A 144,179-nucleotide genomic window follows, 5' to 3' on the forward strand; every position below is an offset into this window, starting at 1 on the left:
ACCAATAAACCAACAAACAAACACACTTTCGCATTTATAATAAAGGTACTGATTATCTTCTGTGCTTTAATGTCCTATTGTAATATTTTCTATTTAAAAAAAAAGAATATTAGATAGGTAGGTATAGGCAATTCAAAATTGTCTATGACAAAATCCAGTCCTTAATCACAAAATGGGGTATGAAAGGGACATCACAATAAGTCCACCGACCACCCCAAATGCATTCAATCATTTAACTAGTGTTTATACTCATTAAGTGCCCCGGATTTGTCCCCTATCCCCGCGTCCCCGGGGGGACATCTCTGTCCCCCGGGAGTTAAGTAGACATGTCCATAAAATTGCCATGTTTTGCCAGTTGTTTGAGCAATCTCGGGTTGAAATCTCGCTGTTTTTTATGACTTTCTTTGTAGGGGAGAGCTAGAGGACTTACAGCCGTACTCAGAGTCGCTTAATTGTTACTTAATTTAGTTTATTTATTTTATAGAGACAAACAGTTACAATTAGATAAATAGTTAGTGTATATATAAAAACACTTAAACCTAAGCAGTCTCCAATGAGAAATTAATAATTAAAATGTTAACAACAAAAAAAAAATTAAAATGTGTTCATGAAAAAATAATTAGTAAGTATTTTCAATACCAAACGGGGTATCATATGAAAGAGCTTTACTTGTACATTCTAAAACAGATTTTATTTATTTTTATGTATAATATGTTTTTGATTGATCGTGCAAAATGTCGAAAAAATACCACTGTAATGCGGAACTCTCGGTGCGCGAACCTGTTTCGCACTTGGCCGGTTTTTATTTATTTTTATGTATAATAGTTTTTGATTAAACGTGTAAAATGTTGAAAAAATACGACTGTAGTACGGAGCCCTCGGTGCGCGAGTCTGACTCGCACTTGGCTGGTTTTTTACTTGTCTAATAGCTTCTCTTCGTAGAGACAATTACATTTCCATAAACATAACAGATCACTCGACATTATTTCATATTAGATGTATCTATGGGGTGCATAATAGGAAAATCGAGTTATTCGACCCCATGTCATGGGGGTGTAGTGTTTGTATGGTGGTTAATCATTATATTAATTTGTTGTTCTAGTAGCGACGATAGTTTAGTGGTCTCCTTCTCAGGAGGTTAGGGGGTTCGATCACAGGCTCACCTCTTACTTTTCGGCGTTAAACATCACTTGCTTTGGTGAAGGAAAACATCGCGAGGAAACCTGCACGCCTGAGAGTTCTTCATAATGTTCTCAAAGGTGTGTGAAGTCCGCCAATACGCACTGCGTCAGAGTGTTAGACTATGCCCTAAAACTTTCTCATTCTGAGAGGAGACCCGTGCTCTGTAGTGGGTTGATCGTGATTAGTGTAGCTTCTTTGCCAAAGATATTTTGTAACAAATCTACACAGTAGATGATAGCGATAATTCGTCCTATAGTTAGCGATAATTCGTCCTATAGTTAGCGATAATTCGTCCGCTAGCTAGCGCCCTCCCTAAGTGGTCCAATGACTCATCCTCTAGAAGAGCTCCCATGTCTATTGGCCGGTAGACGGTAATGACGTAATTATTGCACGGCTTAGCGGATATCACGTGATACCCTTTTATGGACACCCTTTGATGATTTCTTGCCATCGAATTTCTGATAATAATTGTCCATACATATGAAGGAGCGCAGTGATAGCCTAGTGGAACGTCGTCTTTCTTATTTGGGAGGGCGGGGTTGAAACCCCGTGTGAAAGTGATTGAAATCACGGGCGCACATATCTAACCTTTCGGAGTAATGCGCATTTTAAGCATTTAAGAAAGTAGTACCACTTGCTTCAACGGTGAAGAAAAAAATCATGAGGAAACCTGCATGCCTGAGAATTCACCATAGGTGTGTCAAGTTTGCCGATCCGCACTTGGCCAGCATAGTGTACTACGGCCTAAACTCTTCTCATTCGTAGAGGAGACCCGTACTCTGTAGTGGGTTGATCGTGAGTAGTGTAGCTTCTTTGCCAATCTTTGCCAAAGATATTTTGTCACAAATCTACACAGTAACGACTAGCGATGCTCGCTAATAGCGATAGTTCGTCCGATGGTTAGCGATAATTCGTCCTATAGTTAGCGATAATGCGTCCGCTAGCCTAGCGCCCCCCCTATGGCAGTATTGGTCCAATGACTCACCCCGTAGAAAGCTCCCGTGTCTATTGGCCGATAATGACGTAATTATTGCACGGCTAAGCGGATATCACGTTATACCCTTTAATGGACGCCCTTTGATGTTTCTGTTACTTCCCACCGAATTTTGAAAAATTTTAATTGCCGAATACAACTCGGTTGGCCAGCGTTCAGAAAGCTTCGAGATGTTTTATTGTATAAAATTCCTCATTGCTTGAAGACCAATGGCTTCGAACAGTGCGTGTTGCATACACGCGAACGAAGTCGCGGGCATCAGCTAGTCTATATATATAAAAGGAAAAGGTGACTGACTGACTGACTGACTGACTGACTGACTGATCTATCAATGCACAGCTCAAACTACTAGATGGATCGGGCTGAAATTTGGCATGCTGATAGCTATTAAGGCGTAGGCATCCGCTAAGAAAGGATTTTGGAAAATTCAACCCCTAAGGGAGTGAGATAGGGGTTTGAAATTTATGTAGTCCACGCGAACGAAGTCGCGAGCATAAGCTAGTATAAAATAAAATAGTAGCAGTAATGATTATAGGTACTTAGATAATAAATCTTTATTGCCAACATTACAATAATAACAGCCAATTAAAATTGATTCCAAATTTAAACGTCTTATTTATAAACAGGTACAGTTTATAAAGGGAATCAAATTAACCACCGAATCGAATACAAACATCTCAATTCAAATTTCGAACCGGCTTATTCCAAATTCAAATAGACAATGCCTGCTGAAGAGGCACATTACAGATTATAAAGGGCAACGCACAGTGTGGTCCTAAATCATTAGATTTTTGACTTTTTGTTTTTATTTTATAGTTAGACTTGCTTATACTCGCGACTTCGTCCGTGTGGACTACACAAATTTCAAACCCATATTTCACCAGCTTAGGGGTTGAATTTTCAAAAATCCTTTCTTAGCGGATGCCTACGTCATAATAGCTATCTGCATGGCAAATTTCATACCGATCCGTCCAGTAGTTTGAACTGTTTTTTGATAAATCAGTCAGTCAGTCAGTCAGTCACCTTTTCCTTTTACCTATATATTTAGATTTTTTTTTGTCTGACTGATCTATCAACGCACAGCTCAAACTACTGGACGTACCTATCGGGCTGAAATTTGGCATGCAGATAGCTATTAGGACGTAGGCATCCGCTAAGAAAGGATTTTTGAAAATTCAACCCCCAAGGGGTGAAATAAACGTTTGAAATTTGTGTAGTCCACGCGGACAAAGTCGCAAGCATAAGCTAGTTAGAAATATTTTCACAAACGTACCTACCGTTTTTAGATAAAAGTTGGTTAAACATTAACTATCTCAATGTAAGTAATCCTTAACAAGACTATTACTCGAGCGGTTGGCCAAATGGCGCGAAACCCGACCCTTAGCCCAGCCCGAATATTGGGGCGTACGGCAAAGATTATAATCAGAAGTAATACAGATATAATAGTGAATTTGAAATTTACTATACCTATTGGCATCACACCTATTTAACATGACTTTTGCCCTCTGCTTTAGTTATTAGTATCGCTGCCCATATTATCTAAACATAGAAAAAGAAAAGGTGACTGACTGACTGACCGATCTATCAACGCACAGCTAAAACTATTGGACGGATCTGGCTGAAATTTGGCATGCAGATAGCTATTATGACGAAGGCATCCGCTAAGGAAGGATATTTGAAAATTCTCCATAATGTTCTCAAAAACTAAGTGTGTGAATCCGCACTTGGGCAGCGTGGCGGACTAGGGCCTAAACTCTTCTTATTCTGAGAAGACATACATGCTAAGTAGTGGGCCGGCGATGGCTTCATCATGATGATGATTATTAGAACCAGGCGAGAATCTGCAAACAAATACGGTATTTGACAACTAGTCAGGTCAGTAACTTTTTATCAAACGTCAAAACGCGCACTAAGTATGCGATATTCTATGAAATACTTTAATGTGACGTCACATCATCAACGACTTTTTTAGTTTAATCGATAATTTAAAATGGTTATTACACTTAAAACTGACAAAGGACGTGGATTTTACGTATTTTGGAATACCCTCTATTTAATCATCACTGAGAAATAATTAATTTTTGATGTGGATGTGGTGGACAGATGAGACATCTGTACAACTAAGTACTCTTTGCCCGCATTAGGCCGGACCGGCGCCCGCGGGACACGTTATGGCCCCACTAATGGCCGCAACACATATTTTCAATTCATCCCAACCTATTAGCGGTAGGGTTTTATTATTGCGGATCAATTTTTTACGATTATCTTATCTGTGCTTTGGCCTTTATTGTCTATGGTTGGCGGTTTTGAATTTAGAATAATGTCGCCTTTGATTACACATTATAAGTACCTAATAAACGAACCACAAGTACCACAATAACGGCAAGTTTATAAGTTAGCCGCCGAATTCAACTCGGCTAGGCAGCGTTGGACGTTTCGACGTGTCCAAAATTCCTCACTGCTTGAAGACTAATACATACCTACCTAATGTCTTCGAACAGTAGGTAGGTATGTATTGCCAGTGATGACATATGGATCCGAGACTTGGTCACTGACTACTTGGTCAGGATGTGAGGAGATACGTAAGAGAACCAGAGTAACCAACGTAGTTCAGCGGGTTGCAAAGCTGAAGTGGCAATGCCAGGGCACATTGTTCGAAAAACCGATAGACGTTTGGGACCGTGGCGTGTGGACTGTGGAGGTCGCTACAAGAGACTTATGTCCAGCAGTGGACGTCTATCGGTTGATGCATAATATTACTAGCACCAGATTGTGGTAATGTGTATTTAGAATTAGATTATTTAAGTAATGTATTTTTAATATAAGTATCGAAAGAAATACATACATTACCTAAGTACTATTCCTCCAAGCTAACGAATTTAAAAAAACATTCAGTTTAAAATTTAAGTAAAAAGTTAGGTAGGTACCTATATAAAATAAAAACATCAATTAAGTAGTTAATATTATTAGCAAAATTAATGCCCTGGGAGACATAAAAACACCTTAACTTAACTGAATTGTTTCAGTAAAATTTTGCGTTGCGTCATTTATTTGTCGCTAAATTGTAATGGGCTTAATGGCATTACATTAAAAAAAAAACAGTCACACCCCAAACATTATGACCGGTAGTAATTTTATTCATAAACACTAATTGACACGGAAACTGATTCGCATAGACTTAATTACCGAGCCACCCTCGTAGCGTGTTTTAACACGAATTACTTTTTTAAACACTCGACGATTCATCTTCATGCTTTTAAAAAAATAGCCACCCATCTATTTGATGGCCAGATTAAAAAAAAAACAAAAAGAGTTTTTATATGTTCCCAAATAAATGCGTTCAGTGTACGTGTGACATGTGACGTTTGGATTCGAAATTAAAACCAACCATCTGTCGCCACAATAGGCACTTACATGCGCACTTGGAATGCTTTTTTGAAAATCGAATGTTTTTCTACTTATTTTATTGAAATTGAACTTTATTCATACAGTTTTAGAGTTGATTTTCTAGAAAAAGGATATTCGTAATACACCCCCGATTTTACTCGGATTAAGTATAATGAATCGTAAATTTGATCTTTGACACCTTTTTCATTTGGATTCCTTACTTTTTTACGACTGTGTGCGCGTGTCAACTTCAAGCTTTTATAACATCTATTGCTTAGGCATAAAGTTGCAAATTGTATGAATTTTTCAGGTCTGTGTGAATTAAGATGTCTTTAGAGTCTATTCGATAGTGATTTGGGAGGGTGGATGGAATGATTTCTGGCTTAGATTCATTTTATTTGTAGTAATGTAATTGTATTCTGGATAATATGATAGAGAGCATATTTGTTACTTTTGTATGCTACAAGTACTTATTATTTGATAATGTTTTTTGAAATATCAATTAGGAGCCGCAAAAAGTTGTTATAATTTATTTTCGCAATTGAAGTTATACATATTTTACATAAATCCAGATTTTTTAATCCAAGTTTTATTATTAGCCCTTTGTATTCAATCTACTTTCCGAAGTAGATATTTTCTAAAGTCTAATAACCCAGATCGTGTGCTACGCTGTGGTGCTACGAAATCTCTACGCCGAAATCTAAGATTAGTACCGAAATGCTGAAATGCTAAAAATACCATAGAAAAGAGAACCACTATCAAATTAAACTTCATAGCTAAGTATAACGTTTTAACGCGTCCACAACCATGTAAAAAATAAGACAAAAGTACCTACCAATATTCGAAATCAATACTTATAATATGCTAAATAAAAATTCAAAAATCTAAATAGAACTATTTCGAATTTCAAACTTGTGACGCGTAGGCATTCCAAATTCAAATTCAAATAAATGGAACGTACGAGTAAAAGCAATTCGGGAGCGCGTTAACGGGCCAGTCTGCGAGATGTCGCGATGAACGCGCGAAATGACGAATTCAACATTGTAGCGCGGACTTGCTCGCGGCTACACAGAGTAGAGCGTAGCCGTAGAGGCTTATTAAAAAACCCAATTTTAAAACAGTGACGTCAGAATCGATCTGACGTCATTCTCTAAACTAACTTTAGAGCATCCACAATCTCTTTTTTTTTTAAATATTGCTAAATAAGGACGGAAAATGAAATTATATCTTTAAATTGTAGTGTGCATCGGTTGATATGGTGGGACGAAGTAACACAAGTAGCACCACAGCTTGTTACTGGATGAAGATTTTCGGATTTTTATTCTTTGTCTATGGTAGTGTAGCTACTCTGTGCATCAGTTGACAAGCACAGGGAAGGCATAACGCGAGGCGTGCTTGATTTCCCAGTGGCTTGATATCAGGGCTGAATAAGAATGTTCGGATGAGCTATTACTTTTATTCTTTGTCTATGGTAGTGTAGCTACTCTGTGCATCAGTTGACAAGCTGGGAAGGCATAACGCGAGGCGAGCTTGATTTCTCAGTGGCTTCATATCAGGGCTGAATGAGAACTTTCGGGCTAACTTTGTGTGTATTGTCTATTTTGTGTACCTAGTCTACATTTTAATTTGGGAATTTATACTTTCGCAATATTGCTATGGTAAATGGGCAATTTGAATTTTAAAGGCTTGGAATGGTCGCGACTTCGTTCACGTGGACAACACAAATTTCAAAATTCGTAATTTACCCCCTTGTTGGGGTACCCCCTTATGGGTTGAATCGGGTATTTGACTACATCAAAAATGAATTATTTTTAATGTTTATTAAACAGAGGGTCTTCCAAAATACGTAAAATCCACGTCCTTTCTTGGTTTTAATTGTAATAACAATTTTAAATTATCGGTTAAACTAAAAAAAGCACCTCAAATGATTGTGACGTCACACACCGGTATTTTATAGAATATCGCATACTAAGCACGCGTGTTGACGTTTGATAAAAAGCTACTGATTTTACTAGTTGTCAAATACCGTATTCAAAAAAAGTCCTTTCGTAGCGGATGCCTACGGGCTACATCTGCATTAAGAGCTATCTGCCAGCTCGATTCGTCCAGTGGATTGAACCGTTCGTTGATAGATCAATCAGTCAGTCAGTCAGCTTTTTCTTTTAAATATATAGATTTTTATGCAATGTGTATAAAATTTATAAATAGGTATGAGGCAATAAATAAGTGCCAGACGATTTTCCTAAGAGAGACGATATTTAAGAGATATTCGTAGCATTCTTAAAAATATTTTAAAGTAGTGATCGAACTGCGCAAATCTTCTCACACGTTTATATTATAAGTACCTACCATAGACAAAAAAAAACTAGAAGTTCAACAGCCCTAACCGCGAATCTTAATCAGTCGCCCACTCCATCTCAATGGTTGCGCTGCGAACGATTTCGCGCTCCAAATACCAATATTATCCACGTTAACGAACTACACAAAGGGATTTTAAAATAAGAACATCTATTCCTAATAGTTATAGACCAGCATGTAAGGACCTCACGGGCTCTAAGATTATGCACTATTTTGTAGCTGGATATTCATAGTTGGATACTTTAGATTAAATGCAACATAAACATCAATATAAATGACAAGATTTGGTCATTGGTCAAGCGAACAAAATTTTTCACGGTTTTGGAACCAAATAAATCAGCGCCAACTCCTTAATACTAATGAACGACCCGTTTGAAATCCAAATGTCACTGAGGTTGCATTGGTGATAAAGCACCACTGAGTCGGTGCCATTTTGTTTGTTCAATAGCCCTGTCCATACGAAGTAATATATAAGTCAATGAACGTAATTAACTCATTCAGGTCGATTAGGTAACTAGATAGTTCGGTTCGAGTCTTAATCGATGTAAGAATTTGATAAGATACTTATTGCTGTTACTTAATACTTAAATTTAAGTACCTACTTTGTCAAAATTATATTTCAGTGTTTCCTGACTGGATATGTTGGCTTAACTCTGTATTGTAAATAATAACCTTGTCATCCCATATTCAAACAAATAAACTATTTAATTTCATTTAATTCATTTCATATGACAAATTCAACGAAAGTTAGGTAAGGTTTATTTTAATCTTATGTAATATTATTCAACTTAAACGTCAATTCTATGGGCACACAAAATTGTAATAGTAATCCAGCGTCCTATTCAAAGGACACGACAAAATTAATCACCGGATAAATCGTACGCGAATCAAGAAACCATTTAACAACCAATCCGTATTTTATCACAGCCAAAACACGACTGCCGCCAAAAGTTAGCTGTCACCCAAATATATACGCTACACCATAGAGCATAGAGTACACACAAAATGCCGGAGACCGCGTTTTGACAGCGCGCCATATTTAATCACCTACAAAAGACCTCGTTGAGTTCATAGCTACATACACGCATTGAAAACTAACAAAAGAAAAAAACCAATCTTCTCAGATTGGCATTTGGAGGGCACCGTACAAAAGGGACCTCCTTTTGGGGGAATATTGTTAGTACAGATTGAAAAGCATTTTGTCGTCGACATGTTATTCGGTAATTTAGTGTTGCCCGATCGAAATAACTGAGGGTTGTAATTGGAAAGGAGGTTTTAATGTATGTCGCTGATTGATTGCTTTTTCGCGAGATTATTTGAATACACTCAGTCGCACAATAGAGATCTACATTTTATTGCACAAGTTGAGACCACCCTGACAGTTTAGTCAACTCGGCCGTAGAACATTGGACTCAAATCTATTTTTATTTCATGTTGTATAAAAGTGATAGAATTTACAAGTAACATTTTATTTCAATAAAATTATGTAATTATTTTAAAGATACATTAAAGAAGCTTGCTTATGTGATTTCGATGATTTGATCGCTACTAGAATTAGGTACTCATTTAATTTTTAACAGAAGCTTTTAACAGTTCTGTAGTGTGTCAAAACTTAAAAATAAACACCGCAAAATATTAAATTATTAAAAAGCACAGATAAAAACTACTATAAGCCAGAAATATTTCAAAAACAGAACATTGAATCAAATGACGATTATATTTTATATGAAGTATTATAAAGTCACGGGTACACTACACAAGCTTACCGTTGATAAATTATTACGAACCTACTACTACTTTTTAAGTTTAACTCAAAATTTCGATAATATGTAGGTACTACTGAGGGCAAATCGTTCTGCCGCGGGAAAACAACCATTACAATTTCAGCGTGTATATAAAAATTAATCAAAAATGTATGTACGCGCATAACTTTCTAACAACTAACTGCACCAAATTGTTTAATTCTTTTTTGTTGTGTTCTTAATTGTTAGGACAAGTTTTGTCAGAAAGAATTTTTTAAGAATTCATGGGTAAAGACATAATATTACATAATAATTCAATGGGTAAAGACAGCCGCGATGCAACGCATCGCTTCATACATACCTAAAATGCGAAGTGCCCCTGGCCTGCTTTGACTGAAATATTACGCAACGCAGTCGCGATTCTTTACCAACTCTCTCCATCACATTATGTAAATGTAGAGATAAAAGATTTGCTTCAAAATAAATACCTTTTTCCTTTAACTTCATTCACTTCAATATTTCACCCGGGAATACGGTGTGAGCTTCGGACAAGTTTTAATATGAAAAATGGTATTATCATATCGTACAAACTTAATTCAAAGTCAATAAAACAACTATTTTTGTAAAATCAACCTTATTGTAATCAGATAAGAACTCTTTGAATAGGCTGAGTCATTTTGCATGCAAAATAGATTTGTGTTCGAACAAAGTTAAGAAGTCTGTAATTACAGTTGGAAAATTGTGTTAAAGCTCTTATTTTTAAGTATTTACAGACTATTTTCGTTTGTTTTGTTGTTTATGAAGAGAAAATAGAGTACGTTTCACCTGACTTGGCATATAACAGAAAAATTGTTTCGCATTCGACGCGAACTGTGCTTTTTTCAATAAATATTAATGAGTTTTGAGATGCTATTGGATTATTCCATGTTTTTTTCGCTTACTTTGATTAATAAAGTTTTCGATGTATACTGTAACCTTTGTTATTTGATGTGATTACATTTTCCAATGAATATATTTCTATAATTTAGTAGGTAATATTGCAAAGCTCGGTTCTTTTGTAATATTTTATATAAACTGGGCATAAAGAACCAAGAAAAGCTTTATAGATATTTTTGTTCGCAAAGTAAGTAGGTGTCGAGATTATTTTTGGAACTCTTTCTTAGGAGATCAGTAGGTAGATGATACCTACTCATATTTTCAAGTCGAACTAACAAGACACTTATAAATTCTTAAAAATAAAATTTAAAATTCAAATTTAAATTTAACTTTAAAAAAATTAGTATTTAGATTCAAGTTTACTTAATAGAATTGATTTCTACAGATATTTGAAAAATAAATAAATACTTTCATCTATTTACTTTAAAAAAATTCAAATTGTTTCTAAGTATTTAAATATAATATACCGTACCTTTACCTTAGATTTTCGCAAAAAAAATTTTGCTTTCCAAACCTGTGGTGGTGTAGTTTATCATAATATAAAAGTCACAAATTGGCTTACACTTAATAATAAAAAATTAAATTTTATAGTAATTTCCAATCTGAACTGCCAATTCGCACTGGGTTAGTGAGCCCTACTCATTCTTAGAGTAGACCCGTGCTCAGTAGTGGGTCGGCGATGGGTTGATCATGATGATGATGATAATATTAATTTAGAAAACTACATACTTTGTTTGCATTAGATACCTAGTTGCTATGTTATTGTATGATTAACAGAAACACTAAAATAGGAATTTCAGTAAGGATCAAAATACACATATTTATGAATATGCATTCAAAGTCAAAGTCAAAGTCAAATGATTTATTCAAAATAGGTAATAAATTACTCTTATTGATGGTCTGGTATGGTGTTAGATTTTTTCTTTCTTTCTTCTTTCATTCTTTTAATACACTTCTTGATCATTCAAGATGAACAGTAAATACTACATCAAAGACAAAGCTGGGATTGTCTTCAGATATCGATTCCACGTTCCTTCATTTCCCTACTGAACCCAAAAGACCTGTATCCAAAGCTTCAATCAAAAATGGCGCGAGTGAAAAAAATAGATGTTTTTTTTTCACTTCGATGCGACAAAGGCGCTCCCGTCAAATGCCATTGCTTAAATGAGAACTCAGTCATTCGCGAATGTGGTGAAACGGAAAAATCATCCGATGAAAAAAAAAACAAGAAATATCATCAGTTTTCACCAGCGACATGTAGGAGCTAACGATATAAGTGCAAATGATTTAATTAAAATAACTGTATTATTTAAAACACTGCATGCATTTTTGATTTGCTAATTGCTTTGTATTTTATTTGCATGCAGTGTTTTGATACAGTTATTTTAATCAAAGCATTTGCACTTATATCGTTAGAAAATAAAAGCTCCTACAAACTGAACAATTTTTTTAAACAGTTTTAAACAAAAAATGTTTTTTCTTAATTTTTTCTAGGTACAATTATTGCCTATCACGTCTTTTATAAGACTTATCTTTGTGGCTACCTTGTTAGGTCCAAAAGCCAATTCCTGCAAAATCGGTAACTTTAGATAAGCAAAGATTGGTTTTGTAAAAAAATTCAGTCAAAACAGTCATAAAGTTAAGTCTAAGCGCCAACCAAAATAAAAATAATACCTATACCTGTCAGCAACTTTTGCATTTTATTTTATTAAAAAAATACAAAGCAAAATCAAATCACTTGTGAACATGTGATACAATACGAGTGTGTAGGGGTGCCTAATGTGAATTTTTTTTTCATCAAGTTGATTCGAAATTCGAAATTTCGGAACACACAGTTCGTAAACGACTTGCCGATTAAAAAAAATAAACACGTTCATCAACAAGCATTCAAAATAAGTTCAAATGCTCAAAATATATTCGTACAAATCAAAAGGCAACATATTTTGTATATTTGAAATGATTTGGAACGTGAAAAAATAGAACATGCTGAAATCTAAAACAGAAGGCGCATCGGACGGCTTGCCTATTCATTTTCCAATTTCCAAACGTGGCAAATTTGAAATTTGAATTGAGAATCGTAAAAGGACTGCGTTAGAGCGCGTTTGAATGATGTCGAACAGATTTTACATAATTTGCGATAGTTGTTTGTTGGCGTTTTATAATTGTTCAAAAAGTAATTCATAGTGTCCGACATAGTGTCAACTTCGGGCCTATCGCTACAACCCTATAACCCTAAGAAATTCATTTCCAGATTGGCTAAAAGCTAATCATTTTTTAAGTTTACAAGTTGTCTTGTTGAACTTGTCATAAATAATGTAAAATAATAAAACCTACTTAAAATAATGTCAATTATAATTTAACTTAGGTACTTAAATGTAATTTAACAATCTTGCTAGAAGTTTTTGTCTTCGGCCAATACTTGGGTCCATGTTGGCAGAAACCGAAGGTTTGCCCGAAAGTAGTTTTTTTTGGTGAACGTATACCTACGTGCTGATGACAGGTAATAAAAGTTGAATTTCTAGCTTGCTCTTCTTGGTAGGAAAGGCATTTCAAATACAGTACTTAGTAGATACATTTGACGATGCAAAAGTACTTGTAAAAGTTTATTTGAATATAAAAATCATTCTATTTGTATTTGTATTATTTCGGTTCGGTATCCTGTAAACGTGTCAATCTGTTCTTTGGCTCGCTCCAATTTGTCTGATTGACGCCGGGTCCGGTTTACAAACGACTCAAAGACTCAGACTCGGCTGTACGACGGGAAAGCGACGGAATCACGTTAGCCATGCATACCTACGTTATATAGGTAGGACATTCGATGGAATAGAATAGATCAATGGAACTACGAAATCCGGTTGGTTCTTGGCCTTTGTCATGTCAGAGTGAACTACATTTGTTCTGTGCCATTTGGACAAGAAAAAAGAGCAAGTAGGTGAGTGTACGAAAATAAAATTAAAACCCATAGAGCAAAATAAAAATAAGAAGAAAATAAAACTTCATATCAATAAGAATAAGATAAGAATGTGTTCTCTTGAAAAAGGAATTTGCACTTTATATTAAAGATGCACTTTACACAGATCCGACACCGACTCCACTCTAACTCAACTCAACTCAACTCAACTCAACTCAACTCATTCCTTATGGACATAAGGTAGAATAATCATAATCATTTATTTATTTATTTTGCTCAGATATGGTAGGTACATTATGAATTTTCAATCAAATGTTGAAACTTGAAAACTTTACAATAAAGAACATGATTATTCCACAGCTCACATTTCCGGTATAATGTACGAAGATCTTAATATGCATTTTCAATAAATAAATATTTTCGTTAAGTTGTTTTGAATTATTTTACATTTTATTTGAAAGTAATAGATAGTACTGATCCAAAGTCCAAATCAAAGTCACCTACTTAATTTGTTATTTGTAAAGGAAACGTGACGAGGGGTCGACGGAAACAGCTTGTCTAATGTTTTACCAAAGACTTGTGATGGTTAAGTACATGGATTTCGCTGCATATCAGTTTGTGAAACTGTTACGTCTTAATAGTGGTTATTAAAACACGAGTGTGATTTAACCCGGTCAAGTTTGAGTCGAACTCTCACACGAAGGGTTCCGTACCACAATACAAGATATATCTAACATTTATTTATTTATTTAATTACTTATCTAATTATTTAATTATTTAATTTTGCATCGCGGCCGTTTTTTGTTATGGCGGATAGAAACACACTGTAAAAAGATTCCGACGAATTGAGAACCTCCTCCTTTTTTGAAGTCTGTTAAAAATACAGCCCACTGACAGCCAGACAGACGTACAGACGGGCGGAAGATCTTGCGCCGCCGCCATCCAGCGACTCCCAGCCGCTCGTCTGACGGTCCACCTACTGAGGAGTCTTCTAACGCTACGCTTGCCGATACGAGATTGCCATTCCAGTACTTTGAGACAGGGTTGATGCGGATGCCAATATTTTGACATCCGCGGATGCGGATGCGGATGTCTGTATCAATGTTAGAGTTTAGAGCTCAATCGGTAAAGGAGTGGATTGAAAACCGAAAGGTCGACGGTTCAAAACCCGCCCGTTGCAAGTTGCACTATTGTGGTACCTACTCCTAGCACAAGCCTGACGCTTAGTTGGAGAGGAAAGGGGAATATTAGTCATTTAATATGGCTAATATTCTTTAAAAAAAAAAAATGTGAATGTTCCGCTTTTGCGGATGCGGATGCGAATATTCGTAACATCCCTGTTTTGAGATCCCAATTCGATTTTTCGACCTATGTGTCTTGCGCACTGCCACATCAATTTCGCAACCCGGTGAACTATGTAGCAGTCTTATAAGTCCCGCAAATTGCTATTGCGCTATGGCTATTGCGTCAGCCGAAATAAAAATATACCATCAGCTCGAAACTTCAGTCTAGTGCTGAAGTCACTAAAATGGCGGCCACCCGCATTAGCAATTTTGCAGGACTTATAATAAAAATTAGAACATAAAATATGTTTAATACCTTTGCCTCTGTAAAAAAAAACATCTTCTTGTCTATGCCCTTCATTACTCTTCGAAATTCGAAAATTCGAATTGCGAACAAGCGATGCTATCTCGCGGGACGGACTCGCGTAAATCGTAATTAGCGCTGATTAGCTCCTTATGATTACTTAACATTTACTTGCGACTTTCTTGTTACTCCCTGAGGTTTCAGAGATACTATGGAATATTGAGGACATGCCCTGACGTCGCGGTTAAGTTTCATCATCATCATGATCAACCCATCGCCGGCTCACTACAGAGCACGGGTCTCCTCTCAGAGAGAAGGGTTTTGACCATAGTCTACCACGCTGGCCATGTGCGGATTGGTAGACTTCGTACACCTTTGAGAATATTATGGAGAACTCTTAGGTATGCAGGTTTCCTCACGATGTTTTCCTTCACCGTTGAAGCAATTGATACTTAATTACTTAAAACGCACATAACTGAAAAGTTTGAGGTGCGTGCCCGGGATCGAACTCCCGACCTCTGACTAGAAGGCGGACGTCCTAACCACTAGGCTATCACAGCTTTTTTTAGTTAAGTTTAATACATACTTAATCTATGGCGGGTGCAGCGGCCATCAGCGCCGAACAGGCCAAGAGGCGCAAATATGAAAACCTCGATGGGAGCTTCGTTTTAGTTGGAGAGGAAAGGGGAATATTAGTCATTTAATATGGCTAATATTCTTTAAAAAAAAAAAAATGTGAATGTTCCGCTTTTGCGGATGCGGATGCGAATATTCGTAACATCCCTGTTTTGAGATCCCAATTCGATTTTTCGACCTATGTGTCTTGCGCACTGCCACATCAATTTCGCAACCCGGTGAACTATGTAGCAGTCTTATAAGTCCCGCAAATTGCTATTGCGCTATGGCTATTGCGTCAGCCGAAATAAAAATATACCATCAGCTCGAAACTTCAGTCTAGTGCTGAAGTCACTAAAATGGCGGCCACCCGCATTAGCAATTTTGCAGGACTTATAATAAAAATTAGAACATAAAATATGTTTAATACCTTTGCCTCTGTAAAAAAAAACATCTTCTTGTCTATGCCCTTCATTACTCTTCGAAATTCGAAAATTCGAATTGCGAACAAGCGATGCTATCTCGCGGGACGGACTCGCGTAAATCGTAATTAGCGCTGATTAGCTCCTTATGATTACTTAACATTTACTTGCGACTTTCTTGTTACTCCCTGAGGTTTCAGAGATACTATGGAATATTGAGGACATGCCCTGACGTCGCGGTTAAGTTTCATCATCATCATGATCAACCCATCGCCGGCTCACTACAGAGCACGGGTCTCCTCTCAGAGAGAAGGGTTTTGACCATAGTCTACCACGCTGGCCATGTGCGGATTGGTAGACTTCGTACACCTTTGAGAATATTATGGAGAACTCTTAGGTATGCAGGTTTCCTCACGATGTTTTCCTTCACCGTTGAAGCAATTGATACTTAATTACTTAAAACGCACATAACTGAAAAGTTTGAGGTGCGTGCCCGGGATCGAACTCCCGACCTCTGACTAGAAGGCGGACGTCCTAACCACTAGGCTATCACAGCTTTTTTTAGTTAAGTTTAATACATACTTAATCTATGGCGGGTGCAGCGGCCATCAGCGCCGAACAGGCCAAGAGGCGCAAATATGAAAACCTCGATGGGAGCTTCGTTTTCGTGCCTTTTGGTGTGGAGACCTTGGGGCCGTGGGGCCCGGGGGCTCGAGCTCTTTTTGAAGAAATTGCGAAAAGAGTTATCGAGTCAACCGGGGACCCGAGAGCTGGCAGCTACCTTGGTCAAAGAATTAGTTTGGCCATCCAAAGGGGTAATGCTGCCAGCATCTTGGGTACAATGCCTCGCTGCGGTGGTCTCGATGAGGTTTTAGATTTAATTTAATTTATTTTAGTTTTAATTTAATGTTGTTTTTTTTAGATTTAAGTTTATTAATAGTTTATTTAATAAATTAGAAGATGTTTAAAACTTAATCTATTTGACAAAGAAATTATAAAACTTCGACCGCCCGTTGTGCCAACCCCTTTTTTCCACGCACATGCAATCGGTGGAATCAACTCCTTTCGGTGGTGTTCGGGTACTGATGATTACAATTATATTATGATACCACAAATAAAACGCGAAAAAAATATAAAAAATTCCATATTTTTGTCAAATTTTACGATATATTGCAAATGAAACATCTGACTGACGCTAGATGTCAACGAACGTTGTGTAAGTACTAAGTAGTCAATGCTGCGTCGTATGTGGGGCATTGATCCGAGTTTTGCACGCTATACATTGCGGGTTTGAAAAATACTAAATCACTAAAACTACAAAATGAGGTACATGGTTATTGGTATTGGATTGTGTTTAGGTAGTATAACAATAACACTAAGTTTTTGCTAGCGTTTCTGGTTCTGGTTCTGTATATCATACTTAGCCAGATCGTATAATTGAACATATCATAAAGTAGTCGACTATTAAATGAAATATTACAGTATGTATTTGTTCTAGGTGTTTGTTTGTTTGATCATGATTCTGGGGAGTCCGTGGTTCGATCCCTGGCACGCACCTCTAACTTTTCGGAGTTATGTGCGTTTTAAGCAATTAAATGTCGTGCTTTAACGGTGAAAGTAAACATCGCGCATCGTGAGAAAACCTGCATGCCTAAAAGTTCTCCAAAATGTTACAGCCTGTATTCGTATTATATTATATCCAATGAAGATTCTTACTCGAAGGCACAGAGAGTTCAACTCCTAGAGTACGCATATACCTACAAGGTTTTGCATGAAACAAAGTCGTAAAATGTTGGCGGGGGACAGGGGAGAATGCTTTGTTGTGTTTGGTGGACTTAAAAGTCACGTAATCAAAACAATGTGCGGAATGAGGGTACCGAACGGGCGTGGGCCGACTGTTATGCTAAGCAAGTGCCTAAGCATGACGAGCGGGGGTGTTCGGCTATTAGGCGTATATAGGTGGTTGTCTGTGGGTATATCCAATGAAGGTTATTCGAAGGTTAATCCACACAAATCCTGTAGCGTGGGCGGTATGATACAACATTTAGAGTTAAGCAGCGCCGCCCGAATTTGCGGGAGACAACCATCTTAGCGCGCGGACACTCGCACGGAAAAGTGACAGACTTGTTGAATTGGTTTTTTACAGAAGTTCTATTTCACGAAGACCATTTGACTATGCTTGCGTGAGTGCAACTGCACACGTATACATTGTTATAGTGTGCGTGGCACTCATTTCGATCACGACGCGGTTTGCGTTAACGCATAAAGGGTCAAACATGTTTATCAAATATTACGTGTTTGTCAAATTATTTGAACGTCTACGGTCGTGTTTGATGCGTTTGTCAAAAAAACTACGTGTTTGTCAAACAAACTACGTGTTTGGCAAATTTGTTTGTCAGACATGCTTGAAGGTGTACGGCTGCGTTTGTCAAACAAACTACGTGTTTAGCAAATTTGATTGACGGCGTGTTTGACAAACTTGTTTTACCATTTACTGGGCACTTTACGCACACAAATGCGTTAACGCTTATCGCTACACTCACTACTACAACCAAGGCTGAGTGGTCATCGTGAAATAGAACATCTTAGATATGCGCTTGAGAGAACGGAGACAAGAAACACCAAAAAACTCCGAACAAATCAGAACCGCGAAAAAGGAAACCCTCGCAAGATGGCAAAGAGAGTGGGATAGCTCGACTAAAGGTAGATGGACACATTGTCTCATTCCAAACCTGGAAAAATGGACAAATAGACAACATGGCCGATTGTCTTACCGACTGACGCAGCTTCTAACAGGGGACGGGGAATTCATGGACTTCCTCGTACGCATGGGTAAAAGACAAGATGCTAGATGTTTTTACTGCAGCGAAGTTGATGATGCGATGCACACAATATTTGCATGTGCAAACTGGGAAAAAGAGAGAAGAGAGATTGTCAGTAGAATGGGAGACTTAACAGTAGAAAATCTAATAGAAAAATGCTAGAAAATGAGATAAACTGGACAGCTATAACAGACTTTGCTGAAATAATAATGAAGGAAAAGGAAGAAGAAGAGAAAAGGAGAGGAAAAGAGTAAAAGACAAGAATGTTGCTGTGTTGTAGGCTGAAAGGCGGGTACACGGTCAACAAGAAGACAGCAGGGGTTTTTTAGCCGGTAAGAGTCCGGCTCTACCTACGGGTGTCCATGAGGATTTTCCCCATGCTGTATAAAAAAAAACCCGCGGAGTTAGCAAATCGCTTAGCACGGGGGTTTAGATATTGAAGAGTTAGGGGTGAGTGCCCGGGATCTATCTTCCGATCTCCTGAATAGGAGGCGGACATCTTAATAGTGTAAAAAATCTAGGTACCTATTAATTAATATTTTTATGCATTCTGAACGCGACTGTATCTCATATTGTAACTTAGCTCTACACTTTTGAGATATTCTTCTAAAGAGCATGAATAAACTCGTGTACTGCGATAAACACCAATTAATACTTTCATTAAATAATAATATGTTAGTTTTGTCGTGTTCGATGTGATGGATCGACTAAATTAAGTCTGCTGTGGGTGGTGCCTTGCGGTGGTGTCTTGCGGATTACGTAATATTTCCCAAAAAAAAAAGGAAAAATACATTTTTTTAATAGAGATAGCGAGCAAACGAGCAGGCGGGTCACCTGATGTTAAGTGATTACCGCCGCCCATGAACATTTGCAGCACCAGAGGAACCGCTGATGCGTTGCCGTGCCGGCCTTTTAGGAGTTTGTTGGTCCGCCCCTTGAATAACCTCATGTTGTAATCTAAAGGGAACACCGTCGAAGGGAATTGATTCCACAGTTTACATGTGCGTGGAAAAAAGGATATGGCACAACGGGTGGTCGAAGTGCTCTAGAAACCCAGTATTCCTCGTATTGAAAATCTCTTCCTTTTTTAAGTCAGTAAAACAAAAGTTGCTATAAATGAGGATGAAATGAGTAGAGCATCAAGCCGACGCAATCCAAGTAAACCCCAAACCTCTTAAATGAAAGAGAGTTGTTGAGATAAATAAAGCGGAGTTTTAGAAAGTCTTGCTAATTACCTATATGACTTTATCCCTCCTTCAAGACTTTATAAACTCGCAAAAGAAAGAAAAAGACAATATGCGTCTAATTGAAGACCTCTTCCCTTTTTCAAGTCAATTAAACAAAAGTTGCTATAAATAAAGATGAAATAAATAAATATAAATATATAAAAGGAGAAGGTGACTGACTGACTGACTGATCTATCAACGCACAGCTCAAACAACTGGACGGATCGGGCTGAAATTTGGCATGCAGATAGCTATTATGACGTAAGCATCCACTAAGAAAGGATTTTTGAAAATTCAACCCTTAAGGGAGTGAAATAGGAGTTTGAAATTTGTGCAGTCCACGCGGACGAAATTGTGAGCATAAGCTAGTATTAATAAGGTATCAAGTATTAATAAGGTATCAAGTATAATATAAGGTATCAAGTATTAAAAAGGTATCAAGCCGACGCAATCCAAGTAAACCCCAAACCTCTTAAATGAAGGAGAGTTGTTGAGATAAATAAAGCGGAGTTTTAGAAAGTCTTGCTAATTACCTATATGACTTTATCTCTCCTTCAAGATTTTACAAACACGCAAAGGGGGTAGAAGAAGGGGGGAAGATTAAAGATGATTATCGTTAAGTCTTGGTTAATAAATATACAAGCTGATGCCCGTGACTTCGTCCGCGTGGATTTAGGTTTTTAAAAATCCTGTGGGAACTCTTTGATTTTTCTGGGTTAAAATGTAGCCTGTCTACTCTCCGTCCTTCGAACTATCTCTGTGGCAAAAATCAAGATTGGTTGCTTAGTTAGGGCGTGAAGGAAGGACAAACAAACAAACACACTTTCACATTTATAATCTATTAGCTGATGCCCGCGACTTCGTACGCGTGGATTTAGGTTTTTAAAAATCCCGTGGGAACTCTTCAATTTTCCGGGATAAAAAGTAGCCTATGTCCTTCCCCGGGATGTAAGCTATCTCTGTACCAAATTTCGTCAAAATCGGTTGAACGGTTGAGCCGTGAAAAGCTAGCAGACAGACAGACAGACAGATAATATTCCTTGAAGTACGAGGAAGGTTCTTACAGAGAGAAAAATTTAATTCAACCTCCCCTCAATTTCCTAAACTCCACCCGGGCGAAGCCGGAGCGGTTCAGCTAGTATTAGTATAGATTTTTTTAAAACATTTCTAGGTTCATCGTGAGGAGACCTGCATGCCTGAGAATTCTCCTGAGAATCCCCGCTGCCCAGTGTGATGAGTCCATCACACTGGCTTAAACCTGCTTATTCTCATAATAGCACATTAAGTTCTATACCAAATGGAATAGTAATTTATTTTTCATAAAAAAACCCCATGAATTAACTCCCAATTTTAAAATTAACTTGAAAAGCAATACAATTTTATCACATTGAAAAAAAAACGCGTCTGAAAACACGGTAACGAGTGTCAGCGATGTTTTTCATACACAGCCAGTTTTCCCATTCAAAAAATAAAAACCTGCCAAGTGCAAGTCGGGCCTCGCTCTTTTAGGGTTCCGTATTCGCTGCGGGGAATTGAACCCGGGACCTCCCACTTATAAGACCACTGCGCTAGGGGTCACAGCTTACAAACTATTTTATGAATCGTTGTTTTCAGTAATTTATACAGAATATCTAATGATGCATAATGTGCCTATAGATTTTAAGTTCCTAACTAGTTTAATTTTTGAGATAAACCCCAAAATATTATATTTGTACTCTACTCAATGAGTCTAGATTATGATGCCACATAGGCTAAGGTAAAAAAAGACCGGCGGGGGTGATTATGTAAAACGTTGCAGTAGCAACAGCAACGCGACAGCAGTAGCAATCCGACAGTTCATTTGCTGTCTCTCTTCTTCTTCTTCTTATTTTGCTTTGTGGCTATTTGCTGTCTCTCTCTAGCCGGACGTTTGACAGCAATGATCGCGAGATCCTGTCGCGAGATACGTAAACATCCCGCTACTCGTTTTTCCATTTTACCCTTTGGGTACGCAACTCTGAAAAGAAGGAATTTGTGAACGCAACACCAAATTGGACACGCAGACGGACAGAGAGCAGTGACATTGAGACCTGGGCGCGTTTGGAACCCTCGTAGCTTTAGTTTTAAGTTTGCGTAATAATTATCACCACTATATCTTAGAAATCCAACATCTGACCATCAAAAAGAGTTATTAATTACCTATTTTGAATAAATCATTTGACTTTGACTTTGACTTTGATAGGGCTCCGTTTACCATTTGGGTACGGAACCCTAAAAAGAAGATTTCTGAACGCAATTCCAAATTGGAATTCAAAATCCTCCGGAAGCGTTGATCGGGCTCGGGAAGGAAAGGGCGGGAAATAATTAGCAGACCCGCGTTCTAGGCTTGGGGCTAGCTTTCTTTATACCATACGACACGACGCGATTGCTGCTAATTAGTGAAAATTTATTTATTTATTTGTATTTTTCATGTTCCAAAATTGTAGTTACATAGTAGTAATAAATTAGGTTACATTGGAAATGCTTATCTCTAAACAGAGATTTTTTCCAGCTTCCCATTCAAGGTACTACTTATTTTTGTTTGAAATTATGTCGCTTGAAAAAAAAATTCAGCATGTCTATTTCATGCTCAGAGCGAGGATTTTTTACACGACTAGGTGGTATTATGAACAGATGACTTTTGCAATTATTGTTATCTATACATCATAAAATGTACAAATTGCAACAACAAAAAAACAAACAAACTTTTGCATTTATAATATTATTTATGCGAAAGTGTATTTGTTTGTTTGTTTGACATTCGTTCACGCCCAAACTAAACTACGAATCAACTTGTTTTTTTGGCATAACATAGGCTATATACATTTTTATTTATAAAAATCAAATACTTCCCACGAGGATTTAAAAAAATCTAAATCCACGCGGCCGAAGTCGCGAGCATCAGCTAGTAATAAGTATATATTAATAAATAAAGGTTTTTTTTTAAATAACAAAGATATTATAATGACAAATTACGCTACGTACAATCTAATCGTATAATAAGTAAACTGAAATAAGTAAATGGTTAAATTAAAATAAAACTTAACTAAACGTATGTGAACTTGCACGTGTTATAGCAGTAGTGACTGCTATAACAACAAATAATAAACTAATCAAGATTTCGAATTTCTAAAAAGTAATAATGTTACATCAGGTACGATGGTAAAAAAAACCCTTCCTGTGTAAGTCCGACTCGCACTGGACCAGATTTTTTAATACTTTCGTGACGTCTTCCCGATCTTATTGTGTAAAAGTCTCCATCTCCTCCACAGTGTAAAACTCGGTGAAATTATTTCCTTATTGAATACAACTGTACAAATTCGATGCAGTTATGAAAATTACTAGCTGATTCCCGCGACTTCGTCTGCGTGGAATTAGGTTTTTTAAAAATCCTGTGTTAACTCTTTTATTTTCCGGGATAAAAAGTAGCCTATGTCACTCTGCAGGTCTTTATCTATACCCATGCAAAAAATCACGTCAATCCGTTGCACCGTTGCGACGTGATTGAAGGACAAACCAACAAACCAATAAACCAACAAACCAACAAACCAACAAACAAACACACTTTCGCATTTATAATAAGGGTACTGATATCAACACTAACTAGTTTTGATATCATTTGCATAATTACTGTTAGTTACTCACCCTGACCAAATTGCCCGCGACTTCGTCCGCGTGGATTTAGGTTTTTAAAAATCCCGTGGGAACTCGTTGATTTTCCGGGATAAAAGTAGCCTATGTCCTTCCCCGGGATGCAAGCTATAGCTGTACCAAATTTCGTCAAAATCGGTTGAACGAACGGGCCGTGAAAAGCTAGCAGACAGACAGACACACTTTCACATTTATAATATTAGTATGGATGAAAAGGTGACTGACTGACTGACTGATCTACCAACGCACAGCTCAAACTACTGGACGGATCGGGCTGAAATTTGGCATGCAGATAGCTATTATGACGTAGGCATCCCCTAAGAAAGGATTTTTGAAAAATCAACCCCAAAGGAGGTAAAATAGGGGTTTGAAATTTGTGTAGTACACATGGACGAAGTCGCGGGTATAAGGTCGCCACAAAATAAATAAAGGGCTACCCACCGAAATAATCGAATCGAAAACACACTCGATCCCTTTATACGAGGCAGCAAATAATACACAGATCCCGCGCGAATTGGTCACGTATCCTTTCTGCCCATTTATGTCGCTTTCCATTTCTCATGTGCCGACACCGATACAATACCGAAGATACACACCGATCCCGTTACACGAGGCAGCAAATAATACACAGATCCCGCGCGAATTGGTCACGTATCCTTTCTGCCCATTTATGTCGCTTTCCATTTCTCATGTGCCGACACCGATACAATACCGAAGATACACACCGATCCCGTTACACGAGGCAGCAAATAATACACAGATCCCGCGCGAATTGGTCACGTATCCTTTCTGCCCATTTATGTCGCTTTCCATTTCTCATGTGCCGACACCGATACAATACCGAAGATACACACCGATCCCGTTACACGAGGCAGCAAATAATACACAGATCCCGCGCGAATTGGTCACGTATCCTTTCTAGAGGTGACCAATTTATTTATTAACCTGTTAATTTAACACATATTAAAGTTTGTTGATTAACTGCGATACTAAAACTTAACAATTTTAAATAAAAAAATATTATTAAATCAAAAAATACAAATTATTATAGTTAGGACCTATACCTACGTTCTAAGTAGCTGCAGTAGGTACTTAAGTAGGTAGCGCGAAGATTCCAGGAAATTAAATTTTGAAGGGGGCGCGCGGTGCAAAACGCGCGCGCGACGTTATACCTACCGAAATTACCGATTACGTCATGCGCTAAAAATACCGATGCATTGAATATGGTTAAAAATAGCAAGTCAACTAATGTTAAATAGCACCACATCGATATGATGATAAATTTAGCATATCAAATGATTTTGTTGTTCCCATCGAATACCTACGAAGTGTTAATAAATAAGTTAAATAATTTTGTTATTTTTGTTGATGCTTTGATTTGATACATAAATAATACAATAGTCGAAATTTTTGTTATTTCTGTTTATTACCGATATGTTCGATTAACGATAGTGCGCGTTCATAGACTTTTTGCTAGTTTATTTTCTCGGGTAATTTGATGGTGTAGTTTATTTTGCTCACTTCGTTGTCTGTCCGTCCGTCTGTCTGTCTGTGCGTCCGTCCGTCCGTCTGTCTGTGCGTCCATCCGTCCGTCTGTTTGTGCGTCCGTCCGTCCGTCTGTCTGTGCGTCCGTCTGTCTGTCTGTCTGTCAAGAAACCTACAGGGTACTTCCCATGGACCTTGAATCATGAATTTATCAGGTAGGTAGGTACCTACCTAGGTTTTATAGCACACGCAAGGGGGAAAATTTGAAAACCGTAATTTCTGGTCACGTCATCATCATCATCATCATCATCATCATCAACCGATAGACGTCCACTGCTGGACATAAGTCTCTTGGAGTGACTTCCACTCCACACGTCACGGTCTTGCGGCGCCTGAATCCAGCGGCTCCCTGCGACTCGTTTGGTTACATCACCAAAAATAAATTGAAATGTGTTCATGAAAGTAGTGTTTTCAATTTTCAAAGTAAGATGAAATCAAGTGGGGTAGGTATCGTGTTTTTTTTTTTTTTTTAGTCAGTGTTATATTTTTAACGTGTTTATTTATCAATAAATTTTAATAACAATTATTGATATTATATTATGTAAGTTTAACAGTATTTGACACCACTAATCCTTTCTGCCCATTTATGTCGCTTTCCATTTCTCATGTGCCGACACCGATACAATACCGAAGATACACACCGATCCCGTTACACGAGGCAGCAAATAATACACAGATCCCGCGCGAATTGGTCACGTATCCTTTCTGCCCATTTATGTCGCTTTCCATTTCTCATGTGCCGACACCGATACAATACCGAAGATACACACCGATCCCGTTACACGAGGCAGCAAATAATACACAGATCCCGCGCGAATTGGTCACGTATCCTTTCTGCCCATTTATGTCGCTTTCCATTTCTCATGTGCCGACACCGATACAATACCGAAGATACACACCGATCCCGTTACACGAGGCAGCAAATAATACACAGATCCCGCGCGAATTGGTCACGTATCCTTTCTGCCCATTTATGTCGCTTTCCATTTCTCATGTGCCGACACCGATACAATACCGAAGATACACACCGATCCCGTTACACGAGGCAGCAAATAATACACAGATCCCGCGCGAATTGGTCACGTATCCTTTCTGCCCATTTATGTCGCTTTCCATTTCTCATGTGCCGACACCGATACAATACCGAAGATACACACCGATCCCGTTACACGAGGCAGCAAATAATACACAGATCCCGCGCGAATTGGTCACGTATCCTTTCTGCCCATTTATGTCGCTTTCCATTCCTCATGTGCCGACACCGATATAAGGTATACCAAAGATATAAACAAAATTAAGATCAGTACCCTTATTATAAATGCGAAATTGTGTTTGTTTGTTGGTTTGTCTTTCAATCACGTCGCAACGGAGCAACGGGTCGACGCGATTTTTTTGCATGGGTATAGTTTAAGACCTGGAGAGGGACATTGGCTACTTGTTATCCCGGAAAATCAAAGATTTCCCACGGGCTTTTTAAAAACCTAAATCCAAGCGTATGAAATCCCAGGAATCAGCTCATTGATTTATTAACTAAATCAATGCATCAGCTAGTAGGTTTATAAAGTTTTTTATTTAAAGAATATTAGCCATGTTAAATGACTAATATTCCCCTTTCCTCTCCAACTAAGCGGGAGGCTTGTGCTAGGAGTAGGTACGACAATAGTGTAACAGGCGGGGTTTGAACCGTCGACCTTTCGGTTTTCAGTCCACTCCTTTACCGGTTGAGCTATTGAGGCTCTTTTGTTAAAGTTAATTGGTATTTGTCGATCATCATCAAGATTATGATCAACCCATCGCTGGCCGATCACAGGTCAACCTTAGGTAACCATAGGTATCCTCTCAGAATGAGGAGGAACGACCTCCCTGGCGCAGTGGTGAGCGCTGTGGTCTTGATAGTGGGAGGTCCCGGGTTCGATTCCTGGCAGGGGTTTGGAATTTTATAATTTCTAAATTTCTGGTCTGGTCTGGTGGAAGGCTTCGGCCGTGGCTAGTTACCACCCTACCGGCAAAGCCGTGCCGCCCAGCAATTTAGCGTTCCGGTACGATGCCGTGTAGAAACCAAAGGGGTATGGGTTTAATAAAAACTGCCATACCCCTTCCAGGTTAGCCCGCTATCATCTTAGACTGCATCATCACTTACCACCAGGTGAGATTGCAGTCAAGGGCTAACGGCTAACGGCACCATTCCACGCGGTCATGATTTATATAGTAATTAGATAAGGCTAGCTTTAAGTTTTATTGTATTAAAAAAAAAAAAAAAAAAAATATATGGATAAAAAAAAAAAAAAAAAAATGAAGGGCTAACTTGTATCTGAATAAAAAATAAAAAAAAACCGAAAAATAAAAGGTAAAGTGGTATGTAAAAGTTAATTTCAATAAAAAATCTTTCTTTTCTATTCTATCATATTCTAGGTTTTATGTATCAACGTGTATCAACACCGTATAACGAAAAAGAGAGCCCCCCAAAATGGCGTTATTATCTTGGCTAATAAAAATTCAGCGCGCGAAAAATAACGCGCGCTGATTGGCCGCCACCCCCTCGCACCCCCATCCCATTGGTCGGTTTCTGTTTATCCCGTTTTCAAATTAACTTTCGCTGTCGCTGCTCGGTTAGTCCTGAGTCCTGAATTTATTTATTTTATTAGATAGAACGGCGGGCTGGATGTTATTGCGTAAATACCCAGGTTCCATATTTTACCTGGCCGGAATTTTGATATTGTTTTTGTTTTGGTAGGTTTCTATTTTATTTTAATTCATACTGACTTTAATAAGTTTTACTTAAAGTTACAAGTAAAAGTTACAGTTCATTTTCAGATAGGTACCTACTAATACAGGTTTTCAAACCTAATTTGGTCGTAGCAGCACATGGCGTAGGCGTGCCACGCCGTAGCATTGTCTTGACTGCTCAATCTCTAAATATGTAGGTATCATGACATTAAATCGCAATTCGCATTTATTTGATGATATTAACTGCATTTATAGATGATTTGGTTGCTAGCCTATGGCCCGCGTGGACTGCACAGATTTCAAACACCTATTTTACCCTCTCAGGGTTGTATTTTCAAAAATGCTTTCTTAGCAAATGTCTACGTCTAGTACCTAGTTTGTGCTGTGCGTTCTATAGATCAGTCAGTCAGTCACCTCTTCTTATTATATTATATACTAGCTTATGCCCGCGACTTAGTCCCCGTGGACTACGCAAATTTCGAACCCCTATTTTACCCCCCTTGGGAGCTGTATTTTCAAAAATCCTTTCTAGATCAGTCAGTCAGTAAGTCACCTTTTCATTTTATATATTTAGATTTAGAGAAAGCTATAGTCATAAAAAGGGAATTTAATAGTGTTGCCAGCTTGGCTCCCAAATTACCCGGAGCAATTCCCCCTAAGTCCTCACGGTGGAATCGCGCCGAGTTCCAATTTAGTTGGTAATGTAACGGCTTGAGGAGACTCGGAGGTGGTTGTTTTATAGCCTACTACGGAATTGGGTACCTATTGTAGCTTTTTTTACCGACTTTGAAGGAGGAGTACTTAACTCAGTTTAGCTTTATAAAACTGTCTAATTTTTTAGTTTCATTATAATATTATGATATGTCAAATAAAAATAGTTTTTTCATATTCCAGCTATATATTCCAGTTACCATAACCCATGTCTCATTAACATCGAAATGACGTCATTTTGACCTCAGCCGAAATAAAATAATACCATCAGCTCGAAACTTCAGTCTAGTGCTGACGTCACTAAAATGGCGACCACGCGCATTAGCAATTTGCGGGACTTATACTTAACTAAACATATATCTTTTAACGTATTATAATATTGGCAAAAAAAAAAGCTGAATGGGAATAATCAAGTAAGTACCGACGAAAACCAATTGTTATTATTACTCAAGCATACTCTATATCAAGTACAGTACCGCAACAATAAAGCACTCAAATTTCAACTTTGTACCATTGGAAATAAGAGCTAAAGTAGCATTACTTAATGAATATCAAAAAACTTTCGAGTGCAATATTGATACGGCACGCGGCGGCATAAAATTGGCGGGAAATGGGAACGGACCATAGATAACTTTTAACTTTGTTTTTTTTTTATTTAAAAGAAGCAAAGATCAAAACACCTTACAGCCTAATTTTTATATAAAATAATTTGCTACATTTTCTTTCATTTCAATCGCATTGGTTTAATAAAGACATAAATTGCATAAATGCATTCAATGACAGTTTTAATGACGGTGTTTGTTTTCAAAATTTTATCCAATTTTCAGGACAAAATGTATCTAGACATAAAATTGCAACTGGGAATTATTTAAATTTTTCCACAGTATGTACTTATAGTGAGATAGCAGTCCCCGCGCTAACCCGGCGCGGGATAGCGCAGGTGACGTGCGGGTATGTGGGGCGTCCCACCGACTCATACCACGATTGCCATCTCGACCTGTTGCGTACCTACTATAATAATCACTACCCCTATTATAAATGCGAAAGTGTGTTTGTTTGTTGGTTTGTTAGTTTGTCCTTCAATCACGTCGCAACGGAGCAACGGGTCGTCGTGATTTTTTGCATGGGTATAGTTAAAAACCTGGAGAGTGACTATATGCTACTTTTTATCCCGGGAAATCAAAGAGTTCCCACGGTATTTTTGAAAACCTGAATCCACGTGTACGAAGTCGCGGGCATCAGCTAGTAATATTATATGTGCGATCGACCAAAAATTCCATTTTCAAATATTAAAAAAAATGTAAAGCATTTAGTACACGAGCCTTTTCAGCTTTGAAACTATTCAACAATTAGCATAAAGCCGGCTCTACACGCGTCGGCCGGCTCGCAGGCGTATTGCGTTTTATTTAATTAAAGCGGGTAATGGACGACGCGTGGCCGCCCCCGGTTTGAGTGTACTTAACTAAGTGAAGTGGCTTCGGGAAATACTGTTTGCTTTTTGTTACATGCACGCTTGAGGTTGGGATTTTTTGGTTAATGATTTACGGAGCTTTGAGAAAAGTTTGACTTAAATTTGTTAACGAAGTAGGTACGCGGCAGAAAGTAATGTACATCATGACACCTTTAGAAGTAGATAGCAGATTTGTTGAGCATTGTCTCTATCGTTGAGACCGACAAAACGTCATATAGGTATGAGTGAAAGAGACCACGCTCTACAAAGCTGAAAAGTCATTCTAAAGGCCGATGTACAGAACTTTCTGCCGCGTACTGTCAGTGAAGTTTATAGCAATATTTCTGTAACGCAGAAAACCCTACGGTGTGACCAGTAAAATATATATGTCAGACAGTTTCGCCTTTTCACAATATATAGCTAAATATATAATCATAATCATAATTTATTATTGTAAATACACGTTTTATAGGTGGTACAGCAGTCAGAACACAGTGTATTTTACCGTAACTAAGTACGCTGAGAGCATTACATGAATATGTCATTCAATGTTCTCAGCGTACATATTCAAAATCCCTTGATCTTTTATCGTTTTGTATTTTATGTCTTTTTTCTTGTACCTTTATTTGTATTTAAATTTATTATTAATCATCTAGTTAGTGTAAGTGGCACTGCCGTTCTAATAAGATACAAAATAAATAAATAAATAAATAACAATGGTGTGCAATAGTATACCTATCTGTGATAATATGATATATAAGTATATTGTCATAAGTATCATAAGTTACTCCTTATAAAATCAGCCAGTGAAAGTCCCGTCAAAATCGATCCTGCCGTTTCAGAGATTAATCAGAACAATCAGATAGATAGAAAAAAACTGTTATAAGTATATCCATGGAAGTAGAAATCAGCGTAGTCGTTAGTCGTCAGTTAATCGTGCTCAGTAGTGAGCCGGCGATGGGTTGTTGATGGCCACCAGGTGCATAAATTACTTTATCGCTGGCTCCATGCCCTAAGTAATTACAGATAATAATTCAAACAGATATGGTATCGCCACCGCTCGCACTAATTGTCAAATCGTTAGTTTTTGAAAAATGATACGTGTGGCAAATTGTGCGCACGTGTGGGGGGCGCTTAATTGATATGCCTGTGCGATAGTGAGACCACCCCTTTATGTAGTATACCTACTTTTTTCTTTTTTAAAGACTTCCAATTCTGTTGTACTCAATATCTAAAACCAAAAATAAAAATATTAAAAAAATCTACTTCCAAAACAATACTTTACGGTTGTGTGAACTGTGAAGCTCGCCCGACTTCAACATAGGTACATAGGAACACGTGTAGAAACAAAAGTTATTTTTTACTTTGTAGTGGTGCTGGAAGTCGGTTTTTTAATTATTATTTTTTAGCTTTTTAGTTTAATTACTTAGTCACTTGATATTTAAAATATTAATTCACTATCAGAAATTCTCAAATCCTCACGGCTTAGGAGTTCAGTACCTTGCAGCATCAGGATTGAGGAGTTGGGATCCGAAGGTCAATGATGTAGTTACTATAGCAGTTACTATGCTTGGCACCTTATTATTTATTTATTTTATCCATTGATATGCTATCTTTTATAGATTTTATCTACCTATTTTATGGAATACAAGCTGCCCTGGCGAACTTCGTTCCGCCTAGGCTAACAGTCGATTCAATTTTTTTAAATTTTTCTCTCCGTAAGAACCATCCTCGTACTTCAAGAAATATTATAAAAAAGAATTAGATAAATCGGTTCAGCTTTTCTCGAGATTTGCGATGACCAACACATATAGTGATTAATTTTTATTATATAGATATTCAAACACTGAATAATATAAAGAGGAATCAGAGGTGATGCAAGGGACACTTTGCCTATTTTTTTCTCCCTTTTTGCACGTAATCGCGAGATCTGTAAACACTGATAACGCTTCGTCGCACGCGCATTCATTGCGACTATAATGACACTCGGTTTAGGGTTCCTCGTTGAAATTAATGGAGACAAACTGGATGGATGGTGAGAGTTATGGTTTGAGTCTCAGAACGTAATGAAATTAGAATAAGTTGAGTCTCAACCGCGACGTGTGCGCGAACTGACTCTCTTTGAAAAAGTACCTACCTCGGATGGGCTCGAAACTAGTCGGGCTAACGCGTCGACTAAAACACGTGAGTAGAGCCGGGTGTGAGATATGTAGAATGGAAATCACTCACGATAGCTTAAACGCAAAAATAAAGTAATTAATGTACAGAACCCACGAAAAGAAACAGCAATTCGTATTTCTCATAATTCCATACCAATCCCATACTAATCCATTATCACATACGATCAGTGTTACAAGAAACGCTTAGAACGCCATTATGTGACAAACATTACACTATTTGTTCCATCTTCAAACTTTTTTCCCTTCCACGAATCCAGAGACAATCTTATTTTTTTTATATATTTGTGTAACCAGAGACAAAGATGTTTTTTTAACGTCTTTAAAAGTAAAAGTGGCGCGTTTTAAGGATTAGGCAGGGGTTTAGAAGGCGGTTTTGGGTTACTGTGTTCAGATATTTTGCTATTGACTCTGACGAATTTATTTTAAAGTTTTTTTTGTTTTATTAGGTTACTAGTGTATGCTCGTGACTTCGTCCGCGTGAACTACACAAATTTCAATATGAATTGAATTTTAATTTTCAAAAATCCTTTCTTAGCGGATGCCTACGTCGTAATAGCTATCTGCATGCCAAATATCAGCCCGATCCGTCCAGTAGTTTGAGCTGTGCGTTGATAGATCAGGCAGACACATTTTCCTTTTATATATTTAAACTAACTTATGCCTGCGACTTCGTCCGCGTGAACTACCTTTCTTCTTCACACACCTTTGAGAACATTATGGAGAACTCTCAGGCATGAAGGTTTCGATATATTATTATAAAAATGCTAAAACCGTACATATAACTCCGAATACTTAGTTAGTGCGTAGGTACGTAGGGACCTCTAGATTATCAGAGTTATTATGTTTTCCAGGATCAAACCGTAGACCCCCCGAATAGAAATTTTTCAATTTTTTAAAATAAAAAATAATTTTTAGCAGCAATTACTCTACCTATTTTTATATAAAAAAATTGAAAATTATTTGTCGTTTACGGTGACGTCATTATTCGCTTTCCGTACAGCGGTGTGACGTTTATCATTAACTAGATAATGCCCGTGACTTCATCCTCGTGGATTTAGGTTTTCAAAAATCCCGTGGGAACTCTTCGATTTTCCGGGATCAAAAGTAGCCTATGTCCTTTCCCGGGATGCAAGCTATCTCTGTACCAAATTTCATCAAAATCGGTTGAACGGATGGGCCGTGAAAGGCTAGCAGACAGACAGACAGACAAACTTTCGCATTTATATATATTAAGGTCGACGGTTCAAACCCCGCCCGTTGCACTATTGTCGTACCTACTCCTAGCACAAGCCTGACGCTTAGTTGGAGAGGAAAGGGGAATATTAGTCGTTTAACATGGCTAATATTCTTTAAAAAAAAATTTTTTTTTAAATGAATGAAAGTCATTATTTTTTTTAAATTATTCTCTTTTAATAGTGAATAGCCCCATAACCTACCGCTATAAGAAAAAACACATCATTTTATTACAACAGTCCAATACCCTACTAGCACAAATTACCGCCACTCGAATAAATTTATAAGTATACTTAATACCTTCTTGATGGTGACCGCTACTTACGAGTTATTGTTGCCTTCAATTCTATTTAACAGTAAGTGTCGGCCGCCGTCTAATCCCCGAGATAATCTTATTGATAGATTTTATTTAAGCCTTAAGGCACTTTCAGACTCGAATATTTTAAGGAAACTACGTTTTACCCTCTTTTTTTATTCAGATACAAAGCCCTTGACTGCAATCTCACCTGGTGGTAAGTGATGATGTAGTCTAAGATGGATGCGGGCTAACCTGGAAGGGGTGTGGCAGTTTTTATTAAACCCACACTTCTTTGATTTCTATTACGAAGCCGCTGTCCGTCCGTCTGTCTGTCAGCGGGCTACATCTATCTCGTGAACCGTAATAGGTAGAGAGTTGAAATTTTCATAGAATGTGTATTTCCTTTGCCGCTATAACAAAAAAATAATAAAACTGAAAATGTACCACCATAAAAATTAAAATTAAATAACTTGTTCCTTTTCAACTATGTCGATCCTAAATCCCAATGCCTACAAGGCTTAAGTACACCTTGAATTAACACATAGGCTACTCCTTTTACCCGAAAATCAAAGAGTTTCCACATGATTTTTAAAAGGCCTTCGTCCGTTGTAAATGACTTCGTCTGCGTGGATCTAAGATTATTAAAAATCCCGTGGGAACTCTTTGATTTTCCGTGATCAAAAGATAAGCCTTTGTCATTCCCCTGGATGCAGGCTATCTTTGTACCAAATTTCATCAAAATCGGTTAAACGGATGGGCCGTGAAAAGCTAGCAGACAGACAGACAAGACACACTTTCGCATTTATAACACAACACTAACTGAGTATTGAAGAATGGATAGGGTAGTGTAGTATGAAAGGTCTTAACGCTGCTTGAGATTACGCAACAATTCCATTGTGTGTCCGTCATTGTGTTCCCTCGTAAGCACTCAACTGTGATTTAATGAGATATACCTACTTACCTACTTAAGTGCTATTCACGGTTTTTATGAGGAATTCGGGAATTATAAAATTCTTTATGTAGAAACGTTTCGACCACAAGTTCAAACTCAAAATAGGTACAGTACCTGCCTTCGCGGCAGAAAATAATGTACCTTGAGGCCTTTAGAATGATATTTTCGGCTTTGTCTCTGTCACTTATACCCATATGACGTTTGGTCGATCTCAACGACAGAGACAATGCTCTACAAATCCGCTATCTCCTTCTAAAGGTACATTACTTTCCGCCGCATGCTGTAGGTAGAGACTTAATTCAGATAGATTTTCAGGATTCCGTACCCGAAAAGCTTCCGCTGTCCTTGCGTCTGTCTGTCTGTCACGTCTGTCAGCGGGATGTATCTCGTGATCGTGAACCATAACATAGTGAGTTCAAATTTTCACAGGGTATGTTGGTATTTATATTGTCGCTATAATGAAAATTTGAAATGGCTGCCATGAGAATTGATGGTCTTTCTTGTACGGAGGTACGGAACCTTTCGTGTGCGAGTCCGACTCGCACTTGTCCAAAAGAATTACACACAGTATTCATACATTATATTGTCAAGTTAGGATGAACCTTCAATCTTATTAGGTACTAGATGATGCCCGCGATTTCGTCCGCGTGGATTTTGATTTTTAAAATCCCGTGGGTACTCTTTGATTTTCCGGGATAAAAAGTTACCTATGTCCTTCCCCGGGATGCAAGCTATCTCTGTACCAAATTTCATCGGAATCGGTGAAACGGATGGGCCGTGAAAAGCTTGCAGACAGACAGACACACTTTCGCATTTATAATATTAGTAAGGACTAGCTTATGCTCGCGACTTCGCCCGCGTGGACTACACAAATTTCAAACCCCTATTTCACCCCCTTAGGGGTTGAATTTTCAAAAATCCTTTCTTAGCGGATGCCTACGTCATAACAGCTATCTGCATGCCAAATTTCAGCCCGATCCGTCCAGTAGTTTGAGCTGTGCGTTGATAGATCAGTCAGCCAGTCAGTCAGTCACCTTTTCCTTTTATATATTTAGATATGGATTGATAAATATTATGAAGAATGTGTTTAAATGATTTATCATACGTTTTCCACATATAATATTATCCACAAAGGCGCTAAGAGGGCCGATCAATTACCGGCAGTAGGTACGGAGGCTCGGAGGGAGGATGAGGGAAGGCACTCTAAAGGGGAGCCGAAAAGAAGGCAAATGATCAAAGAGATATTTTTCATACCATATAATAACTGCTATTTCAAAATTGGATTTGCCTGTTATCTTTATACTCGTGTTTCTATCTGGATATGTTTAAATTGATTGACTGACTAACTTATGCTCGCAACGTCGTCCGTGTGGACTGCACATACTTCAAACCTCTATTTAACCCCCTTATGGATTGAATTTTTGAAAATCCTTTCTAAGAGGATCTCTACGTCATAATAACTATCTGCACGATTGGTCCAGTAGTTTGAGCTATTTTGAATAAAATATTTGACTTCGACTTTGATTTTGATAGCTATTATGTCGTAGAAGACATCCGCTAAGAAAGGGTTTTATAAAATTTTACCTCTAATAGGGGAAAATGGGGATTTCAAATTTGTGTAGTCCACGCGGAAGAAGTCGCGCTACAAAGCTCAAACTACTTGACGTATCTGGCTGAAATTTTGTATGTAGATAGCTTTTATGACGTAGGCATCCGCTAAGAAAGGACTTTTGAAAATTCAACCCCTAAAGGGATAAAATAGGGGTTTGAAATTTGTGTAGTCCACGCGGAAGAAGTCGCGAGCATAAGCTAATCTAAATCTAAATATATAAAAGGAAAAGGTGACTGACTGACTGACTGATTGATCTATCAACGCACAGCTCAAACTACTGGAAGGATCGGGCTGAAATTTGGCATGCAGATAAGTAGCTATTATGACGTAGGCATCCGCTAAGAAAGGATTTTTAAAAAGTCAACCCCTAAAGGGGTAAAATAGGGATTTGAAATTTGTGTAGTCCACGCGGAAGAAGTCGCGGGCATTGGCTAGTCACAAATAAAGAGAGTAACCAACATAGCTTTTCGATGGGATCGAACCCCCGACCTCCCGAATCAAGCTCTTGATAATCTATATCTACTGAACTTTTCAAAGCTCTTTCAGTAAAATGGTGACAAACATACATAAAGGTGGGATGAGACTTGATGTGTTATATATCTAGATATAATAGTATAAACATACAAGCGGATTTCTTAAGGTTGTCGAGTACCCCTCGACATTGTAGGCGGAGTCGGGATATAGCACTGAATCATAAGATGATGGAGCGAGGAAGCCCGAAAAGTATGGGAACGGAGTATTTTGTTATATTAACTACTATCTAAATATATAAAAGGAAAGGTAACTGACTGACTGACTGACTGATCTATCAACGCACAGCTCAAACTACTTACCACCAGGTGAAATTGGCGTCAAGGGCTATTTTTGTTCCCGCCCGGCTTTGTCTACGACTGTCTATGCCTTTGTCTATGCCTGCGACTTCGTACGCGTGGATTTAGGTTTTTTGAAATCTCGTAGGATCTCTTTAATTTTCCGGGATAAAAAGTAGCCTATGTCCTTCCCCGGGATAAAAGATAACTCTGTACCAAATTTCATCAAAATCGGTTGAACGGTTGGGCCGTGAAAAACTAGCAGACAGACAGACAGACACACTTTCGCATTTATAATATTAGTATGCATATGGATGGATGAATCGCTGAGTGTGTTGCTAAGCGTAAATCTCGAGAACAGCTAAACCGATTTCACTAATTCTTTTTTTATAATATTCCTTGAACTACGAGAATAGTTCTTACGGAGAGAAATTTTTAAAAAAATTGCTTTAAAAAGTCTAAAAACAACACTTTTCTATATTTCCATACAAATGATTCGTAATCCATAATAATATCTATTATAAATGTGAAAGTGTGTCTGTCTGTCTGTTTGTCTGTCTGTCTATCTGTCTGTCTGTCTGCTAGCTTTTCACGACTCCACCGTTCAACCGATTTTGACGAAATTTAGTACAGAGATAGCTTGCATCCAGGGGAAGGACATAAGCTACTTTTTCTTCCGGATAATTGAAGAGTTCCCACAGGATTTTTAAAACCAAAATTCACGCGTACAAAGTCGCGGGCATCAGCTAGTAATACTTAAAAGTCAATTTGAACTTTAATACCATACTTACCATAAAGTTTAAGTGTTACTGGAGGGGTTCCGGAAAGGCAAAACAATTGAGTGACGTTTGTATCGTATAAATATTTTGACATATTCATGTAATTGTTGACTCACCTATCAACTTTCTTTTATCTTTATTTTAACTTACTAGCTGACCCGGTGTCCCTAATTAGTACCCTTAGGTATTATAAATGCGAAAGTGTGATTGTTTGTTGGTTTGTTAGTTTGTCCTTCAATCACGTAGCAACGGTGCAACAGATTGACGTGATTTTTTGCATGCGTATAGATAAAGACGTGCAAAGTGACATAGGCTACTGTTTATCCCGGAAAATCAAAGAGTTCCCACGGGATTTTAAAAAACCTTATTCCACGCGGACGAAGTCGTGGGCATCAGCTAGTAGCAGAATAAGTATAAAAAATAATATTAAAGAATCGACTGTTAGGCAGTACAAAGTTCGCCGGGTCAGCTAGGTAGGATTTTAGGAATAACTTAATAAATAATAATAATTAAATTAAATTAATCGGTCCTACTCCATAGTATTGGAGCACCGCCCAGTGACATGACGACGTGTATATTTTATACAAACCCGAGGCAAATATAATAAAAGCTTCAGAGTGAAGATATTCCATATTCCACATACGTCCTCGTTCCGTCGCCTCCACAGACAACACGTGACAAATCGAATAGGTAGGTACTACGCGACAGGTCGAGATGGCAATTGGAGTGAAGACGCCCCGTACAGCCCCTGCGCTAACCCGCCGCGCGATTGCGGGATAATGACAGCTACAATGTCACGATCGCAATCATCTCTGATTGGTTGACGCTCGCTCACTATTGGCTACAATGCACTGTTGCAACAAGAATCGCACAAATTCAGCCAATCAGAACAATTTGAGATTGTAATAATGATTGATGCAGGTTTTAGACAATGGCCCTACTGGTGACTTCAAAATCAAAATTTTGTCATGGTAATTTTCACGTATTTTTAAGAGTTATATTTAGATGAAAAACCGATGTGGGCAATGTTGGCTAAAAGTCCAGATTACTTTGCCCGCCATCAACATCGACCGGTCAGGTGCGAATCGGACTCGCACTCAAAGGGTTCTGTACCACAAGATTATATCTACCTACTTTATAATTTACATGTGGCCATTTTGAAAATTTTATAATATTTTTAACGGAAATAAAACTTACACTCTCTGAAAAGTTCAACTACACTTCCGTCATCCGAGTTATATCCGTCATCCGTGAGAATACCAGCGGTTATCTACGACATACGTCATAAGCTCCCATACAAAACAAAAAGGAACGTATTTTCACGGACTCGGATCGGATGAGTGCGTAACCGCCGTTACGGTTCGTGAACCTGTGGCTCTACCGCGGTTGTTTGACAGCTACAATGTCGCGATCGCAATCATCTCTGAATGGTTAATGCTCGCTCACTATTGGCCACAATGCATTGTTGCAACAAGAATCGCACAAATTCAGCCAATCAGAACAATTGAGATTGTAATAATGATTGATGCAGGTTTTAGACAATCGCCCTGCGGTACGATACCGCTGACAAACAGACGGACGGATGGACAGCGCCATCCTGGGTACGGAACCATAAAAATCTAAATCTAAATATATAAAAGGAAAAGGTGACTGACTGACTGACTGACTGACTGACTGACTGACTGACTGACTGATCTATCAACGCACAGCTCAAACTACTGGACGGATCGGGCTGAAATTTGGCATGCAGATAGCTATTATGACGTAGGCATCCGCTAAGAAAGGATTTTTGAAAATTCAACTCCTAAGGGGGTGAAATAAGGGTTTGAAATTTGTGTAGTCCACGCGGACGAAGTCGCGAGCATAAGCTAGTAGAAAAAAAAGATAAACATCAGTAGCCATTTTTTACAAAGCGGCACCTTTGATCAAAAACACTTTCAAAAATTAGACATCCAACAACACCAAAACCGATCCGATTTCTAAAATAAGTGCACTTACCGTGTTTTCATACTTAGCCGCGCCATTGACTTTGAGATTATGCACTAAATATAAAAGGAAAGTAACTTTATAGTCTTTGATATAAAGTTTATTTTCGTTGAACAGGATTATTTTAGGGAATCAGTGATTTCCAGTAGTTATTTTATTGTGTTATAGCGTTAGGGTTGTCAAAAGCTTGTGTGTACTTACGTCATCCTTTATTTTTATTGGTAAGTAATTCTTTTTGTGTATCATAATATTAGTAGATATATCAAATACTAGAAAAGAGCAACCGCTGAGTTTCTTGCTGGTTCTTCTCTGTAGGAAAGGCATTCCGAACCAGTGGTAGATGCATCCGACGATTCAAAAGTACTTGTGAAAGTTTACTTGAATAAATAGTATTTTTATTTATTTATTAATTTTAAAAAATTGGTATTTCGTGTATACAAGAAAAGTATGGTAGGTAGAGTCAGAACTCTGGAAAATGTCACTTGTTGTTTATACTCACCTTTTAGTTTTGAAACTATTTATTCATTCACATACTACAATTCTGCAGGAATCACGTTTGAATATGATACGTATATAACAGAAATCGCGTAATATCAATAAAATTATTCTGTAAAAATATTGTTATCAAAAAAAAAAATGTTATTATTGATGTTCTTCTTTTTAATCGTTCACTCTTGACAGAGTGGTCGTGGCTATGAATTCTTCACTGCTGCTCGTGCGATCTCCCTCCAGCGACTTCTGTTGGTGGCATTATGTGCACACACGGATAAAGGCGTGTTTGTTGCAGATCGAATTAAATCCTTCCACCTAGTTGGCGAACGCCCACGTGGACGTGTGCCCTCCACTAGACCTTGTACCACGAGGTGTTCGATGGTACCACTCTTCCTTGTGATGTGCTCAAAGAACTTGAGGATTCGCAATTGGGTTATTTGACTGCAATTTTTTTATTACGTTATTATAAACTAGGATAAAAATAATGACGGAAACTGAAAAACTAATTAAATCGATCAAATAACAAAAAAGTTATAAGCATTTTTAATATTTCTGATTAGACAGAGATAGCGATGTAGCATTTTGACGTCACACTTTACTAATACCATAATAGCTTCGTGCGGTTTCATACCAATTTTCGTTTTGCGAGAAAGGGATGGAAGACCCTCCCACTACAAAATTAAAATGCCTGTAACTTTGTAAATCTTTGTTGGATTTTAATATTTTTTTCAGCGTACGTCATTATTTTTATCCTTGTTTATAGTAAAGTAATAATATCTATCAAATTCAAAAGTAGGAAAATACCCAATTTTACTAATGATGAAAGCGTTTGATTTATATTCAGTTCTTTGAGAATGGAGACGTTTGTAGTTGTACGATGTTGTCCGATCTTAGGTATGATTATTTAGGTACCTACTTGCGTGCCATAAGTTGTCAGCCCTGCGTCCTGCGTGCCACCCGCGGCGTGTGTTTGCAGATACGTATTTTTCCCGCCCCTGGCGCTTTGTTGCGTTTTTTTGCCGGCCATTATTAAATACATTAAACACCCGAAAATAATGAGTGTAAAAATTGGATCAACTATTGTTGCTTTATACGCCTGTTGGGTTTTGTTTAAGCGTTATGTTTACTATATTTTATCATAATAACTAAATAGGTACCTACGTACTTATTTAGTACACAATTTACTAGATATCTCCAGAAAAAAACCGGCCAAGTGCGAGTCAGCCTCGCGCACCGAGGGTTCCGTACTAAAGCCGTATTTTTTTGACTATTTGCACGATAAATCAAAAACGGTATGCATAAAATAAGCAAAAATGTGTTTTAGAATGTACTTGTCAAAGCCCTTTGATATTATGATACCCTACTTGTTATATTAATCTTACTTTGAAAGTTGAAAATTCTAATTATTTGTTTTTAATTTTTTTTTTGTGATGTATCATGTAACCACAAATTACAAATATTTATGTTAGATGCAGTAAAACTCATAAATGGATGATTTAAGTAGTTACATAGGTATTATAAAATAAATAAAGACAATAGAAATAAGCCCTAAAGTTACGAAAATCTTATCTGTGATTTTGTTTTTTTTATGGAGATTCAAGATCTTACACAATATTCTTTCTATTTCAATAAGATAAGAGCACCCACTTACAAATTAACAGAAAATAATAAAAAAATATATATAAAATATTTTTATTTCAAAATTACTTCTAGCGACATCTAGTATCGAATAGACTACACAGTACACAGTGAAAGGTTGGCACGAAATACAACTAGCGCCATCTATCGGCAAGTAGAATAGTTGTGTGAAAAAATCGTACCTATAGATAGCATCTTTAGCAACATTACTTTACTTCGTAGTACATGCTGCTGTCAATAGATGGCAATGTTAATTTTTTTCCCATTTTACGCCATTTTTTATCACTAGCAAATAGCAATGGGTACTAAATTACGCGAAAATAACAGTTTTCACTAGGCTTTTTATAAAAGTTCAACTTTAATAATAGTAAATAATTGATTATTATTATTATCTTATTTTACTAAATACTCAAATATCATTATTATATTTTGAGTAGTCAGTAAAATAAAATTATATTTTCATAATTCTTTACCACTGGTCATCGACTTTTTAGTAATAGACATGTTCAAACTATCAGGTTTCCAGTCAGGTTCCACGAATCTTTTCTCGATTATTCTCTTGTAAACTAGTGCTGACAGTCTGGGAGTTCTCGTCTTTTCTGTCGACTCGAAATCCACTTCGTACAGACCAAAACGCTCGCTGAAACAAAAATGTGCGTAAGCATAGTAGGTACCTACGCGACAGATCGAGATCTTAATCGCGGATGTAACGCCCCGCACACCCGCTCAGTCCCCGCGCTAACCAGGCGTGGGCGAGCGCGGGTGACGTGCGGGTGTGCGGGTCGTTCCCCAGCCTCATGCCCGGATTGCCACCTCAACCTGTCGCGGACTATAGGTAGACGTATAACTAAGTTGACTTTTTGACCGACTTCCAAAAAGGAGGTGGTTCTCAATTCGGCCCGTTTTTTTTTATGTACATAATATTTACTTACACCGATTTTTTCGAGGTTTCTGGGCCGATTTTGACTTAACTACTCACCTAGTGCCCGCAATCCACTCCACATTATCCAATAGACTCCACGCAGTATATCCTCTGACCCTGGCGCCATCCTCAATGCCCAGCAGCAAGGCCTTGAAGTACTCCCTCATATTCTTCACACGGGAGTTGTCTTTCAGCAGTTTCTTGGTTGACCAGCCGTGTTCTGTTATGATCATGGTAGGGTAGTCATATACTTTGTTGATGTGGAGACATAGCTTGTATATTCCGTACGGTACACTCTGAAAAAACAATGTAGGTACAACATTTTTAGGCTTCCGTATCTCAAAAAGAAAACTGCGCGGTTGCGCTTGAATGACAGCTACAATGTCACGATCGCAATCACCTCTGCGGCCCTACCGCGGTTGTTTGACAGCTACAATGTCGCGATCGCAATCATCTCTGATTGGTTAATGCTCGCTCATTATTGGGCACAATGCATTGTTGCAACAAGAATCGCACAAATTCAGCCAATCAGAACAATTGAGATTGTAATAATGATTGATGCAGGTTTTAGACAATCGCCCAGCTGATTGGTTAATGCTCGCTCACTATTGGCCACAATGCATTGTTGCAACAAGAATCGCACAAATTCAGCAATCAGAACAATTGAGATTGTAATAATGATTGATGCAGGTTTTAGACAATCGCCCTACAGGACGGGGTGTGGCAGTTTTATTAAACCCATGCCCCTTTGGTTTCTACGCGGCATCGGACCGGAACGCTAAATCGCTTGGCGGCACGGCTTTGCCGGTAGGGTGGTAACTAGCCGCGGCCGAAGCCTCCCACCAGACGAAGCACGGACTGTACTTCGTGTACGGAGCCCCAAAAACCACTATTTACCCTAAGCCATGTAGACTGTGAGGTCTTCCACTCAGGTCGGTATGTCAACTCCACTCCAACATCATCTTGTATAGACGGATCTGGGTACACTTGGTCTGTGGCCTTCACCAGGAAGGTTGTGTAGTGGTTCACTCCCAAGAAGTCTGCTGATCCTGGAACATGAAAGTTTTAGAAAAACTGTTAGAGAGCCGTATAAGTCCCGCAAATTGCTATTGCGCTGGAACCATGTCTCATTAACATCGAAATGACGTCAGTTTGACCGCGTCAGCCGAAATAAAAATATACCATCAGCTCGAAACTTCAGTCTAGTGCTGACGTCACTAAAATGGCAGCCACGCGCAATAGCAATTTCCGGGATTTATAATGGTTGCCATTGTCGCCTCCGATATGAGGCGGCACTATACGAAGAAGAAGAATATTGTTCTTGGCATGATTATGCTTAAAACAGGTAGTTCTTGACGACCTCCCTGGCGCAGTGGTAAACGCTGTGGTCTTATTAGTGGGAGGTCCCGGGTTCGATTCCTAGCAGGGGTTTGGACTTTCATAATTTCTAAATTTCTGGTCTGGTCTGATTGGAGGCCGTGGCTAGTTAGCACCCTACCGGCAAAGCCGTGCCCCAAGCGATTTAGCGTTCCGGTACGATGGCATGTAAAAACCAAAAGGGCAATAGAAACTGCCCAGGTTCCAGGTTAGCCCGCTTCTATCTTAGACTGCATCATCATTTACCACCAGTTGAGATAGGGCTAACTTGTATCTGAATAAAATAAAATAAAATAGTTGTCTCTTGAAGATGAATATGCACTCTTGATTTGAAGATTTCTTCTTTTCTGCTGCTAGTATACCTTCGGTACCTACCTTTCAACAGTGTAATCTCCTCAGGGCTCAAATCAGGTAACCTGGAATGTCGGTAACCCTGCGCCTTGCTTCTTTCCGAAATACGATCTTTGACTGTTCGGGGGAAGTCGCCGTCTTTCGACCATATTGGATTCATGTACAAACCGATCTAATAACAATAGAAACGTATTACTTCACTACTAATATTATAAATGCGAAAGTGTATTTGATTTTTTTTAATAAAAATGGCGAGTAAACGTGCAAGTGGGTCACCTGATGTTAAGTGATTACCGCCCATGAATATTTACAGTACCAGAGGAACCACCAATGCGTTGCCGGTCTTTCAGGAATTTTTGGTCCGCCCCTTTTTATTTATTTTATTTTTATTTTATTTTTTACATCTTATTAGAACGGCAGTGCCACTTACACTAACTAGATAATTAATAATAAATTTAAATACAAATAAAGGTACAAGAAAAAAGACATAAAATACAAAACGACAAAAAATCGAAAAAAGGATTTTGAATATGTACGCTGAGAACATTGAATGACATTATTCATGTAATGCTCTCAGCGTACTTCAGTAACTCCCGAACCAGTATTAAGTATAGACCCATCATTAAATGGGTCCCATTGAGCATTATTGTCCAAAAGCGCGTTGAACGATGCTAATGAACGGGGTATAGGTGACATAAATCTAGCAACAGTGCGATGATGTGGGACCACGAAAAGTTTATTTTTTCGTGGACGAAGATTACTATTGGATTCAGGGACACGTATGCGACACATGAAGTTCTGGAGCATTAACATCTCCTCGCAAAATTTGACACATAATTTTCAGTTGATCGCAAATGCGTCTGACCTCCAGGGAGTTGAAACCTAAGCAACCTAACAGAAATTTGGTTGGATATAGGAAAGGGTAATATCCATAGCAATGTTTATACAGGTATCTTAGGAAGGCCTTTTGTACTTTTTCTAATATAAGTCCGTACTTTGCCTCGTACGGATGCCAGACACAGGTGCTTGTTTCGAGCTTGCTTCGGACTAAGGCGTAATATAGTAATCGTATTACCAAAGGACTATGGAACTCCCGAGAGTTGCGTAGTACAAATCCTAATCTTGAATAACCCCATGTTGTAATCTAATGGAAACACCGCCGACGGAAGGGAGTTGATTCCACAGTTTGCATGTGTGTGGAAAAAGGATCTGGCACAACGGGTGGTCGAAGTCCTCCAGGTGGTGAGGGTGGAATTTATAATATTAGTATTAGTGTGGATATGGATTCCTTTTGCGTGGGTAAAAATAGGCGCTTACATCAAAGTCTCTGTACAACTCTGCAGCCTGGACGTTGTCAGTGCTATTGGTGAAAGGATCCGCCCAGTTCAGAGAAAGAGATATACCAACTGAACCTGAAAGAATTAGGTAAGTTTTTTAGCAGTCTAAGATGGAAGTGGGCTAACCTGGAAGGGGTATGGCAGTTACATAAACACATAATATACATTTCAATCCATGATGACGCACCCCACTTTGTCTCAATCGGTTACAAATTACAATGCAAATGTGCTATGTATTATTGTTGGAACTGGCTGTAAACTAAATTGTTTATATTTAAATATGTTCTTATTCTTATTTTTTCTAAGAGTTTTTTGTTTTACATTCGATGACATATTCACTTACTTCAAATATATATCTCAAACAGGACGTCCAAGTTTTTCCTTTTACTGATATTTTTCCTATAAAATCAAAATATCCCAACAATTATTAAGTAGATTGTGAGGGTTTTAATTAGAGTTGACTTGATGTGATTATATTATATTGACTATTTCTTTTAATTATTTTTTGGTTAATTTATTATAGGAAAGTAGATAATTATTTTGTGACATGTGATATTATATTATGACGTGATATGTGAATGTTGAACATTATAATTCTAAATAATTTTTGCATGCCCACTGTATGGCGGATTGTAGCTGTAAATAAACCACTGTAACACCATCATTGTACCTGCAATCGTGCAAATAAATGATTTGATTTGATTTGATTTGAATTGATTTGATTTCTATCGTAAGTCATAACGCACCGATAAGCGATGTGGCACTCGCACAAGAATATAAATTAGGCAAAGATCACTCCCCGCACCCGTGGTTTCCTCGCACGAAAAATAGTGGGGCATAGGTCTCTTGTAGGGACTAGCACACGCCGCGGTCTTGCGCCGCCTGAATCCAGCGGCTCCCTGCGACTCGTCTGATGTCGTCCCTCCACCTAGTGGGGGGCCTTCCAACACTGCGTCTTCCGGTGCGAAGTCGCCATTCTAGCACCTTGGGACCCCAACGTCTATCGGTTGTACGAACTATGTGCCCTGCCCATTGCCACTTCAGCTTCGCAACCCGTTGAGCTTTGTCGGTTACTCTAGTTCTCCTACAGATCTCCAAAAGATCGGAAAAAGGAATACACACCTTTAAACTTCTCCTTGTATTCCATTTCATAAAGCCTGTAAACCTTAGCATGCGCCAACATTACGTTCTTAATACACATGTAATCACCAACCCCACTTGAACCAATACCCGGAGCATTCAGCTTTCCCCCATATCCTTCCAGACAGATGAAATTAGGCTGATTTATCGTTATCCAAAAAGGGACCTTATGAGCGAACTGCTCAAATACCACTTTGGCGTACTCCTCAAACCATTGGACACACAAAGGGTTGGCCCAACCTCCCAAGTCTTGTAACTTTTGTGGCAAATCGAAGTGGTATAAGGTTATCATTGGCTTGATATTGTATTTGAGGAGTTCTTCGATCAATTTGTCGTAATATTCGAGGCCTTTTTTGTTTATTTTGTTGCAGAAACCTGGAAGAGAAGGAAAGGATATTAAAATAAGATAAGATAAATTTATTTGGCACAACAATAAATATAACAAACATAACAAGACATACTTAATTAATGACCATTTGGACGGCGTATATTTTTTGTAAATATAAATTTTTTAGTGATAAGTTTTTCTGTATGTAGGTATATACTATATAGTTTTTTTTGTTGTTGTATTGACCTGTAAATTATTGACTTAAATCAGTTATAATGCCACAAAAACATTACTGTGCACCTGTTTTCCGAATTATTGTAAAAACTGTGTCCCAGAAGACAGGGCTTCCAACTCTGTGAATACAAAGAAACTAAAGAGAACATGTACGTGTAGTGTGTGTGTGTGTGTGGGTGGGTGTGTATATTGATCATCATAATCAACCGATAGTCCTGGACATACGTCTCTTGTAGGGACTTCCACAGACACGCCACGGTCTTGTGCCGCCTGACTCCAGCGGCTCCCTGATCTTTGGGACCCCAACGTCTGAATTTTCTATAATTGATTTTTCTACATGCCATGCTGAAAGTTACTTAGCGAGCCATGGAGAAAGCTATGCTTGGAGTTCCTCTACGTGATCCAATCAAAAATGAGAAATTCCTGGATAACCGGACCGACATAGCTCAGTGGATTGCGAAGCTGAAGTGGCAATAGGCAGACCACATAGTTCGAAAAACCGATAAACGTTGAGGTCCCAAGGTGCTGGAATGGCGACCTCGCACCGGAAAGCGCAGCGTTTGAAGATGAGACGAAAGACATCAAGCGAGTCGCAGGGAGCCGCTGGATTCTGGCGGCGCAAGACCGACGCGTCTCTTGTAGGGACTTCCACAATCCCTACAAGAGACCTGCGTCCAGCAGTTGACGTCTATCAGTTGCTGATAATGATGATGACCAAAAACTAACTCACCGTCAGGCAGGATCCTCGGCCAAGATATAGAGAACCTGTAGTGGTCCACGCCCAGCTCTCGCAGCATCTCCACATCCCTCTCATACTTGTGATAGGAATCACAAGCCACGTCTCCGTTTACACCATCAGTTATCAGTTTAGGGTTCTCGTGGAGAAACCTGTCCCAGATGCTTTCACCTTTGCCTGGAAATATAAATAGGATTTTTTTTTAAATAAATTTTTGCAAGTGCTTTAGAATCGTCAAGCGACTTTTATCTTTTAATATATCTTTTTAAACTTGTTTTGGTGCAGCCGCGCGCCATATAATAAAAAAAAAAAGTGTAAAGTTCCAAAATTATTATTGAGGAATTTCACTAACCTTTATTTAACATAAATAAAATGTAAATTATTATAATAAAATGTAAGTTATTTCAAGTTTTTATCAGAATAATATCATGTTTTAATTATACTTACCTCGATTGTGTGCAACACTTATTTACTTAAAGTTATTGTTCTGCTTAATTCAATGCTCATGTTTTTCATCATCATTATCATCACGATCAACTCACTACTGAGCACGGGTCTCCTCTCAGAATGAGTAGAGTTTGACCTGTCATGCGAAGGAAGATCGCTTTCTTTGGGCATTTACAAAGAGGAGCCCAATTCTCATTTCCGAGATTAGTTTTGGAAGGAAGGATTGAGGGCAAAAGGGCTCCAGGTCGCCAAAGACGCAAATGGTTGGACGATAGAAGGGGGTGGACAGGGCTTAGTTACCCAAAGTTGAAAGAGGCGGCTTTAAATAGAGAAGCTTTTCGCATGATGACCTCCAAACTTCGTTTTGAAGAAGGCACGCGATGATGATGATGATAGTCTACCTACAGTACCAAGGTAACCAGGCTCAAAGCTGGGAAAGTGCTGATTGGCAAACTTCACACACCTTTAAGGATATTACGAAGACCTCAGGCATGCAGATTTCCTCACGATGGTTTCCTTCACCGTTAAAGCAAGTGATATTTTATTGCTTTGAAAGCTCATAACTCGGAAAAGTTAGAGCCTGAAATTCAATTCAACCCCGACTATAGGAGGCCGATGTCTGCTAGGTGCTACTAGGCCACCGTTTGTTAGGGTTCCGTACCAAAATGGTAACAAAGGAACCGTTATGGTGCTTCTTTCCCCGTCCGTCCGTCTGTCTGTCACACTCGATTATTTCCGTAAATAAGAAGGTACCTATATTAAAAGCTATCGACATGAAATTTGGAATAATTGTGTAATAAGTAGCCCAAAATCATAAAAAAAAATCGAAAATTCACCCCCCCCCCCTTCCATTCCCTTCCCTGCCCCCCTTATCTCGGAAGTTTACCAATCGAAAAATTTAAAATATGTATTTTAGCATTGTTTTTTTGATATTAGATAACAATAAACAAAAAAAGTTAGTTTTGCAGTTCGTTAACAAAAGTGATTCTTACCGTTTTATTTGTTCTGTAGCACGGAACCCTATGCGGCGCGAGTCCGACTTGCACTTGGCCGGTTTTTTTAGTATGTAAACTACAAAATACATGTTTGTTATACAAAAGAAACTTTACCTACCATCTAAATCCCAAGCCCCTTCCACTTGGTACGCGGACGTGGAGGCGCCGAAGAGGAAGTCGTCACCGAATACTCGGATCCTGCCGTCTGTATACGCATAGGCTCCTGATACACTGAAATTATTTTCAAAGTCAAAGTCAAAGTCAAATGATTTATTCAAAATAAGTAATAAATTACCTACTCTTTTTGATGGTCAGATGTTGGATTTGTAAGATATAGTGGTGATAATTATTACGCAAACTATCATCATCATCATTACATAAGTCATAAACTAAATTAACATGTCTAAATCAAGTGCTATCCTTTTCCGCAAGCAACATTATGAAAGGGATAAGGAATAGATTTAGACGTGCCATTTTAGTTTAGTTTAGAGATTGGCACCGATTCTGAGCACAACCTAATTTTAGAGTATTCGCATGCTCTTCTTACAAATGTAATATGAAAGGACAGACACAGTTTGACAGTTCTAAATTTAATTTTGAGATGGTAAAACCCGTGATTTTAGCGCGCAGTCGCGAACCTACTCTTTAAATGTAACTATTGTGCACTAAAATTTAGAATCTTTAAATGTGAAAGTCATGTTCCGTTTCTTTTTTAGCATTAGTAAAAAGAAAAGGATGCAGATACTCTAAATTTAGTTTAGAGAGAGACTAGAGAATCGGGGCCATTGTGTACAACGGAATTAGCCACATTGGGGCCGATTCTCTAGTCCACAATCTCTAAACTAAACTAAATTAACAGGTCTAAATCAAGTGCTATCCTTTTCCGCAAGCAACATTATGAAAGGGATAGCAATACATTTGTCATTTTAGTTTAGCTAGAGATGTGTATTGTGTACAGCCAATGATTTCATTAAATAATTATAAAACAGGCAGAAAATCACGTCTTACCATAACAATAAATAAGTCACTAACAATTCCATTAAAAGTAAGAATAACTACGATGTAACATTCACAAAATGTAATAAACTGAAGGAATAACGTGTAACGTGCGAATGAGGCCAAACCACCATCGGCAACGTTAGATAAGGTACTAAGTAATTGCGAAGATAAAATTAGATACTACGTAATAACTAATATCGATTAGTTTTCAACATTATTGATAAATTATACCAGTATGAGTAATTCTTCCGGCTTTTTAATAGCAATTTAACTGACGAATTAATTAAGGACTATCGCAGACCAAGCGGCTTTCCACGCTCGAGCACTAAAAAATCATTTTTACGGTTCCGTATCACAAAAGGAAAAAGGAACCCTTATAGGATCACTTCCTTGTCTGTCTGCTGTGTCTGTCTGTCAAGAGACTTGACTCAAGACCCATCAAGGGAATCAAAACCCTAACCTAGAATCCTAGATTACCTTAACCCAGAATCATGAAATGTGACAGGTAATTAGCTAGGTCATATAACAAGTAAAGGAAAAATCCGAAAACCGTAAATTTGTGGAAAAAAATTAAAATGTGTTCATGAGCATAATTAGTTTACTAAATCACAAATAGATGGTGGTGTTGTCATTAAAATGCATTGTTCCACATAGAATTATTAAAATATCTTGTACAATGGTACGGAACCCTTCGTGTGCGAGTCCGAGTCGCACTTGACTGGATTTTATTTATTTATTTACTTCATCCGCGTGGACTACACAAATTTCAAACCCCTATTTCACCCCCTTAGGGATTAAATTTTTAAAAATCCATTCTTAGCGGATGCCTACGTCATAATAGCTATCTGCATGCCAAATTTCAGCAAGATCCGTCCAGTAGTTTGAGCTACTTGTCGATAGATCAGTCAGTCAGACACCTTTTCCATATTTCCATATTCCATAGATAGACTGGTGCATGGCTGCAATCTGACCTGCTAGTAAGTGATGATGCAGCCTAAGATAGAGCGCGCTTATTCACTCTTGACTTGAAGGTAAGTATCCATATTTTAGGTAAAAGTGGAGGGGAAAATTAATACCGGAAGGGGCGGAAGGGCGTTCCATATCTTAGCGGTTTGGATTAGGAAACGAGGAGGCAAATCACTTCGTACGTGTCCAAAATAGATTGTAACTGTCGGATCCATGGGTACTATTCGAACATGCAGGCGTAGTTGGTCGCTCAGTTTGTGCCGACCCTTATTCAAATTAGCATGGCTTTTAAAGGTGTTAACATGCTAATTTAATTAATTAAGGATATAAGGTCCTTAACCTTATATCCTTAGATATAAGGTTAAGAAAGGCAAAACGGAACCCTTATAGGATCACTTTGTTGTCTGTCTGTCTGTCTGTCTGTCCGTCTGTCTGTCTGTCAAGAAACCTACAGGGTACTTCCCGTTGACCTAGAACGATGAAAGGCAGGTAGGTAGGTCTTATAGCTCACATTCGGGGAAAAATATGAAAACCGTGAATTTGTGGCTACATCACACAAAAAAAATTAAATTGTGGTCATGAACTAATAATTAGTATTTTCAATTATCAAAGTAACATAACTATGTATATCAAGTGAGGTAGGTATCATAATTTGAAAGGGCTTCACATGTGGATTCTAAAACAGTTTTTTATTTATTTTTATGAATCATAGTTTTTGATTTATCGTGCAAAATGTCGAAAAAATACGACTGTAGGTACTGCGGAACCCTCGGTGCGCGAGCCTGACTCGCACTTGGCCGGTTCTTTTATGTTCCAACGAACATCGCTATCCGCTGTCGCAGTCGTGTCAAGCGTAATCCGCTTAGGCGACGCATTTACATACAGTTAAGTACTACATTCGTACAGTTTTATAATACAAGTCAGATAAATCCTAAGATATCATTATCAATATCACGTAATATTATCTCTTGTAAATAAACATCAACGACAAGATCGGAGATCACATCTTATCGACGCGCATATAAAATGGCATTTTGACCTTCTACGTCCATAGGGCTGCAAACTGCTGGGAACGTCACATGAAGCTGTTCATTATTATAGGGTATGTTACTAGTAATAATAATTCAGTACCCTCATTATAAATACGAAAGTGTAAGATGCATTACCTTTGCTCAGTATTTAATTAAAAATAAAAAGATAATTGCTTTGGAATAGTCAAATAATGTGAAGTAAAAGAAGAAAGAAAGAATCTACCTCGTATTAGTCGCAGATCAAAATGTTAGAATCCAGAGATGTAATGTGGATTATAAAAAAAGAAAGAAACATGGCGTCGGACGTTGGACAGGGAAAAAGAATATAAGTGTCATATTGAATTAATACAGTGTATTTAATTAGTATTTGGCGTTTTATTAAAGTGTTTGTTTGTTGGTTTGTCCTTCAATCAAGTCGCAGCGGACCAACGGATTGACGTAATTTTTGCACGGGTATAGTCTGGCGAGTGACATAGGCTACTTTTTATCCCGAAAAACCAAAGAGTTCACACGGGATTGTTAAAAACTTAAATCCACGCGCATAGCGGGAGAGAATTGGGTCAACAAATCTATAGACAGAACCTATAACACTTATAGAGAGGTCCTTAATAAATAAAAACACTTAATATATATTATATATATTTATATATAAGAACCATTATTATCTAAGGAACTGTGGCGGTTACCACAATAGTAATTAGATGGCGCTGTTCAATCGATGACGTAGTCCCGAACAAATGTACCGCCGATAGCAATCGCACTAACGGAGTTTTCTGCAATCTGGACTATATATAGAAGTTTCAAGACATAACCGTCGGCCCAGCTGGCGCTACCGAGCACAACCAACCGCTCGGTGGGAGATCTCCCCTTTGGTACGGTCGAGCCTGCACACCGCTCCCGTACATTGGTGACCCCGACGTGATCAAGAACGGTCGCACACCTCAACAACCGACGAAATCAAGAATGGTCGCACACTACAACAGCCGACGTCATCGATGATCAACCGCACACCGCCGCACTCCGCACCGCACTCAACGTGATCAAGGGTGATCGCATACACCGCAACACCTTTGGATCACACACCGCAAGCCGACGTCTCCTCCAACTCCAAGTCTACAGCAACAGCAATCACATCGAGGCCTGTAAGACGGATGTAGCACAGCTTCGAGGCACAATGGCTCTGCACTCCATCACCAGCTACAAGCGTCCTGGTCTACCGCTTCTCTGGATGGTTTGCAGCCATTGCCCTTCACACGCCTTCACACTACAACGCCACCTCTCTTCACTGCTTCACACTACGCGTTCATCTCGGAGGAGAGTGATGTGGCGGTTACCACAATAGTAACGTAACTAGATGGCGCTGTTCAATCGATGACGTAGTCCCGAACAAATGTACCGCCGATAGCAATCGCACTAACGGAGTTTTCTGCAATCTGGACTATATATAGAAGTTTCAAGACATAACCGTCGGCCAGGCTGGCGCTACCGAGCACAACCAACCGCTAGGTGGGAGATCTCCCCTTTGGTACGGTCGAGCCTGCACACCGCTCCCGTACAGAACTAAAAGGCTATAATAATAATGCTGTAGTAGTGTATGTAGATACACTACCTCGGCGCTGTTTTTCAGGCAACCCCTGAAAAAATCTGCTCGACACGTCCCGGACCAGTCCGGGTTTCATAATCTATCAGTACCCGTAGTATAAGATTTTACGTCTCACCAAACGTTGCTAGAATTCGAGAATCGAAACACAATAATATCAAAGTAAAATGGACCTAAAGAGCCTTGAATTGAAGTCAAAAATTCAATGCCACTGATTTTAATTTCGCAACGTTTCCGCTTGGAGCGCTGGCTGTAGATGTGTAGACAAACTTGAGCTTTAAAACAAGTCAGGTAAGATCCAGTTTACTATAACACAGAAGTGTTTCGACTCTCGAATTCTAGCAACGTTTGGTGTGTCGTAAAATCTTATATTACGAGTACTGTGCGATTGACCTCTCAACGTTAAATTGGCCAACTAATAGATCAGCCCCCCAATTGTGTAAGAATAACCATTTCATGGCTATCGCAATCGTCAAGAAATTCTGCCCTTTGATTGGCTGTAAAAAATGTAAACAGCGAATCAACCAATCAAAGGGCAGAATTTCTTGACGATTACGATAGCCATGAAATGGTTATTCTTACACAATCGGGGGGCTGATAGGCGAAAAATCATCTGAGACTGAATATTTTTATGGTCGGTAGTCTGGCGTAAATACCTACTTTGAATCGAGTTATCATTTAACTTTCTTTTTCCAGCACGAGCATTAATACCAAGTGCCGAAATACATAATTTATTTTACAGTTTAGCGGCAGTTGTATGCGATGCTGCGCGGTGGCAGGACAGACGGTTTCCAGACGACTTCTTGTTTGGCGCGGCCACTGCCGCCTACCAGATTGAAGGGGGCTGGAATTCAGATGGTAAGCTATCTTCAATAGTTTTTTTTTTAATATCTTATTAGAACGGCAGTGCCACTTACACTAAATAGATGATTAATAATAAATTTAAATACAAATAAAGGTACAAGAAAAAAGACATAAAATACAAAACGATAAAAGATCAAAGAATTTTCAATATGTACGCTGAGAACATTGAATGACATATTCATGTAATGCTCTCAGCGTAATATGTAATAATATGAGATGATTATAATAATAATAATAATAATCATCTCAGATATGTAATCAAAAAGTGTACAAAGGTACCCAGCAGAGGTGTTATGGATATTCCCATCCGCATCCACAGATACGAAACATTCGCATTAATTCAGCATCCGTATCAGCATCCGCGGATGTAAACTTCTAATAATCCGCATCCGCGTCCGCGGATGTCGAAATATTGGCATCCACACCAACCCGGTTTTTACTACACGATCACTTCATGAATGCAGGTCGCAACCGTTATAAAATGACGTCACAGGGATTAAAACTATACTCTGTCCGCGGAAAGCATTGCGCTCTCTCTGTTACGTAAGCTCATACAAATGGTAGAGCCAAAAACGAAACGAACATGTTTTCAAAATACCTTCAAAATTCAATTCAAAATCATTCGTAGTCCAATTAGAAAGTATAGTTTCATTTGTGATTGGTTGGTAAGTCAAAATGGTTAGCGCCCTGAGATTTTTGTCTCTATCATTTGTATGGGATTACGTAACAGGGAGAACGCTATATTAACTTCTTTGCGCGGATAGAGCTTAGTATAGGTAGGTATAAGCCCCGCAAATTGCTAATGCGCGTGGCCGCCATTTTAAGTGACATCAGCACTAGACTCAAGTTTCGAGCTGATGGTATATTTTTATTTCGGCTGACGTCAAAATGCCGTCATTTCGATGTTAATGAGACATGGTTCCAGCGCAATAGCAATTTGCGGAACTTATAGTAGGTACCTAGAATTGAAAAAACCGGCCAAATGCGAGTCAGGCTCGCGCAACAAGGGTTCCGTACTGCAGTCGTATTTTTTCGACATTTTGCACGATGATTCGAAAACTATGATGCATAAAAATAAATAAAAATCTGTTTTAGAATGCACAGGCGAAGACCTTTCATATGATACCCCACTTGACATAGTTATCTTACTTCGAAAATTGAAAATCCTAATCATTAGTTTATGACCACAATATAATTTATTTGTGTGATATAACCACAAATTCACGGTTTTCCGATTTTTCCCCAAATGTCTGCTGTACGACCTACCTACCTGCCAAATTTCATGATTCTAGGTCAAGGGGAAGTACCCTGTAGGTTTCTTGACAGACCGACAGATAGACAGACAGACTGTCACACTGACAACTCTACGGAACTGTACGGAACTCTAAAAAGGTAGGTAAGTTTCATTTATTATGTACTTGATTACTTATAGAGAGTTACATTTTTGTGCCGTTTGCCGTGGAGACCCTGGGGCCATGGAGTCTTAGTGCTAAAAAAATTTTACGAGACATTTCACCGCGATTAATAGCCTCAACTGGTGACAGAAGGACTGGCTCATTTTTCGCGCAGCGGATCAGCCTGGCTGTCCAGCGCGGAAATGCAGCCAGTATTCTTGGCACCATTCCACGCGGTCATGATTTATATAGTAATTAGATAAGGCTAGCTTTAAGTTTTCTTGATTACTTATTATGATATTTTGCATATCTCTGTATTATAAGTATCGATGAATTTTGTTATGAATAATTTATACTCATGTTAAAGGATTTACGATGATTTATGTATAGTATAATATTTACCTACTAGCTGATTCCCGCGACTTCGTACGCGTGGATTTAGTTTTTGAAAATCCCGTGGTCACTCGGGGATAATAAGTAGCTCCTATCCAGGGTCTATACCCTTGCGAAAAATCGCGTCGATCCGTTGCTCCGTTGCGACGTGATTGAAGGACAAACCAAAACTCACTTTCTCTGTATAATTAAAAGGTCTTATTATTTGATATTTCAAACTCTAATTAATAATAATATACATATATATTTATATATATATATATTTTTTAAAATAATATTAGCCAAGTTAATAGTCAGTAGACTTATATTCCCCTTTCCCCTCCAATTAAGCGTAAAGCTTGTGCCAGGAGTAGGTACGACAATAGTGCAACGGGTGGGATTTGAACCGGCGACCTTTCGGTTTTCAGTCCTCTCCTTTAACCGTTGAGCTATCGAGGCTCTAAATATACTTATCTAATTATCTATTAAGCCTATTTCATAACATAATAGTACATATTTTACATTATTGAATTAATAATTATATAGATAATTTCAACCTTATTATTATTCGTTAGGTCAGACTTCAAATCTTAATTAATGCCCACTTACTGCAGTAATGACCATTGGTTTGTTATCAAGTGGTCTATTGATATTGATACCTACTAATTATGAATATTAATTATACAAAGACCTTCTATCATTATCATATTATCGTGCTTGACCCATAAAGTATTAGTACCGATTAATTACGTATCCACTTGAAACTTATCAGCTTGAGTATAGAAAACTAATAGTAGGGAACAAGTCGAGATGGCAATCGGGGTGAAGATACCCCGCACAGTCCCCGCGCTGACCCGGTACGGGATAGCGAGGGTGACGTGCGGGTGTTCGAGGCGTCCCCCCGCCTCATACCCCGATTGCCATCTCGACATGCTGCGATCTATACCTATACCTACAGTAAAAGTTGAGGATGTTTTTGATTTTTAGGGTTCCGTACCTCAAAAGGAAAAACGGAACCCTTATAGGATCACTTTGTTGCCTGTCTGTCTGTCTATCTGTCGGTCTGTCAAGAAACCTACAGGTTACTCCCGTTGACCTAGAATCATGAAATTTGGCAGGTAGGTAGGTCTTATAGCTGACATTTGGGGAAAAATCTGAAAACCGTGAATTTAGGGTTAGATCACACAAAAAAGTTAAAATTGTGGTCATGAACTAATAATTAGTAGTTTCAACTTTCGAAGTGAGATAACTATACCTATCAAGTGGGGATCATAATATGAAAGATCTTCACCTGTATATTCTAAAACCGATTTTTATGCATCATAGTTTTTGAATTATCGTGCAAAATGTCGAAAAATACGACTCTAGTACGGAACCCTCATTGCGCGAGCCTGACTCGCACTTGACCGGTTTTTTGAACTAAGTATGTAATCTGCTGAACAATAAATTTTTATAATATTTTATCTTTCAGATAAGGGTGAAAGTATTTGGGATCGTTTGACTCACACAAACCCTGGCTTCATCGCAGACAGAAGCAATGGCGATATCGCGGCTGACACATTCTCCAACTACAGAACGGATGTTCAAATGATGAGAGAACTTGGTCTGGACGCGTACCGATTCTCGATAGCCTGGTCGAGAATTCTGCCCAATGGCATTTCCAACAAAGTCAGTAAAGCTGGCCTTACGTTTTACAACAACTACATTAACGAAATGGTGAAGTACAACATCACACCAATGGCGACATTATACCATTGGGACTTGCCACAAAAACTGCAAGATCTCGGAGGATTTATGAACCCAAACTTCCATGAATGGTTTGAGGATTACGCGCGGATCGCATTCGAGAACTTTGGAGACAGAGTTAAGCACTGGATCACATTTAACGAGCCGAGAGAAATCTGTTACGAAGGTTACGGTTCTGATACTAAAGCACCTGTTATTAATGCAACAGATGTTGGGACGTATTACTGTGCGAAGAACTTAGTGATCGCTCATGCAAAAGCTTATCACGCTTATGTGAACGATTTCAAGCCTAGACAAGGTGGAGTGTGTGGTATCACTATAAGCGTCAATTGGTTCGGGCCATTGACTGAGTCTGAAGATGATTGGTTGGCAGCTGATGTTAAAGGGCAAGCAGAGGTGGGTGTTTGTGATTTAGGGTAAGGAAAAACCGAACCCTTATAGGATCATTTTGTTGTCTGTCTGTCTGTCAAGAAACCTACAGAGTACTTCCCGTTGACTTAGAATCATGAAATTTGGCAGGTAGGTAGGTCTTATAGCAGACGATAGGGGAAAACTTTGAAAACCGTTAATTTGTGGTTACACCACACAAAAAAATTTAATTGTGGTCATGAACTAATAATTAGTATTTTCAATTTTCGAAGTAAAATAACTAGGTATATCATGTGGGGTATCATATTATGAAAGGTCTTTACCTGTGCATTCTAAAACAGATTTTTATTTACCTATTTATTTTTATGCCACATAGTTTTTGAATTATCGTGCAAAATATCAAAAAATACGACTGTAGTATGGAACCCTCGTTAGGCGAGTCTGACTCACACTTGGCCGGTTTTTATTTTGTGTTTAACATTTATAGGCAGGTGGTCGCTATGAAATATGACCATGAATTCAAAGCCGTAGATAATCTTCACAAAATCTTTTAAGCTGAATCATGAGTTAGCATTGAGTAAAACAAATTTAACGACATACTCAACCAAGGTTTACTTACCTAGAACAAATCATTGTTACGCAAACGCATGAATAAGTTGAAGGGACCTAAAACGTCGACATGGCAATCGGAATGAGAACGGCCCGCACACCTGCATGGCCCTCGAGCATAAACGATGTGGTGAGCTTACACGGGTGACGTGCGGGTGTGCAGGGTGTCCCCCGCCTCATAACCTGATTGCCATGTCGACCTGTCGCGAACTATATACGACTTTGACACATTGGCCCCGTGTCATATCAGTGAGACAACCCTCCACCTCCCATGGCCCCACCAACCTCTCGGTTATATGGGCCGAATCGCGGGAGGGCGCCCGTTCGGTACTTGCTCTTGGCATTTTCCCGGGGCGCCTTCTTGACTCCCTACAAATTATTTTGTCTCTTCCTTGTCCCTTATGCTCACTCTCCCCCCTTGGGGACTAGACGTCACTAACACAGCTGTGATCTCCGCTGCTGCTCCTCCGTGGTGCCGGCCTGGCACCTGCACGCTCCGAGCTGCTTCGCCTCTTATGCCAATGGTGCGCGAATTCCCGTAGCCGGTTGTAGTTCCCCGCCGATGAGACGAGGTCCGTGTAGAAGACCGGCCCCGCTTCCCCGCGTACGATCCCATCCAACATCGTCACTCGCAAGTCCTCGTAAAGGGGACACTCGCCAAAGCCGCACTCGCACGCCGGGCTCTCGCACAACGTCATCCTATGCAGGCGCGCCCGGAAACAGCCGTGTCCGATGAGGATCTGTGAGGTCTCGTAGTCCGGCGCGACCCAGGTGGCCCCGAGCCTGCCGGATACGTCTGGGAAAAGGCGTCGCAATTCGTCACCCCAAATCTCCGCAGACCACCGCTCCAGACATCAGTGAGACAGGATTAAAACCGGGAGCCGCAGCAGTAATTGCTAAACGGTGCAAGTATGGCTCTCAAAATTCCATATTTGCCGTGGAGCCGTGGGGCCATGGACTGTGCTAAAATAGTTTTTACGAGACATTCCACCGTGGGTATAGCCTCATCTGTGACAGAAGAGCAGGCTAATATTCTCGCAAAGAATGGCTGCATTTCCAGGCTATCCAGCACGAAAATGTAGCCAGTATTCTTGGCACCTACATTAACGAACACTTAAAAAGCAAAGTTTCAAGTTTTTAGATTCACCGATTTGAGTTGTACGTTGAAAATGTCAGTCAGCCAGTTCAAAGTACCTACTTACTTAGTTATAAATAAAATTATTTCTATTTCAGTGGGGGCTGTACGCTGAACCAATTTTCTCTGAAAACGGAGGCTTTCCTGCAGAACTCTGCGAGATTGTTGCGAGAAAGAGCGCAGAACAGGGCTACCGAAGATCTCGCATGCCACAATTTACTGAAGAAGAGAGGAATCTAGTGCGAGGATCTTCGGATTTCTTCGGAATAAACCACTATTCTGGTAGCCTTGTGTCAGCTACGCAGTACAAGCAACCCCACCCTGTGCCCTCATTGTCTGATGATGCTGGAGTAGGGATCTACATTCCACCAGAATGGCCGAAATCTGCCTCGTCTTGGTTGAGGGTAAGTGCCAACTTTATGTCCAGTGTCTTATTAATTTTGAGAGCTTCATAGAGAAGACTGAAGAGAGGTACAGTGATTGCAAAGAAGTAGTCCAATCTGAAATTACAACATGGTGGTTTGCGCAGGACTAAGGATTCATTGTGGCTCCTCTCAGAATGAGAAGGGTTGGGCCACAGTCTACCACGCTCACCTAGTGCTGATCGGCATACAAGTCACGTCTTCATGGGCTTGTAACAAACTGACTGCATTTTCACGCTGAACAACCAGGCTGAACTTTTCGTATATAACTGGCCAGCCCTTTTGTCACCGGAATCTAATTAACTGCCGTTAAATATTGCCTTTAAAGTAGTTTTTGTTTCCAGCTATCACCAAACAGTCTTTACTATGTCCTAACGCACCTCGACAAGAAGTATAACAAACCAATTATATACGTCACCGAGAACGGTTGGTCAGAAAGCCCTAAAGATGGCTATTATATTGATAACGGCAGGGTCAAGTACTTCAGGGCCAAGTTGAACGATGCGTTGGACGCTTTGGAAGCCGGTGTGAACCTCCGAGGGTACATGGCATGGAGTTTGATGGACAACTTCGAATGGAATCGGGGTTATCTGTAAGTGTACCACATTTTTAACGACTTCCCCTTGACAACTTGCCTCGTTGGTCTCTACAGTCATCATAATGATCAACCCATCGCCGGCTCAGTATAGAGCACGGGTCTTCTCTCAGAGTGAGATGGTTTTTAACCACGCTGGCCATGTGCGGAGACTTCACACACCTTTGAGAACATTATGACATTATGAAGAACTCTCAGGCATGCAGGTTTCCTCACGAAGTTAACTGATATTCAATTGCTTAAAACGCACACCGAAAAGTTACAGGTGGTCGCCCAGGATCACAGATGAGAGAAACTATCTCTCATCTGTGCCCAGGATCGAACCTCCAACCTTTTGATTAGGAGGCGGACATCTTAACCAGTTATTTATTTAACCCAGGGTGATTACGTAAAACGTTGCAATAGCGACAGCAGTAGCAATGCGACAGTTCATTTGCTGTCTCTTTTCTTTTTCTTCTTATTTTGCTTTGTGGCTATTGCTGTCTCTCTCTAGCCAGACGTTTGACAGCAATGATCGCGATTTACGCCTGCCGCAAGCCTGTCGCGAGATACGTAATCACCCCCTGAATATTTCTTTATATTTCCAGGGAACGTTTCGGCCTCTACGAAGTGAATTTCAAGAGCGATAACAGGGAACGGCGTCCGAGGAAATCTGCGTTCGTGTATAAACAGATCATCAAGACCAGAGTGGTGGACCCCAACTACGAACCTGACACCCGGACTATGTGGATTGATGATGGACATAATAACCCACCAACCCACTATAATAACCAGTATTTTTCGGGCCCTTTTTCAGTATACTTTCCATGATTTGAGATCATATACAGGGTGTTACCAGAACGCTGGCAAAAACGAAGACTGCTAATGCGCGTGGCCGCCATTTTAGTGACGTCAGCACTAGATTGAAGTTTCGAGCTGATGGTTTATTTTTATTTCGGCTGACGTCAAAATGACGTCATTTTGATGTTAATTACATAGTTCCAGCGCAATAGTAATTTGCGGGACTTATATTACTGATATGATACCACAAAAAAATCAATATATTGCAAATAAAACACCTGTCTGACGCTAGAGGTCAAAGAACAATGCGTAAGTAGGCCACTCCTCAGAGTAAATGCCGTGTCATAGGCGGGGCATTGGCCCGAGTTTTGTACGCTATACATCGCGCGTTTGAAAAATACTAAGTCATTAAAACTGTGCTAAAACTGCAAAATAAGGTAAATTATTATTGGTATTGGATTGTGTTTAGGTAGTATAACAATAATGCTAAGTTTTTGCTAGCGTTCTGGTTACAACCTGTAGATGGCGTTCTTTTAATTGTCAGCCCTAGTTTTCATTCAACGTCTCCAAAGTCAGCCACCCATCCAGTTACTGACTTGGATGGCCGCGCTGCCACTAAGCTCACTCTCCCCGCTCTGATCATTTGCAGTGAACTGGAGCCAACCGTTACACTTCTCCATCATTATAATCATCAATCCATCACCAGCCCACTAATGAGGACGGATCTCCTCTTAGAATGAGAAGGGTTTGGTCATAGTCCACCACGCTGGCCAAACACGGATTGGCAGACTTCACACACCTTTGAGAACATTATGGCATTCGCAGGCATGCAGGTTTTCTCACGATGTTTTCCTTTACCATAAAAGCAAGTGATATCGAACCCCCGACCTCAAGAATATGAGACGGACGTCTTAACCACTCGGCTATTACAGCTTTACTAGTCTATCAAGCTTCTCAGCACTATTCAACTGTGGAACCAACTACCATCGGCGGTGTTCCCACTAGATTACAACATGGGGTTATTCAAGGGGCGGACTAACAAATTCCTAAAAGGCCGGCAACGCATCGGCGGTTCCTCTGGTGCTGCAAATGTTCATGGGCGGCGGTAATCACTTAACATCAGGTGACCCGTCTGCTCGTTTGTTCGCTATCTCTATTTAAAAAAAATTCAAATCCATTTAGCTTTAGTGAACAGACACCCTTACATCTGAACTGAATGACAGATCCTCTAGGATGCTGCATGCTGCAGTAAACGTGTTCGAACGACGAAAGTATTTACTATTTAGGTATGTCTTATAGTTATTTACTATTTATTGTTATTAAAGATTTAATAAATTAGCATTTTACAATTTTCTAGTCTTTTTTTACCCAAAACGAATTATTGACATTTGAAAAGGGTCCAAACCTAACTTATCTGCCTAACAGCCGCACTAGAGTCGCTAATCGTTACTTAAGATTGAGTCAAACGAAACAGATTTATGTAAGAGATATAGCTCTGTCTCGTTTTAACTAAACTTAAGTAACGATTAAGCGACTCTGAGTACGGCAGTAAAACATTTAGGTAGTATAAAACCTTTATGTATATGTGTTAATCCAGGTTATATCTTTCTTCATTCCAAGCTAAATCCGTCCAGTAGCTTTTGCTTGAAAGAGTACAAACATGCATACACACATACACACTTTCGCCTTAAAGTATCAGTACCCTTATTATAATTGCGAAAGTGTGTTTGTTTTATGGTTTGTTGGTTTGTCCTTCAATCACGTCGCAACGGTGCAAACGGATTGACGTGATTTTTGCATGGGTATAGATAAAGACCTGGAAAGTGACATAGGCTACTTTTTATCCCGGAAAATCAAAGAGTTCCACGGGAATTTTAAAAACCTAAAACCACGCGAAGGAAGTCGCAGGCATCAGTTAGTAAATAAATAAAAATGTAATTAAACTGGAAACAGTAATTTAATACAGTCAATCAATCAGTTAGTCAATCATCTTATTAATGTCCTTCATCGATCCACATGGTGCGATTGTCGGGCTCGAAGTAAGGGTCTATCTCTCGCGTCCTTATGATCTGTTTGTACACGAACGCGGACTTCCTCGGCGTGCGTGTCCTCTGCTCACTGGAGAAGTCCACTTCGTACAGACCGAAACGTTCCCTGGGAAAGAAATTAGTACTAATGGGAATATTCTTCCTAAATTCCTCAGCGCTTAAAGACCAAAGTCTTGGAACAGTGTTGCCAGTAATGACAGACATTAGAAAGAAAGAAAGCTCAGGGTCACTCAGCGGACAATGGAGAGAGCCATGCTTGGAGTTTCTATACATGATCAAATCAGACATGACGAGATCCGTAGGAAAACCAGAGTAACCGACATAGGTTAACGGATAGCGAAGCTGAAGTGGCAATGGGAGGGGCAGATAATTTGAAAAACCGATAGATATTACACGCACGGCGCTAAAGAGTACAGGTACCGGCAGTAAATATTGCACATCATACTTAAAAAAGAGAGCTTCTTCGTAGAGCGTCGTCTCTGACCTATGTGATATTTCATCGGTCTCAACGACTGTTCTACGAAACCGTTGTCTCTCTCTAAAGTTAGATGCGCAATGTTTCCTCCCGGGTACTGTACCCCTTTTGTTGGATATCCGTTACAAACGGGGTCGTGTGTTTTACTGGGTTTTGATTCGTCACTCTGTCGCTAGCGACGTAAGATTTTCGGTGGATTGACCAATGGGGAACCACTGGACGAATGTGCGGGAGTGGCTCAGCATTTCCAGCTATAAACTTAATGCAACTGGCTTGATCGAACACTTACGTATATCCCTGCATCCACTCGAAATTGTCCATCAAACTCCAAGCCATATATCCTCGAAGGTCTACACCAGCATGCAAGGTGTCCAACACGCTATTCAGAGCCGCCCTGTAGTACTTGATTCTGGAGTCGTCTTCGTAACCTTCTTCCAAGGCTTGTGACCAGCCGTTCTCTGTTATGTAGAATGTAGGACCATTGTACTTTTTGTGCAGGTGCGTCAATGCGTTGTAAATGCTGTCCGGTGCTAGCTGAAAGTTGAGTAAACTATATAAGGTATAAAGTAAAAGTAGAGAACTCTCAGGCATGCAAGTTTCCTCATGATGTTTTCCTTTACCGTTGAAGCAAATGATATTTAATTGCTTTAACACACACATAGCTCAGAAAAATTAGAGGGGCATGCCCGGAATCGAAGTTTCGGCTTCCCGAATAGGAGGCGGACGTTTTAACGGCTCCTCTATCATGGCTCAGAACTGGCCATTTAGCTGTCTCATGAATGTTTACCTCTTTTTTACACCGTACACGATACTTACTCTCAACCAAGCAGATTCCGCTTGAAGCCACTCCGGTGGCACATAACTGCCAACATCCACATCAGCATACAAAGAAGGTATGGGATAGTCATTTTTATACTCAGTAGCTGATACTAGAGAAGCAGTATAATGGTTCACTCCAAAGAAATCCGCTGCTCCTCGTACTAGGTCCTTCTCTTCGTCAGTCAGTTCTGGCAAGCGGGATGTGGGATAGCCCTGCTCAGCGCTCTTCTTTGCAACTATCTCGGAGAACTCCTTGGGGAAGCCTCCTTGTTCAGAAAAAATAGGCTCAGCGTACAAACCCCACTGAAACAAATTACTCATTTTTTTAGCTACATTATATTATTATGCGCAGTGCGACACGAATATGATACGAAATGTACGAAATATATACGATACGAAAATGAGACACCAGTCTCTAGCCTGCTGCGTGATTGGTGCGTCAGTCAACTTTTCGAACCCCGCACAATATGATCGATCATTAACTACCTATGCGCAAACACGTCCCCTTACTAGATCACCCAAAGATCTTTTTACCTGAAACCAACTAAAGAATACCAATGTTTTCGCTCTAAAAAATTCAACTAAAAACTTACATCAGCTTGTCTTCGAATTTCAGCAGCGTACTGGTCTTCTTCTGAGTCAGTCAAAGGTCCCACCCAGTTAACACTTATTGTGATACCACACACGCCACCCTGGCTTAGCTTGAAGAGGTTATTATAAGCATGATAAGCCTTGGCATGACCGAGGACTAGATTTTTCGCGCAGTAGTAAGTTCCAACATCAGTGGCGTTCAATATTGGAGCTTTGCTCACGTCTCCATAACCCTGGAAACAGATTTCTCTCGGCTCGTTGAACGTAATCCAGTGCTTAACTCGGTCGCCAAATTTCTCATAAACGACCTTCGCATAGCTTTCGAACCAAAGGGGAAAGTCTGGGTTCAAAAATCCACCGAAATCCTGCAGTTTTTGGGGCAAGTCCCAATGGTACAGCGTTACCATTGGCGTAATGTTGTATTTTAACATTTCATCGATGTAATTGTTGTAGAATGCAACGCCCGCCTCGCTGATTTTGTTGGTCAGGCCGTTTGGAAGAATTCTTGACCAGGACAGTGAGAATCGGTAAGCATCTAGACCAAGCTCTCTCATCATTTCGACATCGCGTTTGTAGTTTGTGTATGTATCTGCTGCAACATCCCCATTGCTTCCGTCTTTGATGACTTCAGGGCGTGTGTGGGTCATACGATCCCAGATATTTTCACCCTTATCTGTAATATTATGAAGATTAAAAAAAAATATTTCATCTAGAAACTTAAATAGACATGAAAAGATGTTAATTCAAATAATTTTTTACAAATGTTTCGAATAGTCAAGTGAATTTTACCAGTGAATCAGAATGATCTTTCTACTGAAAAGATTCCAGCAAAAAACTCGGCTTTTATTCTTTAAAAAAAAAACAAGTATCTAGCCTAGCTTTTGGTACTTATGTTAAGTAAGCCATGGATTCGAAAAGTATCAACAAGAAACTAAGCTGTCCTATCACCATGAAATCACTTTTCATTAGAGATCTTATTACCATCAGCATTCCATCCTCCTTCTATCTGGTATGAAGCGGTTGCCGTGCCGAACAAGAAGTCGTCAGGAAACTTCGAGTGCCGCGGCGTAGCATTGCAGATTGAAGCAACCAAACTATAGAAACCAACTTTTTTTAAATATTCTTTATTGTCACATAAGTAACACAAAATAGAAGGACAATAATTAGTGGCCTTATCGCTTTGAAGCGATCTCTACCAGGCAACTAGGTTGAGGACGATTCAATGACTAGGTAGTGAGAAATATTATTGTTATTCTTTTTTTTTGAATTGTTTCAATAAAACTCAAAGCCAGCCTATAAGTCTTGCCCGCGTGGAATGGTGTCAAAAATACTGGCAGAATTACCGTGCTGGACAGCCAGACTGCGCGAAAAATGTGCCAGCCCTTCTGGCACCAGATGAAGCTATTAACCGCGTTGATTTTTGTTTGCACTAAGGCTCCAATATCATTATGGCAAACGGAACAAAAATGTAAACTATAACTCTGGATAAAAGAGACATTACATGCGCGCTTACAACTTATAACATTGTTATTTTAATAACACAGATTGATAATCAAGATAATGTTAATAACTTCTTCTCCTTAATGGTATAGTTTAGTGAATGAGGATCGGTGATAGAAAAATGAAGTAGGTACAATGGTAAGTCTGATAAGTTGAAAACGAGATGGACAAAATTTACCCCAGGCTAGAACTATCACAAACTTAATGCAACGACTGCAAAACCACATGCGACTTTTTTTTTCTTAAAATAGAAGATTTTTACTATTGAATGGCAAATATATCATCTCTGTACATTCACTAAATGGCACATAATTATATTATCATCTCTGTACATTCTGGGGCACGCGTCCACACAATTTTTGTCCATCTTTATAAATTGAGGTCTGAAATTAACAGTTAAGTAAACTGTAGATATCACAGAGCACTTCCGACTTTTACCATTAAGATTTGTAAATTCTAGGTTTTATTCCAAAACCTAGGCTTTATCATAGTTCGGGCTTTTACAGGATATTCAATTACACCTGTAAGCTTACGTAATTAATTGACATCAAATTTGCTAAGGTAAATTACACTTATTTTATGTAAATATTATTTATTAAGTGTTTACATTAGTAAAGTTGTCGTAAGTTAGTCATGTAAGCTACTTACGTGAGTAAAACTTACAGGTACAATTGCGGTCTATGATAATATAATCAGATTTTGTTCAAAATACATACCCTATGAGTATAATCAGCTTCATAGTGTACTGGCGACCGCTCTTGACAATAAGGTGACGAGCACAGACCTTGAAAAGAATTTATATGCGCTCTCAGGGGCTATCAGTATCAACAGGCCACTTATAGTTAATCTTGCTGAGAGAAATCTGATAAAGTTAAAGTTTATTCGATAAGTATAACATTATGTCAATACTCAACTTTTTCTTTGAACAAATAAGTGACCCACAAGTGGGTGCCGCCAGGATTACTTTCAGGGAGGTGCATCTGCATCCATAACCGTTGGGGGGGGGGGTTCTATGTATTTTCTTTCTTGCACCTTGCTGCTGGTATCCATGTGGCCCCGAGTGAGAGGTCCTGGGTTCGATTCCCGGTATAGTTATCGAAGCTTTTTAATAAGAACTGAGGATGGCTACGGAGGGGGTTTTAGTGTGCAGGAATCCCACATAACGCTATCTCTACCCAAAAGGATCGGGTAGCTCAGGAAAATTTCTCTCCCGTCAAGAGTTTACTTATAGGTCTAAAAAATTAAGGTACAATTGATCGATAAATAAATAAAATAAATAAAATCTTTTTATTCAAAGCACATGCTGGCCAAATGAGGCAAGAGACTGCAAACACCTTTGCGAACAACCTAGAGAACTCTCTTTTATTTATTTATTTATGGACTAGAGCTTGGCTGCAGTCAGACCTAGTGGCAAGTGATGATGCAGCCTAAGATGGAGCACGCTTACCCAGAAGATGCATATTCACTCTTGACTTGAAGGTACGTCCATATTATGTATAATTGAAGGGGAAAACTGATGCTGGAAGGGCGTTCCAAATCATAGCGGCTATCATCATAGATGGCGCTCTCCGTCATTAACTTGCAGTGTTGTGTTTGTGTGTTATTAAAACGGTTTGAGATTTCTTTTACGATGGTTACGGAAACCTTCGTGTGCGTGTCCGATTCCCACTTGACCGGCTTTTGTGTGATTAAAATGAATCTACCATAATGAAACTTGTACCTAACATTTTATTTACAACAATATATTACTTATCAACAATAATTTAATACAGTCAGTTAGTGTCCTTCGTCGATCCACATGGTGCGAGTGTCAGGCTCGTAGTCGGCGTCTATCTCTCGCGTCTTGATAATCTGTTTGTACACGAACGCGGACTTCCTCGGCGTGCGTGTCCTCTGCTCACTGGAGAAGTCTACTTCGTACAGACCGAAACGTTCCCTGGAAAGAACAATAAAATTATTATTATTAATGGGAATATGCTTCCAAAATTCGTCAGTGCTTAAAGACCAAAGTCTTTGAACAGTGTTGCCAGTAATGACATGGATCCAAGACATGGTCGCTTACATTAGAAAGAAAGGTCTCAACGACTGCTCTACGAAACCGTTGTCTCATTCTAAAGTTAGATGCGCAATATTTCCTCCCGGGTACTGTACTCCTTTTGTTGGATATCCGTTACAAACGGGGTCGTGTGTTTTACTGGGTTTTGATTCGTCATTCTGTCGCTAGCGACGTAAGATTTTCGGTGGATTGACCAATAGGGAACCACCGGACGAATGCGCGAGACTGGCTCAGTATTTCCTGCTATAAACTTAAAGCAACTGGCTTGATCGAACACTTACGTATATCCCTGCATCCATTCGAAATTGTCCATCAAGCTCCAAGCCATATATCCCCGAAGGTCCACACCATCATGCAAAGTGTCCAATACGCTATTCAGAGCTGCTCTGTGGTACTTGATTCTGGAGTCGTCTTCGTAACCTTCTGCCAAGGCTTGTGACCAGCCGTTCTCTGTTATGTAGAATGTTGGACCATTGTATTTTTTGTGCAGGTGCGTCAATGTGTTGTAAAGACTGTCTGGTGCTAGCTTAAAGTTGAGTAAACATATAAAGTAAAAGCAGAGAACTCTCGGGCATGCAAGTTTCCTTACGATGTTATCCTTCACCGTTAAAGCAAATATTTAATTGCTTAGACACACACAGCTCAGAAAAGTTAGAGGTGCGTGCCCGGAATCGAATCTTCAACTTCCCGAATAGGAGGCGCACGTTTTAACCACTGAGCTATCACCGCTCAGAACTGGCCATTTAGCTATCTCATGAATGTAACCTCGATACTTACTCTCAACCAAGTAGATTCCGCTTGAAGCCACTCCGGTGGCACATAAATGCCAATATCCACATCAGCGTCTAAAGAAGGTATGGGATAGTCCTGTGGGATAGCTGATACTAGTAAAGCAGTATAATGGTTTACTCCAAAGAAATCCGCTGTTCCTTGTACTACGTCCTTTTCTTCGTCGCTCAGTTCTGGCAAGAGGGATGTGGGGTAGCCCTGCTCAGCGCTCTTCTTTGCAACTATCTCAGAGAACTCCTTGGGGAAGCCTCCTTGTTCAGAGAAAATTGGCTCAGCGAACAAACCCCACTGAAACAAATTGGTACAATTTTCTCGATTTGAAGAGATTTTTTTTAGCTACATTATATTATGCACAGTTGGAGTCACGAATGAAGAGCTCTTAGCATGAACTAACGCAATTAATCGATCTATTCGATGATACGAAAATGAGGCACGATGGTATCTCTACCCTGCTGCGCAATTGGTTTGTCAGTCAACTTTTCGGATCCCGCACAATATGAACGATCACTAACTATCTATGCGCAAACACATCCCCTTATTATGACCCAAAGATCTTTTTACCTGAAACCAACTGAGGTATACCAATGTTTTCGCTCTAAAAATTCAACTAAAAACTTACTTCAGCTTGTCTTGCAATTTCAGCAGCATACTGGTCTTCTTCTGAGTCAGTCAAAGGTCCCATCCAGTTAACACTAATTGCGATACCACACATGCCACCCTGACTTGGCTTGAAGAGGTTATTATAAGCATGATAAGCCTTGGCATGACCGAGGACTAGATTCTTCGCGCAGTAGTAAGTTCCAACATCAGTGGTGTTCAGATTTCGAGCTTTGCTAACGTCTCCAAACCCCCGGAAACAGATTTCTATCGGCTCGTTGAACGTCATCCAGTGCTTAACTCGGTCACCGAATTTCTCATAAGCGACCTTTGCATAGCTTTCGAACCAAAGAGGAAAGTCTGGGTTCAAAAATCCACCGAAATCCTGCAGTTTCTGGGGCAAGTCCCAATGATACAGCGTTACCATTGGCGTAATGTTGTATCTTATCATTTCATCGATGTAATTGTTGTAGAATGCAACGCCCGCCTCGCTGATTTTGTTGGTAAGGCCGTTTGGAAGAATTCTTGACCAGGACATTGAGAATCGGTAAGCATCTAGAGTCTAGACCAAGCTCTCTCATCATTTCGACATCGCGTTTGTAGTTTGTGTATGTATCTGCTGCAACATCCCCATTGCTTCCGTCTTTGATGACTTCAGGGTGTGTGTGGGTCATACGATCCCAGATACTTTCGCCCTTATCTGTAACATTATCAAGATTTAAAAAATATATTTCATGTAGGTAGAAACAGAAATAGACATGAAAAAATTTTTGTTCAAATAATTTTTACAAATGTTTTCGAATAGTCCAAGTGAAAATTAGCAGTCATTCAGGATGCTCTTCCTACTGAGACGAACCAGCAAAAGACTCGGCTTTTATTCTTTTAAAAAACAAGTACCCAGTCTAGCTTTTGGTTCTTACGGTAAGCCAATGATCTACCAATGGTTCGGAAAGCAGATTCTACTACATCTTAGTATCAACAAGAAACTAAGCTGTCCTATCACCAGGAAATCAAAACTCATTAGATATCTTATTGGTTATTACCATCAGCATTCCATCCTCCTTCTATCTGGTAGGAAGCGGTTGCCGTGCCGAACATGAAGTCGTCAGGAAACTTCGAGTGCCGCGGCGTAGCATTACTAATCGCTGCAAAAAAACTATAGAAACCAACAAATTTTAATATTCTTTATTGTACACCGTTATAAAAAGGAAGAAACAAAATAGAAGTACAATAAGCGGCCGTATTGCTTTGAAGCGATCTCTACCAGAATGGCGGGATAACCATTCCATATGGCTTGGCTTTAAATAATACAGACCAGAGACGGGTAGCAGCGTCACTGGTGCGAAATAGCCTACAGCCCTGCGCTGACCAACACGCCTGCCCAGCGTGGTCAGTATGGGCACTACTTCTAATGAGCAGCGCCAATTTGGCGCGCTCTTGGAAAGGCCTATGTCCAGCAGTGGACGCAAACAGGCTGATGGATTGGATTGGATCTCTACCAGTCAACCAGGTTGAGGACGATTCAATGACTAGTGAGAAATATTATTGCTATTCTTTTTTTAGAATGTTACAATAATACTTAAAGCTTGCGTCAATAATACTAGTAAAACTGCCGTGCTGGACAGCCAGGCTGATATTATGCGTGAAATGTGAGCCAGCCCTTCTGTCACCAGATAAAGCTATTAACCGCGGTGAATTTATAATTTGGGAAGTCCGAAATGAACAGTTAAGTAGGTAGATATCACAGAGCACTTCTGACTTTTACCATTGAATTGAAACTTGTAGGTTTATTCAAGGTTTTATTGCAAAATCTAAGGATTTATCGCAGTTCGGACTTTTACAGGATAATCAATTAATCATTAGGTCGCGATTACAGTTGCAAGCTTACGTAATTAGTTGACAGCAAATTTACTAAGGTAAATGACTCTTATTATTAATTTGTTAAGTGAAAATATTATTTATTAAGTGTTTAAATTAGTAAATTTATCGTAAGTTAGTCATGTAAGCTACTTACGTGAGTTAAACTTACAGGTGTAATTGCGGCCTATAATAATTGTAATCAGATTTTGTTCAAAACACATACCCTATGAGTATAATCAGCTTCATGGTGTACCGACGACCGCTCTTGACAATAAGGTGACGAGCACATGCCTTGAATAGAAATTATATATGCTCTTAGGGGCTATCGGTATCAGCGGGCCACTTATAGTTAATCGTACTGAGAGAAATCTGATAAAGTTTATGCGATAGGTATATGTCAATACCAAACCCCCTACTACCTAACCTAACCCCCCCCCCCCCCTCCCTCTCCCCGGTACCTAGCCACAGCCCACAAGTGCCGCCAGGGTTACTACAGACGCCTTCAGTTTTTCTTCGACCAGTAATTTAATAAAAAATAAACATGTATTTTCTTTCCTGACAGGGGATGCGCACCCTCCGGTCAGAAAAAACCCTTGCACCCTTCTGCTAGTACCCATGCGGCCCAGAGTGAAAGGCCCTGGATTCGATTCCCGGTATAGTTCTCGAAGCTTTTTAATAAGAACTGAGGATGGCTACGGAGGGGGTTTTAGTGTGTAGGAATCCCACATAACTCTATCTCTCCCCAAAAGGATCGGGTAGTTTAGGAAAATTTCTCTCCCGTCAAGAGTATACTTATAGGTCTAAAAAATTAAGGTACAATTGATTGATAAATAAAAAAAATCTTTTTATTCAAAGCACATGCTGGCCAAATGAGGCAAGTGACTGCAAACACCTTTGCGAATATCCTAGAGAACTTTCTTTTATTTATTTATTTATGGACCAGCGCTTGGCTGTAGTCAGATCCTGGTGGCAAGTGATGATGCAGCCTAAGATATAGCACGCTTGCCTAGAAGATGCTTATTCACTCTCGACTTGAAGGTACCCAATTACCCATATTATGTATAATTGAAGGGGAAAACTGATGCTGGAAGGGCGTTCCAAATCATAGCGGTTATCATCATAGATGGCGCTCTCCGTCATTAACTTGCAGTGTTGTACAGCTCTTGGAGCGATAATTTTTTATTAAAACGGTTTGAGATTTCTTTTACGATGGTTACGGAAACCTTCGTGTGCGGATCCGATTCCCACTTGACCGGCTTTTGTGTGATTAAAATGAATCTACCATAATGAAACTTGTACCTAACATTTTATTTACAACAATATATTACTTATCAACAATAATTTAATACAGTCAGTTAGTCAGTCAGTTAGTTTCCTTCGTCGATCCACATGGTGCGAGTGTCAGGCTCGTAGTCGGCGTCTATCTCTCGCGTCTTGATGATCTGTTTGTACACGAACGCGGACTTCCTCGGCGTGCGTGTCCTCTGCTCACTGGAGAAGTCTACTTCGTACAGACCGAAACGCTCCCTGGAAAGAACAATAAATTTAGTATTATTAATGGGAATATTCTTCCAGAATTCGTCAGTGCTTAAAGACCAAAGTCTTTGAACAGTGTTGCCAGTAATGGCATATTGATCCGAGACATGGTCGCTAACATGAGCATCATAAGAAAGCTCAGGTTCACTCAGCGGACAATGGAGAGAGCGATGCTTGGAGTTTCTCTACATGATCAAATCAGACATGACGAGAACCGTAGGAGAACCAGAGTAACCGACATAGCTTAATGGTTTGCGAAGCTGAAGTGGCAATGGGAGAAGAAAGAAGAGAGTACAGGTACCGGTAAATTAAGAAAGCGATATCTGCTTTCTAGAGCGTCGTCTCTGTCACTGATACCTATGTGACATTTTGTCGGTCTCAGCGACAAAGACAATGTCTGTCTCTACGAAACCGCTGTCTCTGTCTAAAGTTTGATGCACAATATTTCCTGCCGGGTACTGTACTCCTTTTGTTGGATATCCGTTTCAAGCGGGGTCGTGTGTTTTACTGGGTTTTGATACGTCACTCTGTCGTTAGCGACGTAAGATTTTCGGTGGATTGAACAATGAGGAACCACCGGACGAATGCGCGAGAGTGGCTCAGTATTTCCTGCTATAAACTTAAAGCAACTGGCTTGATCGAACACTTACGTATATCCCTCCATCCATTCGAAATTGTCCATCAAACTCCAAGCCATATATCCCCGAAGGTCCACACCAGCATGCAAGGTGTCCAACACGCTATTCAGAGCTGCCCTGTAGTACTTGATTCTGGAGTCGTCTTCGTAACCTTCTTCCAAGGCTTGTGACCAGCCGTTCTCTGTTATGTAGAAGATTGGACCGTTGTACTTTTGGTGCAGGTGCGTGAGTGCGTTGTAAATGCTATCCGGTGCTAGCTGAAAGTTGAGTAAGTATAATAATATGTATAAAGTGAAAGCAGTTTGAGAGAAGTAGAAAAAATGAAGGCATAGTCATATATATCTCGTCTCTTGGCTATTAAAAACAAAGTCGCAATCCTCGTTTGGTCTGTGTAATCTTTAACTAATGTTAGAAATATGTAAAGATCGTGATTTTGTTCGTTCGTATGGGATAATCTCTGCAGAATCAATTTCAAAAGTTAATTAATTACATTGGACTTTTAGGATGGGCATTTATTGAAATTTTGGAGATGAATTTTAGAAAAGAAATTGAAAAAATTTGTACATAAAAATTCTACAAAAAAAATTGGCAAAAGAAGGTGGGAGGCTAGGTGATGTGACAACATCCTTGCAGTGGTTGGTATCGATTGGATGTAATTGGTGTGTTGTAGTTCAAAAAACCGATAGATGTTGGGGTTCCAAGGTGCTGAAATGGTGACCTTGCACTAGGTGGACAGACAACATCAGGCGAGTCGCAGGGAGCCACTGGATTCAGGTGGCGTAAGACTGTGGCGTGTGGAAGTCCCTACAAGAGACCTATGTCTAGCAGTGGATGTCTATCGGTTGATGATGGATGTAAAAGACTAAGGATATTAGAAAAGAAAAGTTTGGAACTTTGTTAAGTGGTCATTAATATCTCAGAGACACTACAGAATTCCACCAAACTTTCCAATATTTCCCTTAGGTACTACTTGCCATCAGCTAGGTCATGAATGTAACCTTTTTATTCCATGATACTTACTGTCAACCAAGGAGATTCCGCTTTAGGCCATTCCGGTGGCACATAACTGCCAACATCCACATCAGCATACAAAGAAGGTATGGGATAGTCCATTTTATACTCAGTAGCTGATACTAGAAAAGCAGTATAATGGTTCACTCCAAAGAAATCCGCTGTTCCTCGTACTAGGTTCTTCTCTTCGTCAGTCAGTTCTGGCAAGCGGGATGTGGGATAGCCCTGCTCAGCACTCTTCTTTGCCACTATCTCAGAGAGCTCCTTGGGGAAGCCTCCTTGTTCAGAGAAAATTGGCTCAGCGTACAAACCCCACTGGAAAAAAATTGATACAATTTTCTCGATTTGAAAAGATTTTTTTAACTACATTATATTATGCACAGTTGGAGTCATGAATGAAGAGCTCTTATCATGAAATAGTGCGATTAATCGATCTATTTGATGATACGAAAATGAGGCACGATGGTGTCTCTAACCTGCTGCGTGATTAGTTCGTCAGTCAACTTTTCGAATCCCTCATACGATCGAGCATTGCAAGTGGATGTGTTTGCGCATGATCTATCATGCGCAAACACATCCCCTAACTATCACCCAAAGATCTGTTTACCTGAAACCAACCGAGGTATACCAATGTTTTGCTCTAAAAAAATCAACTAAAAACTTACTTCAGCTTGTCTTCGAATTTCAGCAGCATACTGGTCTTCTTCTGAGTCAGTCAAAGGTCCCATCCAGTTGACACTAATTGCGATACCACACATGCCACCCTGGCTTGGCTTAAAGAGGTTATTATAAGCATGATAAGCCTTGGCATGACCGAGGACTAGATTCTTCGCGCAGTAGTAAGTTCCAACATCAGTGGCATTCAAAATTGGAGCTTTGCTAACGTCTCCATAACCCTGGAAACAGATTTCTCTCGGCTCGTTGAACGTCATCCAGTGCTTAACTCGGTCGCCGAATTTCTCAAAAACGACCCTCGCATAGTTTTCGAACCAAAGAGGAAAGTCTGGGTTCAAAAATCCACCGAAATCTTGCAGTTTTTGGGGCAAGTCCCAATGGTACAGCGTTACCATTGGCGTAATATTGTATTTTATCATTTCATCGATGTAATTGTTGTAAAATGCAACGCCTGCCTCACTGATTTTGTTGGCCAGGCCGTTTGGAAGAATTCTGGACCAGGACAGTGAGAATCGGTAAGCATCCAGACCAAGCTCTCTCATCATTTCGACATCGCGTTTGTAGTTGGTGTATGTATCTGCTGCAATGTCCCCATTGCTTCCGTCTTTGATGACTTCTGGGCGTGTGTGGGTCATACGATCCCAGATACTTTCGCCCTTATCTGTAACATTATCAAGATTTTAAAAAAATCATGTTGAAACAAAAATGGACATGAAAAGATTTATATCAAACAATATTTTACAAATTCTTTCGAATGGTCAAGTGAATTTTACCAGTGATGCGGAATGTTTGTTCTACTGGGAAGAACCAGCAAAAGATTCGGATTTTATACTTTTTGAATACAAGTACCTAGCCTAGTTTTTGGTTATTATGGAAAGCCAAGACTACCACTGGTTGGGAAAACAGATTCTACTAAGGTGAATCAACAAGAAACTAAACTGTTCAATCACCAGGAAATTACTTTTCATTAAGAATCTTATTACCATCCGCATTCCATCCTCCTTCTATCTGGTATGAAGCGGTTGCCGTGCCGAACAAGAAGTCGTCAGGAAACTTCGAGTGCCGCGGCGTAGCATTGCAGATTGCTGCAACCAAACTATAAAAAACCAACATTTTTTTTATATTCTTTTCTGTCAAAAAATTAACAGAAAATAGAAGTACAAGTAGCGGCCTTATCGTTTTGAAGCTTTTTCCACCAGTACCCGTAGTACAAGATTTTTACGTCTCACCATACCAAACCAAATTCGAGAGTCGAAATACTTCCGCGCTACAGTAAACTGGATCTTAACTGCCTTGTTTTAAAGCTCAAGTTTGTCTACACTTCCACAGCCAGCGCTCCAAGCGGAAGCATTGCGAAATTAAAATCAGTGGCATTGAATACTTATTTGACTTCAATTCAAGGCTGTTTAGGTCCATTTTACTGTAACGCGGAAGTATTTCGACTCTCGAATTTGGTTTGGTTTGGTGAGACGTAAAATCTTGTACTACGGGTACAGGTTGAGGACGATTCCAACGACTAGGCAATGAGAAAAAATATTGTAATTCTTTTTTTTTTAAACTGTTACAATAAAACTTAAAGCTAGCCTTATCTGTACAAGTCTTGCCCGCGTGGAATGGCGTCAAGAATACAAGCAGAATTGCTGTGCTGGACAACTAGGCTGACACTATGCGTGAAAAATGAGCTAGCCGTTCTGTCACCAGATTAAGCTATTAACCACGGTGAGATTTTTTGAGCACCAAGGCTTCTGGCCTCAATGTCTTTACGGCAAACGGAACAAAAATGTGAATAACTCTCGATAAGACATATTTACTTGCGCCACTTACTAATAACGTTGTTATTTCAAGAACACAGATTGATAATCAAGACAATTGTTAACTAACAGTTAAGTAAGTAGATATCACAGAGCACTTCCGACTTTTAACATTAAGATTTGTAAATTTTAGGTTTTATGGCAAAATCCTAGGATTTATCATAGTTCGGGCTTTTACAGGATAGTCAATTAATTCTACAGATTAGGCCGCCAAACACCTGTAAGCTTACGTAATTAATTGACAGCAAATTTACTAAGGTAAATTACACTTGTTATATTATTTAAATATTAAGTATTTATTAAGTGTTTACCTTAGTAAAGTTGTCGTAAGTTAATCATGTTAGCTACTTACGTGAGTAAAACTTACAGGTATAATTGCGGTCTATGATAATATAATCAGATTTTGTTCAAAATACATACCCTATGAGTATAATCAGCTTCATAGTGTACTGGCGACCGCTCTTGACAATGAGGTGATGAGAATAGGCCTTGAATAGAATTTATATACGCTCTTAGGGGCTATCAGTATCAGCGGGCCACTTATAGGTAATCTTGCTGAGAGAAATCTGATAAAGTTTATGCGATATAAGTAATTGACAATACTCAACTTTTTCTTCGAACAAAATACAAGAGTTTTTGACGACTTCCCAGGTAGCGTTGCCAGGCGTCCGGATAAAGCCGGACACAGTCGGGCTTTTTGGTTGCATGTGCGGCCAAATTAGTCGGTGTCCGGCCTGTCCGGCTTTTGTTAGGCTTAAATTTGTAAGCTTTTTACATTTTACAATAATAGTAAGTAAAGTAAAAAACCGGCCAAGTGCGAGTAAGGCTCGCGTAATGAGGGTTCCGTACTACAGTCATTTTGCACGATAATTCAAAAACTATGATGCATAAAAATAAAAATAAATCTGTTTTAGAATGTACAGGTGAAGACCTTTCACATGATACCCCACTTGATATAGTCACTCACTTCGAAAGTTGAAAATACTAATTATTAGTTCATGACCACAATTTTTTTTTTGTGTGATCTAACCCTAAATCCACAGTTTTCAGATTTTTCCCCAAATGTCAGCTATAAGATCTACCTACTTGCCAAATTTCATGATTCTAGGTCAACGGGAAGTACCCTGTAGGTTTCTTGACAGACAGACAGACAACAAAGTGATCCTATAAGGGTTCCGTTTTTCCTTTTGAGGTACGGAACCCTAAAAATGATGATTAAGAAAGTACAACTGGTTCATTAATTTGAGTTTCGTTTAATTTTGTATTCCATTGCAAATTGCAATAGTATTAATCGAAAAAGAAGACTGATTCATTTAATTTTGTTGTTTTTTTTATTAGAATTTAAGAAGATTTAAAGGTAAATGATATAGGTATGAAGTTAATACCTACTAAGACTTAAAAAATTTAGGTTCTCCGGCCTTTTTACCTAAATGTCCGGCTAAACTGGCTGGTCTGTCCGGCTGTTCGGTTAAAGGACCTGGCAACCCTATTCCCAGGTGCTGTGGTCTTATAAGTGAGAGGTTCTGGGTCCGATTCCCAGTATAGTTCCCGGAGCTTCTTAATTAGCGTTGAGGATGGCCTCCGAGGGGTTTTAGTGGTTAGGTCTATAGACCTCCCTGTTAGTGGGAGGTCCCGGGTTCGATTCCCGGCAGGGGTTTGGAGTTTTATAATTTCTAAGTTTCCGGTCTTGTGCTATAAGACCTACCTATCTCCGTCGTGTCTATAAAGAAAACCCTATAGGGTTTTTTGATAATCACGATGACGGACTGACGGACGGACGGATAGACAGACAGACAGATTTCGTGATTCTAGGTCAACGGGAAGTACCCTATAAGTACTTATAGGATACCTACTTAGGGGGTGAATTTTCAAAAATCCTTTCTTAGCGGATGCCTATGTCATAATAGCTATCTGCATGCCAAACAGCCGAATCCGTTCAGTAGTTTGAGCTGTGCGTTGAAAGATCAGTCACTCAGTCAGTCACCTTTTCCTTTTATTACATTTAGATTCACGCATCGAAACAGCTGGATGGACCATTTAATACGATTTTTCTGCAGATAAGAAGTTATACGTATTACGAATTGACGTTTTGAGAGGATAATGAGTCTGATTCCGTTGTACACAATCTCTAAACTAAACTAAAATGGCACGTCTAAATCTATTGCTATCCCTTTCATAATGTTGCTTGCGGAAAAGGATAGCACTAAATTTAGACCTGTTAATTTAGTTTAGTTTAGAGATTGTGTACAAGAGAATCGGCCCCATTATATAACTGATCCGATGTTTTCGAACTCATCAAGATTATATGGGTTTCCTTTTATCTGCTTTTATCTGTTCCTAAGCGTATCAAGAATAACAATTCATTTTTAGGGTTCAGTATCTCAAAAGGAAAAACGGAATCCTTATAGAATCACTTCGTAGTCCGTCTGTCTGTCGGTCTGTGTCTGCCAAGAGTGCAAGACTCTTTCTCTCAGAAACGCATGGGAGGTGTTTCATCACTACCCCTATTATAAATGCGAAAGTGTGTTTGTTTGTTGGTTTGTTGGCTTGTTGGTTCGTTTGTCCTTCAATCAAGTCGCAACGGAGCAACGGATCGACGTGATTTTTTGCATGGGTATAGTTTAAGACCTGGAGAGTGCCATAGGCTACTTTCTATCCCGGAAAATCAAAGAGCTCCCACGGGATTTTTAAAACCTAACCACTAAAAAACTGCCATACCTCATGGGCGGACAGCGTTTGGAAAAATAAAAATTAAGTCTAAAACCAGTCTATTATATATTCCGTCTACTCTATTGGAAAAACTGAGTAGCTAGGTACCATAGGTATAGCAAAATATTTTTTCGTTGTATAAAAGTAGGTACCTACTTGAAAGATTTATTTTTTCAGATCTTAGCAGTGGAAGTTTTCATTTGGTATCTAACTTACCAGGTTAGCCCGCTATCATCTAAGACTGCATCATCACTTACCATCTGGTGAGATTGCAGTCAAGGGCTAACTTGTATCTGAATAAAAAAAAAAAAAAAACCTAAATCCACGCGTACGAAGTGGCGATCGCGGGTGACGTGCGGGTGTGCGGGAAGTCCTCACCTCATACCCTGATCACACAAGTAGTGATTGCCCTGTCGTAAATAGAGTGGATATGTTGAAATAATTTTGTAAATCCTCCTTGGATTAAAATTTAAACAGGCTTTTGATTCGCGCCCATTCGCGCCTTTTGAGCTTCTCCCAACATTGTCTATGAATTTTATGATGTTGCTATCTTAAATTTTTCCCCCTAAATGTCGACAGATAACGATGATAGAATCATCATTTTACATCAATAATATGTACTCACATAATCTTAAAAATTAACCCTTCCGTTCTTTGATACAATATAAATATTTGGCATGATTTAATTATAATGTGAGATAGGTTCATAAAAGGTTAGCTAAATTATGCATAATATTTGTACCTAGGTATAATAAAATTATAATAGTTAAATGGATTCATTTTGAATCTCCAAATTATTAAACCAGTAGGTAAGTAGTAATTTTGGTAAGAGAACACCGATTCTTCACATAAGTTAGCACACGACTGAAATTTTGAAAAGCCCTTGTATATGCTGTAGCACGTCACTGCCGTAAGTCATAACACCATATCAGCCAACCCGTTGAAATTATGAATGTGCAATGCAGAACATGTAGCGATTTTGCTAAGTATATCGATATCACAGCGGGGATGTGCCTACGGCATATGTTGTAGAGACAATACAGCTTCTTGACAACTAACTACTGGTCAATAGGAATTTTGTCAAAAATAAATCGTTTCTTAGTGATGGTTAGATAGAGAGTGTGCTAAAATACGTAACATCCATGTCCTTCGTTAAATTTCAAGTAACAATTTCGAGAAACTACCGTTTTTACTAAAAGAGTACGACAATTATTAATGTTTATGACGTCCTAGTTATTTCACTATCTCATACAAGTTACCATACTAAGTGCTAGTTTTGATGCTTGATAAAGTTAGCTAACTTGCTAATTTGATTGATAAATTATTGTCAACATCCCTATTAGGACAATCATATGTTTTTAATCAACGTTGTTAGGGTAATCTTTTTTTGTATCTGGTAACTCCAGTTATTGACATCTGTCTTAGAGGTCTTACTCTTTACTCTATATACTGTATAGAATGTAGTTAGTTTTGGTTAGTTTATGTGAGTTTATGGTCTGGGTTGACGAATGGTGGGCGCATCAGTGTGTGGTTTTTTTGTGAATTATTTATTATCGGTGATTTATTGGGTGTTTTTATTTTGTACTAGTCTATAAAAACTGGTTTCTTGAAGTTATCAAATAAATATCTAATATTTGCACTGTTTGATGGGAAAATAAGCCAAAATGCATCGACGTCGGGGCCCTAATTTTACATATGTGAGCGGTTGTGTCAAGTACATGATTTTTGTTTTAAATTTTATATTTTGGGTGAGTTAAACCAGAAATTAGTATTTTTCTCTTAATTATTTATGTATTATAGATGTTACAATGCTAAGTTCGCATTTTCTAATACAGCTTTCCCTTTGTGTGAATACTTTTTGTTTTTTTTTCTGTTTGGAGTATGATTCATTGTTCTGCCTTTTGTGATAATGTGGGAAGCGCCGTACGTGAATAGAATAATACACATTTATAGCTGCTTTCTCGTCTGTTTAGTTTCCGCTCGATAAATATTGTAATTGTTGAAATTATGATACCATTAGATATAGTGGTAGGTACCACTGTGCTTATTTTATGAAGGTGTTTTTCCATTTTTCGATTATTTTTATGAGAAGTTATTTCAGTACCTACTTTTATACATTCATTTATCTTGAATCATTCCATTTATTATTTATGTACATATAAAAATTAATAAATAATTAATCAACTAACTACTTAATTAAATACTAAGTAAGAATCAAGTTTTATACAATTCACTTTCATAATATGCAAAACACTACTTTCATTGTAAACTGCTTGATATGTAACTAAATAAGCTTTCTCAAGCTAACTAAGTTAATGTTTAAATAATCTCTATATATATAAAAATAAATCGTAGAATGTGTTGGTAATCGCAAATCTCGAGAACAGCTGAACCGATTTAGCTAATTATTTTTTCATAATATTCCTTGTAGTACGAGGATGGTTCTTACGAAGAAAAAAATTTGAATCGACTGTCAGACGGTACGAAGTTCGCCGGGGCAGCGAGTAATAAATAAGTACTCAACTAATTTAGATTTTTATTACCTTAATAAACCAATTTTGTTGTGAGCTAGCTAAAAATATAATTATGTGCAGTACCATTTTCTAGAGTAAAACCTATAGGTATACCTTTAAAATTACACACAAATTTCTTTATTGCCTTTTAAAACTATTACCTTTAACTATATTACCTTTAAAAACTCCAGTTTCACCAGAGGAGCTGTTACAGGTCTCCTCTCAGAGTGAGAAGGGTTTTTGGCCATAGTCTACCACTCTGGCCATGTGCAGATCAGTAGACTTCACACACATTTGAAGACATTATGGAGAATTCTCAGGCATGCAGGCTTCCTCCCATTGTTTTCCTTCACCGTCAAAGCAAGATATATTTAATTAATTAAATCTATATTTAATCTATAGTTGGTATAGTCGACGCATTTTAATCTGAGTCGTCGAGTTATCTGTCTGTTGCGATCACACTTATAGGTCGTAGGTAAGTGCGAGCGAAACAGACAGATAACTCGACGACTCAGTTTAAAATGCATCAACTATAGAGAATTATGACTATTTTTTTTTAGTTGTCTGGAGGACTGATAACTGGCATAGGGCTGTATGCGTTTATAGACAAATGGCAAGCAACTGGTCACATAAAGGTAAGCAGCTGATGATTAAGGCTTTTTTTTAATCCAGTGGGATCTCTTTTTGATTTTTCCAGGCCAAAAAGTATCCTGTGTGAATGCTCCAGAATACAATCTGAGCTTTTCGTTAAGATCAGTTCAGCAGTTAAGCTGTGAAAAGGTAACAGACAGGTAAACTGATATAATATGTTGGGGTTCCAAGGTGCTGAAATGGCAACCTTGCACTGAAAAGACAACATCATAAGTTGACTTTTATTTTATAGAGTTTCGTTGTCAGGTCGTGACACCAGGGCTCTGCCTGAAAATCAGCGCTGCAGCATCATGCTGAGGCAGTCACTCTTTCAGCTCAAACAAGATATTTTTAGGATTGCGTAATAAACAAGGAACCCTTATAGTTTCGCCATGTTCGTCCGTCCGTCCTCGGTTAATCTCAGAGACTATTAGTGCTAGAAATCTGTAATTTGGCATGGGTATAAATATTAATCACGCCGACAAAGTGATGAAACAAAATTGTGATAAATATTTTTTTTAGGGTAGCTCCCTAAAGTGCTAGCCCCCTACGTGTAAAGTGGGGATGAAATTTTTTCTCGTCTACCCCATAGTGTGGGGTATCATTGAATAGGTCTTTTAAAAATAATGTGGGTGTGGGAACATCATTTTTCGATTTCTAGATCCTTTTGTAAAATATGATGTTTTCAAATCATTTATTTTTGAAATCATTTATTTGTTATTTAATGACAATGACATTGTTCTCTTTTTTATAAACTAAGAAAAGAGGTTTACATATGTCACACCTCTCTTCTTAAACAAAAACTTCCTTTACTATCTTAATTATATAAATCATCGATGCCAAAACGTCTTGGCGGCCCTCGTTTACGAACAGACTCGATTTTTTTTTGTTTCAATCAGATAAAAAATTGCGTGATATTTGCCGAGACCCTCTCTCCAACGTAAGATTAGATGAGATTTGACTCGACCCCCTCCCACCCTTAAACATCTCACGTAATTTATGGACGCCCCCTTACTAACCCCGGCGGCGCCGAGTTTGCTTAAGTCCACTTCCACATTTTCTTTATACAGTGGATTAATACCAATGTACTTTGGTTTCAGCTGGACACAGTTTATGACGTGATACTGAACGTCAGCCTGCTGATCGCTTTGCTGGGAAGTGTGGTGTTCATCGTGAGCTTTGCTGGCTGTATAGGAGCATTGAGAGAGAATACTTGCCTGCTTAAATTCGTAAGTATCTAGTATGTACATAGTATCCTAAGATACGGGACCTCCTAGTTTAGGGGCCTGCAGCGCGATTGCGGGAGAATGACAGCTACAATGTCACGATCACAATCATATCTGCTTGGTTAACGTTCGCTCACTATTGGCTACAATGCATTGTTGCAACAAGAATCGCACAAATTCAGCCAATCAGAACAATTGAGATTGTAATAATGATTGATGCAGGTTTTAGACAATCGCCCTATAGGACTCCATTTAAGTCAAACGTAAAAATTCTGGTAATGCATAAATATTCATTCATTCATTCAAATATTAAAATATAATTTTAAGTAATCTCTTTTGGCCTTCTGTTATACCTAGATTTAAATTTAAATAATAATTATGTATTAACGCTGTTGATTACTTTCAAATAAACAAAATAAAATAAAATAAAATAGGTAATAAAACATAAATATCTAAACACAAAAAAAAAAATTGTGTACTGGTCAGGTGGAACCCGCCAGGCAAAAAGCTAGCCTACAAAAGGTTGCTTGTTATAACTATCTTTTAGGGTTCTTTATCTCCAGAGAAACAAGAAAAAGTTCAAAACTAAAACCCGACTACGATCCTCTTAATAAACACCAAACTATGTGTATTTACTTCATCATCATCGACTGATAGACGTCCACTGCTGGACATAGAATAGAATAGAATGGAATAGAATATGTTTTAATATGTGCTCAGAATATGTGCTTATGAATCGTCAGGTAGTTTTAATTTACCACTGGTTCGGAATGCCGTTCCTACCGAAAAGAACCAGCAAGAAACTCGGCCTAGGTCTCTTGTAGGGACTTCCACACGGCACGGTCTTGCGCCGCCGCCATCCAGCGGCTCCCTGCGACTTTTCTGATGTCGTCCGTCCACCTAGGTCTTCCACTATAATATTGTGTATTTGACTATTTATGTGTTTACTGTATTTTTTTACTTCAATGGAAAACAAACAATATTGGTCACTGATTTTGGCCGCTGACCGCTAGATGCGTCACTGTTCTTACGAATTGTGCAAACTAATGTTTTGATGAGTAAAACATTAAAAACTAAATTAAATTATTGTACTTTCAAAATCAAATAGGTAGGTAACACAGTTTTCCTGTAGGTTTACTCATATATGCAATGATTTCTACATAGGTACTGTCCTAGATAAACAAAACTGCATTATTGCAAAAGTTGTAGAGATGGCAAAAAATAATCATTTTATTGATAACTACTTTTGCCCACGACTTCGTCGGTGGTGCATAATGTGTAATTTACAGCTCAGCTCTTCTCAGACTTGGGCGCGTTTGAAACGCTGGTAGCTTCAGTTTAAAGTACGTAATTAATTATCACCACTATATAATCATCTTACAAATTATCAATTTTGACTATCAGTAAGCATAACGTGTTACAAATAATTTGACTATGACTTTAGCCTATGTTACTTCTGAATAACGTAGCTTTCTAATGGCGAAATAATTGTTAAAATCGGTTCAGTAGTTTCAGAGTTTATCGATCACAAACATACTAAATTTTTCCTCTTTAGAGTAGGTATTGATAATGTGACTAATTCTAAATAATTTTAAATACATATCAAAAATTGCGTAACCGGCAGGAATCGAACCTGCATCTTCTGAGTTCACGCCCGATGTCTTGACCAACTCGGCCACGGTTTCGCTTACCGCCAGTGACGAAATTTGTGATACGTATGTTCTCTTAGTACTGAAGCGACTGTTTGTCCAATTCTGTGACTAATTCTGTTGTAACACAATCTATTAACTACAGTTTACACAGATTTTACGAAGTAGCACAGCCCACACTTTGTGATAAATCGTATTGTATTGATAAAAAACTGATTTATATGATATTATTAATATTATATTAAAACACGGGACTGTAAAGTTTAAAACCGCGATAGCTCTCTGGCAATCGCGGTATACATCCTGAACCACAAAAAAATTAAATTGTGGTCATGAACTAATAATTAGTATTTTCAATTTTCGAAGTAAGATAACTATATCAAGTGCGGTATCATATTATGAAAGGGCTTTACCTGTGCATTCTAAAACAGATTTTTCATAATAGTTTTTGAATTATTGTGCATAATGTTGAAAAAATACGACTGTAGTACGGAACCCTCGCTGTGCGAGCCTGACTCGCACTTGGCTGGTTTTTTATAGAACTTTAAATGTTCCAGTACTCGCTATGCCTTCTGGTGCTATTCCTCGTGGAAATGGGCGGTGCTGTGTGCGGCTTTGTGTTCCCGCGCTCTCTTCACGGCATGCTGGAGAACAGCTTCACGGAGCGCATCGTGCGCCTGTACAGGGAAGACCCCGACCTGCAGAACTTCATCGACTTCGCGCAGAAAGACGTGAGTATGGACGTCATCTTCATAATCAGCGCACCAAAAATACACTTATTAGGTATTCTTCACTTGAAGAATGAACAGGTCGATCATCTTAGATTTCAAAATGGACTGTAACGTGTACCTAGACGGTCTCGTTACACCTTTATTATAATTGTTTTCCTTTTTATTTTGCAATAGAATTTTGACACTGACAGGCATTTGTTTACATCGGTAACATAACCTCTACCCATTATTATCTTCAAGGAGACCATAGATCAGTGTTTTGACAGTTGTTTTTTTTTTTTAAACGAAATTTATAGTAATTGATGGAAGACATTTGACATGACTAATGACTTGTCACTTTTCTTCCAAAATTCGTACGTGATATTCGGCTCTCTCCGGATTTTTATGAAATATGAGACGTTTTGTGGCGAAATGCCTAGAAAGCAGTAATTTCGGCCTTGAAGGCTTCACCTTAATATGGATATTATGAAATAACAGCGCTAATGCGGTAAGTATCCAAATTGTATAACCTCATTGCGCCATACAATTTTCAACAAGAAAATTATATACTAACTAGAATTTTCTTGTTGCAGCTGTTCCCCTGTGTTCCCCATGTGTTCCCCTTGTGTTTCCCTATTTATCGCACTATGAGGTGATTTGCTTCAAAAATATGTGTTTGTGGAACCTGATTAGAACATGGTGTTGAAATGTCCCTTCACACAAATCGGCCTGCATCCGAAGATCTAGTGTGTCGGTTTATAAATCTTAATCAGTGAACTCTTTAAAATATCCTCCGGTGCGTGGCGAACGATATATTTTATTAATTTTAGTACAAATTTTTCATAACCCTAGGTCTAATATTTAATAATGTAAAGGGTACCTATATTTCGTAGAATTAAGATAAGGCAAGGAACGTAGGGACGCTATTCATAGTAATTTATTTTAAATAGAAAATTATATTATAATTCAAAAACTTTTACAATTTTTCATTGTTTTGATCCTCCAACATATTTATCTGACATTTGTCGTCTCGTGAGAGAGTCCACGACGGAGTAGGCCCGAAATCCCTGCCTTGAGATTAAAGGTTCAGGCCTCTGCTCGGCTATCCGTGCGTCGTTCCTCCGGCTGGCTGGCGCCCGAATCTTATCTTATACTGTAGGGGAGGGCCATCCTTCTCCTACCCCTTATTTGCCCGCTGGAAGGAAAAAGGTAAGTATTCTCCACCTTACATCACCATATAAATAAATTTCTTTATTTTTGTAATTTTTTTTAATTTTTCACCCGCGCATTGGGGGTGAAAAATATTTTTATATGACATTTGGCGCCCGAACAGGGACCTGATTCTTTTTTGGGATCCTAGTCGTGTTGATTCTCATGGTTTGGTGGATCAATATTTTAATTGCCCTCGTTCTTGTCTTACTTAGTGTTTTGTAATATTTTAAGGTGTATTGTAACCGTGTAACCTATTTATTGTATGCCTAGATACTAAGATGTTTGTCCTAGCATAGCTAATTTAAGTGTTCTTTCATGTTAATCAAGCGTAGCTTATTTTGAGGTATATTGTGTATTACTTATTATCTATTGCGAGTGAAATTTAATGATAAAGCTTTGTATATCTATAGATTTTGTAAACATTACCATGTTCGGTCAAGATTCTATTAGTATGTCTGGAACGGAGTATAGTTCATCACAAATTGTAAGTAATTATTATGTAAACAAGCATTTCAATCTTCAAAATTTAACTTAACATATTTTCTTGGTAAGTCTTTGTCTTTTAGAGTTCTTAATCATATTGCCCTTAATGCCAACTACCTAAATAGGTATATTTCCTCTTAGGAAATTTAACCTTAATACTATATAGGAGTCGTCGTGGCCAATTTTCTTGGAAAATGTAAGGTGCACAGCGACAAATAACAACTTTAATATTTTATTGACATCATCCTTGGTTTTGACTTTTATATTATTTTGACATTTTATCCAAATTTAAAAATGGAGAATTTCATTGTTCATTTACAAGAAAATGATTTCTTCCTTTCTAAATTTTATACTTACCTACTTATTTTACTTTTTTTTTGAATTTCATTGACTAGACAATGTTTGTAGTCCTAGGTCGTGGTTGTTTGGATTCGTTAGGATGTCATTTGATGTGATAAATGCACCGTCGAATTACAAGACTTTCTGATCGGTTATTTGGACAGATTTTGATAACAAACTGTTTTGTCACATAGATTTTATTATTACAGATGATTTATTTCGAACTTTTTACCCTTAACTAAATTAACGTTCTGATGCAAGATGATGACTCATGTCAATAACATCCTATTGCCTACTTTTCTAAATTATTATCTAAAGCTGAACAGAATTATAGCGTCACTGAGAGAGAACTTTTAGCTGTTTTGTTATCAATTGAACATTTTCGACCCTACGTGGAAGGTACGGAATTTACAGTAGTCACTGATCATGCCAGTTTAAAATGGTTGATGAATTTAACTAACCCCTCTGGTAGGTTAGCTAGATGGTCCACTCGTTTGTCACAGTATAAATTTAATATTATTCACAAAAAAGGTAGTAGTCATACAGTCCCTGATGCTTTATCTCGTATAGAAATTGCTGAAATTGTATCATGTCCAGAGGATATCCATGATCCATGGTATTCTAAAATTTTTGTAGAATGCCAGAAACATCCTTCAAAATTTAAAACTTATAAAGTAGAAAATGATACCTTGTATAAATATGTTAAGCCTAAATCTATTTTAAATCAAAATTTAGCTTGGAAAATAGTAATACCTAGAGAAAATATTTTAGAAACTATTAGAAATAATCATGATGATTTAAATTCGGTTCATTTTGGTATTCATAAAACCATAGAAAAATTGCGAATGCATTACTTTTGGCCTAGAATGTTCAAAGATGTCAAAGATTATATAAATAGATGTGATAAGTGTAAAGCATATAAACATTCAACTTCAGCTCCTTTAGGTTTCATGTCTAACCCTAAATTGGTCGATCGTCCCATGACTATGTTGTCTCTTGATATTGTAGGTCCATTGCCGAGATCTTATACAGGTTATGTTTACATACTTACCGTGGTAGATGTTTTTTCTAAATTTTGTTGGATCTTACCCATGCGTAAAGCAACTACTGGAACAATAATTAACTTATTACAAAAGGAAATTTTCTTGAAATTTGGCGTTCCGAAGATTTGCATACTTGACAATGGAGTTCAGATGACCTCTAGAGCTTTTAAACACTTTGCTAAAGAATATAACATTCCAAAATTATTTTATAACACTTTGTATACCCCTCAGAATAACCCAGTTGAACGCTTTAATAAGACTATTGAAACTTGTATAGCATGCTATGTTGAGAACGATCATAGAACCTGGTCTAAATATTTGCCCCATATACAGGCAGCTATTAATGGCACTATTAATCTAGTTACCGGATACACACCTAATTTTCTTATGTTTGGTAGGGAAGTTTTCCTCGATGGGTCCCTACATAAATTTAATTCTATCTCTGATCCTTCAGAGTTAGTTATTGGTAGTCGTTCTGATTATTCGGACGCACTTCTTACTTTGAGTAATATTTTTGATAAAACTGTTAGTAATTTGGCTAAATCATATAGACGTAATGCCAAATACTACAATGTGGGAAGAAAAGTCATTTCTTATTGTGTTGGAGACATAGTTTGGAGGCGCAACTTTGTGCAATCCAATGCTGCTTCGTTCTTTTCAGCTAAATTAGCTCCTAGATTTGTTAAATGTAAAATAATAAAGAGAATTTCAGATACTGTTTATATATTGAAAGATTTGGCAAAGAATAGTACAGGTAGATACCATATAAAAGATATTCTTAAAATTTGACAAAATTAAAACTTAAAATTAATTTTATTTTGAAAAGGACTAAACAGAAGCTAACACAATAAGGACTAATCATTTTGAGTAGGATTCTTTGACACTCTTTGTCAGTCCTACTGATTTTATAGGATTTTTGGCTATTTTGTCAATCCTATCCTTTTGTAGCTTGCGGCTATGCAGTTGCCCCGCACTACCTTATGTGTATATATTGTACATTTTTATCTTTGTAGTTCTTTTATAAGGGCTCATTTTGTATAGGATTTTTGGCTCCTTTGTCAATCCTATACTTATTTTTGGTTGCGGTTGTCTTTGTTTGCACCGTATTACCTTATTTTGTTGTAAATATGTACAGTTGTTTTTATGTGGGATTACGGTTTAGCACATGCCCCGTATTATCCTCCTGCTTGTTTCTGTTTTCATCAGTCAAGTAGTTTTGTACATATGTACAGCTCTTTTGTGGGATCATGGTTGGCACATGCTCCATGCTATCCTCCTGCTTGTGTCTGTTTAACGGGCAAGTGGATGTAAATATTTTCTTTTGGATGGGTCTTTAGTACTCATATTCAGCCTTGTCTCACACATGTGGACATGTATGCTATGTCCTTGCTTAGGCAGGACGGTGTTTTGGATGTCGCTCTTTTGTAGTGCATCATTTTGGGTGGTTCGACACTGCGCGGCGAGGGTGCCCAGTGCTTTGTCCAGTTGCAGACCATTCCGAAAACCCTTTAGCTAGGTTAGTTCGTCAATGCGCGGCGAGGGTGCCTCAGCGGGTTGAACGGGTGCAGACTAACTCTAGACTCTTTTTGTTTAGGTCTAAGTGTTGTGTTAGATTGGTTTATCATTTCACGGCGTTAGTGCTTAGTGATCTGGTCAGTAGAATGCCAATTCTAATCACACACTCTTTAGAAAGTTTTCTTCTCTTCTTCGCTAGTTTGGCTTACCATTTCACAGCGTTGGTGCTACGTGTCTGGTCAGTTGAATGCCAATACTATGCAATTTTAGTTTAAGATTATTTTTTTTGCTTTGAAGGATTGCTTCTCAATCCGTATTTATTAAAGATTATTTGGTCGTTTTGGCTTGAATGAATTTAGATATTTAATTCTTCTTTTGTTTGGTAGTTCCCTTCGTTTTTGCCTTACAGGATTGTTAAGGGTAAAGAAAAAAAAAATTTTTTTTTTTTCTTTTTCTCTAGAAAGGGGAAATTGTAACGTGTACCTAGACGGTCTCGTTACACCTTTATTATAATTGTTTTCCTTTTTATTTTGCAATAGAATTTTGACACTGACAGGCATTTGTTTACATCGGTAACATAACCTCTACCCATTATTATCTTCAAGGAGACCATAGATCAGTGTTTTGACAGTTGTTTTTTTTTTTTAAACGAAATTTATAGTAATTGATGGAAGACATTTGACATGACTAATGACTTGTCACTTTTCTTCCAAAATTCGTACGTGATATTCGGCTCTCTCCGGATTTTTATGAAATATGAGACGTTTTGTGGCGAAATGCCTAGAAAGCAGTAATTTCGGCCTTGAAGGCTTCACCTTAATATGGATATTATGAAATAACAGCGCTAATGCGGTAAGTATCCAAATTGTATAACCTCATTGCGCCATACAATTTTCAACAAGAAAATTATATACTAACTAGAATTTTCTTGTTGCAGCTGTTCCCCTGTGTTCCCCATGTGTTCCCCTTGTGTTTCCCTATTTATCGCACTATGAGGTGATTTGCTTCAAAAATATGTGTTTGTGGAACCTGATTAGAACATGGTGTTGAAATGTCCCTTCACACAAATCGGCCTGCATCCGAAGATCTAGTGTGTCGGTTTATAAATCTTAATCAGTGAACTCTTTAAAATATCCTCCGGTGCGTGGCGAACGATATATTTTATTAATTTTAGTACAAATTTTTCATAACCCTAGGTCTAATATTTAATAATGTAAAGGGTACCTATATTTCGTAGAATTAAGATAAGGCAAGGAACGTAGGGACGCTATTCATAGTAATTTATTTTAAATAGAAAATTATATTATAATTCAAAAACTTTTACAATTTTTCATTGTTTTGATCCTCCAACATATTTATCTGACATTTGTGGTCTCGTGAGAGAGTCCACGACGGAGTAGGCCCGAAATCCCTGCCTTGAGATTAAAGGTTCAGGCCTCTGCTCGGCTATCCGTGCGTCGTTCCTCCGGCTGGCTGGCGCCCGAATCTTATCTTATACTGTAGGGGAGGGCCATCCTTCTCCTACCCCTTATTTGCCCGCTGGAAGGAAAAAGGTAAGTATTCTCCACCTTACATCACCATATAAATAAATTTCTTTATTTTTGTAATTTTTTTTAATTTTTCACCCGCGCATTGGGGGTGAAAAATATTTTTATATGACAGGACGTCATTTTCGTTATCCTCTGCAAAATCTATGAAATGCCTGTGTCGATTAAAAAAACCGGCCAAGTGCGAGTCAGGCTCGCGCAACGAGGGTTCCGTAATTCAGTCGTATTTTTTCAACATTTTGCATGATAACTCAAAAACTATGATGCATAAAAATAAATAAAAATCAGTTTTAGAATGCACAGGTGAAGACCTTTCATATGAGTACCACTTGATACAGTTATCTTACTTCGAAAATTAAAAAATTAGTTTATGACCACAATTTTTTTTTTGTGTGATGTAAAAAGAGGCAGATACCCTAAATTTAGTTTAGAAAAGGACAACAGAATCCGCGCCATTTTTCTAAATATATAAAAGGAAAAGGTGACTGACTGACTGACTGACTGATCTATCAACGCACAGCTCAAACTACTGGACGGATCGGGCTGAAATTTGGCATGCAGATAGCTATTATGACGTAGGCATCCGCTAAGAAAGGATTTTTGAAAATTCAACCCCTAAGGGGGTGAAATAGGGGTTTGAAATTTGTGTAGTCCACGCGGACGAAGTCGCGAGCATAAGCTAGTACTATTATATTTTTAATTCAGGTTCGTTTTCCTCATTTCCAGTTCCACTGTTGCGGCCTAACGTCAGACGGCTACATGGACTGGTCAAAGAATGAATACTTCAATTGCTCATCACCGTCCGTAGAACGCTGCGGAGTTCCCTTCTCATGTTGCATCAACGCAACGGATATCAGCTCAGGCCTAGTCAACATCATGTGTGGATACGGAGTGCAGAACTATCCCGTGAGTAATAAATCTTTATCAGACTTCTGATGTCAGTGATCCCACTTCTGATGTCAGAGATCCCACTTCTGATGTAATTGTAAGGCCCCATAGGTGTTCTCATTCTGCATCAACCCAACAGACAGCTTGGATCTAATCAATACTTATCGTGTGCGGTTAATGTGAGTGCAGAACTATCCCGTGAATTATAAATCTTCATCCCATTTCTGATGTTGGTATAATCCCACTTCTGATGTAATTTTAAGCCTCCACAGGTATAAATGTGTATTTACATCACCAACCAATATACGTCTCCTGCTGGACATAGGTCTCTTGTAGGGACTTCCACACGCCACGGTCTTGCGCCGCCTGGATCCAGCGGCTCCCTGCGACTCGTCTGATGTCGTCCGTCCTCCAACGCTGTATCTTCCGATGCGAGGTTCAGCTTCGCAACCCGTTGAGCTATGTCGGTTACTCTAGTTCTCCTACGGATCTCCTAATTTCTGATTTGATCACGTAGAGAAACTCCAAGCATAGCTCTCTCCATCACCCGCTTAGTGACTTTCAGCTTTCTTATGGGGCCCATAGTTAGCGACCATGTCTCGGATCCATATGTCATCACTGGAAACACGCACTGTTCGAAGACTTTGGTCTTCAAGCACTGAGGAATTTTGGACAAGAAGACATCTCTAAGCTTCCTGAACGCTGCCCAACCAAGTTGGATTCGGCGGTTGACCTCGAAATTGGACCTACCCATATTTACATACTATGATATAATTATTTCGTTTCAAGGTCGCGGAAGCAAGCAAGCGCGTGTGGACGAGCGGGTGTATAGAGATAGTTCGGTCGTGGGGCGAGCGTAACCTGTACACTATCGCGACGGTCGCGCTAGGCGTGGCGCTGTCTCAGCTCTTCGTCATCTACCTCGCTAAGACTCTTGAGGGCCAGATTGAGTTACAAAAAGCCAGGTACTTCTTATTATTATACCTATTACCTACCCACTTTACATATGCCTCTATATCAAAACTGTATCAACTCAAAAAACACTTTTTTCAGAAACTAAGAAAAACTAATTTTTGAAGATTGACACAACATACTGAAATTCTAAAAAAGATGGAGTTGTATTTTGAATATTAACACTACCCATATTATTAATGCGAAAGTGTATTTGTTGATTTGTCTTTCAATCACGTCGCGATGGAGCAACGGATCGACGTGATTTTATTCCGGAAAATCAAAGAGTTCCCGCGGGATTTTGAAGAATGTAAATCCACGCGGACAAAGTCGCGGGCATCAGCTAGTAAAGCATAATTACTACAGTTTTATTCTCGTATATACAAATAGTCGAAGAGATCAAACAATTTGGTTATTTCAAAGGCGAGCTTTTGAGTTGAAAGAGTTTTGATCTGGGGATTGCAATATGTTTAGTGTGAAATCACAAGTTTTGTTGATATTAGCTTATTCCCGCGACTTCGTCTGCGTGGACTACACAAATGTCAAACCCCTATTTTACCCCTTAGGGGTTGAATTTTCAAAAATCCTTTCTTAGCGGATGTCTACGTCATAATAGCAATCTGCATGCCAAATTTTAGCCCGATCCGTCCAGTAGTTTGAGCTGTACGTTGATAGATTAGTCATTTAGTCAGTCAGTCAGTCACCTTTTAATTTTATATAATACTAGCTTATGCTCGCGACTTCGTCCGCGTGGAATACAAAATTTCAAAACCCTATTTCACCCCCTTAGGAGTTGAATTTTCAAAAATCCTTTCTTAGCGGATGTCTACGTCATAATAGCTATCTGCATGCCAAATTTCATCCCGATCCGTCCAGTAGTTTGAGCTGTGCGTTGATAGATCAGTCAGTCAGTCAGTCAGTCACCTTCTCCTTTTATATATATAAGATTACCGCTGTTGCGCTGGAACCATGTCTCATTAACATCGAAATGACGTCATTTTGACGTCAGTCGAAATAAAAATATACCATCAGCTCGAAACTTCAGTCTAGTGCTGACGTCACTAAAATGGCGGCCATGCGCTTTAGCAATTTGCGGGACTTATGGTAATCAATTTTTTTTTTTTTTTAAAAGAATATTAGCCATGTTAAATGACTAATATTCCCCTTTCCTCTCCAACTAAGCGTCAGGCTTGTGCTAGGAGTAGGTACGACAATAGTGCAACGGGCGGGGTTTGAACCTTTCGGTTTTCAGTCCACTCCTTTACCGGTTGAGCTATTGAGGCTTTTTCAATCAATAATGAAACATTTCCAGATGGCAAACATGAAACAGGGGTTCAGCGGGCGCGTACCGCGACGAGTGCCGGCGCGCGCTGCTGTAGCCGGCGCCGCCCGCGCGGCCCGTCGCCCTCGCCGCGCCCGCTGCGCCCGCCGCGCTCCACATGTAGACCCTGACCCAGTGCCCGGGTCCAAAGTGTACTACCTACATACCTAGGCGTCTAAGACCAAAGTGTTTGGACCAGTAAACGGTGTCCCTACTCCCAAACATAGGGGTCACAGACTAAAGTGTGGGGACATGTGAACAGTGTAGCCACTTCCAAACCTAGGGGTCAAAATGTGTGGACAAGTGAACAGTACCTACTCCATAACCTAGGGGTCAAAATGTGTGGACAAGTGAACAGTATCTACTCCATAACCTAGGGGTCAAAATGTGTGGACAAGTGAACAGTATCTACTCCAAAACCTAGGGGTCAAAATGTGTGGACAAGTGAACAGTGTACCTACTCCGAAACCTAGAGGTCAAAATGTGTGGACAAGTGAACAGTGTACCTACTCCGAAACCTAGAGGTCAAAATGTGTGGACAAGTGAACAGTGTACCTACTCCGAAACCTAGAGGTCAAAATGTGTGGACAAGTGAACAGTATCTACTCCAAAACCTAGGGGTCAAAATGTGTGGACAAGGGAACAAGTGTACCTACTCCGAAACCTAGGGGTCAAAATGTGTGGACAAGTGAACAGTGTACCTACTCTGAAACCTAGAGTTCAAAGTTTTGGACAAGTAAATAATGTGCTTGTCCACAACCCAGGGCTTGATAATATTAAGTTGCCCCTCAAGATAAAAAGTATGTTCGGACGAGTTTTCAGTGCCCCCCGGTATCTTATTCCCAAACCCATTCTTGGGAGTTAAAGTGATATTACTAGTGCAGACTGTCCCTCCCCCAAATATATTATGTGGGGGTACATTGGACAAATAGACAATTCCCACCCAAACTATTCCTGGGACTCAAGTATGTAGACAAGTAGACAGTGCAAACACTGCAATCACATTTTTGGGGGTTTAAGTGATATTACAAATAGACCTCATCTTTGGGGGTAAAGTGATATAAATGTGTACACAGACAGATCAGATAAGGAGTTTTTTTTTTTAATTCATTGGCCAGCAAACAAAATTGGCCAACTTCCTGCATTTTAAAACTACGAGTAGCACACATTTGGTCAGTAGTCTTTTTTGTTTTTTTTTCGTTATATTTGATTCAAGGAACTGATGCATTATTTATCTGATGACAGTTACCAGCAACTTTCTAAATTATTCGCCAAATCGAATTTAAGGCTGCTCGACAAAAAATCGATTTTAAATTTATTAGCTAAATCGATTGCAGCTCAAAACTGTGTGTGTTAGAATTAAATTGTTCTTTTTTGGACAGAAAGATTTACAATTAAATCGTGATTCCAAAATTTCATTCCAATGACAGATTATGATGAATAAAGATGCACAAGACATTATATAAGTCCCGCAAATTGCTATGGCGCTGGGACCATGTCTCATTAACATCGAAATGACGTCGTTTCGACGTCATTTGACGTATATTTAACTAAAAATATACCAGCAGCTCGAAACTTCAGTGTAATGCTGACATCACTAAAATGGCGGCCACGCGCATTAGCAATTTGCTGGTCTTATAACGCGTAAAATGTAACTCCTTTTATCTGTCAGTGTCAAATTTCATGTCAAAAGTACGATTTTACTCCTTATTTTAAAGGTGAACTGAACTTTTGATATGACAGTTGACCCATAAAGTTAAAATGGCGCGTGAGAAGTCATTTTGTACGGACTATTATAAAGATTAAAAATGCAGATATGACGATTAAAAATGGCTACACACATTACTGCAAACTTGACAAGTGTGTGATTTTATCATTATCGATCACTAGCATGCCCGCGACTTCGTCCGCGTGGACGACACAAATTTTAAACCCCTATTTAATACAATTAGGGTTACCCACCACCAGTCCAGTAGTTTGAGCTGTGCGTTGATAGATCAGTCAGTCAGTCAGTCACCTTTTCCTTTTATATATATAGATTAGTGTAAATTGCAAAATTTCGCAATTCTAACTTCAAAACTGACAGAGTTTCATACAAACTTCAAACCCCTTTAGGGGTCGAATTGAGAAAAATCCTTTCTTAGCGGATGCCTACATCATAATAGCTATCTGCATGCCGAATTTCAGCGCGATCCGTTCAGTAGTTTGGAGCTGTGCATTGATAGATCAGTCAGTCAGTCAGTCTGTCACCTTTTCCTTTTATATTTTTATGTATTATTAATAAATAAATAAATAGAAGCTCGTTGCAAGTACCAAAATATGATTTCATTATGTAATACAAATCATACAGACGTTCAAGCATGCTTGCACAAAATAATGGTTCATACAAGTTTGCAGTCACGTGTGTATGTACCTTAATAATGATAGATTTGTTTAATAGTATTAAATTACGAATATTATTGTCGCATTTATATAACGGTAAATAAATAAATAAAAATAATTGTTATAATTGCTTAATATAAATAATTTTCTAAGAATCTCCATTATAAACTGTGTTCGTTCAAACTTTGTAAATAAAAATTGCACTTTTTCATAACTTTATAGCTGTAATAATGATAAATCTAGAAATTGTATTCAATGTAGACTATTTACTGAAATAATAGAATTCTTATGTAGCCAAGTTTTTATATGTAGAGTATAATTATATTTTATTTTATTCTACAATACATTTATTCTACATAATATCTAGTTGTATTATACTATCATTATTTAAAAAAATCTTACGGTGTCAAATTTATTTTATTTATTCATCATAATATTGAACTGATTTGAATTGAGAGGATAAAAAATAAGCCAATAATTTATTATTGTAGGTTGGAAATAGATTATATAAGTCCCGCAAATTGCTATTGCGCTGGAACCACGTCAGCCGAAATAAAAATATACCACCATCTCGAAACTTCTGTCTAGTGCTGACGTCACTATAATGGCGGCCACGGGCATTAGCAATTTGCGGGACTTATACGATTGGATTTATTATTAATATTAAGTATGGATAATCACAACAATAAAATGACCACTGCCATCTAGTAATAAAACAAAAATAATAATTCTAGTACGAGTAGCTCCTGTATTGTACACAATCCCTAAACTAAACTGACAGATCTAAATCTAGAGCTATCCTTTTCCGCAGGGAGCATTATGAAAGGGACAGCACTGTACACGTGTGAGACTTGTCATTTTACAGTGTACATTGTGATAAAATAAATGATTAATGATTTGAGTTTAATTTAGAAATTGTGTACAACAAAATTAGCCACAAGGTCTATATAAATATATAATGTATTAAAATATATTTGGTAACTGCTGTAAATATTCGCAAAGGATATTTCTATTTAATTTTATCAGGACATATTTTATTTTAACCTGGTACGTGACAAATAGGTTAAATAATAATAGAATAATGTGCAATATTTTTCAAGTACCTACTGCTCTAAGTAAAAACATAGTAAGTGGTGTATAATATTGTGTATAATTTCAATGTGCACAAAAGTACAATTTTATTAACTATTTTTATAGTGCACGCAAAACGTTTTTTTATGCGCAGTCGTACGCCTCGTGGGGTGATTCGATAACTGGTAGAAGATTGTACTTTTTTTTCGTGCACTATATTTTAATTGCTAATTTATATAATTTTTGTTATTTATGTTATATTTCATTCTGTAATGCATATAACTCAAAAATTACTTTGATTTTATTCCCCATTTTTGTTTTTTAACCGACTTCAAAAAAAGGAGGAGGTTCTCAATTCGTCGGCACCAAAAAGTATTATTATGGATCTATATTAACTCTTGTATACATAATATATTCGGTAATAAATTAAATTATTTTTCAATTTTTAGTGTTTGTGTATCGAAGTCGGTTTTTATTTTTTTTGTACAAAAATTTTTCACAGATAATAAGTTAAGATTATAATACAATCATTTCTAATTTACGTGCATCTATCGCTAGGTTAATAATGGTAACGCTGATTTACAAAAAATGTCACTTACTGCGTTTTGAATTAGAACTATGTACCCATTGAGCTATTATAGAATATTTTGGACAGTTTTATATGCATTTATTTTATCACTGTATTATACTTAATTATTTTTAATTTGTGCTGATATTTTAATAAGTACTTTCTTCATATTAATATTGTATTGTTCTGTAAATTATAACTAGGGCCGATTTTTCAATAGTAAAATGATTGACTGAATAATTTGACAATTTGTATTGAAAACATGTCAACAATTTATTTGACAGTTAAAGTTTATGTGGGCGTAGGGATTGGAAAAACCAGCCTTTACAGCGATCACGCACTCATCCGATCCGAATCCGTGAAAATACGGATACAAAAAATATATACGACATTTATGTCATAAGCTCCCATACAAAATAAAAAGGAACGTATTTTCACGGACTCGGATCGGATGCGTAACCGCCGTAAGTCATATTATTATAAAGACGCGTACAGACTTACTGGTATTCAGAAAGACATATTTTCTATTAAGAAAACAGTCCATACTTCCATACTAATATTATAAATGCGAAAGTGTGTCTGTCTGTCTGTCTGCTAGCTTTTCACGGCCCAACCGTTCAACCGATTTTGATGAAATTTGGTACAGAGTTAGCTTATATCCCGGGGAAGGACATAGGCTACTTTTTATCCCGGAAAGTGGAAGAGTTTCCACGTGATTTCAAATATCTAAATCCACGCGGACGAAGTCGCTGGCATCATCTAGTATTGAATATTTTGAAAATATGTCTGTCAGTCTGGTTTTTAGTCATTAGAATGTAGAATAAGAAGTGTGAAGTTATATTATACAAATGCAGCATTTGTATTAATTGTGGTGCAAAAATTACTGCCATACATTCCCCATAAATATAATCACTAATCAGCTATTTTTATGTTTTGCCTGTGCTCTGCCAATCAAGCTAGATATGGATATCGCATATTCATTAAATATTATATATTGTATATGTATTAAAATATAGTATTTTGTATATGATGCATTGACAGGCACCCTAAGAGCGATCACGCACTCATCCGATCCGAATCCATGAAAATACGGATATAAAAACTCATACGTCATAAGCTACCATACAAATAGTTCTATGACTACTTCGGAACGTATTTTAACGGAGACTCGGATCGGATGAGTCGGAATTCGGTACAAGTTTTTCATATCCGTATTTTCACGGATTCGGATCGGAGGAGTGCGTGATCGCTGTTAGGGTGCTTTTGACTGAAGTGCAGACTACCGGAGTGGAGTACAGAGATATTACTTACTAACTGATGCCCGCGACTTTGTTTGCGTGGATTTAGGTTTTTAAAATCCTGTGAACTCTTTGATTTTTCCAGGTCTTCAACCCATGCAAAAAACCATGTCGATCCGTTGCTCCGTTGCGACGTAATTGAAGGACAAACCAACAAACAAACACTTTCGTATTTATAATATTATGGGTAGGGATATCTTTCGAATCTATCAATAATCTTATTGGTCTATTCCTGCACATCTCTACTCCGCTTTGTTCGCCTCGTCTTCAGTGGAAACGCATCTTAATTCATTTGTACATCCGAATTAGCAGCATTATTAAAACAGGTATTTATATTTTACTTAATCTAAACCAAATAATATTATTTTTAAATAAAATACTTAGTCATAAGATTTTTTTGCTCTACTATATTCAAAATACGCTTTCTGTATTGTTACTTGTCATTATTGCATTTCCTAATTCCTAGGATTAGAGTGCATGTCCATTGAACCGGAGCGGTGTGGAGACATATTATTCAGCAAACCAATCAAATTATTCAGAGATGACTTTATAAAATAACTCTTATTATAGTTACAAAAACAGTCTGAATGGTTCCGTTACGTACCATCGTACAAGATATACCTAACACTTTTATGTAAAACACTGCGACTTAATAAAGGACTGCGCCATCTAAATGTGATTTAGTAAATTATTTTTTTCGTGAACATATTTAATTTTTTTTGTGATGTAACCACAAATTCACGGTTTTCGGATTTTTGCCTTTACTTATGTTATAAAACCTACCTACCTGCCAAATTTCATGATTGTAGGTCAACGGGAAGTACCCTATAGGTTTCTTGACAGGCAGACATACAACGAAGTGATCCTATAAGGGTCCCCTTTTTCCTTTTGACTAAAAACCTTAAAAACACGACTGCTATTTATTGAAAAAAAAATCAAAAAAATAGCCAGTGTCACTCAGTATTATGTTTTTTTAAGGCTGATATGCCATACATCCCAATCTGTTCAGGCATTAGAAGTTGTGGTGGTATAAAGAAACTCAAATAAGTACATAATACGTGAAGCCTGTGGCCCTACCGCGGTTGTTTGACAGCTACAATGTCACGATCGCATTCATCTCTGATTGGTTAATGCTCGCTCACTATTGGCCACAATGCATTGTTGCAACAAGAATCGCACAAATTCAGCCAATCAGAACAATTGAGATTGTAATAATGATTGATGCAGGTTTTAGACAATCGCCCTACTTAACACATTATACTCCTTTTTTTGACAGTCGCGTAACTAAGACGTCATCTATCAATAATGTGATTGGTCTAATAAACCGCTCCGCTCCGTTTGAATGAACAGGCACCTTTAGACAGCATATTGATGCGGTAGCCAAGAAGGCCAGTACCTACTAAGCAGCTTTCACAATATTTGTAAAAAGTTGCTGTTATTTTTCCTGAAAACATAACTTTTTCATTTTTTTTACTTTTTAATTAATTTAATTCACCATTAACTTAAACCGCATTTCAGAATAGTGTTGCTAGCTCAAAAAATCTTTAGATTATTATAACTTCTGTGTAGGTATTTTGTGTGAAACCTCGTTTAATAGAGTTATGGTTAAATGTCATTATAGACCACTACTTATTATAATGTAAATAATGGGTACATACCACCGACTCTTGCAACTGGGTCGAACTATCGATAGTATAATACGTAAAAAATTACTTCTCACGCGCCATTTTAACTTTATGTCAAATTTCATGTCCAAAGTATATTAAATTTTAAAGTTAAACCGTACTTTTGACATGACAGTTGACCCATACAGTTAAAATGGCACATGAGAAGTCATTTTGTACGAAATATTTAAAATCATGTTTATCGTGGTATAAGACATACCCATTATGTACCTATTATTTATTTTTTGATTAAGATTTTTGACTTTTATGTCAAAAAGTTTATAAATTTACGATGTATAAATTGACAGATTTATGCCAACTCCAGTGATGAATATCTTTACTCAAAAACTAAGGCTTCCTGTCCAATAAGTTAAGAGCGATAATAATAATCAAAATTAATAATAAATATTTGTGTACACAGTCGAGCGTGAGCGCATGCAGTTCCAATCAACCAGAGGGGCATGGGTTTAATAATAACTGGCATACCTCTTCCAGGTTAGCCCGCTTCCATCTTACACTGCATCATCACTTACCTTAAACGGCGGAGGGTGGGATATAACTAAACAGTGCGATGGACGATGTTCTAACGACACAAGTTTTCTAGTTTCTTGTTACATAGTTTATTTACGCAAGAAATTGCCTCACGCCCTAAAATATAATAAATATCCCTAAAATATAAATTTCAAAACAAATATAATTTTACTAAATTGTTTATATCTTGCAAAGATATAAAGCGCCAAATCGACATCTGGCTAAGTTCTAGGTATAATAACATAAAAAGTGTGTATATGGAGAAGCGCAAAGAACGGCAACCTCAACACATTTTCGCTTCGCTCTGCTTTATTGGACAGACACCTTTACAAAAATCGCTCAGGAGTTTTATAGTGTAAGAGATGACCATTGATATAACGTTATTAGTTCTTTCTTATTAGTATAATATAATATTGTATTATTCTAGTTAGTACAAAGGTCGCAAAATTGAAAAAATTGTGATAAGACAAAATTCCAGTTTTCTTTAAGGTTCGTACGCACCTGAGCGGCGCGGCGCGGCGCTTCAGTGAGCTTCACGTCGCGGCACAGAGCTTCAAAATATCATTTCTATCATTTTGTATGGCGCATATCGCACTAGAGCGGCGCGGCGCGGCGCTTCACCGCGCGTTGCCGCGCGGCACGGCTGGAGAGAATATTTTGAAGCGCACCGAAGCGACGCGCAGTGCAGTGACGCTAGTGCGACATACCCAGCGGCGCGGCGCGGCGCTTCAGTATGCGTACGTCGCTCGAATAAGATACACGCGCATCTTGTTAGGTATTTAAAGTACAGGCAAGAATCGGCAAGATAGACCTCAAAATAAATAACGTAGGTTTAATTTTTGACACATGACGTGTTCCTCATGCTCTTAGAAGTATATCCTCAAAGGTCCCAACCCCTAGGATGTCGGCTTCCCCCCTTCCCAGTGTCTAAATGTATAAATGTCTCTCCGAGCGTTATGAGAAAACATCAATGGTAAAAATAATCCTGATTAAATAACTATAATATATTATGTACATATTATACCTACCTACTTCATCTAGGTAGAATTAATAGTTTCGGAAATATGCCTACCTATTGTTGTACTTGTGTTTATATTATACTAGCTTATGCCCGCGACGTCGTCCGCGTGGACTACACAAATCTCGAACCCCTATTTTACCCCCTTAGGGGTTGAATTTTCATAAATCCCTTTTTAGCGGATGTCTACGTCATATTAGCTAGTTAGCTAGCCAGCATGCCAAATTTCAGCCCGATCCGTCAAGTAGTTTGAGCTGTGCGATGATAGATCAGTCAGTCAGTCACCTTTTTCTTTTATATAGGTATTTAGATATAATATGTACCTGTGTTTACCTGCCTATTTTATATATTCTATTGCACATAAAACAAAGACATTTTGCGAAAATGCTTTTTCTAATGTAATTTCCACAGAACCTAAGGGACTAGCTGATGCCCGCAACTTCGTTCGCGTAGATGTAGGTTTTTTAAAAATCCCGTGGAAACTTTTTGATTTTCGGGATAAAACTAGCCTATGTGTAGGTACACATAGGCTACTTTTATCCTACAGGGTATAATCTATCTCAGGTATATAGGTACTAGTAGGTAATTCCCGGAAATGTGCTCACCTATAGAAAAATCTAAATCCACGCGGACGAAGTCGCAGGCATCATCTAGTTGCATTTTTTTTTAGATTTTTAATCCCGTGTGAACTCTTTGATTTTCCGGGATAAAAAGTTGCCTACCTCTGTCAATTCCCGGAATGCAAGCTACCTCTGGTCCAAACTTCATATAAATGGGCCTTTAACAATCCTGTGGAAATTCTTTCATTTTCCAGGATAAAAAGTAGCCTGTCCTTCCCCGGGATGTAATTCAACTTTGTACCAAATTTCATCAAATTCGGTTAAGCTGTTGAGCCGTGAAAAGCTAGTAGATAGACAGACAAATACACTTTTGCGTTGATAATAATATAAGTATGGATATGCATAAATTTTTTTTTATAATTTCCATAAAAACTATCATCATCATCATCAACCGATAGATATGTCCACTGCTGGACATAGGTTTCTTGTAGGATTATATTACCGACCTGTGTGGTATACCTATTGTTTCTAATGTAATTTCCACAAAAACTATTAGGCAATAGCATAAAGAATTTTGTCTTCGACATTCTGAAGTAAATGTGAAATGGTACAGAGTCATTAAGAAGGCGAGGAAACAAAATGTGATATCCTTCTTGATATCGTGACTTTGGTATGTCAGCAATCCATTTCTTCTTCTTTTTTAGGGTTCCGTACCTCAAAAGGAAAAACGGAACTCTTATAGGATCACTTTGTTGTCTGTCTGTCTGTCTGTCTGTCTGTCTGTCTGTCTGTCTGTCTGTCTGTCTATCTGTCTGTCTGTCTGTCTGTCTGTCTGTCTGTCTGTCTGTCTGTCTGTCTGTCTGTCTGTCTGTCTGTCTGTCTGTCTGTCTGTCTGTCTGTCTGTCTGTCTGTCTGTCCGTCTGTCTGTCAAGAAACCTACAGGGTACTTCCCGTTGACCTAGAATCATGAAATTTGGCAGGTAGGTAGATCTTATAGCTGACATTTGGGGAAAAATCTGAAAACCGTGAATTTAGGGTTAGATCACACAAAAAAAATTAAATTGTGGTCATGAACTAATAATTAGTATTTTCAACTTTCGAAGTGAGTGACTATACCAAGTGGGGTATCATATGAAAGTTCTTCACCTGTACATTTTAAAACAGATTTTTATTTATTTTTATGCATCATAGTTTTTGAATTATCGAAATCATACGACTGTAGTACGGAACCCTCATTGCGCGAGCCTGACTCGCACTTGGCCGGTTTTTTCTCTTCGATAATTCGTTCTTCTTCTGCACAACAAAGAAATAATAATCAAATCCTCTTCACTGTCGCTCATCTTGCGACGTTGTTGCTCGTACGCGAACGGGTATAAAAGTGACGCGCAAGTGACGCGAGGTGCCGCGTACTGAAGCTGTAGTGCGATAGGCACCGTCGAGCGGCCTGAGGTGACGCGTTCTGCAGTCGGACTGAAGCGCCGCGCCGCGCCGCTCAGGTGCGTACGAACCTTTATGCGTAGTTTAAAAGTTGGTGAACAATGTTACGAAAGTTTGAAAGGGGTTTTCTTGGTCATAATTTTGTATACGAAAATTAAATTCCATTTTTGGGTTCCGTAACCAAAGGGTTCCCTTTTGGGTACCTACGGAATAAGGAAATGGGGGGCCGAATAATAATGTCTATGTATATAAAAGGAAAAACTGTTTGACTGATCTATCAACGCACAGCTCAAACTACCGGACGGATCGTTCTGAAATTTGGCATCCGTTAAGAAAGGATTTTTGAAAATTCATCCACCAGGAGGGGGGGGGGGGGGTAAATAGGGGTTTGAAATTTGTGTAGTCCACGCGGATGAAGTCGCGAGCATAAGCTAATTATAACTAAGAATACTTTCAAAAATTATTGTTTATCAGCTTTTAAACTATTTTTCTTTTAGATATAAGTTGAAGTCAGTAATTTAAGTTTGTGTAAAATCGAAATATAGCCTGAATTATTATAGGGTATTTGCCTAATTTGAATTTGATAAATATTATTACTTTATTATAAACTAGGATAAAAATAATGACGTACGCTGAAAAAAATATTAAAATCCAACAAAGATTTACAAAGTTACAGGCAATTTAATTTTGGAGTGGGAGGGTCTTGTATCCCCTTCTCGCAAAACGAAAATTTGTATGAAGCCGCACGAAGCTACTATGGCACTAGTAGGTGTGACGTCAAACTGCTGTATCGCTATCTCTGTCTAATCAGAAATATTTAAATGCTTATAACTTTTTTGATATTTGATCGATTTTATTATTTTTTTTCAGTTTACGTATTTTTATCCTAGTTTATAATAAAGTAATAAAAAAATTGGAGTCAAATACCCAATTGTTAATTTAGATGTTGGTTCAATATTATGGTTAATTTGGTGTTAATGGATTGTATAGAGTTTAATTTAAAAAAAAATTGGTGTAGAACGTCTATATGCACCTACCTACTTCATAAGTCCGTTAACGTCAAATTAAGGTGCATACTCATTATTGTGTTGCAACTTGTTAATGATGGAACCACTGACCTGTACTAATATAAGTACGCTGCACCTGCGATTGCTGGTCTGTTTTGTAGCAACTTGATTATCGCTATTTTGGCGCTGTTAGCCGCAGTATGTATACAGTGCGACAAGGCTATCGTGGCGCGTGGCGAAAATCGGAACTAACGTTGCCGTCAAGTGTTCCCTTTGTTCTTGTTTGAATATTCTAAGCCTTTGTTCTCCAACAGCGCCCCCCTGTCATTCAAGTGCCAATAGAGCCATGTCGTACTGTAATCGTACTATGAATTTAATGTTATGATACGTCTGTCAATACAGTGTCAATTTTAGTTCCCGGTACGCTCAGTGGGACGCATCGAATCATTACAAAGAATAACTGCCATTTTATCATCATCATCATCATCATCAACCAATAGACGTCCACTGCTGGACACAGGTCTCTTGTAGGGACTTCCACACGCCATGGTCTTGCGCCGCCTGGATCCAGCGGCTCCCTGCGACTCGTCTGATGTCGTCCGTCCACCTAGTGGGAGGTCTTCCAGCGCTGCGTCTTCCGGTGCGAGGTCGCCATTCCAGCACCTTGGGACCCCAACGTCTATCGGTTGTACGAACTATGTGCCATGCCCATGCCATTTCATATGGCACACCTTTTCCGAGGACTTCTGTAGGTATGTCTATTTCGATTTCGATTAGTCGATCTATGAGCATTGCGTTGCAACACAGTAATGTGTTCGTACCTTTACGTCCGCATTCAATATTTAATCTATCCGTTATCTGGAGGACAATGGTGTTTTTGACAAAATACAGAGTGTAACCAGAACGCTAGCAAAAACTTAGCGTTATTGTTATACTACCTAAACACAATCCAATACCAATAACCATTTGCCTCATCTTGTAGTTTTAGTGATTTTCAATTTCAACTCCGCAATGTGTAGCGTGCAAAACTCGGGTCAATGCCCTGTCTACGTCATGGCTTTGACTTCGGATGGCCTACTTACGCTGACCTCTAGCGTCAGTCAAATGTTTTATTTGCAATATATCGTGAACTTTTACAAAATATAAGTTTTTCGCGTTTTTCTTTTGGTGTTATCATATCAGTAGGTAATCATCAGTAGTATTACCTGTCTTCGTTTTTGCTAGCGTTCTGATTACACCCTGTATAACAACGTTACTACGTAACTCATCTACAGATTACAGATAGATTGAATATTGAAATCGGACGTTAGTCGTCTAAGCACAATCCATGTTATATGAAAATGGATGTTCGTTTACTTCTGTATATTTAATATTATTAATTATTATAGTCTTCGTGATAAAACTGATAGTGAATAAAAAAACAATTTGTAATCTTAAAACGACTGTTTTATTATTGTTTTAAACAATAAGAGCGGTTACGCATTGATCCGATCCGAGTCCGTGAAAATACGGATATAAAAACTCGGACCGAACTTGGATATTTTTTACGCATTAGTCCGATCTCTGATCCAAATCCAAGCTATTCAGTGGTCTTTGACATTTTTACGTCACACTTATTACGTCCGATTTGAATCCGAGGCACATCCGAGATTTTGTCACGGATGATGGAGATATATCGGATGACGCAAGTCGGATGTAGTGAAGTTATGTACCATACAAATGGTTTTATGGCTTCGGAACGTATTTTCACGGACTCGGATCGGATGCGTAACCGCCACAATGCGTTACGACGTCGCGGCGGCGCGGCGTCGCACCACACGCGCATCGGACGGGCGGGGAGGGCTGGTGCGGTGCACCGCCACACTTTCTGCCTTTACTTTCTGGAGCGGTACCGCAGTACCCGTGTGGCATCCAATACTCAAATCCACTGCGGTGCGGCGCCGTAACGCACCGGAAACGCATCGTGGGGCTTAAGTGAAGAAGATGGCGTGGCGCAACGCCCACAGACATAGTGGGGTTGCCTTTTTTTACTTTTTACCCTTCCCTTTCCCCTTGCCCTTTCCCTTGGGTTCTGGTTCCGGTTCGGGTTCAGGCTCTGGCGTGGGCGGAGGCCAGTACTTGTTGAACAGTTCCTCACCAGCCGCCATTTGAAGCGGCAGGATGTGGTTGCGACGGTGCCATTCTTCCTGGTCTCTGTCTTCTTGTTCGTTCTGTTCTTTCTCGTCTCTTGCACGGAGCTGCGAAGAAAGTGATATTGAATTCCCATCAATCAGCATTTCAACCGGATTTTTGACGACTCCCTGACGCTGTGGTCTTATCAATGGGAGCTCCCGAATTCGATTCCTGGCAGAGGACATTTGGAAGTTTATAATTTCTAAATTTCCTCTAATCTGGTCCGGTATGGTATCACCTATACCTAGGTAGGTACCTCTAAAAGTGACAAATACTCTTCAGTATGAATTTCTTTTTTCTTCCCCTTGGCCGGTTTCTCCTTCTTCGGCTCCTTCCTCGGCTTCAGCTTCAGAGGTACGAACAACCTCTTTGGGTTGCGAAGTTGAAACGGGGTGTCGATTAGCGTGTATCCTGGGGAGGACGTGAAGATAGCTCGGATGAGGTTGAACTGGTAGTCTGTGCTGAACCTGAAAGAATAGAGGAAGTAGACCAGTCATTCGCGGGCAGCTTGAGCAAGTGATCTTGAGCAATAATATAAAACAGGATTTTCCTTATCCCTTTTTATTTTTAATAATTTGAGATGAAGCCAAAATTTAATTATTGTTTGTTTATAGCTTATTTCCGGCTACTGCTTGATCTATACCGATCCAAGGATCGTTCTTCCCTTTTTGGATCCTTCAACTTTAGATGCGGCTATACAGTTCCTCACCTGACCCTGAGTTACGTCGACTGTTACCGATACATAAGTATTTTGATCGCCACTATCTTAACTAGCACGCTGATTGTAGTCGCTGACAGGTGCATTACTAAAAAGGATTCGTGAATAAAGCTGACAGGTCGGTACTGACTACCTGAAAGCCACCTGATCGCCAGCGCTGACGATCAGCGTGAGAACAATCTTAGATGAACTTACAAGTCAAATATATAATGGATGATACTGGTAAGATCTCTCAAGGAGCACTCGTAAGCGGCGCCTTCAAACTTGACTAGGTGCTTTGACTCAGGGTCTCCAGCCAGAGTAGCAGATCCTCCAACAGGTTCCTGTGCCTTGTAGTGTACGCCAGCTGCTTGAGGAGTTGGGATCCTCTGTTCCACTGCTATATACCGCGCTGCGGACAGCATGTTGTCCTAGAATTTGGATAAAAACAGGCTGTTTGAAGTGGAAATGCAAGGAATAAATTTTAAGATGGTATTAGCGAAGTGTATTGTGCTGATATAGCTTTAATAAAAGCCATAAAGTAGAAGTTCTAATAGAAGCGTTTTGTTCGAAGCGAAGGTAGAGGAATTTTATTATAAGCGAAGGTAGCAACGAATGCCATACTTTTCCAATAAATTCAAGTTTCCAAATTCCCAACAATGATTCAGGTGTTTGTTTCTGCGATAAACATAAAAGGAGTTGAGGCTTCAGGTTTGAAAGAAGAGTCTAAAAACACTAGGTACTTACGTGAAGGCTGAAATGCCAAAGACATGAAAGCGAAAAAAACAACCGCTCCACCACTGTACCCTACCTATTATGGGCAGGAAACAAGAACTCAATCCACTTCATTATAAAGACTGCGACATATTATGATCGAGCACCAAGGCGGATCAATTATTACCTTAAACCGTTTCAGCATCCGCTCTCGGTCTGCCGCATCGAAGTGTTGCATCTCTTTCATCCACTCACAGAACCACTGTATCAGCACTGCCTGTGAAGCTGAAAGAAGGACATGCCTATTGAGGACAGCTGGTCAGCTGGAGGATTATTCCTCCAGCTCATTTATCATTCATTTTTAATCCGAAAAAATATTTTATATCGCTGAGCGAAGCAACAATGTCGAACCAACCAATTTCAAATGAGTTTGATGGCTTTTAAATAATTGATGATGACTGAGCGAGTCAACCCGTTGAGTCTGTATAGCCAATAAATGATTTTGTTTTTTCCTGATCGATCCTCAACGTATACCGTCTAATGCATTGACTAATCCAGAATCTATTGTCTAATGGACTTCTTACATCGACTCATCTCATCCTCCTGCGCCCGTCGCAATAAATTGGCCAACGTGTCCAAGAACCAATACTCCGCTAAGCTGTTCTTATAAGTCACACATCCAGTCAATTCTCCCAGTATATCAATATACTTCTGTTGCGCTGTTGACGCTATTTTCGGTATCAATTCTGGATCTATATCAGTTCTGAACTCTTCAGGAAGTACATGGATTCTATTATGCTCCTCAAATTTGCGGATTCTATCTGGTATCAGTCTCCTTAATGATGGAGTGGGGAATATTACTGGTTGCTCCTCCAGAGGCTCTTCTGCGATTGGTGCTAGCGTCTCCTCCTCTATTAAATCTTCTCTTATTTGTTCTTGTTCTTCTTGGTATGGACCTGTTATTAGAAGTTAGGATTATGAAGTAGATAACTAACTAATAGCTTTTCCCCACACAATATTTTCTAAGTTATTTTTAATTGATTTTAACATTCCCTTTTGTAGGAAACTATTAACTATATGGCTAGGGCCTAGTTACCAGCAAGGACGTCCCGCCAAGCTATTAAGCGTTCCAGTCGCCGAAACAGATTAGAGATTTAACTAGCACTGCACATGATTCATTTCAGTTAACCCGCTTCCATATTAGACTCCATTTGGTCAGATCGCAGTCAAGGGCTAGTTTATCAAAGAATTACAGCTTGAATTTTATACATTTCATATTATAAAAATGTGAAAGTGTGTTGTTTTGACCTTCAATCACGCCGCAACGATTGATGTGATTTCTTGCATGGCTTAGGTAGTTAAAGACCTGAAGACATAGGCTACTTTTATCCCAGAAAATCAAAGGGTTCCCACGGGATTTTAACAACCTAAATCCACGCTAGTAAAAATAATTTTCTGGGTCAAAGAACACCAAAAATATGAAACCTAGATTATCTGGATACGTGATGAGAAAAGACAAAAAGTGTTGTTACCCTGTTCCTCAATCTCCCCGGATAGTGTAGAAGACTCCACGGTTTCCGGGGCTGACCTGGGACATTCCAACCCTGAATCTGACAATAGCTTATCGAGTAATAACTTGTGAATGTCCTCTATTTTACGCGACGCCATGGTATAATAGGGGGTTAAGGAACCTTTTTATACAACTACTGAAAGTTTTTTTCCAAGTTTTACATGAAATTTCAGCGCAACAGATTGGCAAATCATTAGAGAATGACAGTCTATGAATATTAAACAGTTTTACTCACTTTATTCGTTACCAAATGCAAAATAGTTCGTATCTACTTATTGAAGTTTTTAACCGATCTATGATTAACATTTTTGTAACCAAACAAGAATTTTCTGTAACTACTTACTTTTTTGTTGTTGTTGCGCCTTATGCGATCAGTCGATGGACTATGAGCATGGTTGGAGGACAGATTGGCGTGATTGGAGACAACTTCCCCAGCGGGAAAACTCCACGAGTCTCAGCTAATTATCCAGTAGGTATTATGCTTTCTCTTTAGTCAACGGATCGCCTGCCGCATTGTCAACTGCACTGCCGTCTGCCAGGCGATTTGGATGGTTAGTGTCCTAACAACTTTTAAATATTACCTACCTATTCCTTAATTAGCTTATGCCCGCGACTTCGTCTGCGTAGATTGCACAAATAAATTAAGTAAAATACAAACGAGATGGACAAAATTTGCCCCAGGCTGAACTATACCTATCACAAACTTAACGCCACGACTGCAAAACAACATGCGACTTTTTTTTCTTAAAACAGTTTTTTTTAACTATTAAATGGCACATAGGTATATCATCTCTGTACATTTATTAAATGGCACATAGGTATAATATCATCTCTGTAGGTAGGTACATTTATTAAATGGCACATAGGTATAATATCATCATCATCATCAGCCTGTGGACGTCCACTGTTGGACATAGGCCTTCCCTAAAGAGCGCCACCACACCCGGTCCTCAGCCTTCCTCATCCAGCCACTTCCCGCCAGCCTCTTTATATCGTCGGTCCATCGTGCTGGAGGGCGTCCCACACTACGCTTGCTTAAACGCGGTCTCCACTCAAGGACTTTCCGGCTCCAACGGCCATCGCCTCTACGACAGGCATGACCTGCCCACTGCCACTTCAGCTTGCTAATAGTTTGGGCTATGTCAGTGACCTTGGTTCTCCTGCGGATCTCCTCATTTCGGATCTTGTCCCTCAAGGAAACTCCAGGTATAATATCATCTCTGTACATTTATTAAATGGCACATATAGTATTATCTCTGTACAGTCTGGGGCACGCATCCATACAATTTTTGTCCATCTCCTTTTACCTTCTTATGGGTTGAATTTTGAAAAATCCTTTCATAGAAAATGTCTACGTCATAATAGCTATCTGCACGCCACAGCCCGATCTGTCCAGTAATTTGAGTTATGCCTATGTTGAAGATCAGTCGCCACCGTCCATTCAATTAATTTTGTAGTTCCACTGTAACTTTGATCAATAACATTTTTTGTGCTACCTAAACCATTTTGAGTAGGTAAGTACCTACCTACAAAAAGTGACAGCCCTAGCAGAAATTATTTATTCAATTATTCATAGTTCCTTATAGTTTTTGAAGACGCCACTCGACGTTAGTTCGCGGTTCACTCGAAATTTTAATTTCAAATTAATCATTTACTCTTTGGCCCTTATTCCTGTGACATTAGGCATAAAATAAAGTGTCAAAGAATAAAAACTCAAATAGAAGGTGCTCGTAGTAGGTTCAAAGTTCAAACAGTAGGAAAATATTCGGGAATTCATTAATTTAGCTTAACAATTAGTGGAACACTAATTGGACCCGAAATGCGGGGGGCAATGAAGGGCCCAGACCCCCGAACAGGGCTTCAAGATAGACAGGGTTATACAGGCTGGTCTATGACAGAAAACTAAAATTTAAAAAACTGGGTTTTTTTTCGTAATAAGGACCACCAAGTTGACCATCAAGGTAGGTCGTCATAAGTTATTACCGTCGTGATATTACTTATTGATTACGTACTCAGTAGTGGGCTGGCGATGGATTGAGATGATGATGATGAGTGGAACTTTTGCCTACTTCTGGATAAAGAAAGTATTTTTTCATTCGTATATCTAATAGGTACCTACATATATCGGCGAATGTCAGCGATAGTTTTGAGGCAGTTCAATAGTTCCAATTATTGGCCACAGATTTCGGTAGAATTGTTCAGAATGAGGGTAGGTACAGTTTTACAATGTAGGGGATGTGTAACTGTATAGGTACGCATAGGTTCAGTTATTTAATATCTACTAGAAAGAAAGGTTGACTGATGAACCGATCGCGCTGCAACATAGCCCTGCCGTCGCGCCTGATTTCGTACTACCAAATAGATCGATAAATTTCACCCACTGCACAGGTTCAAAATCAGATGCTCTTTAATACCTACCGACTGCACCAAATGTAGGCTCCTTATGGATACATATTTATTCTAAGGTATACTTTATCGAAGATTTATTCAATCAGTCACCAGATAAAATCCGAAAAAGTGTTTTTGAAAGTCAAACAATGAACATCCTGTATGTACTTATGTGTTATTGCCGAATGTCATCGATAGTTTAGGCACTTAGGGGTAGGGGTGCAGCTCAATAGTTCCAACTATTGGCCACGGCTATCGGTATTTGATTAGTTACCAACTATTGGATGTTAGCCAAGGTCATACATAGAGAGGCTACAAGGGGATTTTATACCCCTTCGAACTATGAGTGAATAATTAAGAATTCCCATTAGGGTAGCTAGTTTTTTGTAAAAAAATGGCGTTGATAACCTAGTGGTTAGGAAGTCGGTTTCCGATTCGGGGGATCGAGGGTTCAATTGAACCCCGTAACTTTTCGAAGTTATGTGCCCTTTTAGAAAATAAATGTCACTTGCTTTGAAGGTGAAGGAAAACATCTTGAGGAAACCTGCATGCTAGAGTTCTCCTAATGTTCTCAAAGTCAAGTGTGTGAAGTCTGTCAAGCCGCATTTGGCCAGCTTGGTGGACTATCGACGGCATAAACCCTTCTCATTCTGAAAGGTATTCGTGCTCGGTAGGTGCTCAGTTGTGGGCTGGCGTTGGGTTGAAATGATGATGATGATGATGATGATGAGACATACCTACCTAAGTATAAGGACTTCGACGACCTCCCTGGTGCAGTGGTAAACGCTGTGGTCCTATTAGTGGCAAGTCCCAGATTCGGTTCCTGGCAGGGGTATGGAATTTTATAATTTCTAAATTTCTGGTCTGGTCTGGTGGGCGGCATCGGCCGTGGCTAGTTACCACCCTACTGGCAAAGCCGTGCCGCCAAGCGATACAGCGTTCAAATACGATGCCGTGTAGAAACCAAAGGGGCATGGGTTAATAAAAAACTGATTTTAGCCCGCTTCCATCTTAGACTGCATCATCACTTACCAGCAGGTGAGATCGCAGTCAAAAGCTATCTTGTAACGGAATAAAAAAGCGGTTGTAGGATCGACGTTTTAAATAGGGATTTTCGTACTTAAATAATATTTAAGGATTCAAAAGAGCTTTTACAAGCTTTTTCAATTCACTTAAATAAAGCAAATTTTTTGCATTTTAGTATCACTATTTTATGCATAAAAGAACCTTTCACATCATTTTCTCTTTTGTAACTACCCTTCCTACTATTGCACTCTACACTCTGGTCAATTAGAAAATTCCCAAGTGCTAGCTCAAAAAGGAAAAGGTGACTGACTGACTGACTGATATATCAACGCACAGCTTACCTACAGATAGCTACAATATAACTTAGACATCCGCTAAGATAAGATTTTTGAAAATTCAACCCCTACGGGGGTAAAATAGGGTTTCAAATTTATGTCCAGGCTAAGGACTAAGTCACGGGAACAAACTAGTCAAGAATAGACTTCTAAACTTTCCTCTCGTAGTATGCTTAAGCTTTGCCTGAAACTTTTTAACAATGTAAGAGAATCTAGCAACTTTCTATTGATTATCGTCATTTCAACCCATCGCCGGTCCATGTCATACCCAGAGGCATCTCTAGCCCTTGTGGCGCCCGTGTGCAACCAGTAAACTGGCGCCCTCTAGTCTAGTAGGAGCAGGGTCAAAATGGAATACTAACAGTTATATTTTCAAACGGAAATTCGGATGCAAATGGTGCAATTTTAAATGATGACGGCATCGGCCATGACACGAGCGCAGGGTCTTTGAGAGCGCCGCCATCGACGCATCTTTGGAGGTGTCGCATTAGAGGGCGCTCGGCGCCCCCTTAGACCCGGCCCTTAGCCTTAGCCTTAGCCCTTAAGAAGAGGATGCGAATACTCTATAGCTGTGCTCAGAATCATTGTCTAAATGATTGGAAATTTCTGTTGATACAGGTTATATCTTAAATCACGAGTCAGTAGAAACTCAAAACGCCTGCAGCGGAAACTAGTAGGTAAATGAGAATGAATAGTGGATTACAACCGAATATATAAAGTAGTTTGGGACCCTTCTCCAAATATAATGATGAGTTGCAGACTCCCCCGCTTCATTCCACTCTAGTTTTAGGCTACGGTAGGGGAGCCACGGTTTTGTTAGGAAAACTAAATATAACTTTTGTTTTATCTACAACTTCGGCCACGTGGACTACACAAATTTCGAACCCCTATTTTACCCTCTTAGGGGTTGAATTTGGAAAAATCCTATCTTAGCGGATGTCCACGTCATAATAGCTATCTGCATGCCAAATTTCAGCCCGATCCGTCCAGTAGTTTGAGCTTAGGGTTGATGGTCAGTCAGTGAGTTTTTCGTCTTATTAATTTAGAAGATAAAATATAAAGTTTTTTGACAAGAAACAAACAAAGAAAAAAAGACTTAATTTTGCCATTTCCTCATTACAATACTTAAATCTCCGTGAAGAAGTTTCACTTCAAAAAGTCTCGTTTGCTATCTTCCAGCATGGTTGCCGCAGCGTAGGTGGATAGTTTTTTCGGTGTTATTAAAACTGGCCGTCCCCTAAACTGGCGCTGGAGGGCGCCACTCTGTACGCGCCTCCACTGCGCACTATTCCATCAAGACTTACTTATAACAAAACGCGCTGCGTTTCGTCAACACATTTGTTAGCACTTTTTGCCATTACCCCATCTCCAACATCCATAAGAAGTTTCGCTTCAGCAAGTTCAGCTTTGTTAATGTGATGTAGGTTAAGATTAAGTTCAGGTTGTTTATTCGGATACTTAGTAGTTCTGTCAGTTAAGGTGTCACACTCACACTCTTGGAAATAATTGCCGTTTGCGTAAAGAAGCTTCGCTTCAGCGAGTCCTATGTTGTTTCCTCCCAGCATGGTTGCCGCATCGTAGGTGGATAGTTTGCTCTGTGTTATTAAAACTGGCCGTCCCCTAAACGCTGGAGGGCGCCACTCTCTACGCGCCTCCACCGCGCACTATTCCATCAAGACTTACTACTTTTTTAATTGAAAACGTAGTTCAGGTGTTTTACTAGGTAAATTAAGAGGAATTAAAAGAAACTACGTATTAATAAATTGCAATTAATTATAAGCTTTTTAATTATGTATAAAAAACTGGTCAAATGCGTGTCAGAAAACGCACGTGTATGGTTCCGGTTTTTTCAGTAGGTAATTAAATATTACTTACTTGCTTTAACGGTGAAGGAAACATCGTCAGGAGAGCTGCATGCCTGAGAGAATCTGTCAATAGGTGGGTACCTACTCTCTTGACCAGCGTAGTGGACAATATCAATACACAAAGAATAATCATGTAAGTAGGTAAATGTAAGGAAACCGCCATCTCCAAAAGTTTAGTTCTAGTTATTCAAAACTTTGGGCCACCCATCTAATGATTACTTTAATCATCGTTGCTTATCTGCAGTCACGCTGTTAGCACCAAACCATTCATCTAAATATATAAAAGGAAAAGGTGACTGACTGACTTATCAATCAAAGCACACCCCAAACTACCCACTGGACGGATCGGGCTGAAATTTGGCATGAAATTGAAATTGAATAATGCAGATAGCTATTATGACGTAGACATCCGCTAAGAAAGGATTTTTGAAAATACAACCTCTAACAGCCGTACTCAGAGTCGCTAATCGTTACTTAAGATTGAGTTAAAACGAAACAGATTTATGTGAGAGATATACCTAGCTCTGTCTCGGTTTAAACTTAAGTAACGATTAAGCGACTCTCAGTACGGCTGTAAGTGGGTAAAAGAGGGGTTTGAAATATGTGTAGTCCACGCGGATGAAGTCGCGGGAATAAGCTAGTATCAAAATAAAATGCAATCCATCGAATGTGAATCCAAAATAGTATTAAAATCTGCTAGATCCAGACTCGTCAGTCTAAAAAGGAGGCTTAATTTTTTCTAGACGCAGCGCAAAATATCGTTTATCGCTATTATTATGTTATGTGCATGTTGGCACGTGTGTGTCTGTGTGTGTGCACACATACGCAATAAGTGCGTGCGTGGCAAAAACTCCACGACTTGGTGTAATATCGGACGCGTTGGGCGTCCATAGAGTCGCTGTTTTTTACTCTTGTCAAAACTTTTTTCTTTTTTTCACATCCATACTAATATTATAAATGCGAAAGTGTATTTGTCTGTCTGTCTGCTAGCTTTTCACGGCCCAGCAGTTTAACCGATATTAATGAAATTCGGTTCAGAGTTAGCTTACGTCCCGGGGAAGGCTACTTTTTATCCCGGCAAATCAACACGAAGTCGCGAGCATCATCTAGTGTTACATATATTATAGTCGTTTCATAGGCTACATTTTACGCCTGCCAGTTTAGGTTTTGTTACAAGTTTCATAACTGTCATGAACTGTGGCTATTTTCAATTATGTCCATAGAGATAGAAATATTATTTTCACACCACTCGCTCTAGAATGCCTGAATGCACACCTGTTAGCTAAGGGTAAAGTACGTCATAGCATTCCTATGACTTAGCCAGATTGTAATGTTGTACTGAAATCCATTGCTTTAAGGGATGTAATGTATGTTGTACTGAAATCCATTACGTCTTAAGGGATGTAATATAATTTGAATTTAGAAAATCCTGCACCCAAAGCAAATTCTGTTCCTTACAAAGAGTTTTTATTTCAAACTGCTACTGCTTTCTCGTTTTGACGTATGATGGCGTCCCTTTCACTCACCGGTTTTAAATATGAGGCTATTGCCTCATAGATTTCTGACTCGAGAGTAAGATAATTTAGTATAGGTAGAGTATTTATTTAGGTATCAAATTAAAGTTAAAAATTATTTAACATTTTAGTCTACATATTATGTATATTACATTAAGTAGGTACATAATATTATACAGACTCCAAGATTTCAATTTCAACAAATTATAGTGAGTATTAGTTTATAATGGTAAGTAAAGTGTCAAATAATAGGAAAATTTCATTCTCTCGCAGGCTAAAACCTAAGATGTACTTATTATGTGTCGCTTTTTCGTTTCATCGAATTTCAAACCGCAACGGTACTAAAGAACTTCCCATCGTCGGCTCACTACAGAGCACGGGTCTCCTCTCAGAGTGAAAAGGGCTTTGGCCATAGTCTACCACGCTGACTATGTGCGGATTGGTAGACTTCACACACCTTTGAGAACATTATGGAAAACTCTCAGGCATGCATGATGCAGGTGATATTTTATTACTTAAAACGCACGTAACCCATTGATTTATATATTACTTCGTATGGACAGATAACCTCCACCTCAACCTCAGTGGCGACTGGATTTCAACCGGGTCGTTCATTAGTATCTAAGAGGTGGCGCTGATTTATTTGGCTCCAAAACCGTGAAAAATTTTGTTCGGTTGACCATATCTTGTCATTTATATCGATGACGTAACCGCGAAAAGTTAGAGGGGCTTTTAAAAAAGTTTACAGAAAAAAAATTCGTCGACTCCACAGCCCGCCCTACTCCCAACTTCCCCAACTGGCGAGGTGAACGAACCTACGAAATGAATACGCACACGCACACACGCACACCACACGGACAAGCCGACAAACATTAACGTAGGTTAGTACTTACTGCAATACGAATTCTTAATGCAACACTCGTCCATACAATTTTAACTTCGTCCATACAATTTTTTTTGTAAGTTCATTTCCATTTTAATTGTGAGCCTCGTGTCTAATTTTGTCATTTTTGTGTCTCTTTTCTTAATAGTTGATGAAAAGGGTGCACTGTAGATTTTTTGGTGTAGTTGTGTTCTAAATTTCGGAGAGAGGTAGGGTTACCACGCGTTTTTCATATAAGTCGAAATCTTTGCCGATTTTTCCATTCGTGGTAACTAGTAAAGTATTAATTTATAATCAACATTGTTGCTAGTTATGTTGTATATAATCTCTAAACGAAACTAAATGGACAAATCTAAACCTAGTTCTATCTTTTTCCGCAGGTAGCATTGATGTGAAGTATTGTGAAGATAGCAATTCAATAACACCTACCGTTTTACAGAGTTAGCTGGCAAGGGGTTGGCACGACACTAAGTGTCTGGTAATTCGTGACATGTTTTCTAATAAGTACTAAGTACTCCAAAGAAAATATTAAAACAAGCTGAGTGACTTTATACTTTGACGTAAGATTTTTTACACCTTTATTACCTTTTTTCTCCCAAAGCCACCATGATCTAAACTTCATAGTCACTGATCGTTCCTCCCTGTGTTGGGGACAATACGCAGAGAAACTTTCAGCTTTTCTTAAATATATAAATGGAAAAGGTGAGTGATTGACTGACTGACACCGCACAGCTCAAACTACTGGACGGATCCTGCTGAAATTTGGCATGCAGATAGCTATTATGACACAGGAATCCACTAAGAAAGGATTTTTGAAAATTCAACCCCTAAGGGGGTGAAATAGGGGTTCGAAATTTGTGTAGTCCACGCGGACGAAGTCCCGAGCATAAGCTAGTATAAAATAAAGTAGGTCTGGCACGCGCTGGCTCTCTCTCTTTATGGGTAAGTAGTATGGATGTAGGCTTTTCACTACTCCTAAAATTTAAAGAATAATAGATGGTGACCCTATCCTCAGGGGTGTCACGTAGCGAAATAGTTCACGTTTGAAAGATCAGACCCCTAAAAATGTTTTACGCACACGTATTTCGACGATGGCGCTTTAAAATTGTATTTTGATCATTTTCAAAAGGGGTTTTGACAGTGTATGTATGTTTATGTAAATGGAGGTGAACGACCCCTCTTCTAGGGTTCTGTAAACATACAAGGAACCCTTATAAGTAGTTTCTTTTTTTTTTAGCCAAAATTTTAGCCACGTTACTGATGACTAATATTCCCCTTTTGCCTCCAAATAAGCGAAAAGTGGGTACGACAAAAGATAGTGCAACGAGTGGGGTTTGAACCGGCGACCTTTCGGAATTCAGCCCGCTCCTTAACCGTTGAGCTATTGAGGTTCTTGTTTGTGTTGTTTGTCTATCCGTCTGATTTTTATAGAACATTATTAAGAGTTCGTTTAATATTAGGTAAGTATACTTAGGCAGTGTTAAGTGATATTGTGAGATGGATAATAAAAATAATACACAATTGAGTTTGTTTTGGGCTTTTTTTTCAGACCAGAGTGCTTTTCAACTCTTTTTGAATTCACTCTCCGGCCTAATGATTCGCTAAGTCAGTGTCTAACAATGAATGATAACCACCGAGCTCATTTGACATTGGTTGGATCTACATTGCTGCTTCATTGAGTATTATTAAAATATTTTTTCATAGAAAACCTTCAGTGAATTAAAAATACTATGCAAACGATAAAAAAGCTTGGATTTGACTCGCTCCAGCAATGCACGGGGCTGCAATGGCTTGTATAGTACGGTATAATAACATTGTAAATTGAAAAATTAAAAAGAGCAACCGCCGAGTTTCTTGCTGGTTCTTCTCGGTAGGAACGGCATTCCGAACCAGTGGTAAATTAAACCTGACTATTCATAAGCACTTTTAAAAAGTTTACATGAATAAAAAAACATTCTATTCTATTCTATAATAAATGTCAAATGAGCTCGGTGGCTACCATTTAGTGTTAGACACTGAGTTAGCGAATCAGTAGGCACGTCGTTAACTACATAATATAGGTAGGTATACTCATGCAAAAAATCTCGTCGATCCGTTGCTCCATTGTGACGTGATTAAAGGACAAACTTTATAACAAACCAATAAAAAAACACACTTTTGCATCTAAATATATAAAAGAAAAAGGTGACTGACTGACTGACTGACTAATGTATCAACGCACAGCTCAAACTACTGGACGGATCGGGCTGAAACTTGGCATGGATAGCTGTTATGACGTAGGCATCCGCTAAGAAAGGATTTTTGAAAATTCACCCCCTAAATGGGTAAAATTGAAGTTTAAAATTTGTGTAGTCCACGCGGACGAAGTCGTGGCATAAGCTAGTTTATAATAATATGGGAAGTGACTAGTAGAGGTACGGTAATTTTCTAACTACGGAATCCTACTTTATGAGTACCGATTCGCACTTGACGGGCTATTTTTCGATAGCTGTTTATATTCATTTTGGGGTTGCAAAGTTAGGGGTGGGATTCGGTGCATATTTTTGTGAGTTTTTTGTGTTTCCTAGATTGTTAATTTTCTGAGGTTTGCATGCTACTTACTTTGTAATTTATCCTGACCTTTACGGCTCAGGGGTGAAAGGATGGATTGTGTTTAGAAAGAACATAGATTCAAACCTCACTTGATTAGTATCACCTTACTTACTTTATTAATATTATAAACGTGAGTGTGTGTTTGTTTGTCCTTCAATCACTCTGCAACGGAGTAACGGATCGATGAGATTTTTTGCATGGACATAGTTAAAGAGTGTGACTAAGGCTACTTTTTAACCGACTTTCAAAAAAGAGGTGGTTCTCAATTCGGCCCGTTTTTTTTAATGTATGTAGGTACATCGATTTTTTCGAGGTTTGTGGACCGATTTGGAAATTGCAAATATTTCCGTGGTGGTCCCATAAAGATTCTGGATCCAACTCCTCAATCCTGATTCTGCAAGTTACTGATGAACTCATAAGCCGTGGGGATTCGGGATTTTCTGATGGTGAATTGATATTTTACGTATCAAGCAGCAGCAACTAGGCATTGTTATTAAATTCCAAGCCCCAACTCATCAATCCTGATGCTGCAAGGTAATGAATTCCTGTCATTAGATTTGACAAGTTTTACTGGCGAATTGATACCTATTTTAGGTACCTACCTTGCAGTGAGTATTTTCGCTAAAAAGCTTAAAATAAAAATTAAAAAAAACCGACTTTTTTTAATTTACTTAGTACTAATGGAAATAAAATGTCACTATCAAATAATAAGTAGATATAATAGAGTGAGAAGTTATTCCAACTATGTAAAATAAAGCAAATCCTCTCTTGCGCCGATATTTAAAAATCCATAGGCGTCCTGACGTCCGGTTATTGTAATTTTTTCTATGTAGAGTCCGAGTTGAATGACCCCGCGCGGGCAATTCATCAAACTGCAATAATGTGGGTAAACAGAGCTGGGATGGGCCTAGATGCGACTAGGGGAGAAACGCACCCTTACAGCCGACGGCGCTGCATAGACGAATGAGTTTTATACTTACTCATTAAGATCGCTTTTTAGCGCCATTAATACGAAGAAACCATTTTGATTAGCAATCCTTTTCTTAAAATTAAAAATCTTAACATGTAGTTGTAATTATATCAGGTTTTAAGTAGTTCATCAAACTGCAATAATGTGTGTAAAAGGAGCTGAAATGGGCCTATATGAGACTATAGGGGAGAAACGCACCCTTACAGCCGACGGCGCTGCATAGACCAATGAATTTTACACTTATTTAGATCGCTTTTTAGCGCCCATAATACTGCATAATAATAATTAAATGATTATTTATTAGCAGACTTTCTTAATATTGAGTTAAAAATCTTACAGCAGACGATGCTGTGTGTGTGTAGTCGAGTTGCTGAACTTTTTTGTAGAAAAGCACATTTTAATGTTAATATTACTTTATTAATTTTTTTTATAAAATGACCTTTAGCTGATCCACCCCTGCAAACGGTACAAAACTTTATTTAAGTATCACGATAGATTACTTATGGGGAGTTTTGCACCCATTAAATATTTATCATTCTCAAAATTTTAATATGATATTTTTTATCAAATTCATATTACAAAGTGAATAAGAATTAAAAGTGAGTTAAAATAAAGTGTTACTATAGGATCAAAGCATTTCATTGATTCATCCTACAAAAATTACACTCATAGTGATAGCTCTGTGGAGAGTTTAGCATCGGTAAAATGATTCTCGACATTATAATAATTGATATTTTTTATCAAATTCATGTCACAAATTGAATAAGAAAGAGAAGTGGATCAAAATATACAATATAGTCAATAGAGGAGTTCCGCACCCTTTGTTAAACTAGTAGGTAAGGGTGTAGAACTCCCTATATTAAACTTTTATGGATGAAAACAATATTTTAAAGGTTTGTAAAGCGTGTTGTTAAAAATAAAGCGCTTGAGTTTGCCTATGAAGCGCTGTTGGCTGCAAGGCAGTGATCAACCCTATCTATATGTAGGGTGGCGATTGGCGGAGCACGGTTCAGCGAAATGGTACCCTTTGTGGCGAAACAACAAAACTCCATTTTTGCGTTGATCCGCACCACGCGGGGTCAATGGCCGCTGAATAGCTTAGACGCAGGTGGAAGTAATTAGCCCTAGATGCTAATGTAATGAGAATTCGACTCAAAAATACGAGAGCTAAAGTTACTTTCAAAGTTTTATGTTGGCTATTCATTTTAGAATGACGAAATATTTTTTTTCGTTTTTTGCTTTAATTTAGCTACCTACCTACTTACCTACTTAAAAAAAATTAGCCATATTTACCGACTACATAAAATTTAGCCATATTTACCGACTACATAAAATGTAGCCATATTTACCGACTACATAAAATTAATGTTATAAACTATCGACTTCGCCTGCGTAGATTTAGGTTTATAAAAATCCCGTGAGAACTCTTTGATTTTCAGGGCTTATGTCACTCTCTATGTTTTTAACTGTACCTAGGTACCTACCTAGTAGGTACCTAGACATAACCATGCAAAAAAATCACGTTGATCCGTTGCTGAAGTGTCGACGTGCATGAAGGACAAACCAACCAACAAACAAACACACTGTCACATTTATAATAAGGATAGTGATACGAAAGTGTTTCTGTCTGTTTGCACCTGCATGCCTGAGAGTTCCTGTTCCTCGTACTATTCTCAAAGGTGTGTGAAGTTTGCCAATCCGTACTTACTGGGCCAGCATGGTGGACTATGGCCTAAACCCTTCTCATTCTGAGAGGAGACATGTGCTCAGTAGTGGGCCGGCGAATGTCTATCACGTTGGCTAAGTGCTGATTGGCAGACTTCACATACTTTTGAGAACATTATGAAGAACTCTCAGGCATGCAGATTTCCTCGCTATGTTTTCCTTCCCCTGGCAAACTCCGGAAAATTGGGGCCTGGTATCGAACCCCGACCTCCCGAATAGAAGGCTGACGTCTTAACCAAGCCTAAAAGCGTATTAGGTAAAGCTTTTTCACGAAAATACTACCTACCATGTGTTTATGCAAGCTTTATGAAAAAAAAAACTGAATCAAAACTTTCAATTCCAAATATTAGGGTCGGCACAAAGGAATCGAAGCTCTAAAGGAAGACCCCGGATAGTTAGCGTAAAAGTTCTTTTGATGCAAATGAATGGCTCTTTCATAATATCCTTCATTATTTTCGACTAACTGAAAAATCCTTAAAATGCAGATTATTTTTAAACAGTAGGTAAAACTCCAGATAGACAAAACTCATAAATCTACTTAAAAAGTGAAGACACTTGATTTTGGTTTTTTAAATAAAAATAGCGAACAAACGAGCAGGTTAGTCACCTGATGTTAAGTGATTACCGCCGCCCATGAACATTTGCAGCACCAGAAGAACCGCCAAAGCGTTGCCGGTCTTTCAGGAATTTATTAGTCTGCCAAGGGGTAACATCGAAAGTTAATAGTGACGTAGTGAGTGTATTTTGCCGGACAGCTCGTGAAATTCCAGCGAAAAAAACAAGAAAGAGGGTAGTTCGCTATTGCCCATGACAGTTCGGACTTCATCTCTCGCAGCACCGCAGTCCCGTCGTGACCACGACCCGTGCAATTCCGTTGAAATATCGACTAATACCTAAAACATCAAATTAATCGTGGTATCTACCTGTTACCTACATTAAAATATGTAGTTAAACCACAAAAATCATTTGTTAGTTTGTACCTAGGTATCTCCGGAACTACTGATCGATACTAAAAATTCTTTCACTGATAGATAGGAGAGACATTAGGTGTCCAGAGTGCTATAGACTATACGAAACTATAGGTAAGGGTTCCTTGTGTTACTACGGAACATTAAAACAAAACTACAGTGCGACAAGGCTATCTTGGCGCGTGGCGAAAATCGGAACTAACGTTGCCATCAATCTAGTCTCCCCTTTGTTCTTGATTGAATATTCTAAGCCTTTGTCATCGATATAGAAAGTAATAATTCTTATTACATCACTAAGAATTAGTAGGTACCTACCTACTTACTTAAAATTTCTGTGGCCTTTGTTCTCCAACAGCGCCCCCCTGTCAATGTCATTTAAGTGCCAAAAGAGTCTTGTCGTCCTGTATAAACATTTTTTCTAGTAATTGTTCAATTTATCCCCCTCGGGACAGGCAAAGATCGCAGACCCATACAGCCTGACTTTTCTTTATTTCAAATCAAACCTCTAGAGTCTAGAGTCTTGAACCAAACAAGCCTACAAAAATGCGCCATAGACAAACCGGGCATAGACTAAAACTGGCAATAAAAATAAGAAGCTGTCATTAAATCAGCACAGAACCGGCCCGGGCGGCCGCGCGGTTTTTGTGCCGGCAGGTGGCGGATGGGGCCTCGTCTTTTTACACCTCGGTCAAATACCTCCGCTGTGAGATTTTTATAAGCGTTGGGATAACTGTTTACTGTACGTCTTTAGATAGATATCAATTTATTTACCTATCTATATTACTTATAAGTTAAGGTATAGCTAATAGGTAGGTAGGTACCTACTTAGACCTATGTTTGATACTTACTAAATTCCTATTAAAGACTTTCAAAGTCCTGTTATCCATACTAATATCCATACTTTATATTATAAATGCGAAAGTGTGTCTGTCTGTCTGTCTGCTAGCTTTTCACGGCTCAACCGTTCAACCGATTTTGACGAAATTTGGTATAGAGATAGCTTACATCCCGGGGAAGGACATAGGCTACTTTTTATCCCGGAAAATTGAAGAGTTCCCACAGGATTTTTAAAACCTAAATCCACGCGGACGAGGTCGTGGGCATCATCTAGTCTATTATAAATGCGAAAGTGTGTCTGTCTGTCTGCTAGCTTTTCACGGCCCAACAGTTTAAACGATTTTGATAAAATTTGGTACCTACAGAGTTAGCTTACATCCCGGGGAAGGACATAGGCATTTTTTCCTGGAAAATCAAAGAGTTCCCGCGGGATGTTGTAAAATGAAAATCCACGCGGACGAAGTCGCGGGCATCCTCTAGTTTTATATATCTGTCGGCAGTCCCCTCTGACTGCCAATTATTTTTTTGACAAAACTAATAGACCTAATTAAACAACCGACCAAGTGCGAGTCAGGTTCGCGCAACGAGGGTTCCGTACCTAAAGTTGTATTTTTTCGACATTTTGCACGATAATTCAAAAACTATGATGCATTAAAATAAATAAAAACCTGTTTTAGAATGCACAAGTGAAACCCTTTCATATGATACCCCACTTGATATATTTTACTTCAAAATTGAAAATACTAATTATTAGTTCATGACCACAATTTTTTTTTGTGTGATATAACCACAAATTCACGGTTTTCAGATTTTCCCCCTAATGCCAGCTATAAGACCTACCTACCTGCCAAATTTCATGATTCTAGGTCAACGGGAAGTAAGTATCCTGTAGGTTTCTTGACAGACAGACAGACAGACAGACAGACAACAAAGTGATCTTATAAGGGTTCCGTTTTTCCTTTTGAGGTACGGAACCCTAAAAATAAGTAGGTAATGAATATTACCTATTCACGCTTCTCTAAAAAAGTCTACTACCTATTTACTTATCTGAAAATTAAAATAAAAGCTTTTAATTTCGAGCTTCGGTAGATAATATTAGGTAATAAATAAAAGTAGCAATCCCGCCACAAAAAAGACCTAAAATAAATAACGCCCAAAAATGCGTAACTAATCGATACATAAAAGGCACCCACTTAGATCGATTGACCAATACACGTTCAGAAACTAAACAACGCCAAAAAAACAGGGCTGTTTTAATTTAGAATCCCGAAACCTGAACACGTAACACGCACACACATAAAACATCCGACCTACCTCAAAAAGCAACGCGTTCTCTACCCTTGATGGGGAGAAGTTACATGCTCCGTTTCCCTCTGCCAAAGTATCAGACCACTGGGTCGAAAAACCTTAATGGATCTGTCATTGAAGTGTGCATGGATGGTCAGTGTGTTCTATTTTACACGACTGCCCAAAAATGCCATACTATTTTCATGGCTCACGTATGTAAATGTATGCAGGTGAGTTTCTTTACTCCACCATAATATACTTTTAAATATCTAAACAGATGTAGATGTATGGAGTATTGTTAGAATCCTTACAGCATCCCGATTGATACTAGCTATAAATTTTTCGAAAAAATTTAATAGTAATGGAAAGGCAGTCGTATTTTTTTAAATAAAATATTTTAGCTATAAATTGTCTTGAGTTTGAGCCCTTGTCGAGAAATGTCCAGTAGCTGCCCGTAATTTTGAATTAGGCGGTGTTACACCCCGAGCCTCGGAGAGCACGTAAAACTGTTGCGTGTCTCATTGCCATGTTACTATCACATCAGAAATCAGAGTTTACGGACTATCAGAGTAAAGAAATATAGAGTGTGCTTATTTTTTTATTTTTAATAGAGATAGCGAGCAAACGAGCACGCGGATCACCTGATGTTAAGTGATTACCGCCGCCCATGAACATTTGCAGCACCAGAGGAACCACCGATGCGTTGCCGGCCTTTTAGGAATTTGTTGGTCCGCCTCTTGAATAACCCCATGTTGTAATAATTTATTTGCGTGGACCCCCACATGACATTCCAGAACTTTCGTAACCGGACGTGAGCACTATCTCAACTCTTACACGGGCTACTCGATGATATTAAAACATGAACCTACCTCAACCGTTCGAAAAAACGTTACATAAAATATTCGTGTCGTTCTATTTTTGAAATGCGAATCCAATGTAAATAAAATACTTCATGTGGCTGTGTGGGTGTTATTATAATGGCATTGACATCATGAATCATAAAATAATGCCGGTAGGGTTCCGTAGGCACTAAAATGACTTATAAATAACTAGCTTATGCTCGCGACTTCGTCCGCGTGGACTACACAAATTTCAAAACCCTATTTCACCCCCTTAGGGGTTGGATTTTCAAAAATCCTTTCTTAGCGGATGCCTACGTCATAATAGCTATCTGCATGCCAAATTTCAGCCCGATCCGTCCAGTAGTTTGAGCTGTGCGTTGATAGATCAGTCAGTCAGTCAGTCAGTCAGTCAGTCAGTCAGTCAGTCAGTCAGTCACCTTTTCCTTTTATATATATAGAAGAGATATATAGATTGTAGCATGGATGGCGTAAGTAGGTAATACTGAAAAACCACGTTTGATATAAGTCTCGCAAATTGGGGAAGTATTTGACTAATTACATCAAAAATAAATTATTTCTCAGTGATTATTAAATAGAGGCTGTTCCAAACTACGTAAAATCCACGTCCTTTGTTAGTTTTAAATGTAATAAGTATAATAACTACTTACTTATTTTAAATTATCGATTAAACTAAAAAAGTACCTACGTCATTATGATGTGACGTCACATTCCAGTATTTCATAGAATATCGCATAGGTGTACTAAGTGCGCGTTTTGACGTTTGATAAAAGTTACTGATTTGACTAGTTGTCAAATACCGTACCTATTGCTAATGCGCGTGGTCGCCATTTGAGTGACGTCAGCACTAGACTGAAGTTTCGAGCTGATGGTATATTTTTATTTAGGCTGACGTCAAAATGACGTCATTTCGATGTCAATGAGTCATGGTTCCAGCGCAATAGCAATTTGCGGGACTTATACGGGAGTTAAGTATGTAGATATGTGGCCATATTTACTGCCTGGCCATATTCGACCTAGGTACCTTATTTGTTACAAAATTATATACCTAATAGTTTCTTGACTGATTTAAATTAAAAAGACTGATTTAGTTTCAATATTTTGTGATTTATTTACCTAAACAAACCCATAAGGTAGTCCATATTTAGAGAACATACTCTACGTCTTAAGCTATTCTAAAAGCCATAGAAACTCAAACAGCTATTTTTTGACCACCACCGGGATCTAAGAGCAGAGGATGAAGGATTTTCAGAAACTACTCTCTAACTCCAGAAGTTATGAACACAAGTAAACTTATAAAACAGTCTCAAGGCTGAAGTCAAAGTCAAAGTCAAAGTCAAATGATTTATTCAAAATAGGTAATAAATTACTCTTATTGATTGTCTGGTATAGTTTTAGATTTGTAAGATATACTTAGTGGTGATAATTATAACGCAAACTTAAAACTAAAGCTACGAGGGTTCCAAACGCGCCCAGGTCTGAGAAGAGCCCACAACAAACTCAGCCGGGTATTCTTTTTATTATCACCACTTTACAAAATTATTGAAACTTATGCTGAAGTAGCATGCCAGTACTGAGCAAGCTATAAAAATTCACAACAACGATTTTCGCAACGATCTGCAATTCGTATTCAAGATAATTTTCGCTTCACACATACAAAATAGACTCACACGCCGAAATTCCGAAATGCAAAAGATGGCAAAGAATGAGCTAATCGGTATTCGGCAGTCATCGTAACATAATCAACAAGTTGGAAAGAGATGGGTGTATTTTTCGCAGTTCGTCTTCAGCCAAAATGCGTCCGATAAAGAATGACGTTTCTAAGGCCATTGACCTTCAGGCCGAGTGCAGTTTGGACTTCGAACATTTTTTTGGTTTTATTTTAAAATTCACTCGCCCTTTTTTGCTGTGCGAAAATAAACTGAGAATATTGTTTTAACGTTATTTAAAGACAATGATTATTTTTATTTTTTAAGACATCCATTAATTTTATGTCATTAGTTTTGTTTTTACTTTTTTATTATTCTTTAAAAGAACAAAATCGCAAATGAATTTTAATCTATAGTAGGTATCTATAGGTATAGTATCCAAAATGCGTAGGTATTATCTATTATGTAGTAAGTAGGTACCTTATTTATTTGCTTACTTATCTACTTATATAAAAACCGGCCAAGTGCGAGTCAGGCTCGCGCAATGAGGGTTCCGTACTACAGTCGTATTTTTTCGACATTTTGCACGATAATTCAAAAACTATGATGCATAAAAATAAATAAAAATCTGTTTTAGAATGTACAGGTGAAGACCTTTCATATGATACCCCACTTGATATAGTTATCTCACTTCGAAAGTTGAAAATACTAATTATTAGTTCATGACCACAATTTTTTTTTTTTTTTGTGATCTGACCCTAAATTCACGGTTTTCAGATTTTTCCCCAAATGTCAGCTATAAGATCTACCTACCTGCCAAATTTCATGATTCTAGGTCAACGGGAAGTACCCTGTAGGTTTCTTGACAGACAGACGGACAGACAGACAACAAAGTGATCCTATAAGGGTTCCGTTTTTCCTTTTGAGGTACGGAACCCTAAAAATGGGAATTGTAGGGGGTTGGTAGATCCAGTCCTATAGTCACGACTAGGTACCTTGCCATCCTATTCATCTAATGAAAAATTCTAGTTAGGTACCTACGTACCTTTGTAGGTTCTGCATTCCTAGTTCCTACTAAATCAGTTTATAAAAAAATACTTAGGTAAGTATCACAACTTTTTTCTGGCTTCGCACGGGTGAAATTTACTAATGAAGAAAATGAGAAGTTGAGATTTTCATTCAAAAACCATCCAAAAAACTCGTGGCTTTTTTGGCCAAAAAATTTCTTTCATACCTAGATAAGTAAGTACCTAACTACCTACCTAACTAGAAACCTTGTCCTGACAATAATTACGAACACAACAAAAAATAACAGCCAAATCGGTCCAGCACTTCGCAATTCTTTTTCATATATTTTCGGTAATTGCTAGGTACCTAGGTAAAAAATCTAACTGATTTTTATTTAAATACCTACCTAGACTGATTAAAAATGCGTAACTTATCGCCCCTAAAATTCAATGTCTTTGCCTGTCCTGATATGTTGATAATTTTGAGCTTTTTCTATTTTATTATAATTTTATTAGGTACAGATCGTGCTTGACAATTCCCCCGCCTCACCCGCCATCTTGCCGGCCATTCGTCGTCAATTCGCGAGTAAAAATGCGCGCGCGAGTCGTCGACCGGCGTCAAGGCCGCGACGAATTCGCAGGCGACGAGCCTAGCGACCAAGACGAACTTACCTAACTCACGTTTTACTTAAAATATAAATACTAAAATAAAATGGATCCAAAATAAAAAACCGGCTAAGTGCGAATCAGACGCGCCCACCGAGGGTCCCGCACTACAGTCGTATTTTGTCGACATTTTGCACGATAATTCAAAAACTATGATGCACAAAAATTAATAAAAATCTGTTTTAGAATGCAAAAGTAAAGACCTGTCATATGATACCCCACTTGATATAGGTGGTTAGTTATCTTACTTCGAAAGTTGAAAATACTAATTATTTGTTCATGAACACATTTTTTTGTGATATAACCACAAATTCACGGTTTTCGGATTTATTCCTTTACGTGTGCGACCTACCAACCTGCCAAATTTAAAGATTTTAGGTTAACGGGAAGTACGCTGTAGGTTTCTTAATAGACACGACAGACAGACAGATAGATAGACAGACAGACAAACAGACAATGAAGTGATCCTATAAGGGTTCCTTTTTCCTTTTGAGGTACGGAACCCTAAAAAACCGTAATAGATTAAGACATCCGCCTTCTTTCCGGGAGGTCGGGGGTTCGATCCCGGACCTCTAACTTTTCGAAGTTATGTGCATTTTTAAAGCAATTAAGTATTAGGTACTTGCTTTAATGGTGAAGGAAAACATTGTGAGGAAACCTGCATGCCTGAGAGTTCTTCATGTTCTCAAAGGTGTGTGAAGTCTGCCAATCCGCATTGGGCCAGCGTGGCAGGCTATAACACTTAGGTATAATATACTCAGGCCTAAAACACTTAGGCATAACTCTGAGGGATTGGTAGTTTAGATTTTTGTGATATGGGGGTTGGGTTAGTTTACATCAGGAGCGGGCGCATGCATTTAGTGGTGACGTGACTGAATTGAAGCTGGTTAAACAAAAAGACGCCGCTGAAATGTACAAGACCTAGGTACTTTAATGTAGGTACTTACCCTCGAATAAATAGATAAGTATTATTATGGTAGACTCTAGCATAAAACCGGCCAAGTGCGAGTCAAAATCGCGCACTGAGGGTTCCGTACTACAGTTGTATTTTTTCGACATTTTTCGGTACGATAAATCATTATTATGAATAATATAAAAATCTGTTTTAGAATGTACTTAGGTAGATACAGGTCTTGCCCTTTCATATGGTACCCCACTTGGTATAGTAATCTTACTTTGAAAGTTAAAAATACTACTTACCTATTTCTTTGTTAGTGTGTTTGTGTGTTTGTTGTTTTTGATTTATCGTGAATAAACTCGAAAAAATACGACTGTAGTACGGAATCTACGGTGAGCGAGTCTTACTCGCTCTAGGCCAGTTTTTTTCAACTTTTTACAAAAAAAAACATGATACCTAAGTCATTTTCTTCATCATCATCATTTCGACCCATAGCCAGCCCACTACTGAGCATGGGACTCCTCTAAAAATGAAAAAGTTAGGCCATATAGTCCGCCACGTTAGCTGGATAAGTAGCTGAGTGTGAATTGGCAGACAAAAGCACCAAAAGGTACCTATAGAACGCGACAGGTCAAGATGGCAATCAAGGTGGGGACGCCTCGCACGTTCGCACAGCGCCTCATACCCCGATTGCCTTCTTGACCTGTCGCGTACTCCTACTTATCTATCATCATGATCAACCCATCGCCCGGCTCACTATTAGAGCACGGGTCTCCTCTCTGAGTGAGAAGGGTTTCAGTCATACCTAGTCTACCACGCTGGCCATGTCCGGATTGGTAGATTTCACACACCTTTGAGAACATTGAGGTGCGTGCCCGGGATCGAACCCCCCGACCTCCGATTAGAAGGCGGACGTCCTAACCACTAGGCTATCACAGCTTATACCTACCTATCGGTACTTACAAATCGGTTAGCCGTTTTAATTTTCACCCCGCGTGCCCGCTCCGATGATTCTGGGGAGCCGATTAACGTATGTTACATGCAAATTGGCTCAGCACTTTGCATTCAGCTCGGGAACACACCGACGGATAGACGTACCTACATATCGGCTGTCGAACGCATAAACTTTCGGCTGACCTTAAAATTATTGGGTTTATCCCACACACACATAGCTTCCCATATATTTTATCCACATTGATTTTCCCACATAACACAGGCAGTCCCTACAAGAGACCTTATGTCCAGCAGTGGACGTCTCTCGGTTGATGATGATGTTCTTTTCATCGAGATTATAGGTAGGTAGGTACGTCGGTCCTAAAGATTTAACAACAAATTCGAAATGAGTTCCGTACAATTCCTTTATTTTCGAAGCTTACGTACCTACCTAAATAAAAACAATAAATCCAAAGTGCCTTCCATTAACAAAATATTTTTTTCGAAAAAAAAGGGAAACCAATCAAAACAACGCCGCTTTTCGTCAATAAACTTGATAAAACGAAGCGAGAGTTTAAAAATGTGCAACCATGACCTATCTCAAAGTGCATCGTGCAAAAAACGATGTCAACGAACGCGACATACACACACACACACACAAACACACACACACACACGTGCAAAGGAACGGGATTCGCGAACATCAGTGCGCGGGCGCATTCAATTATGCACACGGTATTGAATCTTAAGATATAGATCAGATTTGACGGATCGTTCGTAAGAAAATTATTATATTAGTTGGTATTAAATTTTATCTTTCAAGTTTTTTTTTTATTTTTTTATTGGGGCATAAGCTAGTTCAATCTCCGAAGTTTGCAAAGCGAAAAATGTGAAATAAGTAATTTGAGTTGTATAATGGAAAAATAAAAGAAAATATCTAACTACCACAGTTTTCTATTACCTAAGTTTATTTTCTATAATTATTTATTAAGTGTAAACATGTTAAATTTTACATCTAACTTACATGCAGATTTCCTTCTTTTGTATATAAAATGAACCATGAATTTTAAGGAGAGTGCTATCGCCTAAAACATAGATGTACCTACCTATACTTACCTACCTACTCGTAGCTCGTGTCGTGTCGTGTCGTAAGGGACAGTCGGTGTTTCTGTATACTTAACAATTTTTTTTTTTTTAAAGAATATTAGCCATATTAAATGACTAATATTCCCCTTTCCTCTCCAATTAAGCGTCAGGCTTGTGCTAGGAGTAGGTACGACAATAGTGCAACGGGCGGGGTTTGAACCGTCGACCTTTCGGTTTTCAGTCCACTCCTATACCGGTTGAGCTATTGAGGCTCTTATTTTTTTAATTGGTATGTTATTATAATAATGTATTGACTATTGTACTTTTAAATGTTATGCAGATGTACTTGCACCTATGTTTTTTGAACAATAAATAATTTATTATTTATTATAATTATATACTTAGTTTTATTTTAGATTTAAGTTTATTTTACAGAACATAGTTTTTAATGCAAATGAAAATACAAAAAACAAAAATACCAAACTTATTCTAGAACATAAAAATTACAAATCGAAAATATCATCTAAACCACCGCAACGAGGCAGGGTGCTGGGAACGCTGGCAGCGTTACCTCGTTGAATGGCCAGACTAATATGCTGACCGAGGTAACTGCCAGCCCTCCGGTCCCCCGTGGATTCCGCGAGACGGGATGAAAGGTCCTTAAAAAAGGATCTAGCATCCTCGCCCCACGAACCCATGGTCTCCACCCATTATATAGTTAGATGGGTTTAATCTCAAGATTTACTAAACGAATCCCGGGATTTATCTGCCGTGTAGAGCGATGCGCGCGCGCCGAAATGCAGTTTCGGTGCATGTCCCCACAAGGCCATCTCATTTCCTCAGTGCTGCCTGCTCACCGACATTTAAGCTGTTTTTACGATTTTACTTCGCATTTCAAAATTAAAATTTAAAACAAAGAACCTTTTGTAAAATATTATAAATGCGAAAGTGTGTTTGTTTGTTGGTTTGTCCTTCAGTCACGTCGCAACGCAGCAACGGATTAACGTGATTTTTTGCATGGGTATAATCAAAGACCTGGAGAGTGACATAGGCTACTTTTTATCCCGGAAAAATCTCAAAGAGTTCCCAAGGGATTCTTGAAAACCTAAATCCACGCAGACAAAGTCGCGGGCATCGTCTAGTAACGAATAAAATGTAGGTATACCTAGGTAGATAGAGTCAAACACAATCGGTACCTACCGAATTATCCTAGGTAGGTAGGCAATCCCACGGTCTAGATGGAATCGGCGTATCCCAGCCTAGGGCACTTGATTCGAACCTTCTATCTTACCCAATATCCAGATAGTTTTAGGGTTCCGTACCTCAAAAGGAAAACAGAACCCTTATAGGATCACTTTGTTGTATGTCTGTCAAGAAAACCTATAGGGAACTTCCCATTGACCTAGAATCATGAAATTGGTAGATATGTAGGCCTTATAGCACAAGTGAAGAATTTGTTAGGTTACGTACATCACAAATAAAACAGTTCATGAGATACTGCCTGGTGACAAACAGACAGACGGACGGCCAGCGGACTCTTAGTAATAGAGTCCCGTTTTGTCCTCTGGGTACGGAACTCTAAAAATGACAAAATAATAATAGTTCCACCCCAACACACAGCTTATGTAATAAGATACCGACAAGATATCATCTATTTGTTCGATTATGGGACCTGAATAGCTTGTTCGAACTTGCCAGGCGTTTGCCAGTGAATTCCTCATTTACACCGAACGCTTTAAAACAGGTGAAAACCTGTTTTCATCCTAATGAAACGATATCCAGCGCTCGTACAATTTTAGATTAAAAATCACTAGTTTTATTGGAGAGAGTGGATAGGCTACTTTTTATCCCGGAAAACCAAACAGTTCGCACTATGTCACTCTCCAGGTCTTCATCTATACCCATGCAAAAAATCACGTCAATCCGTTGCACCGTTGCGACGTGATTGAAGGACAAACCAACAAACCAACAAACAAACACTTTCGCATTTATAATAAGGGTACTGATTACATTGACTTTTTTAAATGTTTATTTTTATAGCCATAGTTCAGGATCCTAGAAGACGCGGGTTCGATTCCTGCCGTGTCCGTAATTTTTGATACTATGTAGATAGGTATTTAAAATTATTTAGAAATATGGATCTATAAAATCTTGTGTGTGCTAATAGTAATAGTATATCTATACTACGCGTCGTCGGTGTGAAAGTGTGAAGCTAACAACAATTATATTACCTTTTCATTTGTTCGCTGATGTAACAGCACGTTACGCGTCGGTGTGAATGGCAGCCTAAGCACTTGTCCGTTAGGTTCGGCTATAAAGTTAGAAGCAGCTGCGGCAGGTGCTGACTGCAGCTTAGCCCAAATATGGCGTCTAGCGGGAACTGGTTAGCCGACCTAGCCACCTAGCCTAGCCCACTGCAACGATGGGAGAAAGGAAATCCTATGGCTAACTTTATGTATGTTTTGTATGGAAATTTAGCCATTGAATAAATCTCTAGGTACTAGTAGTACCTAGAATCGCACACGAAGGGTTCCGTACCATCGTACAAGACATAAGTATCTAACTCTTTTATGTAGAACACGCAAGTTAATGACGGACTGCGCCATCTATATGTATGTGATTTAGTAAATTAATATGTTCATGAACACATTATTGATAATTATTTTTTGTGATATACCTAACCACAAATTCGTACCTACCGTCAACGGGAAGTATCCTATAGGTTTTCTTGACAGACACGACAGACAGACAGACTGTCTGTCTGTCTGTCGTGTCTGTCAAGAAAACCTAAAGGATACAGACTGTCTGTCTGTCTGTCCGTCCGGCCATCCGTCCGTCTGTCTGTCTGTCTGTCTATAAGATAACTAGGTATCTATCATGTGAGGTATCATATGAAAGGGCTTTACCTACCTGTGCGTCCTAAAACAGATTTATATTTAATTTTATGTTTCATAGTTAGCTATAGAGTCTAGATCCAGGTTAGGCTGTACGCAGGCTAGAGTGCGGCGGCTCGGAAGGCTGATTGGGCAATTGCTCGCGCGGATCACAGCCGGCGAAGTGTGCGCACGTTTTTATCACTTCAAACAGATCGCCGTGTGTTGAGCGAGCTTTGTTGCTAAAAGTGGAATATGCCTACCATGTAATTCTATATCAATGACTACACTGAACCTTCTGTGTGAACTGTTTCTCTGTTGGTAAATGACGACCTCCCTGGTGCAGTGGTAAGCGCTGTAGTCTATTAGTGGGAGGTCCCGGCTTCGATTTCCGGTTGGGGTTTGGAATTTTATAATTTCCAAATTTTGGAGGGAGGCTTTTACCATAGCTAGTTACCTATTTCGTCTACGGGACGACTACGTGACTTCGATTTCGTTCGCGTGGATTTAGGTTTTTAAAAATCCCGTGGGATCTCTTTAATTTTTCGGGATAAAAATTAGCCTATGTCCTTCCCCGGGATGTATGCTAATTCTGTACCAAATTTTATCGATTCAAAAAATCGGTTAAATTGTAGGGCCGTGAAAAGCTAGAAGACAGACAGACAGACAGACACACTTTCACATTTATAATATTAGTATATGGATTATGGATTAGGCTTTAGGTATTGTTATCTCCCAAAGCCACCATTATCCAAACTTCATAGTCGCTGATCGTTCTTCTCTAAGTATGTTGTGGGCAATATACAGAGAAACTTTCAGCTTTTATAATATAACGAAGGCCTGGCACGTGCTGCCTCTTAGAGCCCTTGCCCACGGCGACCTTTTGTAGCGATACAGTAGCGATGCTGTCGCGCGTCCGCATCGATACAGTCGCGAAGCGGTCGCTAGCTGTGTGCCCTCGCCCACGGTCTCAGATTCAGTCGCGATGCAAACGCGATATTGTCACGCTTCTGTGTCGATGCAAACGAGAAAAAATGTTGCACTGATGCTCGGTTCTCTATTCACGCGCCACCCTCCCTCCGTTCTTCCCCCGATGTCTCATCCGACAAAGTCGCGCGTTTGCATCGATACAGTCGCGATGCAGTAGCACGTTGCAAATGCGACTAACACGCGTTAGTAGTGATGCTGGCGTGCGTTTAGTAAACGCGCGACAGCATCGCTACAAAAAGTCGCCGTGGGCGAGGGCTCTTAGTCCATTATTACTTCCAAAAGTGATAAATAATTTACCTGACTAACAAAGGTAACTATGTCTAATTCTAATGTCTTCCTAATCCAGTCTACAGGATTTCATTGTTAATTAATTGCGAATTGTGAACTAATCTTGACTATAAAGATGCTTTAATCCCACTTTAGTGTCCCGCCTGTCTGGGATCTGAGTGCAAGGGGCTTAGTCTAGATTGGAACCATCTCCTTAATATCTAGGATGGTTCTAAACGCGCACGGACTGAGAAGAAACCCAGAACAAAAACTTGATCGAGTAAGTGTTCTTTTGGTTATATTATTTTATTATCTCATTAGTATTCTGGTGCATTCTGCATGCCTGAGAGGTCTCCATAATATGTCCGTAAGCTTGTAAAGTTTGTCAATCCGCACTTGGCCAGCGTGGTAGACTACAATGGTTGATCATGATGTTGGTGATAATATGATGTTCTAATCCCACTTTAGTGTCCCGCCTGTCTGGGATCTGAGTGCGAGGGGCTTAGTTTAGATTGGAACCATCTCCTTAATAGCTAGGGGTTCTTTGATGGTGACTTTGTAGCTGTCATTCTACCGCAGTCCGCAATCGAGCCCCTTTTGATGTTATGTCAGTGCTCATGGTTCTGGGTGAGGACCATGAGGATTGGAGACGGAGGAGAGGGTGGTGGAACCTCCCTGGGTTTTATGTTTATGTGCCATAAATACGGAGTGCTCGTTACTTGCTTCACGCGTTAAAAGCGTTACCTCTTGTTCTCGATTATCTGTATATATCTGTCTGTATACCTACTTATATTTTTTTTTTTTTTGTTTTTAAAAGAACATTAGCCATGTTAAATGACTAATATTCCCCTTTTTCCTCTCCAACTAAGCGTGAAGCTTGTGCTAGGAGTAGGTACGACAATAGTGCAACGGGCGGGGTTTGAACCGTCGACCTTTCGGTTTTCAGTCCACTCCTTTACGAGTTGAGCTATTGAGGCTCTGTATTATTATTTACCTAGGTATCTATATATAAAATTCAAAGTCCTATAAACATACCAGACGTGAAATGAAATATCAATCACAACGCGAAGAGACTTATCGAGAGTTTTACCTTTTATAACAATAGATACTAGCTGATGCCCGCGACTTGGTCCGCGTGGAATTAAGTTTTTTAAAAAAGCCCGTGGGAACTCTTTAATTTTCCGAGATAAAAAGTAGCCTATGTCAATCTCCAGGTGTTTATCTATACCCATGCAAAAAATTACGTCAATCCGTTGAACCGTTGCGACGTGATTGAAGAACAAACCAACAAACAAACACACTTTCGCATTTACAATAAGGGTAGGTACTGATAATAATTGCTACTGCAACCACTGCGATTTTTAAATTGGCGAACAATTAAAATGGCGACCTGAACTAAATCATTTTATAGTCGGTCGAGTCTCGAGTCGGAACGAGACCAGCTTAAAACCACCAACCACCCGCATTAACCCGCAAAACTACATGTTTGTAAAGATATTAAAGATTTTATTTATTTATTTATTTATTTATTTATTTATTTATTTATTTATTTATTTATTTATTTATACAATCGACTTAAGATGGCTTCCCCGCAACAGATCACGTGTCTTCCGTTCCAAAAGGCGGCAACCACCTGGCCAAGTACAGATAGGCAGTCTTCTCACACCTTTAAGAACATTATGGGGAACTCTCTGGGATATACGGTTAAAGAACTTTA

At 38.8% G+C, this 144,179-nt stretch overlaps 5 protein-coding genes and 1 pseudogene across 5 annotated transcripts; 2 read left to right on the plus strand and 4 right to left on the minus strand.

Moving 5' to 3' along the window:
* Positions 1 to 42,303: 42,303 nt before the first annotated feature.
* LOC117993478 (myrosinase 1-like) lies at positions 42,304 to 51,292 on the minus strand. Its single transcript, XM_034981281.2, has 9 exons — positions 51,139 to 51,292; positions 50,249 to 50,361; positions 48,683 to 48,865; positions 47,373 to 47,765; positions 46,231 to 46,325; positions 44,938 to 45,085; positions 44,083 to 44,234; positions 43,243 to 43,481; positions 42,304 to 42,903 (listed from the first exon to the last, which is right to left on the minus strand). The coding sequence occupies exons 1-9, from the start codon at positions 51,168 to 51,170 to the stop codon at positions 42,723 to 42,725; spliced, it is 1,536 nt and encodes a 511-aa protein (XP_034837172.1). The 5' UTR covers positions 51,171 to 51,292; the 3' UTR covers positions 42,304 to 42,722.
* A 1,728-nt stretch (positions 51,293 to 53,020) lies between these two features.
* LOC117993386 (myrosinase 1-like) lies at positions 53,021 to 64,363 on the plus strand. The gene is made up of 6 exons (XM_034981179.2): positions 53,021 to 53,197; positions 55,469 to 55,584; positions 58,828 to 59,498; positions 61,314 to 61,619; positions 61,982 to 62,229; positions 62,820 to 64,363. Exons 1-6 carry the CDS (start codon positions 53,175 to 53,177, stop codon positions 63,040 to 63,042), a joined length of 1,587 nt encoding a protein of 528 aa, XP_034837070.1. The 5' UTR covers positions 53,021 to 53,174; the 3' UTR covers positions 63,043 to 64,363.
* A 595-nt stretch (positions 64,364 to 64,958) lies between these two features.
* Positions 64,959 to 69,223, minus strand: LOC117993387 (myrosinase 1-like). The gene is made up of 6 exons (XM_034981180.2): positions 69,162 to 69,223; positions 67,927 to 68,039; positions 66,948 to 67,618; positions 66,352 to 66,657; positions 65,825 to 66,069; positions 64,959 to 65,166 (listed from the first exon to the last, which is right to left on the minus strand). The coding sequence occupies exons 1-6, from the start codon at positions 69,182 to 69,184 to the stop codon at positions 65,007 to 65,009; spliced, it is 1,518 nt and encodes a 505-aa protein (XP_034837071.1). The 5' UTR covers positions 69,185 to 69,223; the 3' UTR covers positions 64,959 to 65,006.
* A 930-nt stretch (positions 69,224 to 70,153) lies between these two features.
* On the minus strand, positions 70,154 to 79,900 carry LOC117993547 (lactase/phlorizin hydrolase-like; annotated as a pseudogene).
* Positions 79,901 to 83,637: 3,737 nt separating this feature from the next.
* On the plus strand, positions 83,638 to 106,149 carry LOC117993540 (tetraspanin-33-like). The gene is made up of 7 exons (XM_034981341.2): positions 83,638 to 83,875; positions 85,201 to 85,275; positions 86,371 to 86,499; positions 88,703 to 88,876; positions 95,721 to 95,900; positions 96,672 to 96,847; positions 98,146 to 106,149. The coding sequence occupies exons 1-7, from the start codon at positions 83,792 to 83,794 to the stop codon at positions 98,156 to 98,158; spliced, it is 831 nt and encodes a 276-aa protein (XP_034837232.1). The 5' UTR covers positions 83,638 to 83,791; the 3' UTR covers positions 98,159 to 106,149.
* A 5,568-nt stretch (positions 106,150 to 111,717) lies between these two features.
* On the minus strand, positions 111,718 to 114,941 carry LOC117993388 (uncharacterized). Its single transcript, XM_034981181.1, has 6 exons — positions 114,806 to 114,941; positions 113,858 to 114,229; positions 113,461 to 113,558; positions 112,776 to 112,990; positions 112,119 to 112,329; positions 111,718 to 111,927 (listed from the first exon to the last, which is right to left on the minus strand). Exons 1-6 carry the CDS (start codon positions 114,939 to 114,941, stop codon positions 111,718 to 111,720), a joined length of 1,242 nt encoding a protein of 413 aa, XP_034837072.1.
* Between the last annotated feature and the right edge of the window lie 29,238 nt (positions 114,942 to 144,179).

This window comes from Maniola hyperantus, chromosome 24 (assembly GCF_902806685.2).
Source record: "Maniola hyperantus chromosome 24, iAphHyp1.2, whole genome shotgun sequence".
Taxonomy (NCBI): Eukaryota; Metazoa; Arthropoda; class Insecta; order Lepidoptera; family Nymphalidae; genus Maniola; species Maniola hyperantus.

What these genes read in the sequence shown, in the direction of transcription:
- LOC117993478 (XM_034981281.2), bottom strand. Translation starts at nt 51,170, where the DNA reads ATGGAATTGTTAGTGACTTATTTATTGTTATG. An exon ending in ATACAAGGAGAAGTTTAAAG is followed by an intron (nt 46,326 to 47,372) that starts GTGTGTATTCCT and finishes TAATTCTTTCAG; the next exon opens with GTTCAGTTGGTATATCTCTT. An exon ending in CACAGTCTACATGGCTTAGG is followed by an intron (nt 43,482 to 44,082) that starts GTAAATAGTGGT and finishes TTGTTTTTTCAG; the next exon opens with AGTGTACCGTACGGAATATA.
- LOC117993386 (XM_034981179.2), top strand. Translation starts at nt 53,175, where the DNA reads ATGAAGCTGTTCATTATTATAGG. An exon ending in ATGTTAAAGGGCAAGCAGAG is followed by an intron (nt 59,499 to 61,313) that starts GTGGGTGTTTGT and finishes TTTCTATTTCAG; the next exon opens with TGGGGGCTGTACGCTGAACC. An exon ending in GAATGGAATCGGGGTTATCT is followed by an intron (nt 62,230 to 62,819) that starts GTAAGTGTACCA and finishes TTATATTTCCAG; the next exon opens with GGAACGTTTCGGCCTCTACG.
- LOC117993387 (XM_034981180.2), bottom strand. Translation starts at nt 69,184, where the DNA reads ATGAAGCTGATTATACTCATAGG. An exon ending in AAATTCGAAGACAAGCTGAT is followed by an intron (nt 66,658 to 66,947) that starts GTAAGTTTTTAG and finishes AATTTGTTTCAG; the next exon opens with TGGGGTTTGTACGCTGAGCC. An exon ending in CGGAATCTGCTTGGTTGAGA is followed by an intron (nt 66,070 to 66,351) that starts GTAAGTATCGTG and finishes CTCAACTTTCAG; the next exon opens with CTAGCACCGGACAGCATTTA.
- LOC117993540 (XM_034981341.2), top strand. Translation starts at nt 83,792, where the DNA reads ATGCATCGACGTCGGGGCCCTAATTTTACATATGTGAGCGGTTGTGTC. An exon ending in TTTTAAATTTTATATTTTGG is followed by an intron (nt 83,876 to 85,200) that starts GTGAGTTAAACC and finishes ATTTTTTTTTAG; the next exon opens with TTGTCTGGAGGACTGATAAC. An exon ending in ATACTTGCCTGCTTAAATTC is followed by an intron (nt 86,500 to 88,702) that starts GTAAGTATCTAG and finishes TAAATGTTCCAG; the next exon opens with TACTCGCTATGCCTTCTGGT.
- LOC117993388 (XM_034981181.1), bottom strand. Translation starts at nt 114,941, where the DNA reads ATGGCGTCGCGTAAAATAGAGGACATTCACAAGTTATTACTCGATAAG. An exon ending in GGAGGATGAGATGAGTCGAT is followed by an intron (nt 113,559 to 113,857) that starts GTAAGAAGTCCA and finishes TCCTTCTTTCAG; the next exon opens with CTTCACAGGCAGTGCTGATA. An exon ending in ATCCATTATATATTTGACTT is followed by an intron (nt 112,330 to 112,775) that starts GTAAGTTCATCT and finishes CTATTCTTTCAG; the next exon opens with GTTCAGCACAGACTACCAGT.